Genomic DNA, 144,179 nt, shown 5'->3' with positions numbered 1-144,179 from the left:
ATAAAAAACTTCACATGAAGAAAGTAGGAGAGCCTTTTCCCCAGGAATAATGGATCCCAGTGCCTGAGTTTAGCATTGCTAATGGTGCCATCTGTCAGTGCTGGCTGGCCACACAGCCATGTTGTCATATGTGACCAAGATGCTAGCTAGTTGGCCAACTAGTTTTAGTTTCATGGTTAGCTATGGTCTAGCTAGGTAGCTAAAACTGTTCACTGACTTGTTTGCTGTCAACATTAGCAGTTTATATCACTGTCAGTTTTGTTTTTTCAAAATGTTTATTTTTAATCTGAGGTGATAATGAGATTCATCTTCGTCTTCATCTTTCACCGACTATACAGTATATGCCATTGCTGGATAGAGATGTTAAAAGTTAAACTGCAGGTTACATGATACTGTAGAATAAAATTACTATTTAAAAATACATTTATTCACTTTGAGAGGATAATACAGGACTAGCTACTAAAGAATACTAGCTTTGCTAATGCATTCATAATCAGCTGTCAGTGCTGGCTGGGCCTACCGCCATGATTTCATACAGTAAGAGACAACAAAGACTGGTCACAATTGCTTTGTTCCATCAGTGCTGGGGTGGGTGTCTGTCTGCCAGTGTTTCTGTGTGTGTGTGCTGTATATTACCCCTAAACAATGCACCAGGCACACTCAGCGAGAGATGTGTCTCTCCCCCAGTTGGGTGGCCTGTAGCGTAGTGGTTAATATACAAGACTGGGACACGGAGGTCGGTGGTTCGATCCCCGGTGCAGCCACAATAAGATCTGCAGGCCCTTGAGCAAGGTCCTTAACCCTGCATTGAGCCAAATGACATGTAGTGCCAACGTCTCTGCAGTAGTGTCACCAGCCTGCCACAATCACAGCTAAACCTTCAACAAAACATCACCAGCCTGCCACAATCTACAAAAAAACATCATCAGCCTGCCACAATCTATAACAAAACATCACCAGCCTGCCACAATCACAGCTAAAGCTACGAAACATCACCAGCCTGCCACAATCACAGCTAAACCTTCAACAAAATATCACCAGCCTGCCACAATCACAGCTAAAGCTACAAAACATCACCAGCCTGCCACAATCACAGCTAAAGCAACAAAACATCACCAGCCTGCCACAATCACAGCTAAACCTACAACAAAACAGCCAGCCTGCCACAATCGCAGCTAAACCTTCAACAAAACATCACCAGCCTGCCACAATCACAGCTAAAGCTACAACAAAACATCACCAGCCTGCCACAATCTACAAAAAAACATCACCAGCCTGCCATAGTCTACAACAAAACATTACCAGCCTGCCACAATCTACAACAAAACATCACCAGCCTGCCACAATCACAGCTAAAGCTACAAAACATCACCAGCCTGCCAAAATCACAACTAAACCTACAAAACATCACCAGCCTGCCACAATCACAGCTAAAGCTACAAAACATCACCAGCCTGCCACAATCACAGCTAAACCTACAACAAAACAGCCAGCCTGCCACAATGATTGCTAAACAGAACCATATGTTGGTGTTTACAGCCAAACCACGCATATGCATATCTCTCCTCTTTGATCTGTGCTGGGGCAGACTCCCTGCTGTGTGAACTCGATGAGAAACTAAAGGAACCAGTCTGGTGTTTAAAGGTGCCTGCAGACTAGGGGGAAAAAAGGCCAGAATTGAGCTGACTCACAGCTCTGAGTGTTAGCGTGATGCTCATTCACGTGGGCTGTGCTAATCTGGCCTGGTTCCAGCCTGCCTCCTGTAGAGATCTGACAGACAGCACCATTTTCATGCAGCAAAGCATCATGGGGCCCCTGACACACTGATGACTTAACCAGCTTGTGTAGTTCTAGAAAATGTGTTACAGTTTGCTATCGCTATCAGTGGCTTACATTCTTTACAACTGAATGAATGAAATGAGTCATGGTCAAGGGGATAGATAATCCTTCTTGCTTAGGATAGCAGAGAACCGTTACAATGGATCATTGTTGCTGATTTATTTATTTATTTATTTATTTATTTATTTATTTATTTATTTATTTATTTATTTACAGTAACACGACTCCCTTAGCATTCAACGCATTGAATTACACATCACCGCAAAAAAGTGAGGAAATGGGGGGGTAAATAAGAAAACATTACATGCCACTCTAAAGAAATATACACTCAGAGAGCACTTTATTAGGTATTGATTAGACTTCTTTTTTAGACTTATTGGTCTTCTGCTGCTATCCACTTAAGAGGTCTGACGCATTCTGTGTTCTTTTCTGCATACCACTGTGGTAATATATGGTTATTTGCATTATTGTCACCTTCCTATCAGCTTTGACCAATCTGGCCCTTCTTCTCTGACCACTCTCATTACATTACATTATTGGCATTTGGCAGACACTCTTATCCAGAGCGACGTACAGTTGATTAGACTAAGCAGGAGACAATCCTCCCCTGGAGCAATGCAGGGTTAAGGGCCTTGCTCAAGGGCCCAACGGCTGTGCGTGTGTGTGTGTGTGTGTGTGTGTGTGTGTGTGTGTGTGTGTGTGTGTATACTGGTCCCCTGCACAGCTTGGCGTAGCGTTATGTGTGTGTGTGTGTGTGTGTGTGCGTGTGTGAATGCCTGTGTGCATGCATGGGAGTGTGTATGTGTATCCTGTGTGTATAGCTGAAGTGTTAGCGTTAGCGTTCAGGGTGTCCCAGCGCAGTGTTAGTGTTAGCGCTCAGGGTGTCCCAGTGCAGTGTTAGCGTTAGCGCTCAGGGTGTCCCAGTGCAGTGTTAGCGTTAGCGCTCAGGGTGTCCCAGCGCAGTGTTAGTGTTAGCGCTCAGGGTGTCCCAGCGCAGTGTTAGCATTAGCACTCGCGGTGTCCCAGCACAGTGTTAGCATTAGCGCTCGTGGTGTCCCAGCGCCGTGTTAGCATTAGCGCTCGCGGTGTCCCAGCGCAGTGTTAGCGTTAGCGCTCGTGGTGTCCCAGCGCAGTGTTAGCGTTAGCACTCAGGGTATCCCAGTGCAGTGTTTTTGCCCGCAGAACTGCTGCTCACTGGATGTTTCTTGTTTTTCGCACCATTCTGAGTACTCTAGAGACTGTTGTGTGTAACAAATCCCAGGAGATCAGCAGTTTCTGAGATACTCAAACCAGCCTGGCTGGCACCAACAATCATACCATGGTCAAAGTCACTTAAATCACATTTAATGATGTGAACATTAACTGAAGCTCCTCACCCGTATCTGTGTGAGTTTATGCATTGCACTGCTGCCACACAATTGGCTGATTAGAAAATTGCATGAATTAGTACAGTATGTGTTCCTAATAAAGTGCTTAGTGAGTGTATTAGTAGTGGGAAGATTTGAATGTTATAAATGAGCATGGAGTCTGATTAAAGGTTGTTAGTGTTGGTAAACTGATCCACCTGAGTGATTAAAGGTTGTTAGTGTTGGTAAGCTGATCCGCCTGAGTCTGATTAAGGGTTGTTAGTGTTGGTAAGCTGATCTGCCTGAGTCTGATTAAGGGTTGTTAGTGTTGGTAAGCTGATCTGCCTGAGTCTGATTAAAGGTTGTTAGTGTTGGTAAGATGATCCGCCTGAGTCAGGTTAAAGGTTGTTAGTGTTGGGAAGCTGATCCGCCTGAGTCTGATTAAACGTTGTTAGTGTTAGTAAGCTGATCTGCCTGAGTCTGGTTAAAGGTTGTTAGTGTTGGGAAGCTGATCCATCTGAGTCTGATTAAAGGTTGTTAATGTTGGTAAGCTGATCCACCTGAGTCTGATTAAAAGGTTGTTAGTGTTGGTAAGCTGATCTGCCTGAGTCTGATTAAAGGTTGTTAGTGTAGGTAAGCTGATTCACTGAGTCTTATCTGATATTTATAGCTCCCCCACTTCACTCAGCAGAGCTCTTTGACCTGACGCTGAGGAAAAACTGCTTATGAGTGCCCAGTGCTTCCACTGGAGTCATGAACTGTGCCAAACAACAATTTGACCTTGTGAGACCTCTTTTAAATTTATAAATAATTTATAAATTCTCCCAATTATGCCCAACTGAAATAATATTTTGTCCCCTATGCTGTCAAACCTCTCCATATAAATATCCAAATTGTGTTACTAGGATTTAGAGGGTCGGCTAAGTCCTCTAACATATGTTTTGTTGTTCATATGTGTTGGTACAATCCGACTGTGAGCCTCAGGATCAGGTAGAAACCAAATCCACTTGTACTGGTCTCTCCTGTACCCAAAGAAAACTCTACCCTATAAACCCTTCCTTCATATAGCCGGTTTGTAGCAATGTGTTAAATCTGTGGGTGCTGTGTCATTTTTAATGTAGTCACAACACCAATTAGGACTACATTTTCTTGTGGGAAAAAAACATTGATTTGAAGGGACTGGAGTCGACCAGAGTGGCACTAGTGAGCACTGTCTCTCAACAAGACCTGGAAGTGAGCTTGAAAAGCAAAGCCCGGTTTTGGCTACTTAGTTGAGTGCTGGATTATGGCAGTCCACTGATACAGTGACTGCACAGCTCAGACACTGCGGAGCATGTGTGTGTGTGTAATTTCCCAGATTTATGGAGGACATTGTGATGGGACAGGCCTACAGGCCTAAACTCTATGTGCCATTCCATACCGAAAAAAAAAAAGAAAACATTGATTCTACAGAAGGAAGAGTTAGCTGGATAACTGCACTGAGTAAAACCCGGACCCCACTGAAATCTGGAAAATGGACTAAAGTAGAAAAAGCTTTGCACTTATCCCGCTAACTCAGTAATCCTGCCTCAGGCATCTGGCACAAATATGCTTTAGGTCTTGTAATGACCTTGGGGGAAATGTAAAATAAAAACCCTGAAGTACGTAGACCCCATGGCGTGATGTGGAAAGCACGGTTTAAAGGTTTAAAGGTTAAAGTAAGGAAAGAAAGTATGGGAAACGATGTTGCCCACACCCCGTTGGTGTTTAGTTTTCCTCTGGCTCTAGGAGTTTCCCACGTCTACTCTGAGTTTTCCATGAAGTTTTGTGTTTGGCTGCAGGGCTGCATGCTAGCCTGGTCTGGCTCCTCTCCATGTGATGGGGGAGAGGTTGTTTAACTGGCTGGAGTCGCCACGCTAGTGCTCAGTCTGCTGTGTCTTTCCGTTATCATTTACCCACTCAAGAGCATTGTTAAAGGAGGACACGTGATGGTGTGTTTGAAGAAAGCCAAATCCCATGGCCAAACAAACGCTTGGTTCTTCCCAAACCAATCATTCTACTGTACAGAGTAAACCAGGATGAACAGCTCAATGCTTAAATTAACTTTCTGAGGTAAACAGACAAACAAACAAACTGAATGTGCTCTGGAAATTAACCTATCAAAGTCTGCGAGAAAACTGCTGTAATTAGGCTGTTTTCCATGGAACATTAGCTATTGTTCAAGGCCACACTACAGCTGTCTATTAGTTCAGATCAGGGAGGCTCAGTTAGGAAACAGCTGGCTGGCTTTAACACACCATTTCTCCGCTGTAACTGAATTATAGTCAAGGAAAGGAAAAGTAATGCAAAAGGAGACACTATTAATAGGAAAAATTCTCTATGATTTTTAATTTCTGAATGCACAAAAATGAATGATTAGGCACTTTCAGTGGAAACGTGCGAGAGTTTTACTAGAATGCTTAAACGATGCATTTAAGGACAAATTAAAATTCACACTGTAAAGTCCTGGACTAAAGTCTCCATACAGAACTCAATTTAGTTCAGGACTATGCTTATTCTGTGTCTGTGAAACTGGCCCGTTACACTCGACAAAGGTTGAAATCTAATAAAAACCATAAGAAATTAAAAACACAACGTCTTTAAAATAATTAAAGTTGAACACAGTTAGACCAGTCAGAGGTAAGACGCTGAGAGACTGTAGTGTATTATATCAGATTAGCCCATTGAGGCAGCAGGCTCTCACAGAGACCCTGGTGTTCACTGGGAGATGGGGTGGAAATGAGGTATCTAAAATAATGCTGCTATTCATGGATTGCCCCTCCCTGCAAAGTTTCAGGGTGAATTATAGCAACAGATGTTGTTTTTGACCCCTTCATTGCTTCTTATTAGAAGGTTGGTGCTAAATGGGGCTCTTTGAATTCAGCACAACACCTCTGGTGTTGGCGGGCACACTAGCACAAATCATATTATTCACAGCCACCAATGCCTTCAGCTTGTGGGATTCAATGGTGGGCATTGCATATCGAACTTCACAGAGCTTAAGAAAATGAACTAAACCTTGGAAATGGAACATCCAGGTCTTGTGGGTTATATTTTTTGCATAGTGAGGATACAGACAACAACTGTAAAAATAATAGCAAATATGAACATGAATGTAGTAAAAATGATAGCATATTTAGAAAGTGTCAGGGTGCTCTGTAATATTTTAACAGTGACACGGTTTTTGCTGTTTTGCCTCTGTACTCCGGCACATTATATTTGAAATGTAACAGTGATATGAGGTTATATCCATTTTGGGTGATCAATGTATAGATCACAGCCTTTTTATACATACCCCCCCCCCCCCCCCCCCCCCATAATTGGTAGACCATGGAAGACCACTGTATGACAGTGTATGACAGAAGAATACTTTCCATTGTGAAGAAAAACCCTTTTCAACTGTTGAACAGATCAAGAAAAGCCCCATATTTGCGACTACCGTATAGGCATAACCTCAGAGGGATCACCACAAGATAGTAAGCCTCTGGAATTGAACGGCCATTTTGCTATAAAAAAGGTACGTAAAAAACTGGAACAAAGTCTTGTGAACATTCAGATGAGTATGAACCTGAACCAAAGTAATGGGAAGAAGAAAGTGAGGAGACAGAAAGGAACTGGTCACGATGCTTCGGTACACCACAACATGGGAGTGAGGGCGTTTTGGCATGTATGGCTGCCACTAGCTCACTTCTCTTTATCGATGTTGTGTCAGCAGCAGGATGGAATCTGAACTGTGTGGACAGTTCTTACCTGCTCGGATCATTGACCAAATGACTAAAAACCCATCAGACAGCGTGTTTTCACACTAAAAAATCAAGCAGTTTTCAAAAAGTGGATTGTTCTTGAATGCTAAAGTCAATCACCCGGCCTGAATCCAGCTGAACATGTATTTCACTTGCTGAAGGCAAAAATCCCCTACATCAAACAGGAACTGAAGAAGGCTGCAGTACAAGCCTGGTAGAGTATCACCAGGGAAAATGCCCAGCATCTGGTGATGTCTATGGGCCACAGACTTAAGGTAGTCTTCAAATGCAAAGTATTAGTAACCAAGTACTAAACAGGAAAGGAAAGGAAACCTGTAGAAAACATTTATTTTTACATCATGGCCCCTTTTATACAATATAAAGTGAAATATTAAACACATACAATTCTTCTGAACTCTATAACAATATTTTCTGTATACTCTATACTCTATGTTTTTTGTTGTTTTTTTTTTTAAAGCGTTCGCATATAGGCAGACCCAGCTATGACTGCATAGGTCCCCTGGAGGAGTGCACACCCACACTTGGCACAAGGCTGATTCTGACTCAGTCCAGAGGACAGGGCTGATTCTGACTCAGTCCAGAGCACAGGGCTGATACTGACTCAGTCCAGAGGACAGGGCTGACTCTGACTCTGACTCAGTCCAGAGGACAGGGCTGATACTGACTCAGTCCAGAGCACAGGGCTGATACTGACTCTGACTCAGTCCAGAGGACAGGGCTGATTCTGACTCTGACTCAGTCCAGAGGACAGGGCTGATTCTGACTCAGTCCAGAGCACAGGGCTGATACTGACTCAGTCCAGAGGACAGGGCTGATTCTGACTCTGACTCAGTCCAGAGGACAGGGCTGATACTGACTCAGGGCTGATTCTGACTCACTCCAGAGGACAGGGCTGATACTGACTCAGGGCTGATTCTGACTCACTCCAGAGCACAGGGCTGATACTGACTCAGTCCAGAGGACAGGGCTGATTCTGACTCTGACTCAGTCCAGAGGACAGGGCTGATTCTGACTCAGTCCAGAGCACAGGGCTGATACTGACTCAGTCCAGAGGACAGGGCTGATTCTGACTCTGACTCAGTCCAGAGGACAGGGCTGATACTGACTCAGGGCTGATTCTGACTCAGTCCAGAGCACAGGGCTGATACTGACTCAGTCCAGAGGACAGGGCTGATTCTGACTCTGACTCAGTCCAGAGGACAGGGCTGATACTGACACAGTCCAGAGCACAGGGCTGATACTGACTCTGACTCAGTCCAGAGGACAGGGCTGATACTGACTCAGTCCAGAGGACAGGGCTGATTCTGACTCTGACTCAGTCCAGAGGACAGGGCTGATTCTGACTCAGTCCAGAGCACAGGGCTGATACTGACTCAGTCCAGAGGACAGGGCTGATTCTGACTCTGACTCACTCCATAGGACAGGGCTGATACTGACTCTGACACAGTCCAGAGGACAGGGCTGATACTGACTCTGTCCAGAGGACAGGGCTGATTCTGACTCAGTCCAGAGCACAGGGCTGATACTGACTCAGTCCAGAGGACAGGGCTGACTCTGACTCTGACTCAGTCCAGAGGACAGGGCTGATACTGACTCAGTCCAGAGCACAGGGCTGATACTGACTCTGACTCAGTCCAGAGGACAGGGCTGATTCTGACTCTGACTCAGTCCAGAGGACAGGGCTGATTCTGACTCAGTCCAGAGCACAGGGCTGATACTGACTCAGTCCAGAGGACAGGGCTGATTCTGACTCTGACTCAGTCCAGAGGACAGGGCTGATACTGACTCAGGGCTGATTCTGACTCACTCCAGAGGACAGGGCTGATACTGACTCAGGGCTGATTCTGACTCACTCCAGAGCACAGGGCTGATACTGACTCAGTCCAGAGGACAGGGCTGATTCTGACTCTGACTCAGTCCAGAGGACAGGGCTGATTCTGACTCAGTCCAGAGCACAGGGCTGATACTGACTCAGTCCAGAGGACAGGGCTGATTCTGACTCTGACTCAGTCCAGAGGACAGGGCTGATACTGACTCAGGGCTGATTCTGACTCAGTCCAGAGCACAGGGCTGATACTGACTCAGTCCAGAGGACAGGGCTGATTCTGACTCTGACTCAGTCCAGAGGACAGGGCTGATACTGACACAGTCCAGAGCACAGGGCTGATACTGACTCTGACTCAGTCCAGAGGACAGGGCTGATACTGACTCAGTCCAGAGGACAGGGCTGATTCTGACTCTGACTCAGTCCAGAGGACAGGGCTGATTCTGACTCAGTCCAGAGCACAGGGCTGATACTGACTCAGTCCAGAGGACAGGGCTGATTCTGACTCTGACTCACTCCATAGGACAGGGCTGATACTGACTCTGACACAGTCCAGAGGACAGGGCTGATACTGACTCTGTCCAGAGGACAGGGCTGATTCTGACTCACTCCAGAGGACAGGGCTGATACTGACTCAGGGCTGATTCTGACTCACTCCAGAGGACAGGGCTGATACTGACTCAGGGCTGATTCTGACAAAGTCCAGAGCACAGGGCTGATACTGACTCAGTCCATAGGACAGGGCTGATACTGACTCAGTCCAGAGGACAGGGCTGATACTGACTCTGTCCAGAGGACAGGGCTGATACTGACTCAGGGCTGATTCTGACTCACTCCATAGGACAGGGCTGATTCTGACTCAGGGCTGATTCTGACTCACTCCATAGGACAGGGCTGATTCTGACTCTGACACAGTCCAGAGGACAGGGCTGATACTGACTCAGGGCTGATTCTGACTCACTCCAGAGGACAGGGCTGATACTGACTCAGGGCTGATTCTGACTCAGTCCAGAGCACAGGGCTGATACTGACTCAGTCCATAGGACAGGGCTGATACTGACTCAGTCCAGAGGACAGGGCTGATTCTGACTCAGTCCAGAGGACAGGGCTGATACTGACTCAGGGCTGATTCTGACTCACTCCATAGGACAGGGCTGATTCTGACTCTGACACAGTCCAGAGGACAGGGCTGATACTGACTCTGTCCAGAGGACAGGGCTGATTCTGACAGGGTGCATTCACAATGGGCATGTTCCGCAACATTAGCACGGCTGGAAATGGGCCTTGTCAACACTACTCTGATAGTTATAAAATGGATGACTCTGGCTTTCTTCTAATATGCATATTTTGGAATATATCGACATAATGACGAATATTTGAGCTAATGTGAATATAAATACAGTATGTACCAGTTCACTGACAGTGGAGGTTTGTTCTTCAACGATCAAATTTCCCAAATGTACACTGAAAGTTCTCTTTGGGTACAAATGAGTATGTTTTCCAGGGAAATAATATACAAATGAATTGGCTAGGGGTACAATTTTATGTACCTACAGGGTACCAGCCCAAGCATTTTTACCTTTTTAGGCACTTTTCCTCCCTTTAGTTCTGAGAGTGTAGGAGGAAAGCTTACCACTGCAAGGTATCGCATTTTGACTAGAGATGGACCAATGAAAACATTTTGTCTTTCTGTTCAAAACATTTTTAGTCTTGCTGCTTTCTTTAAAAGGAAAACCAAATCATAGCCCTTGCTTTTGGGAGTTTACAGAGAATTGGATAATCATATTCATTGTGTGTGCCTGGAATAATTACACATATTTATAGACTGCTCATTTCACACCCCAGGAATGCATATTCAGTTTCTTCTTTGCATAAATATTTACACCTGCTTTGAATAAACTGTGAAGTTCAGAACTTTACTAGCATTTCTGTGCCTATTTGTACTTTGTGTTTAGTGCAGTTCAGTTTCCCATTTCCTTTACCATTGTAACGATTAAAATAAAATGCTTTTCACCGTCGTAACACTAGAGGGGGAAAAGTAAACAGAAGTGAATTGTGTAGTATATTCAAATACCGAAAAATGTCGTGGGTTTTCGTTTTTGCTAAAAGCTTAAAGAAGCTGAGCTTGAATTTTACCCTTTTGAGCAAAACAAGGGCCTCCTCTCTTCCATAGGGAAGAGTCTGGTCTGGCTTGTGTTCGCAAAGCGTGTGCGAGCCAAGGGTCCTGCAGTCACTCACGACTTCAAAGCTGAAACCCGAGTCCCACTGCAACTCCACAATAAATCAAATAAATCACGCTCAGGGAAAGCCTGGCAGGCCATAGCCGGGGAAGAGAAAACAAGCAAGCGGCTCCGCTCCGTGTGTGGACGGGCCGGGAGAGGGAGAGGGAGAGGGGAGGGTCTTAAAGGCGCAGGTTTCAAAATCGCCGCTCTGACATCGCTCAGTCTGAACGGCCACCATCGGAGACGGGACACGCCGCGATTTACGTCACCGCACATTTATTTCACTGTACACGGTTAACAAAGGAGCTCCAAGTGTGGGGCGAACGAGGAGGCAGCTTCCCGCTGAGATGGAGAAATACGCCACCCCCGACAATATGGCACAGCCGACGAGCATGATCGCACATTCAATTAAAATATTTTGGTCATGCTGTCAAGCAGTGATACAATAAATCTGCCAGCAAAACCCTGCAGACATCAAACTAATTAGGTTTGTACTCCTAGCAAACTAGTATTATCACCTAAAATGTTGAGTTTATGATGGATTTTATTTGCATTTTATGAATGTCTAACTTCAACTAGAGCTTGAGCTTGTTTGCTCACATTGAGCAGCATCACACACTCCTGACAAAAGCGTTATATCAAAACAACTGCATCATTCATTTAAATAAGACACACTCAGACAACTGCAACTGCAGTTGTTTCTTTCTGCATTAATTTATGTATGATTTACTCAACTTGCTGTTGTGGGACTTCATGAGTTTATGAAATGTGGGTAAGGGGTATCTTCAATCACTTCCTTGACAAAGTATTCAAACAACTATTTATGTTGTTTTGGTAAAACAGCAGTTGGGCTCACTATATTTGGTTTACATCAACTGCACAAATTAATTCTGACAAAGCAGGATCACAGAGTTAGCTGGAGTAAAACCCGGACCCCGTCCAAATATGGAACATGGACTGAAGTAAAAGTGCTGTTCTGGGTTTTACACAGTGCAGTTATCCATCCATCCATCCATCCATTATCTTAACCCGCTTATCCTGAACAGGGTCGCAGGGGGGCTGGAGCCTATCCCAGCATACATTGGGCGAAAGGCAGGAATACACCCTGGACAGGTCGCCAGTCCATCACAGGGCACACACACCATTCACTCACACACTCATACCTATGGGCAATTTACACTCTCCAATCCGCCTAACCTGCATGTCTTTGGACTGTGGGAGGAAACCGGAGTTCCCGGAGGAAACCCACGCAGACACGGGGAGAACATGCAAACTCCGCACAGAGAGGCCCCGGCCGACGGGGATTCGAACCCAGGACCTCCTTGCTGTGAGGCGGCAGTGCTACCCACTGCACCATCCGTGCCGCCCTAAAAATTAATATATTTTATAATATTTTAAAACAGACAAACAAACAAACAAAACACAAAAGTATGACCAAACCCCTTAACTAGCCAAACACTGCTTACCTAGCCAAACTAAAAATACTGATACACAAAAAAGTAGATCACAGAAATACTCTGACAGACATTCTTACAAATAAACAGGAAACATCTTTTGTTGAAACTGCACGGCCATGTCTATTTTCAGATCTGTGTTGTTCAGACAGGTTGAAGCAGAACATAACTGACAGACTCATAGCCAACAGAGGTTAATAAAGTACCTCTAACACCCTTCATTAGTATTGTGGTTCCATAATGAGGCAATCGCAAACAAGTAAGACACAGCATACATACATTTTTCAATTAGATTTACAGAAGACTGTAGGCCCGTCCACAGCAGTTCTCCTTCTGCATCTCCTAAAACGGTATTCTTGTTTTTTCTGTTGCTGGAACAAACAGTAGGCAGACATTGTAATTCTAGAGATCAGGTGATGCCCATGGACAAAAGCCAGAGGGCCCAGTTGGGCTCACTATATTTGGTTTACATCAACTGCACAAATTAATTCTGACAAAGCAGGATCACAGAGTTAGCTGGAGTAAAACCCGGACCCCGTCCAAATATGGAACATGGACTGAAGTAAAAGTGCTGTTCTGGGTTTTACACAGTGCAGTTATCCAGCTAACTCAATAATCCTGCTTTGTAGAAAAGGGCCCCCTGGAGTTCAACCTCACATGACAGAAAACATTTAAACTGATACTTTTAGGGGAAAAGCATTCTGAAAGCGTGTAGATGTTATCAGATTTTTGACTATGCAAAGACATTAATCACAAAAAACTATGTTTTAAGTGAAATGATTGCATTTGCTGAAAGCCTCAAAAGACAAGAAATGAAATTGATCAGCCCTAACGCTAACATCAGCCTGCTCTCCATCAAGGTATCACAGGTAGCATAGATCTGGGACAAATGCTACAGCCATGTATAATGCCTACTCTACGTCAAACAACATGTACCATTAATTGTACCCGTTAAGTATTCATTGAACCTCCTAAAGAAATTAATCACAAATTAATTAATGCAAATAATTGGGCATAAATTAGAAAGTCTTGTTCTGCATAAACTGAATATAAGCTACAGCGCAGTAGCATGTTGTCAAAGGTCTGTGCTGATACACCTTGATGGAGAGCAGCGTGATGTTAGTGTTAGAGCCAATCAATTTAATTTCCTGTATTTGAGGTTTTCACTGAACAGTTCACTTAAAACATAGTTTTTTGTGATTAATTTCTGTAGGAGGTTCAATGAATACTTAACGGGTCATTATACATATGCATTAAAAATAAAACCCTTGGCTGAGAACTTGGCTTAACCCTTGTGTAGTCTTAACATTCCGCATACTCCTCTTGTCCTAAGGGTCAAAAATGTCCGGCCATCACTAAACCCCTAAAATAAAGCAGCTTAATTGTACTTTAATAAATTGAATTCTATTTTGCAAGAAGAAACAACCTGTCACTCATCACAAACTTTGTCATCAAATTTGAAGTTGAAAAAAGATCATTTAGGGGTTTTCTCTGCTGTTAAGCATTTTCTACCCTTAGGACAACACAAGGGTGACAGAATCTATTCAGCCCACTGGCTAATTGTTTAACTGCAGCTGTCCCCATTTCTTACACGAAGATGCCATCCATGCTTGCCATTTTGGACAGTCAGTGAGACTGGCTGCTGCTACTGTCCATGTGCTAGCTATGTAAAGTCATCTAGCTATCTGCATGCGATAATGTTATTAATAAATCATAAATGGTCTCATGTTTGTTTATAACTTTAGATTAGCCTGACTCAAATTGAATGAAATGTTCAGTCATGAAATTACAAAAAGCATGTATATTTCTGAATTTCTGAGTGAATGAGTGGTAGTGTATCGGAATCAATTGGATCTAAATTGCGTTATCTTTGGACAAAACAAGTCTGGTATAAGGGTATCAATAAAACAGAAATGGCGCAACATAACAATACCAAAATCAGTAGTTGGTGATCCCATTGCCATTGTAGTAGATCTGCAAAAATAGCATTGAAACAGGTGAGATATTGAGGTTCAGAATTTGTGATTTTTGAATGGAAGAGCCAACCAACACAAACATACAGTATTTAAGATGAGGGAAAAAAGATCTAATTCTTATGTGTTCTTGCTGCATTGTACATATGTTTCAGTAAAGTATTTGCATAGTCACAATACTTCCCAAAATAGTAAAAGAGTTCATCACAATGGTTGTAGGTTCCATTACATGACGGGTGCAAGCTCTAACCATAATTCCCCCTCTCCCTGTGTTGCTGGGAGGGTGGTTTGGGGAGCAGACGGAATGAAAGGAAGGTAATTGGTTCCTTGTGTAATCGGTTCAAGCTGCTCTTAGTTCTCTGCTTTAAAATGTCCGCTCTTTGTCTCATAATGTTGCCTTTCTGTCTGTACTGAGGTGTGAGTTTTGATGCCAACACTGCTGCCAGCTTCATGTTTTTTTTTCTGAATAAATAAATAAACCAAATGTAAAATAATAACATTCTGTTCTTTTTCTACACCCATGCAGACAAACAGTGGAGTGGACAATGTACTGTGTGCATCACAACCTTTTGTAATGCATCTGCTTTGTTATGGCTGACTAATAATTCATTTAAATCATTTACACTACGCCCATTCATATTTAATTCAGTTTGCAGGGGAAGATACAGACTCTGACATGAATTTTACACAACATTACATTACATTACATTAATGGCATTTGGCAGACGCTCTTATCCAGAGCGACGTACAACAAAGTGCATACCCATAACCAGGGATAAGTGCGCTGAATGACTCTAGAGGGAAGTACAATTTCAACTGCTACCAGTACAACAAAGATAAGGAAAGATATTATTATTATTATTATTTTTTTTAAAATATATTTTAATATATTAAAAATTAATATCCATCCATCCATCCATTATCTGAACCCGCTTATCCCGATCAGGGTCGCAGGGGGGCTGGAGCCTATCCCAGCATACATTGGGCGAAAGGCAGGAATACACCCTGGACAGGTCGCCAGTCCATCGCAGGGCACACGCACCATTCACTCACACACTCATGCCTACGGGCAATTTAGACTCTCCAATCGGCCTAACCTGCATGTCTTTGGACTGTGGGAGGAAACCGGAGTACCCGGAGGAAACCCACGCAGACACGGGGAGAACATGCAAACTCCGCACAGAGAGGCCCCGGCCGACGGGGATTCGAACCCAGGACCTCCTTGCTGTGAGGCGGCAGTGCTACCCACTGCACCATCCGTGCCGCCCTAAAAATTAATATATTTTATAATATTTTAAAACAGACAAACAAACAAACAAAACACAAAAGTATGACCAAACCCCTTAACTAGCCAAACACTGCTTACCTAGCCAAACTAAAAATACTGATACACAAAAAAGTAGATCACAGAAATACTCTGACAGACATTCTTACAAATAAACAGGAAACATCTTTTGTTGAAACTGCACGGCCATGTCTATTTTCAGATCTGTGTTGTTCAGACAGGTTGAAGCAGAACATAACTGACAGACTCATAGCCAACAGAGGTTAATAAAGTACCTCTAACACCCTTCATTAGTATTGTGGTTCCATAATGAGGCAATCGCAAACAAGTAAGACACAGCATACATACATTTTTCAATTAGATTTACAGAAGACTGTAGGCCCGTCCACAGCAGTTCTCCTTCTGCATCTCCTAAAACGGTATTCTTGTTTTTTCTGTTGCTGGAACAAACAGTAGGCAGACATTGTAATTCTAGAGATCAGGTGATGCCCATGGACAAAAGCCAGAGGGCCCAGTTGGGCTCACTATATTTGGTTTACATCAACTGCACAAATTAATTCTGACAAAGCAGGATCACAGAGTTAGCTGGAGTAAAACCCGGACCCCGTCCAAATATGGAACATGGACTGAAGTAAAAGTGCTGTTCTGGGTTTTACACAGTGCAGTTATCCAGCTAACTCAATAATCCTGCTTTGTAGAAAAGGGCCCCCTGGAGTTCAACCTCACATGACAGAAAACATTTAAACTGATACTTTTAGGGGAAAAGCATTCTGAAAGCGTGTAGATGTTATCAGATTTTTGACTATGCAAAGACATTAATCACAAAAAACTATGTTTTAAGTGAAATGATTGCATTTGCTGAAAGCCTCAAAAGACAAGAAATGAAATTGATCAGCCCTAACGCTAACATCAGCCTGCTCTCCATCAAGGTATCACAGGTAGCATAGATCTGGGACAAATGCTACAGCCATGTATAATGCCTACTCTACGTCAAACAACATGTACCATTAATTGTACCCGTTAAGTATTCATTGAACCTCCTAAAGAAATTAATCACAAATTAATTAATGCAAATAATTGGGCATAAATTAGAAAGTCTTGTTCTGCATAAACTGAATATAAGCTACAGCGCAGTAGCATGTTGTCAAAGGTCTGTGCTGATACACCTTGATGGAGAGCAGCGTGATGTTAGTGTTAGAGCCAATCAATTTAATTTCCTGTATTTGAGGTTTTCACTGAACAGTTCACTTAAAACATAGTTTTTTGTGATTAATTTCTGTAGGAGGTTCAATGAATACTTAACGGGTCATTATACATATGCATTAAAAATAAAACCCTTGGCTGAGAACTTGGCTTAACCCTTGTGTAGTCTTAACATTCCGCATACTCCTCTTGTCCTAAGGGTCAAAAATGTCCGGCCATCACTAAACCCCTAAAATAAAGCAGCTTAATTGTACTTTAATAAATTGAATTCTATTTTGCAAGAAGAAACAACCTGTCACTCATCACAAACTTTGTCATCAAATTTGAAGTTGAAAAAAGATCATTTAGGGGTTTTCTCTGCTGTTAAGCATTTTCTACCCTTAGGACAACACAAGGGTGACAGAATCTATTCAGCCCACTGGCTAATTGTTTAACTGCAGCTGTCCCCATTTCTTACACGAAGATGCCATCCATGCTTGCCATTTTGGACAGTCAGTGAGACTGGCTGCTGCTACTGTCCATGTGCTAGCTATGTAAAGTCATCTAGCTATCTGCATGCGATAATGTTATTAATAAATCATAAATGGTCTCATGTTTGTTTATAACTTTAGATTAGCCTGACTCAAATTGAATGAAATGTTCAGTCATGAAATTACAAAAAGCATGTATATTTCTGAATTTCTGAGTGAATGAGTGGTAGTGTATCGGAATCAATTGGATCTAAATTGCGTTATCTTTGGACAAAACAAGTCTGGTATAAGGGTATCAATAAAACAGAAATGGCGCAACATAACAATACCAAAATCAGTAGTTGGTGATCCCATTGCCATTGTAGTAGATCTGCAAAAATAGCATTGAAACAGGTGAGATATTGAGGTTCAGAATTTGTGATTTTTGAATGGAAGAGCCAACCAACACAAACATACAGTATTTAAGATGAGGGAAAAAAGATCTAATTCTTATGTGTTCTTGCTGCATTGTACATATGTTTCAGTAAAGTATTTGCATAGTCACAATACTTCCCAAAATAGTAAAAGAGTTCATCACAATGGTTGTAGGTTCCATTACATGACGGGTGCAAGCTCTAACCATAATTCCCCCTCTCCCTGTGTTGCTGGGAGGGTGGTTTGGGGAGCAGACGGAATGAAAGGAAGGTAATTGGTTCCTTGTGTAATCGGTTCAAGCTGCTCTTAGTTCTCTGCTTTAAAATGTCCGCTCTTTGTCTCATAATGTTGCCTTTCTGTCTGTACTGAGGTGTGAGTTTTGATGCCAACACTGCTGCCAGCTTCATGTTTTTTTTTCTGAATAAATAAATAAACCAAATGTAAAATAATAACATTCTGTTCTTTTTCTACACCCATGCAGACAAACAGTGGAGTGGACAATGTACTGTGTGCATCACAACCTTTTGTAATGCATCTGCTTTGTTATGGCTGACTAATAATTCATTTAAATCATTTACACTACGCCCATTCATATTTAATTCAGTTTGCAGGGGAAGATACAGACTCTGACATGAATTTTACACAACATTACATTACATTACATTAATGGCATTTGGCAGACGCTCTTATCCAGAGCGACGTACAACAAAGTGCATACCCATAACCAGGGATAAGTGCGCTGAATGACTCTAGAGGGAAGTACAATTTCAACTGCTACCAGTACAACAAAGATAAGGAAAGATATTATTATTATTATTATTTTTTTTAAAATATATTTTAATATATTAAAAATTAATATCCATCCATCCATCCATTATCTGAACCCGCTTATCCCGATCAGGGTCGCAGGGGGGCTGGAGCCTATCCCAGCATACATTGGGCGAAAGGCAGGAATACACCCTGGACAGGTCGCCAGTCCATCGCAGGGCACACGCACCATTCACTCACACACTCATGCCTACGGGCAATTTAGACTCTCCAATCGGCCTAACCTGCATGTCTTTGGACTGTGGGAGGAAACCGGAGTACCCGGAGGAAACCCACGCAGACACGGGGAGAACATGCAAACTCCGCACAGAGAGGCCCCGGCCGACGGGGATTCGAACCCAGGACCTCCTTGCTGTGAGGCGGCAGTGCTACCCACTGCACCATCCGTGCCGCCCTAAAAATTAATATATTTTATAATATTTTAAAACAGACAAACAAACAAACAAAACACAAAAGTATGACCAAACCCCTTAACTAGCCAAACACTGCTTACCTAGCCAAACTAAAAATACTGATACACAAAAAAGTAGATCACAGAAATACTCTGACAGACATTCTTACAAATAAACAGGAAACATCTTTTGTTGAAACTGCACGGCCATGTCTATTTTCAGATCTGTGTTGTTCAGACAGGTTGAAGCAGAACATAACTGACAGACTCATAGCCAACAGAGGTTAATAAAGTACCTCTAACACCCTTCATTAGTATTGTGGTTCCATAATGAGGCAATCGCAAACAAGTAAGACACAGCATACATACATTTTTCAATTAGATTTACAGAAGACTGTAGGCCCGTCCACAGCAGTTCTCCTTCTGCATCTCCTAAAACGGTATTCTTGTTTTTTCTGTTGCTGGAACAAACAGTAGGCAGACATTGTAATTCTAGAGATCAGGTGATGCCCATGGACAAAAGCCAGAATCTAGATGTCTAGAAGGGTGGAAATCAAGGTTAACAGACGGTTTTGATTCCTCAGTGGTGGAATGACTTGCCTACCACTGTCAGGACAGCAGAATCCCTCCCCCTATTTCGACGCAGACTAAAAACACACCTTTTCAAACTGTACCTTAGTCCTCCCTCCTGATTTACCCTGCCGCCCTTTCTGATATCCCTATCCCTCTTGTCTAACCCCCAAAAAAGAAAAAAGAAAATTTGCACTTATGATGACTATATGTTTAGAACAACACTTCATGTGTATCTTACTAGTTATGGATGTGATGCTTCAACTTGTGGAAGAACCTATGCACTTGTAAGTCACTTAGGATTAAAAGCGTCTGCTAAATGACAAAAACAAAATGTAAATACCCTATGGAAACAGGAAGTGATGGAAGGCCACAATACAGTTCCTTAAGACTGAGATTAACTTAAATAAGTAACATTTTACTGCAGATTTAACTTTGTTTGGTTTTATTTAAAATAATCTTTAAGGGTACCAATAATTTGACACCTACATTTTTCATCAAAAATAGTATTAATCAATAACAAGGAAATAAAAATTAGAATAATTGTATTAGGATAAAAGTACATATATATATATATATATATATATATATATATATTTTTTTTTTCCCCCATATGTTTAGACATAAAACATAGCTCATCATCTGTGTTGTTTATTTTATACAGCCATTTTTGCTCATTTTCATCAAGGGTGCCAATAATTCTGGACCTGACTGTAGCCTGGCTACATTCTAGTCGGCTAGAAAACTTTCACTTTTCCACCAAATCTTGCCGCCTTTTCACCTCAAAGCCTATACAACGTCTCGCCAACTTTTCACTGAGTTTTCACAACGATAACATTCACTGGGTGTCATCTGAAGTAATCAGGTGCGAGCTTTAAAGCCCTTTAGTTTGCAGTAAGCTCAATATTTTATTAGTGAGGCTCAGAGAATTGAGTAGACATTAAGCTATCTCTGTTATTATAGCAGTAATATCTGTCATTTGAGAACCAGCTCTGAAGGCATTTCTGTCAGGGATGGCCTCAGGAATACCTACGAATATGTGGACAGCAGAACATATTATTGTTAGTTTTGAAAATATATACTATATATTCTATTCTGTCCATTTATTCTAAATTAAAGATTGTAAATATACTGATATGCTATGCATTGCTACACGAATAAGCATTTTGACTATCCCTTTTCTGTTTTTTACAAAGCAAACCTAAGGGGTCTGGTTCACATGGTTAAATTTTTTTCTGAAAGCCTGTTCAGCACCTGCTTTCTGCTAAATCAAAATCGGACTGTTTCCTAATACGAAACAGCTTCTAGGATCCTTTGAAGTGTCTTTTTTGTGTGCACTCTTTGATTTTCATTCTCTGATTGTGTGTGTGTGTGTCTGAGAGAGAGAGGAAGAGGGAGTAAGAGAGAAAGTATGTGAGCATTTATTACCATTTCATTAATATCCCTTAATAATCCAGTAAAATAAATTCAGTTAAAGTTACTTCAGTATTAACACTGCCATTGTCTCTTCCCAAACACATATCAGTTATCTCTTCCCCAGTGAGGACTTTATTAGCAATTTATTAGAATTATTTTTTAGACTTATTCAGTCTTCTGCTGCTGTAGCCTATCCACTTAGAGGTTTGACACGTTGTGTGTTCAGACATGCTCTTCTGCATACCAGTGTTTTAGTGTGGTTATTTGCGTTACTGTCACCTTCCTGTCAGCTTTGACCAGTCTGGTCATTCTCCTCTGACATCTCTCATTAACAAGGCATTTCTGCCCACAGAACTGCTGCTCACTGGATTGTTTTTAATTTTTTGAACTATTCTCTGCAAACTTTAGAGACTGTTTTACGCAAAAATCCCAGGAGATACTCAAACCACCCTGTCTGGCACCAATAATTATTCCAAATGCAAAGTCACTTTGATAAAAAAAATGTCCCCATCCTGATGGTTGATATGAACATTAACTGAATACCATGACGTGTATCTGCATTATTTCATGCTTTGCACTCTGCTGCCACATGATTGGCCGATTGGATAATTGCATGAATAAGTAGGTGTACAGGTGTACCTAATAACGTGCTCAGTGAGTGTATATTTTCAATGTTGAAAACACTAAAGTATTCAATATTGTTTTCCTCCAATATTGTTTTCTTTGTAGCAATCATAATTAAGGTCTTCCAAACACAATTGGGAATAGGCTAGATTTAAATCACAGTGTCATTACTGACTCCTAGAAGGGGATTTACCTTGGGTGTCTCGGTGGCGCAGCCTGTAGAGCACTAACCGCATGCTCATTGCGAGCCGCGACGTCAGCGGTTCGAATCCGACTGTCTCACATTTGTCGCATGTCTTTCCCTCTCTCGCTCCCATTCTTCCTGTCTCTCTATACCAGCGGTCTCCAACCCTGGTCCTGGAGAGCTACAGGGTCTGCTGGTTTTCGTTGTTACCCTGCACTTAAGTGTAATCAACTGCTCTAATTGATTAATTAACTCGCCTCACCTGGTTACCTGGGTCTCAACAGGTGCTGATTTTAACGTGAAAACAAAAACCAGCAGACCCAGTAGCTCTCCAGGACCAGGGTTGGAGACCCCTGCTCTATACTATACTTTCCAATAAAGCTGAAAAAGGCTGAAAAAATATCTAAAAAAAAAAGTGGATTTACCTCTATAGCCAGCCAAACTAAGTTGAAGTGAACATATTTATGAATCAGTCAGTAGGTAGTTCTGCACTGGGCACATTAAGGTTTACAGAGAGACCAAACCCACAAGCATTGCATTACAGACCAAGTTCTCTAACCACTGTACTACATTGCTACCCACACTCTATATGCCCTATACCATACGCCATGTACTGTATATCATTCATAGATAATAATAGTAGGTAGTGTATGAAAAAGTATACTGCTTGTGTTGTAATGCAGACAAATGGCAGGGTCTGCTCCAATGTATTCGGTCCTTGTGGTTCTGTCATTGACAGAGGAGTCATTTCATTACTGTAATTTGGCAGACGCTCTTATCTAGAGCGATGTACAACAAAGTGCAAAGTGCATACCCATAACCAGGGACAAGTGCGCTGAAAGACCCTAGAGGGAAGTACAATATCAAGTGCTAAGAATACAACAAAGATAAGGATTTGGGACTTGTAGATAAATCTGATAATGGATTATATCCATAAAACCATTTTTATACAACACAATGCAAAATAATTATGTACACTTATACATAAGAACAACAATAAACAGCTTACATAGGCAAACAGCTTTTAGGCCTGAGTTCCCCAGTAGGTCATTTCAGGGCACCACCAGTATAGGAAGTGACACGTACAGTATTTCCTCATATGATTGCTGACAGCTGGCTTTAGCAACTAAGACAACAATCTCAGATATTTGTATCTCTTATATACTAACTATAAGGACCTGTCAGGATCTAAAGGGGGGAGAGAACACAGTTTATTTCAGGTCTGAAAATGTGGGTTCAATCCCTTGCACAGTTCAGAACTGGGTCAAATACGTAACAGTTTTGGATTCAAACAATTTCCTGTGGTCGATAGATCTTGAACAACCAAGAGGACCAGAAGGTGGGGTTTGCACTTTTTGAGGTTACAGCAGACAAGCTCAGTAAAGTATAGAAAACTATTTGAATCAAAAACAATTATGTATTGTATTTAACCCAGGTCTGGTACAGGTATTTACTGATCTTTAAATTTGCCTTTATTACTGCCAGAGGCTTACATAACCAACCTCTGATAGCTCCATCATGGTTTCTAAAATCTGATGTCTTTATTATTCTATTTTATGAAGTCCTTCACACCCTGCCCGACCATACCAGCGAGAAATTAGGAGGTCACACACAACATTTTTACACATCGATTCATTATACTGGTCACATCTTTGTAGAATGAATTAATGTCTGAATAAGTATTGGCTCCAGTCTTGTACAGCTTTTAGTAAGTTCTCACTTTGACTGCGGGGTTGGCGGCTGGGGCGACATTGGCAGAGCAGTCGTCTGGCAGTCGGAGGGTTGCCAGTTTGATCCCGCCCTGGGTGTGTCAAAGTATCCCTGAGCATTGCCTTGCCTGTCTTGCATGGCAGCCAATTGCCGTTGGCGTTTGTGTGAATGGGTAAATGAGAAGCATCAATTGTACAGCGCTTTGGATGAAGGCACTATGTAAATGCAGAAATTTGATATTGCTTCAAATTTTCATCACTTATTCATCCACATATGCCTGTTAAATCTTATCTGTGAAAGTAGGTAGTGTGCACAGAATCTTAATGTCTCATAGAGACAGCTAGAGATAAGAATGATGCAGTTACAGTACTGAAACCTTTCTTTATTTTATATCCTGTTGGTCAAATGGATAATATGCTAAATATGAGCTGTATCAAACACTTGTGCCTTGTCTCCATGTTCTTTCATTAAGCATAGTCTGCACTGTAACGTTTAGATTAGAGGCATTCCTGTTCCAGTGGCCTTGGAATACACAGTAAATAATGTTCTTAGACTGTAAACCTTGATATTTTGAGTATCTTTGACATTTTCTGAGTTCACAGCTGGAATCTGTGTGGAATCCGTAGCCTCAACTATAAAGTTGAAATAAGCATTAATAATAAGCCATGCTCATTGGATGAATATGCACTGAAGCTGTTTCCTACACTGAGCCAAGTTTTTTTTTTTTTCCGAAAGGGATGTGGCTTGAAAATGAATTGCCAAGTAATCTTCAGCTCTTTCATTTTATTTCTTTCCCCCAAACATCTTAAATCAGATAATGAAAAGCTGCATCTTTCACGTTAAATCAAGACACAGGGAAAATACATCAGTTACACCGCTATCCTCCCCCAATGAAAGCGCCCCCGTGGGAAACATATGCCGACCTCCCAGGCTTCTGCCCATTGGATACACTGCATGTAGAGGAATGCACACTGCATAAGTCACTCAGGAGAACAAGCCCAGCTCAAGGCATAGAGACACTCCTCACTAAAACTGACAGGCTATGTAAAAAAGACATCCATAGAAAATGTCAAACTTTCCACCAAAAAAAGGTTTGACTTGTGCCTTGTGTATGGGTTTGCTGTCTGAACTGCTGCTGGTGCATCTAAACTTTGTGGGGAATACCCATATACCTATAAGCCATATACTTGCCAATTTAATTTTACATTATAATCTGTGTTGCAGTCACAGCTAGTGCAGGCCGTATTTAAATTATTTTTGTGGATTGTTCTAATGTTGATGAATAGGCTGTGCTGTTGTGAAGTTATGAGGACCAAATGACATTATTTCATTTAGAATTGTGGCGGGGAGCTTTGGTTGCCTGTAATGAACTATGTAACCAAACTGCTGCTGTAGTTGTAATTTACCATTCTCACACAAACAATGTGTATCCTTCTACTTTTAATTTACTAAGTTAAATCATAACAGCTTAGTGTTTCTTTTCAGATAGGTTTTTCTTTTTGCAATGTGTTTCCAATTACACACTTTTTTTGCGACTGCGCACGCACGGTGCTGTGACGTCTGCAGTCGGAATGGCACCTTCAAGCTGCGCAGAATGAGAGACACAGCGTAGCTGGGATCTTGAAGACAGAGACACCGCTAGGCTACACGCCTTACATCTCCCGGTCTGGGAAACTTCATGGAAATACGATGGTTATATTACGCATGATTTCTCTTGACTGGAAAAAAATCGACCTTTCCACTTTGGTAAACTTTTCAAGTGACGGAGCCCAAGCTTTCCAGGAGTTTAGTTTATAATTTAATTTCAAGTAACTTCAGTCTGTAAATACTATTTTGGCACCGGGATCAAGAAAGTAAGTACATTACGCATCACGGTAGAAAACGGGTTACTTTAAAACTTGTAGTATGAAATAAGAATAATTACCTCACATATTCTAAGGATCAGCCCTTTCTCTAGAAAGTATAGTTGAATTAACTATGACACACAAAAAAAAAAATCAAAAGTTGGCATTTTGATATTGCTACCAATGTGTACTTTGGCTTGTTGGCTGACTAACTGTATGAGGGCTGCTGTAAATCAGGTGTTGCATGTGGCAATTGTTTTACCTAATGCGACCAGCAAAGTTCTAGCGTAGGTTTACTTTCCCAGTACGCTACTCGGGACATTTAATGTTGCCAACACAGTGGAATACGAAAATGTGAGGCGTTTCAGTCCAAATCGAATGACTGCGTAAGCGCTGCGATAGTGTGTGTACTATAAAATTTTGTAAAGTCTTGCGCAGTAGACTACAAACGGAAGAAATGGATGCTTGACAATAAAAGTTGTCTTGAAGTGCTCTGTGCGTCAGGGAGAGAGGGCGAGAAAGAGAGAGCGCGCAAAATTTGTCTAAAGCAGTAGGTGTTGACTTAAAGTGATTACCTCTCCTTGAATGTTAGACTGACTGTTTGTCCGTTTGAGAGTCCGTGTCTAAAACACTGGCCTACCGAGACCGATAGTCCTTGAGCATTCCTGGTACATTGGCTTTCTCCCAAAGTGCACGCCTAAGTGTACCTTACTGGGGACGGGATTCGACTCTCCCGCTATGCCGTTGGAAGAGAGAGAGAGAGAGAGAGAGAGAGAGAGAGAGAGAGAGAGAGAGGAATATGAAATTGAAGCATATGGATATGGATCGTAGGATGCATTTTCCTTCTCTTCTAAAGTGAACCCAGCCCGTCCTCAGCCTCATTTTCTGGTTGATGGTGTCACTTGGAGGGAAATAGATTACATGTGTTTTCAAGATAGCCAAAGGCAATGCTATATATCATGGTAGCTGCCTGCCATTCATGCTTACAAAAATATGGAGTAGACTATTAGACATTGATTACATTATATTACAGGCATTTGGCAAAACAACGTGTGCTGAAGAACCCCAGGGGGAAGTGCTAGGAACGACCACAGAGATAAGAACGTGGACCTTGTAGTTTGGTCTGCAATGGTTGATATATTCTCCTTGTAATAAAGCACTTTGGATGCCTGTATGAGCTTTAACGGCATTCTTCATCATGCTTCAGTTACACATCAATGTAATTTACCTTTTAAAAACATTTCTCATGTGAAGCTTATTTAAATGTATTTGGGTGTGAAGGGGAGTTGTATTGTAAACCTGCATATTGTTGGTGTGTGTGCACATAGCTTGTTCAACAAAGGCCATTACTGAAATGTACAGTTTAGTTACAGTATATCATAATGTGTCATTTACCAAGCCCTTACAACAGGGTCATTCCAGAGGTGTAGGCAGTTGACCTCTTCAATTTAGCTCAAACCTTGTGTAAATATTCTTACAATAGAGAATGTACAAAACCTTAGCCTGGATTTGACGATTTAGAGATATTTTAAGAATGTCTCGGCTGTAAACATCAGAATGAATGAAAATAGAGTGACTTTGTGATTCTGTGAATAGGGCTGGGAATAGGGCTGTGGGTAGTCTGAGGATAGTCATCCACTCAGACAGGAAGGGCCTTGGATCACCTTCCTCCCGTAGAGCCACCAGGCCTGGGGACGGCCTTCAGCAGGGGAGGAAGGTGACCTACATGGGCGGCATTTCTTCCTCTGTTGGGAGTGTATGGGAAAAGACGGCGATGGTCCTGTTTTTCCAGGGCTGGAGTTAACGCCCTGCAGAGCACCACATCAGAGATGCAGAAATGAGTATGATGACTGATGCTGTTTAAAGCGGCTAACTTTGACAATGCTCCAAGAATATCTGCAGGGTGTAATGTATAGTAGTTTTACTCATCGTTGGCAGTAGCTGTAGGGTTCTGACTTAAGAATGACTAGATGATAACTACATTTTTATGAAAAAATATATTAGTGCCATTAGCTGTGTGAGAGGTATTCATTGGCTGTCATATTTATTATGTTTATATTGCTGGAACATAAATACATGTTGTGTTGCAGGCTAGAGGCCTTTTCAGGTAATGCGTGTCATAGACCATTTATATTGTTGAAATTTTACGGCTTGAATAGAACTAATGAATTCAAAGGTACAGTCATGTCCAAATAATATGCCCTTAAAGCAGTAGTGGAGACTGGTGAAAGAGACATTAGACGGTGATAAGGGAGCTCATTTCCTGTGTTACATCTTTAACAAAGCTTGGTGAGAGCCATAGCGGAGTGGTGCCCTGTTCTCTTCACATCACAGCCGTTGGCTATGCTAATGAAATCCTGACCCGTGTGTACTCATGCTGGGGTAGGTGCCATCCAGTCCATCGACACATCGCTGACACAGTGGAAGTGCTCAGTTGCAGTGTGTTATTTGGTTCCACAGGAGAACATGCTTCTCTGCCTAGCACACAATGTGCTCTTACACTGCAGTCCATGTTGACTTCAATGTATGTTGATCCAGTGAAAAGGAAGACTCCCAGATTTACGGCCGACTCACAGAACTCACAGAAAATAATTGGTAAATAAAGCACTGTTCATAAGGTAATGCTTATGAGGGCTATAATCTTTGATTCCTGATCTAAGAAGCATTAAAATAGTGTACTTTGGACAGTGTGCCTTTGTGGGAGTAATGAGATAGTAGGACATGGCAGACTCTGGTTTCGTGGAGCCAGTTACGAGCGCTAGGCCATACACACGGACATTCCTGCAGTGTGGCCTGGGCACAACACCGTGCGCTCTGCTGAAAACGTTGTGAGTCTTTGTGTGACTGCCAGTAAGCTGAGAGTCTGTGCACGCTTTTAAATAAATACTATTTGCTGAGACTAAAATATTTGAACAAGTGTCCTTTGTCCACGAGTAGTTTGTAGAAATGAACTAAGCCTCCACTGCTGTGCATTCTGAAGTACGAGGTCTGTCTCTTGATGCTGTACAAAAGAAGACCGAATATTTTGGTGACTTTGAAGGGGCTTTAGATGCCAATAACTCTGTCTGGTGCATCTCAAAACTAGAGTGATGTAACTTAATGGTTTATCACCTGATTTTACTCAATTTGACTTCAGTTGCATAATTGGATTTTGAGTTTCATCCACCCTGTTTTTGCCTCTGTAATGAAACAATTTCAGTTGGTTTTACAAGCGCCTGAAATGGTGATGTCTCATTGAAAGTTATCAGAAAGATATGGAGAAATGTTTTTTGCATTTAAAAAAAATCTGAACTCAAGCATGATTTTTAACAACAAATACCATCCATAACGCTGATTACAGGCAGTGTATTAATATAAATGCAATATTTCCCATACTTCATAGTGTCACCCTCAGCTGCAGAGCTTTTCCATTCTCAGAACCATCAGGGACCGATGCTAAACCTCCTCGCATACTTCAGATTTCCCAAATATCATAAACAGCGTGAAGCTTGTGCAGAACAGGCCTTGTGTTCCAGGGGTGTGCGTTTCTGCTCGCCCAGAGACAGAGTGTTTGGCCAGGTGCTGGAGCACTGAGCTCACCATCAGCAGGGTCACTTCCCCTGGCACTGCTGTTCTCTACAGAGCGTTTGACCAGGCACTGCTGTTCTCTGCTCTTATGGGGCTGCTGCATCTCACTGTGGCATATTTATTGAAAAGCAATTATTGCCGCAATGTTGAAATTTTTCCTTTTAGCTCAATTGAGCCGTTTTCCCGAAGACACTTTGCTATTGATGTGTGTGAGTTTTGATACCAAGTGAAGTGCACAAATACAGTTGTATTTTTGAAGAATTCTCTATGTCTCAAAAATAAAGAGGTTTAAAAAATGATTATTTTGCAAGTAAAGGACTTGCATAGCCAGCTACTATCATTTTAAAAGTACCAGAAATGTTGTTTTTGTGAACAATCATTTCATGAAGAGTACATTATCTTTATTTAAATGTCACTTTTTAAATGGTGGATATCTCGTTTTGGAAAGGGAACTCTTCCTTTACTCTGACATCCTTGCGGAGTTGGCCAGAAAGCTATGTTCTTGCACAGGCGGGTTTCCCCCAAGCAAGTTCCATGCAAACGTTTATAATTATGTGACAACTACACAAGGCCTGTGTGATGTATCTCGGATAAAATGTCTTCATGGCTACCTTTCATTTCAGTGTTAGTATTACTGCTGTGTTGGCTCACAAGCTGAAATGACTTCATTCAGTGAATTCACTGAGGAATGAGTAAGATAAAGGGAACTGAGGGAGTGAAGGACTCTTTCATTACATGCAGAGATCCTGACATACACCCATGGATAGGATTTCATGGTGATAGTGAGGGGAAACTAGCCGCACATTACTGGACTGCCTACTTAATGCAAGATGGATAGTTTCACTGCATCTGTAAGGGTTGCACAAGAGAGGAGGGACCGATTATACCATACTTACTGTACTGTATGACATAGCATGCTAAACTATATGACAACAGTCATTTAGCAGTGAATGCGCTTATACACAATATATATATATATATATATATATATATATATCTTTTCTATACTACATATGCAATATTGAAGACAAGGAGTAAAGTAAACTTGTTTTATCTGATAGCCAAATAATGTGGCAACAGAATGCTGATTCATGTTAACAGTTTATCTGAGATTGCTGTAATCAGAATAATCTCAGATTTCTGCGAGCTGCATTGATACAGTGTTGTCATTAAAGCTCCTACTTTGGGTCTGGTTTATAGTGCGAGGCCATGTTCCTGGCCTTGCTCATTCCTCTGATCCCACAGGAGCCGGCCAGACTAAGGTTACTCTGTCAGACTGTGTAACACTATGCTGTCGCCATTTAAAGCTGATAGTGAGATAGCCAGCAAGCAGCATTATGAGAAGGTCCACATACCACAAGAAAAAGGGGAAAAAAGGGCATTTGGCTAATTCATCTCAGTACAGCAGGCTTCTGTGTCCTGCATCTTTTTGGTGGTGGCTACAGTTTACATGAGGAATCTAGAATGACCTCAGCCCAGTTTTATTTGGTGAACTATAATGAAATTAGAACCCCTGGTTCATCCCCACCCATCCGTTCATCCCCCCTCCCATCTGAACTGCATACTTCCATACACGTGGACCTTCTCCTTTACCCGCTAGTTTAACACCCCAACTGTTACCATCACAACCTAGAGGCCCGCAGAGGATGAAATCTCATCCCCCGGGATTTCTTCCCATCAGGGAGTTTTTTCTTGCCACTGAGGGTTTTTCTCCCCGCTAGAGAGTTTTGTTTTTACCTGATGTGCTGTCTGGGGTCAGGGGTGGTATTTCCCTTTTTCTCTTCCCTTCTGTTACTCTGTAAAGTGTCTCTGTGACAGTCCTCTGTGAAACGCGTCTTCACACAAGTATGATTGAATTGAATTGAACCTTGGGGAATCTGGGTTCCTCTAATCGATTTAAACAGACCGTACCGTTCATTCCCCTTGAATTGTTCATTCATTTTTACTTTATTCAAATGAGAAAACCTAAAAAAGGGAAGAAGACTGTTCAGTCATTGGTTATAACTGATAAAAGACAATTTTCCCCTTGCAATAAAATGTCACGTGGCTGGGCTGTCAGTGTAGCATGTGCAGGTTGTTAATTTGTTCCTATGACATGAATCACATTGCATCATTTTGCATTATTTATAATATATGTGTTAGATTGTACTTGTAAATGTGAAATCCCAATTATTTGATGTGCTTTTCTCACTGATTTGTAATCACTGAGCACTTTATTAGTACACCTACTTATTCAGGTGATTATCTAATCAGCCAATTGTGTGGCAGCAGTGCAATGCATAAAATCATACAGATACCGGTCAGGAGCTTCAGTTAATGTTCACATCAACCATCAGAATGGGGAAAAAATGTGATCTGAGTGATTTCCACCGTGACATGATTGTTAGTGCCAGACGGGCTGGTTTGAGTATTTCTGTAACTGCTGATCTCTTGGGATTTTCACACACAACTCTAGAGTTTATTGTACAAAGTAACAAATAGGGTTCAAAAAACAAAAAACATCCAGTGAGCAACAGTTCTGGAGACAGAGATGTCTTGTTAATGAGAGATGTCAGAGGAGAATGACAGTAATGCAAATAACCGTTTATTCAAGTATTTTTTGTTTGATAGCCTAACCAAAGAACGTAAGTGGAATTTGAAAGGGAGAGGATGTAGCGTATATTTGTATATATTTTTATGAAGCTCCAGGCTCAGTTGAACAGTGCATGATGGAGTCTGGTGGCCACATGCCTTCAGGACATGACTGAGGCCTTTTGAAAGATGCGTTTTGTTATTTTAAGTGGGCCTCTGGTCAACACCGGAAACCTCAGTGCAAGGCCTCTGCTACGTGTGGGTGTGTGTGTGTGCTATGTGTTAAAGACACCTACCTTACCATGGAGACCAGCCAGACCATCCCTTAGGCTGTGTGTGTGTGTGTGTGTGTGTGAGTGTGTGTGTGTGTGTGCTACGTGTTAAAGACACCTACCTTACCATGGAGACCAGCCAGACCATCCCTTAGGCTGTGTGTGTGTGTGTGTGTGTGTGTGTGTGTGTGCTACGTGTTAAAGACACCTACCTTACCATGGAGACCAGCCAGACCATCCCTTAGGCTGTGTGTGTGTGTGTGTGTGTGTGTGTGTGTGCTACATGTTAAAGACACCTACCTGGACTTTTGAAAGATGCGTTTTGTTATTTTAAGTGGGCCTCTGTGTCAACACCGGAAACCTCAGTGCAAGGCCTCTGCTACGTGTGTGTGTGTGTGCTATGTGTTAAAGACACCTACTGATGTGCTGTCTGGGGTCAGGGGTGGTATTTCCCTTTTTCTCTTCCCTTCTGTTACTCTGTAAAGTGTCTCTGTGACAGTCCTCTGTGAAACGCGTCTTCACACAAGTATGATTGAATTGAATTGAACCTTGGGGAATCTGGGTTCCTCTAATCGATTTAAACAGACCGTACCGTTCATTCCCCTTGAATTGTTCATTCATTTTTACTTTATTCAAATGAGAAAACCTAAAAAAGGGAAGAAGACTGTTCAGTCATTGGTTATAACTGATAAAAGACAATTTTCCCCTTGCAATAAAATGTCACGTGGCTGGGCTGTCAGTGTAGCATGTGCAGGTTGTTAATTTGTTCCTATGACATGAATCACATTGCATCATTTTGCATTATTTATAATATATGTGTTAGATTGTACTTGTAAATGTGAAATCCCAATTATTTGATGTGCTTTTCTCACTGATTTGTAATCACTGAGCACTTTATTAGTACACCTACTTATTCAGGTGATTATCTAATCAGCCAATTGTGTGGCAGCAGTGCAATGCATAAAATCATACAGATACCGGTCAGGAGCTTCAGTTAATGTTCACATCAACCATCAGAATGGGGAAAAAATGTGATCTGAGTGATTTCCACCGTGACATGATTGTTAGTGCCAGACGGGCTGGTTTGAGTATTTCTGTAACTGCTGATCTCTTGGGATTTTCACACACAACTCTAGAGTTTATTGTACAAAGTAACAAATAGGGTTCAAAAAACAAAAAACATCCAGTGAGCAACAGTTCTGGAGACAGAGATGTCTTGTTAATGAGAGATGTCAGAGGAGAATGACAGTAATGCAAATAACCGTTTATTCAAGTATTTTTTGTTTGATAGCCTAACCAAAGAACGTAAGTGGAATTTGAAAGGGAGAGGATGTAGCGTATATTTGTATATATTTTTATGAAGCTCCAGGCTCAGTTGAACAGTGCATGATGGAGTCTGGTGGCCACATGCCTTCAGGACATGACTGAGGCCTTTTGAAAGATGCGTTTTGTTATTTTAAGTGGGCCTCTGGTCAACACCGGAAACCTCAGTGCAAGGCCTCTGCTACGTGTGGGTGTGTGTGTGTGCTATGTGTTAAAGACACCTACCTTACCATGGAGACCAGCCAGACCATCCCTTAGGCTGTGTGTGTGTGTGTGTGTGTGTGTGTGAGTGTGTGTGTGTGTGTGCTACGTGTTAAAGACACCTACCTTACCATGGAGACCAGCCAGACCATCCCTTAGGCTGTGTGTGTGTGTGTGTGTGTGTGTGTGTGTGTGTGCTACGTGTTAAAGACACCTACCTTACCATGGAGACCAGCCAGACCATCCCTTAGGCTGTGTGTGTGTGTGTGTGTGTGTGTGTGTGTGTGCTACATGTTAAAGACACCTACCTGGACTTTTGAAAGATGCGTTTTGTTATTTTAAGTGGGCCTCTGTGTCAACACCGGAAACCTCAGTGCAAGGCCTCTGCTACGTGTGTGTGTGTGTGTGCTATGTGTTAAAGACACCTACCTTACCATGGAGACCAGCCAGACCATCCCTTAGGCTGTGTGTGTGTGTGTGTGTGTGTGTGTGTGTGTGTGTGAGTGTGTGTGTGTGTGTGTGTGTGCTACGTGTTAAAGACACCTACCTTACCATGGAGACCAGCCAGACCATCCCTTAGGCTGTGTGTGTGTGTGTGTGTGTGTGTGTGTGCGCTACATGTTAAAGACACCTACCTTACCATGGAGACCAGCCAGACCATCCCTTAGGCTGTTTGTGTGTGTGTGTGTGTGTGTGTGCACGTGTGTGTGTGTGCTACGTGTTAAAGAACCCTACCTTACCATGGAGACCAGCCAGACCATCCCTTAGGCTGTGTGTGTGTGTGTGTGTGTGGGAGTGTGTGAGTGTGCGTGTGTGCGTGTGTTACATGTTACAGAACCATACCTTACCATGGAGACCAACCAGACCATCCCTTTGGCTGTGTGTGTGTGTGTGTGTGTGTGTGAGTGTGTGAGTGTGTGTGTGTGCGCGCTACGTGTTAAAGAACCCTACCTTACAATGGAGACCAGCCAGACCATCCCTCAGGCTGTGAGTGTGTGTGTGTGCACGTGTGTGTGTGTGTGCTATGTGTTAATGGTAAATGGTAAATGGCAGGCATTTATATAGTGCCTTTATCCAAAGCGCTGTACTATTGATGCTTCTCCATTCACCCATTCACCCATTCATACACACACTCACCGACGGCGATTGGCTGCCCTGCAAGGCAAGAACCCTACCTTACCATGGAGACCAGCCAGACCATCCCTTAGGCTGTGTGTGTGCGTGCGTGCACACATGTGTGTTCGCGTGTGCATTTTATGCCATATTGGGTACAATGTGAGTGTTTCTTAACATTCTATTACACATGAGAGAGAGAGAGGTCAGTTATGGACTCCTAAATGAGGACTAGCCAGGAGTGTCATGTGGAAACCATTACCCTTACCTTTGATCAGGCCCTGCCTAGGCACACTGTACACTTACACACATACAGGGGAGTGGGTGTATGATTCATGGCTGCAGTCCGGGGGGAATGGCCATGGTGTAGAGACGCATTACAGTTAAACAACAGCACTGAAGGCAAAATTAGTTAAAACTTTATACGTATGCAAACGATCCACACTTAAATGTCAGATTCTAGTTATGCCAGTTATGAAAATGTGTGATGTTGAGCTATTTTGTAATGTATGACTACATTATACCCTCTGTAATAATACACACTCATTTCCGTAAGTAGTTGAAGCTGTGTGTACAAGCTGGGGCCCCTGTGTGAATCTGCGCTACTTGGTAACAGTATGAGCATTGCCTTTTATCAGTTCTTTCCTTGTTTCTCTCTCTTTCTCTCTCTCTCCCTCTCTCGCTCTCTCTCTTTTGCTCGCAGATATGATACTTCTGCAGGATGTGCTCACTGTGTGAGTCACAGCTTGGGTAGAGCATTCAGGGGTAGAGAACAGCTCAGAGCTGCGGTCTGAGTGAGTGTGCATTCAGGGGTAGGGAACGGCTCAGAGCTGGGGTCTGAGTGAGCATGCATTCAGGGGTAGAGAACAGCTCAGAGCTGGGGTCTGAGTGAGTGTGCATTCAGGGGTAGGGAACGGCTCAGAGCTGGGGTCTGAGTGAGTGCATTCAGGGGTAGAGAACGGCTCAGAGCTGGGGTCTGAGTGAGCATGCATTCAGGGGTAGAGAACAGCTCAGAGCTGGGGTCTGAGTGAGTGTGCATTCAGGGGTAGGGAACGGCTCAGAGCTGGGGTCTGAGTGAGTGTGCATTCAGGGGTAGAGAACAGCTCAGAGCTGGGGTCTGAGTGAGTGTGCATTCAGGGGTAGAGAACAGCTCAGAGCTGGGGTCTGAGTGAGTGTGCATTCAGGGGTAGAGAACAGCTCAGAGCTGGGGTCTGAGTGAGTGTGCATTCAGGGGTAGAGGACAGCTCAGAGCTGGGGTCTGAGTGAGTGTGCATTCAGGGTTAGGGAACGGCTCAGAGCTGGGGTCTGAGTGAGTGTGCATTCAGGGGTAGAGAACAGCTCAGAGCTGGGGTCTGAGTGAGTGTGCATTCAGGGGTAGAGAACAGCTCAGAGCTGGGGTCTGAGTGAGTGTGCATTCAGGGGTAGAGAACAGCTCAGAGCTGGGGTCTGAGTGAGTGTGCATTCAGGGGTAGAGAACAGCTCAGAGCTGGGGTCTGAGTGAGTGTGCATTCAGGGGTAGGGAACGGCTCAGAGCTGGGGTCTGAGTGAGTGTGCATTCAGGGGTAGAGAACAGCTCAGAGCTGGGGTCTGAGTGAGTGTGCATTCAGGGGTAGGGAACGGCTCAGAGCTGGGGTCCGAGTGAGTGTGCATTCAGGGGTAGGGAACGGCTCAGAGCTGGGGTCTGAGTGTGCGCTTAAGAGTGATGCTCAGAGCTGACACCATAAGGGCTCCATAACCTCACCTTTCCTTTCAGGATATAACTTAGACAAAAACATGTGCATATAATTAATCAAAATCCAGAAAATGGTGGAGTTTAATGGTTTAATTAAATGGACAAATTGTCATCTCAAAAACTCAGTTCTCATGTCTTCTGTAGGAGCTGAGATTTGGATTCAAGAGTAAACAATGAATACGTTATTTGTGGAGACAGTCACGTTTGCCTGACAGGCAGTAATGATGTGTTTGAACAAAGCCACTGTGTAAATAGGCCCCTTTTTGTGACGTAGACATTTTCATTTTTTTCCAGTTGGTATCTGGAGCATCCCCACACAGATGCAGTTCATGGGGGAGTAGCTGTATTGTTTGTGAAAATGGATGTAATTTGTTTGTTAAAGGTACAATAGGTAAGATTTTTGTGTTAAAACACTGTTACAGGACCATTGTAAATCCCTTCCTATCATTGAAAAAGGCTCACTGACATGTTGACTCACCCTCTGCCTGTGTTTATTAACAGAGGCACGGTTGTTAGATAATGTCCGAACCACACTTGCATAGCCCTTAAATTTGGGTTTCAAAATGTCCAGTTGACGGGCCGGCACTCTGTAACAAAACATTGCATAGCTGTACAATAATTCAAGTTCATTGGTTGAAAATTGGTACTAATGCCACAGCCAAATGGCATTTCAACGTCAGCCCGTTCAGAGAGAAGGGGGAGGGATAAACAGTGTTGTGGTTTGAGCTTGTTGCTGTAATTACGTATTGTACCTTTAAAATGAGTCAAATTCAGGTTGCGCCTACTTGCATGAACTGAGCTTGCTCACAATGTGCACGAATGCAGACAATCTGCCCATCTTAAACAATTTCTTGGCATTTTCAACAGGAAGACTGGCAGACAAAGTCTCCAGTGTCCCCCCCCGACTGGCAGGTCAGATATCAGTACTTAGAGATGTAGACAGGGTGTTCATTCTGTTCTCTGAATGAACCAGTGCTAACCCTCCTATTATGTTTGGGGTCAATTTGATCCCGTTCAGTGTTTGATATCGCTTAAAAACCAGTTGTCTGACTGTATGATTTTTACAATTTGATATTTTGGTGGGATTAAATAGTAAACATGCAATAAACATAATGTCCCTCTCTCTCGCATGTGCAAACCATATATTTTCAAAGCGTTTTTGGTCCCGAATACATCACAAACAACTACATTTGGTCCTATCTAATATACATCACAAGCAACTAAATTTTAAGTGAAATGTTTGCATATACATAATACGAGGGTTAAACTAGGGAGCCGTTGATTATGAAAGAAATGCCATCTTCATGTGGGTATCTGTAGAGACAGAACTGTAATTGGCAGTAACATGGTTTTGGGTGTCTGTAGAGACAGTAATTGGCAGTAACATGGTTTTGGGTGTCTGTAGAGACAGAACTGTAATTGGCAGTAACATGGTTTTGGGTGTCTGTAGAGACAGAGCTGCAATTGGCAGTAACTTGGTTTCAGCTCTGGTTTTGATTTTGCTTTAACATGGGAGGCAAGTAACGTTATCAGTGTCAAATCGACCAGCCCAGTACTGCCAGCTTTCTGGGTGGTGTCTGAATAAGGGCTCATATCTTATGAAGAGTTAATGCTCTTCATGTAAATGTATACACATGAACAGGTAACATATACACTTTGGAAAATGAGTACACTTATTCAGGTTCAGGACTACAGAGTCTACCCGACATCTGGAGTTGTCCAGGCGGAATATGACACCACTCTTCTGTGTGTACGCGATCCAGCTCATGCTTAGCAGATGGAAGTGGAAAACGGCGTCTTGGGCATCGTTCCAGAATATTCCCCAAGTGCTGGGCTGGGTCAGATCTGGTCAGTGAGAAGGAAGGTTTTGAGATGGATGTAACCGCCTCACACTACTGGGGTGATTACGCTGTGGACAGGATTGGCATTTTGAAAGCCTCAAAGTTTATTTGTTACCTCTTCATGTGTGCACATTTACATGAAGAAAATGAACACGTGAGACATTAATCAGACACCACTAAAAAACAGCTGGCTGTACTGGGCTGGTGAATTTGACACTGCTGGCACAACTCACAGCAAACTCAGAGCGTAAAGCATATTACTGTATCTCTGGTCTCTTCTATAAACACCCATGCTGAAAGCCTCACTCCGCTTTCATTTCTGGAGAAAGAAATGATTTATTACTGCTCTGTGGATGACTAATAACAATTAAATACATCGGTCTCTAAGGTTATGAATGTGCCAGACCAGGAAATGGCAGACTTCATTATTAATGATCTTAATCATTAATAGACAGACAGCTTTTGTCCATTCTTTCAAGGAAATGAAAAGCCTTGAACTCCTTGATAACGATGAAATATTCTGTTGTTGTTGTCCTTGAAATGGTCCTCTTTCATCAGGAAACGATATTAAGCATCAATAAGAAATGTGTTACTCCATTTACAAATAGTATATTCTGGTTATTTATTTATTATTTTTCTGCCAATGTTGTTAGCTGCCAATTCATAAATCATCATTATGCATCCACACAACTGACTTTTACATAAGGATTACATTATACTATTAGTTAGAGTGACGATTATTCCATTCATTTGATGATTGAATTTAACAGACAAAGAAGAGAGAGGAACGAATTTGAATCCTCTAGAAATATTTACAAAAATAATGAAGCATTTTCCATCTGTATGTTAATTGCAATAAGCACAGCCTATTTCCACCAACACTCCAACTGTGACAGGATGGAGGTAGTTTTTAACTACCTGTTTCAGGAGTAAATAATACAGGCTGGATTGCAGTGGTACGTTTTGTCCAGTCATAGCTGGGAGGCCCACTTCCTGTCGAAGGGGGCTTCGGAGGAGAGAATGGGTCAATTCAAATTAAAGCCAGCAGTGCTGGCTGAGCCTGGTGCATGCTGTGAGAGTCTGGAGCCCTAACTACAGAGTTCCAGTGTGTCAGTGTGTTTGTTTATGCCAGTAGTCAGCTGCTATGCCTGTTTGGTTGGCCCCCACCATTTAAGAGTAGGGACAGCAGTAAAAAAAAATCACCAGATGGAAACATCCTGTTTTCACTGCTTAACGTTCGAAATGCGAAAACATAAATGTTCATACTTAACACCTATTCTGCACTAAAATACTCCCTGTAGATCATTAATAATATGTCTGCAATGCTATATTTCTGGGCTTAATAACAAAGTGTTGGTTGTATGCATATATGCACTATATGGACCAGTCGTATAGGGGAGTTTAATGTGACTTCTTCTCTCACTGTTGCAATGGTAACTCTTCTTTCAGGAAAATCCAAAGATAAATATACATAAGAACATAAGTCTAATAGACACTCAGTGACCACTTTATAAGGTAGACCTGTACACCAGCTTGTTAATGCAAATATTTAATCAGCCAATCATGTGGCAACTAAATGCATAAAAGCATGCAGATGTGGTCAAGAGGTTCAGCTGTTTTTCAAACCAAATGTCAGAATGGGGAAGAAATGTGATCTAAGTGACTTTGACAATGGAATTGTTGGTGCCAGAAAGGGTGAGTATCTCAGAAACTGCTGATCTCCAGGGATTTTCACGCACAACAGTCTCTAGGGTTTGCAGAGAATGGTACGAAAAACAAAAAACATCCAGTGAGCAGCAGTTCTGTGGGCAAAAATGCATTGTTAATGAGAGAGGTCAGAGGAGAATGGCCAGACTGATCGAAGCTGACAAGAAGGTGACAGTAACAAATAGACACGCCTGACAACAGTAGTATGCAGAAGAGCATCTCTGAACACACAGCTCATCAAACCTCTAAGTGGATCGGCTACAGCAGCAGAAGTCCAATAAGTCTAATACATACCTCAAGGGGTGACATGGCTCAGGCAGTAAGAACAGTTGTCTGGCAGTTGGAGGGTTGGCAGTCGGAGGGTTGCCGGTCGGAGGGTTGCCGGTCGGAGGGTTGCCGGTTCGATCCCCCGCCCGGGCTGTGTCGAAGTGTCCCTGAGCAAGACACCTAACCCCCAAATGCTCCTGATGAGCTGGTCGGTGCCTTGCATGGCAGCCAATCGCCATCGGTGTGTGAGTGTGTATATGAATGGGTGAATGAGAAGCATCAATTGTACAGCGCTTTGGATAAAGGCGTTATATACAGTGGTGTGAAAAAGTGTTTGTCCTGATTTATTATTTTTTTGCATGTTTGTCACACTTATTTAAATATTAGTGAAAGACAACACAAGTAAACACAAAATGCAGTTTTTAAATGAATGTTTTTATTATTAAGGGAGAAAAAAAAAATCCAAACCTACATGGCCCTGTGTGAAAAAGTGATTGCCCCCCCTGTTAAAACATAACTTAACTGAGTTCAATTTCTCTACCCACACCCAGGCCTGATTACTGCCACACCTGTTCTCAATCAAGAAATCACTTAAATAGGACCTGCCTGACAAAGTGAAGTAGACCAAATTATCCTCAAAAGCTAGACATCATGCCGAGAGCTAAAGAAATTCAGGAACAAATGAGAAAGAAAGTAATTGAGATCTATCAGTCTGGAAAAGGTTATAAAGCCATTTCTAAAGCTTTGGGACTCCAGCGAACCACAGTGAGAGCCATTATCCACAAATGGCGAAAGCATGGAACAGTGGTGAACCTTCCCAGGAGTGGCCGGCCGACCAAAATTACCCCAAGAGCGCAGCGACGACTCATCCAAGAGGTCACAAAAGACCCCACAAGAACTGCAGGCCTCACTTGCCTCAGTTAAGGTCAGTGTTCATGACTCCACCATAAGAAAGAGACTGGGCAAAAATGGCCTGCATGGCAGAGTTCCAAGATGAAAACCACTGCTGAGCAAAAAGAACATTAAGGCTCGTCTTAATTCTAAGACTCGCCAAAAAACATCTTGATGTTCCCCAAGACTTTTGGGAAAATACTCTGTGGTCTGACGAGACAAAAGTTGAACTTTTTGGAAGGTGTGTGTCCCATTACATCTGGCGTAAAAGTAACACTGCATTTCATAAAAAGAACATCATACCAACAATAAAATATGGTGGTGGTAGTGTGGTGGTCTGGGGCTGTTTTGCTGCTTCAGGACCTGGAAGACTTGCTGTGATAAATGGAACCATGAATTCTGCTGTCTACCAAAAAATCCTGAAGGAGAATGTCCGGCCATCTGTTTGTGACCTCAAGCTGAATCGAACTTGGCTTCTGCAGCAGGACAATGATCCAAAACACACCAGCAAGTCCACCTCTGAATGGCTGAAGAAAAACAAAATGAAGACTTTGGAGTGGTCTAGTCAAAGTCCTGACCTGAATCCTATTGAGATGCTGTGGCATGACCTTAAAAAGGCGGTTCATGCTCGAAAACCCTCCAATGTGGCTGAATTACAACAATTCTGCAAAGATGAGTGGGCCAAAATTCCTTCACAGCGCTGTAAGAAACTGATTGCAAGTTATCGCAAACGCTTGATTGCAGTTGTTGCTGCTAAGGGTGGCCCAACCAGTTATTAGGTTTAGGGGGCAATCACTTTTTCACACAGGGCGATGTAGGTTTGGATTTTTTTTCTCCCTTAGTAATAAAAACCTTCATTTAAATACTGCATTTTGTGTTTACTTGTGTTGTCTTTGACTAATATTTAAATGTGTGACAAACATGCAAAATATAAGAAATCAGGAAAGGGGCAAACACTTTTTCACACCACTGTAAATGCCAACCATTTACCATTTACATACCTAATAAAGCAGTGGTCTCCAACCCTGGTCCTGGAGAGCTACAGGGTCTGCTGGTTTTCGTTGTTACTCTGCACTTAATTGTAATCAACTGCTTAAACTGATTAATTGACTCACCTCACCTGGTTACCTGGGTATCAACAGGGTGCTGATTTTGCAGTGAAAACAAAAACCAGCAGGCCCAGTAACTCTCCAGGACCAGGGTAGGAGACCCCTGTAATAAAGTGTCTGCTTCATGGAAATGAGCATGTAGTGATGAGGCTTAAGGACAGCACATTGCTCAGGAAAATAATAAATCCTGGTAAAAATAAAAAACCGTTTGCTACTTATAAGGGAGATCAGTGTGACGCTTATTTCTTTCTTTCAGAACTATAAACACGCGCGATGGGTGACGAGCAGTGCTACGACAATGAAACGATCGCCTTCTTTTACAACAACAGCCGCAAGCACCTGGCCCAGGACTGGAACGGGGTCAGCCGGCTGGTGATGGGTCTGGGCATCACGGTCTGCATCTTCATCATGCTGGCCAACCTGCTAGTGATGGTGGCCATCTACATCAACCGCCGGTTCCACTTCCCCATCTACTACCTGATGGCCAACCTGGCGGCCGCTGACTTCTTCGCCGGGCTGGCCTACTTCTACCTGATGTTCAACACGGGCCCCAACACGCGGCGGCTAACGGTTAGCACGTGGCTACTCCGGCAGGGCCTGATCGACACCAGCCTGACGGCCTCCGTGGCCAACCTGCTGGCCATCGCCATTGAGCGGCACATCACCGTGTTCCGCATGCAGCTGCACACACGCATGAGCAACCGCCGCGTGGTCATCGTCATCGTCATCATCTGGAGCATGTCCATCGTCATGGGCGCCATTCCCAGCGCGGGCTGGAACTGCATCTGCGCCGTGCACACTTGCTCCAACATGGCGCCCATCTACAGCCACTCCTACCTGGTGTTCTGGGCCGTCTTCAACCTGGTGACCTTCGTGGTTATGGTGGTGCTGTACGCGCACATCTTCGTCTACGTGCGCCAGAGGACCATGAGGATGTCCCGGCACAGCTCCGGCCCACGCCGGAACCGAGACACCATGATGAGTCTGCTGAAGACCGTGGCCATCGTGCTGGGTAAGTGGGCAACATTGGCTCAGGAGGTACATTACATTACATTATTGGCATTTAGCAGACGCTCTTATCCAGAGTTGATTAGACTAAGCAGGAGACAATCCCCCCCCTGGAGCAATGCAGTGTTAAGGGCCTTGCTCAAAGGCCCAACGGCTGTGCGGATCTTATTGTGGCTACACTGGGATTCGAACCCCCGCCCTTGCGTGTCCCAGTCATTTACCTTAACCACTACACTACAGGCCGCCCCAGTCAGAAAGAGCAGAAAGACATAGAAAGAGAAGTGGTCTGAAGCCTCTTTCATTTGTTGTGTTCAGTCACATCAGCGTTGCTCAATTACCACACATCTGAAATGAAAATATCGTAACCACCTAATCTCGCCACCTGATCCTGAACTTTCCGCTCAGCTAGAGGCAGTACTACTGTCTCCTTCTGGTCATTCTACACTGAGCACCGTGTAGCCATCAGCTTAAACCTGTTATGATCATGTTAATCTTAATTTTAATCATCCTCCACCCACCCTTTTTTTTGATTGGGGCAAATAGTAATAACACAAATAGTAATAATAATTTTGATTTGAAAGTGACTTTTCAAAACACATCACACATATGTACCTTTGCTTTCTTTTAAAATGTGTTTTATAGGCACAAGTCCTGAAAAAGTGACGGGATTAGGCACAGCTACGCTAATATCGCGTGGTGTGAATTTCGTCGGAGCTTATATAGTAATATAGTATAATATTGTTCATGCCCATCAGGCTGTTAGGGAGAGCCTTTTAGCCATGAGGCAGCAATGACAGTAATGTCCCTGTCTTTAGTGTGGCAGACAGGGGGCCAGGGTTTGCCATTATCTGAGAAGCTCGCAAACTCCAGTGATTACTCGAGGTATTGCAGTTTTATAAGATGAATTTACCCTGGTCAATATTATTCTGGACCGTTTATATTAGAAAATTTTTTCACACTTAATTACTCTCCAGTGACCGATTTCTTTTCTGAGTTAAACTGAAGAAGATATAGGATTTATTTTATTCCAATTTGGTCCACATGGTTTTTGGTCACACTGCTCGCACCTGTTCACGGGCACACCTGTGCATGAACGAGTATGAGGCCATGATTGGCCAGACTGATATGCTGAAAGGGGTTGAGAGAGAGAGTTCCTTGCACAGATCGCTTCTCAGCCCAATTAGTCCACATCTGTCTTACAGCCATAGCTTTTCAACGATACATATATCCCCTTAAAAAACAGTCACTATAGATTACCGAAGTCCTGACGTCAAAGCCACACTCCCTGGGTCATAAATACATTTTTGGTAAATCACTTAATTCAAGTCCAGGCATTTTACAATATGCCCGGGGCCATTTCCTCTGTATTATATCTGTGATGTCACACTGCATCTCCAGAGCCAATCTGAGCATTGGGGACAGTGATTTCCTGGCGCGTAGTGTAGTTTTTTAATGCTTCGTACGGGTACCGCCGCAGTATAAATTCAATTTTCTCAAAACACAGACTTTATCAAATATAATTTTTTTATATCTTATATTAATTTAATTCTATATGAATTAAATTCCATATGACCCAGGGGGCGTGGTTTTCAGACTTCAGTACTCTATCCACTAGCAACGACATCGTCTCCAGAGCGCAAATGCTCTGTATTTCTGAATGGCAATGCTCCGATCGCTCTGAACTCTTGAAAGAGCAGAGTGCGGGTCCTTAGAGGGTAAATTGAACTGAGCTCACAGAGTCCAAAATTCCTTGATTGTCGGAATTCATTCATATGTTGAGGCTAGCCAGTGAAAATTACTGATGTTTGAGTTCAGTGCCACAGAATATTTGCTGGGAAAAAAGAACTTGCTAGCTATAACTAGCTCGATAGCTATCTTTTCAAACATAACAGTTCTTGAGTTAGCTAGTTAGCTAAGCACAATTTCTGTAATTCATTTCTGTAATTACAAAATAAGTTTTGTTAGCTGGCTATGTTGCTTAATGTTGCTAATGTAATCGTTAAATGTGACACACTTCTGTGGTGAGAGGGGAACTTTTGAGGAGGTGAAAAATTCACTTGATGGTGTGAAATAAACCTTTGCCTGCCACCATCAAGACACATACAGTGGGAGCAATAATTATTTGATCCCTTGCTGATTTTGTAGGTTTGCCCACTTACAAAGAATGGAACTGTGTAGAATTTTAATCATAGGTACATTTTAACATTGAGAGACAGAATATCACAAAATAATCCACAATATCAACATCATATAAATGTTATACATTTATTATCGTATTTTTGCATGAAATAAGTATTTGATCCCCTACCAATCAGCAATAATTCTGGCTTCCACAGACCAGTTCGTTTCCATTAAGAAGCACTCCTAATCTCAACTCATTACCCAAAACACCTGTGTCAACTCGTTACATCGTTATGTAGCTGTATAAAAGACACCTGTTCACACAATCAATCAGATTCCAACGTTTCCACCATGGCCAAGTCAAAGGAGCTGGGACAAAATTGTAGACCTGCACAAGGCTGGGATGGGCTACAAGAAAATAAGCAAGCAGCTTGGTGAGAGGTTAACAACTGTTGGAGCAATTATTAGAAAATGGAAGAAACATAAAGTCACCGCCAATCTCCCTCGGTCTGGGGCTCCACGCAAGATCTCGCCTCATGGGATATCAATGATCATGAGAAAGGTCAGGGATCAGCCCAGTACTACACAGGAGGAGCTTGTTAATGACCTGAAGGCAGTTGGGACCACAGTCATGAAGAGAACCATCAGTAACACACTACACCCTGAAGGATTAAAATCCTGCTGCGCGTGCAAGGTTCCTCTGCTGAAGAAGGCACATGTACAGGCCCGTCTGAAGTTTGCCAAAGAACAGCTGGATGATCCAGAGGAGGCTTGGGAGAAGGTGATGTGGTCAGATGAGACCAAAATAGAGCTATTTGGCATCAACTCGACTCGCCGTGTTTGGAGTAAGAGAAATGCTGAGTACAACCCCAAGAACACCATCCCCACTGTGAAGCATGGAGGTGGAAACCTTATGCTTTGGGGGTGTTTCTCAGCTAAGGGGACAGGACGACTTCATCGTATCGAGGGGAGGATGAATGGGGCCATGTACCAGGAAATTTTGGGCGACATCCTCCTTCCCTCAGTGAGAGCACTGAAAATGGGTCGTGGATGGGTCTTCCAACATGACAATGACCCAAAACATACGGCCAAGGCAACAAAGGAGTGGCTCAAAAAGAAGCATATTAAGGTCCTGGAGTGGCCTAGCCAGTCTCCAGACCTAAATCCCATCGAAAATCTGTGGAGGGAGCTGAAGCTTCGAGTTGCCAAGCAACAGCTTCGGAACCTTAAGGATTTGGAGAGGATCTGCAAAGAGGAGTGGACCAAAATCCCTCCCAAGATCTGTGCAAACCTGGTGGAAAAACTACAACAAACATCTGACCTCTGTGCTTGCCAACAAAGGTTTCTCCACCAAGTATTAAGTCCTATTGTTCTATGGATCAAATACTTATTTCATGTGAAAATATGATATTAAATTTATCAAATTTATATGATGTTATTGTGGATTATTTTGTGATATTCTGTCTCTCAATGTTAAAATGTACCTATGATTAAAATTCTACACAGTTCCATTCTTTGTAAGTGGGCAAACCAACAAAATCAGCAAGGGATCAAATAATTATTGCTCCCACTGTATAACTGGAGACAGCCTTCCCTTTCCAGTCCCATGGATTCCTATGGTGGCTGCTCAATGGTGCGAGAAGCCAAGAGTGTGATGGTTTAGTGAATCACACTCTTGACACACATCATCAGCTGGAGGATTGTGGCAGAGCACTATGGTGGCCGTGACTGTGTGGCAGGGTGATGTCACTGCCAAGATCCTGGAAGCACTACTTCACCTCTTCTCCAGGAACCCTGGCTTTTTAACAATGCAATAGTGTCACTCTGCCATGAAGTAGAGACTGGCTGTGAATTCTAGCAAATAATGTCTTCGCTTCCTCCAAAATCTACCACAACTACCCTGTACTGAAAACACAGCCCCAAATTGAAATGAGCTGTGTGCACATTATGACTAATACCAGGGTGATTTTAATCAAAATCATTTGCCGCTTGATAAAATGTAAGAAATACTGTATGGAAAAAAAACACAAAACTGTCTCGGTTTTGACACTGAACTGTGAAACAGATGTGGTTAGACAAGAGGGAAGTTGTTACACTAGCTTTGGAATGGTGAAACAATACCGCTCTTCAGTTCCATGAGTGTGTGACTTTTTGTCCTCAGTTCCAGTGTTCGCCTAGCACCACACTACTGCACCACACTACACACACCCCGCTTCCCCCACTCTCCGGCGACATTCAGACCCCAATGAAAGAGGAGACTAGCAGACCTGGGTCAAATACGTAACTGTTTTGAATTCAAATGTGTTTTTTTGCTTTACTGAGCTTGTCTGGGGAGTAGGGAATTGGATATGGAATACACTCAAAAATGGCAAACCCCGCCTTCTGGTCCTCTTGGTTGCCTCAAGTGCACCAGGCTAGATCAATCGAACACAGAAAGGTATTTGAATCCTAAACAGTTACATATTTGACCCAGGTCCGGCGGTTAGTGTAGAGCAAAAGGAGCTGCCATTGTTGTTTGAGGACAGGATGTTGGTTTGAATCTCACAAGGCCATTTCAGAACATTCAAACTCAATGTATGTTCATAGCTATTGAAACAAACTTCAGTATTTTTTTCAATTAGATCTGCTGCCTTTATTACTTTGAGTTTTTATAAATGTTTATTTTCATGGATATGTCTGCTTACCAGCTTAGCACTTATTTATCTGTTCTGCTGGCCAGTGCTTAGCATTAATCTGTGTATTTGGGTCAAAAGGAAATGAGGGACACTTTGAAACATTTTATATTCTTAGCAAGGGATCAACATCAAAGAAATGTGCACTTTGGAAGGCGCATGCGGTTTGTTTCATTGACACGTCATTTGAATTGGCTCATTGTTAGTTTCCGGGACCAGCTGACAAAATAATGCACTTTTTTTTGTAAAAAGATTTCGTTGTTCCAATCCCTTTTTTGGACAGTTTCTATTTTTATTAAAGCCTTTCTGAGAAATATGGTTCACGGTTGAAATAAATGTGGCAGTTCTTATTTAAAATTGTAATAATCTCCTCATAATGTCTCTAACTCTGTTCCAAGTTTGTCGCATTACTATGACAATGTATCAACATCCTGAGAAAGGTTTGTTAGGTGGCCAATTGCAACATCAGTATTCCGGCAGATGCCATAGCAGAACTATTGAAAAAAAAAAAAAGACATTAATTCAAATATTTTATGTCTATTATTGTGGTGTGCCCTTGTCAATAATTGTATGATGGACGTGGATTGTGAATTTTTATCTTCATAAACATAGGCTACATAAATTTTAAAAATAAATAAATAGTTATTTAGCTGATGCTTTTATCCAAAGTGACTTACTGTTGATTAGACTAAGCAGGAGCCAATCCCCCTGCAGCAATGCAGGGTTAAGGGCATAGCTCATAGTGGCTATACTGGGGCTTGAACCACCAACCACCCAGTCATGTTATTTATTTTATGATTAACCTTTAGTCAACCAGGAATGTCCCATTGAGATTTAAAATCTATTTTTCAAAAGAGACTTGGCAGCAGCACAAATAATTACAAACAAAAAGATTCATAAAAACCACAAAGTTCACTAACAAACATAAATACAATATTAAACTAGGTAAATAAGAAAAACAGGCCTGTGAAAACATTGGCAGACCATTGAATTTGCCTCTAAATTCTTCCTATGGGATTTGAAGGCATCTAATGAGACCTGCTCTTAAATTTTAGGTTCTTTAGTTCTCATTAGATGCCTTCAAATCACATGGATTTAGAGGCGAGTTGAAATACAGTTTAATATACCTTAGCCACTGGGCTACAGTCTGTCCTACAGTGGTAATGCTACAGTGGTGTTATCACAAGCCTCATACAGTTGAAAAGCATAGTCTAAAGAGGCATAGGACTGAATCCAGGGTGCATTAGTGCCTAGCAGAAATCACGCAACAAGGGAGGGTTTCAGCCAATGAGATTGTCTATTTCACAGCGTACCAGGAACCTCCTCTGTGACCATGCCTCCTGTAGTAGGCTTGCTGCAGTCACACACGAAGTGTACTCCTCTCCTGTACTGCAGTCCACTGGTACTCTGTGGAGTACAAAAGATAGCAGATTCTGCATGGACATTAAAGTTATTCTTTCTTTATTAAACCTTTATTTCACCTGGAAGTCTCATTGAGATAAGAAATGTTGTTTCTAAGGGAGATCTGGTTGCCTACCCACTCAGGATATTGAATGAGTTGGGCTAGAAAGTACCATTTGATATTCCAAATGGAGGAAAATTAGTTAAAGTTTAAATTAATTTTAAGATGCATAACCTGAATCCAGCCGTGAAAATACACAGCGTAAAATGTTATGATTGTTAATGTTATTCTAATACGCATTGAGGTTGAAGAGCAATACTTGCCGTAAAACACTGAAGTCAGATTTGGTCACAACCCCCATTAATACATGATTCATGTTTTTATTCACGGTTATGATGCTCAGTGCCTGACTGAAATGAATCATGGTCATTACTGGAGGAAGATAGATTTCCTCAGAGTACATCTGTTCAGCAGATGAGTGAGAGAGATTCCAGGTTCTGGGAGGCTATAAAAAAATATATTATTCCTGATTTATCTTGGGAGCTTTAATCAAAGATGGAAAATAACAAAGGTTCCACGCATCTGTTGTCTTCTTGCATCCTCCGCTTTCAGACCATTTCTGAAGAAATAGTCTTCAGCTGTTTCCGGAAGGGGGTCAATCCTGAAATAAAAATAAATAATAATATGCAGTGTGAGCTCATAACACATTTCCACATTTCGAATGTTTGGAAAAAAATAATACCAGTTGGCATTTATAACTCAAAATGCACACGTGTTTCCCATTATTACAATGCCCTCTACCTTATCCAACAAGGATCAAAGACATTTATCAAAGAAATTGCCATTTGATTGGTGGTTTTTGGATCTGTCTTTATGAACTGTGTTTGGAGTGCAGATAAAAGTTGTTTTAAAATGCTACTTCATTGTTTCGTTTCAAACCAAATGTGCTTGTGTATAGAGCCAAAACAACAACAGTTGTGTCATTGTCCAAATATTTACCGACTGCAGTGATATAATTTCCTGATTTAAATGTGAAAGATCCAGCTGTTTGTATCAGTATTGTATGGCCAGTCACCCATAAAGCCTGCTGTCTAAACAGTGCAGGCGGCTTGCTTCTTTCTCCCCTCACCAATTAGCCTGGTTTCTGTGGTTCAGTTGGCTAATCAGCCATAAGCATACACGCTAATGCATCCTGAACATGTGGAGGATTTCCGTCTGTAATGGCATCCTGATTTCAGAAATCCAGAGATGACGTACGCAAAAAGCCTCAATGTACCCCAGCCCCCTATAAAATATGCCTAAATGGCCTTCTAATGAGAAGCATTCTCTTAAATCGGTTCTGGTAAATTCTAGTTTATATTTACCGAGAAAGTACGTCACAATTTGATTACTGTGTCTCCATAGACTCTTTAAAAGCGCTCTTAATAATAAATGCTATCAATAATGCTTCTTGATATCAAAGGCCATCCACTTATGAACAGCATATCAGATTTTTTTTTTTTTTTAAATAAATGAATGAATCCATGAAAGTTGTAGTCTTATTATAATAAAATAAAGGCCTAATTTGTTGTTGTCTCATTAATTGTCTCATTATACAGACCACACATCAGTTCCAAGTTCCAGGAACAAATAAAAGTGATTATGAATCAGGTATATGTGCTTGTGGTATTTATTGTGCTACTGAGAATATAAATTCCAGAAAAAGAAAAACGGAATAAAAATAGATGGTTGAAGAAAATGTTGAACAATGCAGAACTGCATAGGTAGTGCATTTGTCCTTTGGCCAAAACATTTTTCCTAGCGAGTTCACTGCTGTTCCACTGAACATGTAGCATCCATCTCCTGCTCTAAATAGCTACACTTTTTGCTTTTAAGAGTCAGACGGTCAGATATGTAAATTTAAAGTAATGGTAATTCACTACTACTTGTGTTATCAAGGAGGTTTGTCAGCATTTTAAGAATCTCAGGTCAGTCTAGTCTAGACAAATGGACATGATACTATTATGTTCCAGATTATAATCACAAATTATAATCACTTATTTTGTGCTTTGTTATTAATGTATGAATGTCTGTTCCTCTTACATCTCGTATGGATGACTCAGGCGGACTTGGTAGATTGTCATTCAGAATTAGAATTGGGTCCCCTCTTGTTAAAATGTCATGTGTGCACAGATGTGTTTTCAGTTTTTTGCTGTCACATCAGGAGGATAACATATTTTGGCTTCAGGCTTTATTTTGTAAGATATTTTTGCGAAAGCTCTGCTTTGTCTTAGCAAATGCAGCTGCTCTCGCATGCCTTTACCTCATTTGGTAGTTATGTAGGGTACTCTCAGGAGCTACATAAACTCCAACAGGCTTTTACCAACACTGAGATGTTTTGCAGTTTTCAGTCCAGCGCAAAAACAAGTTTGTGTTTCTAAGACACGTTTAGGCAGCTTTGTATCTTACAAAAGCAAGTTTAATTTCCTCAGTGAATCTAAGAGCTCAGGGCACTTGTTTATTTAGCTATACTTTGATGCCGTTTTCTCAAATGAGCTTACGCTAAATAAATATATAACCCCTGGGCCATACACAGACTTGTTTGGGGTGTATTCTCACAATAAAGAGGGGCACTTTTCATGCCCAGTCGGAGGCAGCTTTGACTGGTGGGTTTTTTGGGTGCACAGTAGGCCTAACTTGACTATATAGTGTATACAAACACTGTTGTTCATTCTTTATATCTGAAGCTAAGCTACTCTAATAAACTCTTTGTTTTAATCCCACCTATAGGGGGACAACTTTGTTAATAGTACAGTATACATACTGTTCATGCATACATAAGATACATAAGGCAACAGCATTTAATGTTCTATTTTTTAATTATATAGTTTGGCATATGTTGTTGTGCACATGCCAGCCTAATCGAAGGCAAGACATTTTGTGATGAACTTCCTGATGACATCACTTTGCTGTGGGTTCTGAATTAAGTTGAAGGTTGTGAGAATTATAGTCCAGTGTGCACTTATTCCATGGGAAAGAGGACTCTTGTGATTTGGAACGGAAGTTGGAGAAATTGATCCTTACATAAGTAGGAGTGACTTTCTGTGAGATACGGTCACTCCTTGTCATTTATTATTGCAATTATACAACATCTTTACCAATACGTTTATAAATAATAATAAAAAGACTTCAGGAACAATACAGTAACTCTGTACAAAATTCTGCCAGAATGGAGTGCTTCTGCTAGGTTATGAGTTTATGGTGTTTCTGTGATACAATTCATCAACCTAAGCATAGCTTTTGCGAAATTAGAAGTGACTTATCATGTGATGATGTCTCTCTTCTGAATGTATCTCGGCCAATCACAATGCAAGGTCGGAACTAACTGTTGCATAATGTTGAAAATATAACTGAATACCCAAAGAATGGACACTCTTATTGCGCAGAATCCGGGTGAAACCACATTATAGCCTTCAAAATGGAAGTCATGGAGATGGTTACATTGCCTATTAAATAATTACAAACACATAACTGGTGGTGGGAATTGTGGGGAAAAAAGAAAAAACCACCCTAACGACGAAGAAAACCATGATGTGAACCAGGTATATAATTTAGAATTAGGTGGTGAGTTAAAATTTTATGCAGTCTCTTTAACATTATAGTTAGTACCATATGGTTCTCTATGTGATACCTCGTGTGGTTTTTAGCTGTAACTGGAGGAATAAATCTAAAAACGTCTAAAAACATATAAAAACGTTTCTCATTAAGACTGACTGCGCTCATTCTTTATCAATTTTACAGTTTTTTAGTTCAATTCCTTTCCGTGATTCCTTATCAGAAGCAAGCGGGGAATCACGTGAAGAGAGGAGAGCATGAACTAAAAAATGTGATGAACTATTCACTCCATTAAGTCATTTTGAGTCAATGCTGTGGAAATACACATACACAAATATGCACGCATGCACATACACGCATACACACACTCACATATAGTATGAATGCACACACAGAGACACATATGCACGCACGTACACAAACACACACACACATATGCGCATACGCACACACACACACACACACACACAAAACACACACACTGGCATACAGTATGCACACATACATACACACACACGAACCCTGAAATACAGTATGCACACACACACACACAAATCATTTAACAGGTCCAAGCACCACTGCAGTGTGCACTATTATAAACGGTATTTCGCTCCCCAGTGCTGTAATGACCGTTGTGTTTTCTCTTCTCTTCGGCCCAGGGGCCTTCATCATCTGCTGGACCCCGGCGTTGGTGTTGTTGCTGCTCGACGTGTTCTGCCCCAGCTGCAACGTGCTGGACTTCGAGAAGTTCTTCCTCCTCCTCGCCGAGTTCAACTCGGCCATGAACCCCATCATCTACTCGTACCGCGACAAGGAGATGAGCGCCACCTTCAGGCAGATCCTGTGCTGCCACCGCTCACGTCAGGAGAACGTGAACGGGGCAGCGGAGGGCTCCGATCGTTCTGCCTCCTCCATCAACCACTCCGTCCTGAGCCCCGCCCACAACCACGACCATTCTGTCGTCTAAAACCTCTCCTGTTGCTTTGTTGTTGTTGTTATTAAATACCCAGACGGTATGCTAAGAAATGCCTTCCCACTCTTTTGGAGAGCAGAAAAATGACTGGAACGTGTGCCTTTTTAGTAATTTCTTTTCCCATTAGAATGGAAATATTGCTGTCCTATTGATACTCCATGAACTATTGAAGCAGGACTAATCTGAGATGGGAAGGATCTGGACATGCCAGGATGAATATTCTTACTAGTATTCTCTTTGTTACTCTATTGTTGGTAGAGCCTATAGCATCTTACCAGGACCAATTCAGTGGATTTAGTAGTATGTGTAGCTTGTATTATTATAATTTTTTTTATCCCTGAATAAAACTCAGTGTCTTAGTAGTTACGTAAGAAATACTGACTTGAATTCATGTTAATTATTTTTTGGGAAACAAATTTCTGTTTGATTGAGCTGTGTTATGATCTCCATTTGGGGGACCACTGTTTTTTAAACTTGCATAACATTCGTTTACACTCATGGTTTTAATTGTTGATGTAACTGTATTGATAACTGATCCAGTGAAGAACAGATCATGAATCATGCATTTATCTCCGTTCCATAAGCATGCATGCGATAGTACTGATACCGTCTTTTTGATACATTCCTTAAAGGATTACAATGGTGGTTGATCACACTTTCTAGGTTTTTATGTGCTACTTGCACAAGAGGGCATTGAAGAAACCTGATGAAAGTATTAAATATGTCCGCTCTTTAGTTTTGGAGCAATAGCTGTGTTAAATGTATCATCCTATTTTAAACCGGTTGAGAATGGTCTCCTCATTGTGCGTCACACAAGGATAACCACTCCCTTATCCACGCAGTTTGCACTGCTGGCCTACAGGCAAGGCAATGCTAACATTAGCTAGCTAGCTAGTTTGCTTTCATAAGGTGATGTAATTGATAACGTTACCTAGCTAGTTTGCTTTCATAAGGACGTTATAGTTTTGCTTTTATCTTAACTTGGCTAGCTATCTACTAAGTTAGCTAGCTTGTGAAAATTCAGTCTCCGAAGATGAGCACGTATCATGGAGATTTAAGGTAACAAACAACAATGTGTGGAAAGTGGGGGCACGGTCTGTCAATCATTGCTAATTGACAATTCTCAGTACCACGCTCAGACATTTTGGGTTAACTTTGATAGTGGGAATTTAGGCTTAGAAAAATAAGTTTTAAAATACATTTAAATGACTGAATAAACACATGCACATTTGCTTTGTTATTGCCTAAAGACAATTGGCAAGTGTTGCATTCAACCACCATGTTAATCCTTTAACCAGCATTATATATATAGTACAAAATATATTTAAAATATATGGAACAAAATGTAATTTGTCTTTAACTTTGAAACATACACAATTATAATTCTGTCTTGGTCTTTACTTCACTTACTATATTCATTATGTGCGTGTGTGTGTGCGCATGTCTGCATGTGTGTGTGTATGTGTGTGTTTGGGTGTGTGTGTGTCCGTGCGTGCGTGTGTGTGTGTGTGTTTTCAGGCAATAAAACGAGAGTGGAATAGTGGTTAACCTCAGTTGGACAAACTGGCTTGGTGTGTGTGTGTTGTCTGTGTGTGCTTTCAGGCGAGAATTGGTTGTACAAGCATCAAACTCTGATGCTGCAAGACGATCATTAACCTGTGTCACTCTTTCCATTAAGAAAAAAAGCCTTTATGAATGAACCAAAACAAGCGTGTCCTGACACTGTTGTCATATATTACAGTATAAGAAAATCAAGTACTTTATGTTTTACAAGAAAGGCCAGAGCAAAGTGAAATGGTTGCAAAAGAGGCCAACAATGGGGTGTAGTTTCTGTCACTGGTATTAATTTATATGAGGTTAATGATAATAAGTGTTCTTGGCGTGACATACTGTAAATGGTTTGGATGTGCTAAATGACATATTACAATTTGCCCCTTGGACCTTACAAAAAATTCATCTAGTCACAGATGGTAAAGTGGAAGAAAGACTATTATGCTCTTTTTAGTGGGTATATATGTCCCTGGCCCTGCTAGCCTGATTGGGCTAAATTGTTAGCAGACTGCCTGGGCTAAGTAGTGTGCTAGCTAGCAGAACAGGCTATCTAGGCGGCTATCGAGCTGACTGTGCAGAACAATAACACATTCTCCAAAAGATGTCAATGTACAGATGATTTGTTTTGAGTATTTTCTTTTGGAGATGTGCAATATTCATTCCATTATCTAAAAGGAAGATACAGCAACATTTATTCTGCAAACTTCATGCAAGAGGATGATTTGTTAAACCAACTGCCATTTTTCCTGTCCAAATCTTGGCAGCTCTATCCAGTTGAGGACATATTTCTCAACAGGCAAACAAGCTCTGTGTCCCGCAGGGGGCTGCTGAAAAGATGTATTGTTGAACAGTTGACAGAGAAATTAAAATTGTGAATGAGCTAATGAGATCTTTACGATCACTGCTTTGAGTATTGGTGACAATAAACAGAAAAAGGTTCAGTAGGTCTAACCTTTGGATTCTTAGGGTGGGAGTGTCAATGTCCAAGGTAAAAGGTAACTGGGAGCAATATATCAGGTTCATCTCAGGATCAAAGACAGGCTTATTTACATGGAAAAAGCGAATGAACTGCAGGAACTCCTTGTCTCTTTCACTGAATATAAAAGAGTGATTTATAAGCCAAACCTTCCTTCATGACTCTGACTGAGGGAGAGAATGAGATTTTTAAATTTTTTTATTTCCATACCCACAGGATGTACCTGAATCCAGTCTGTTCTTGCCGCTGAGTGAAAGGGATGTCACATTGTCATTTGAGAACCGGATTTCCCAGAATTGCTCTTGGTACGCAAAAAAAAAAAAAAAGTTCAAATTTCTGTCTGGCCTGGTGGTGCCATATGAATCGTGTTCTGTGTGTTGGAAGTGATCATAAAATGGCTGGTATGTTAAGTGTTCTGCGAGTGTGGATCCGGAGGACAGTCTGACCACAGTCTGGCTCCTAATTTGGGCTGAGTTCCTAAATCTTCATAGCTGAGACTTACATTCTTCTGCATTTTAATTACTCTTTACAAACATCTAAAGAGAAACAGTGTTGCTGCTTCAAATCAAGCCAGAAATGATGCCAACACATTGAAGGCCAAACTCCATTGTGTCAACTGTAAATTCAAGCAATTTGTGTTGTGTTTAATGTAGTAGAGCTTATTGTTATGAGTATAACCTGATGTAAAAACACAGTCACAGGAGTACAGTCAGGAAAAGCAGAAATATAGAACACACACTTTTCACAATCATCCCCTCTGTAATGCGAGTGAGGGTCGTATGGAGTTTAAGGTCTGTGCTGAGCACATTAGGGTCCAGTTTTACCTCCCTCCCCTTACTCCGGGCTCTGGGGTTGAGTGTGCTGGCTGGGGGGACCAGGAGTGAGGGAGTGTGGGTTTGTTTTCTCTGGCTTTCCAACAGCACCTCCGCCATTTCCCCTTCTCCCTCCTCGCGGCTGTAATAACGTTAAGTGATTCCTCATGCCTGAGCCAAGGCTGTTTCTTTGTGTTCCGTCGTGTTCACCTGCGTATGAATTATATTCATGTTTTTTTTCTTAAACGCTGAAATGATTTCATCATATACTTTTAAAATACGATTGTGTTAAAGTGACTTTAGGTCAAGGTCATAAGGTCAAATATATACCTGATATATAAAGTGAAGGGGGCTTCTGAATTCCAGCAAAAAGGGATTTATACACTGAAATACAAAATCTCACTATGGTTTGAACATCATTCTGTATAATTAATAATTTTCCACTTGGGTTTGTAAAATACAACCATGCTGAATGGACAGTAGAAGTTACATGTGTACCTTCTGAATGATATAGAAATAGAACACAGTGTTCCTTTTCTGGCAAAGTATGGTAATACTTATGTATGTAAATAAAACAGTGTTGACGCCTTAAAAGTTACAGGTTTATTGAAATCTTGTGAAATTGTTGTGAAACAGCGCCATCTGTCTCACATATTTTTAATGCCAGCAGTGCAGGAGCCACATACTGTAACTATTACTTAACAATAACTTTGATACATACTGTGTCAATGCTTTAAAAAAATCACTCATTGCAAAATAAAAATATATTAGTGTATTTATGATCACTATAATATAATTGAACAACTGAACAATAATTGAACTACATAAACATCTATGTAAGGACATACAGTATATTTACGACATCCATAGAACTGTATTCTGAAATGCATAAGGTAAATACCGATGAAAAAATACATGCATGTGTGTATATTGCTATAATCAGTGTGCATGTGAATGTGTTTCATATAGCACATCTGTGATCACGCTGAAAAAAATAAAACATAATGCCCTGCCAAGGTTTCTCATTAGGGGACCCTTCAATAATTGAGCTTCATGTCAATAGCACATTCACCTTAATGTAAATGTCAAAGCAGGAACCTTTAATTGTTTGCTTAACATGATGCCTCCACTTGAGCAAATGCCAAAATACATTTATATTTGTTTAATAGTTACAAAGCATCAGACACCCAATAAAAATGTGCAAATAAAAATTGGGTGTATTAATTCTAGTCGGAAGATCGAGCACATTTAGTGACTAATGGGGATCCAAATAAAGCAAATAAACTATAAACATCCCAACAAGATATTGTAATGATTTTGGTTATAACCACACCACACCAATTTATTCAACGGCATGCGGATTGCTAGCAAATTCATTTCAGGTAGCACTATGGATGGAGTCTGTAAAAATATTGAATTGCTTACATTTCTGGCTCAAACTTCTCTCATGCTTGGGTCAATACTCGAGACTCCAGATCAAAATGAAAATGAAAGCAGCCAAAATATCTTTTAACTGGTGAAAATTCAGCAGTGAAGTGGACATTGTTGCTTCACAGCAAGACGGACCGATGGATTGCCAATCTGCCCAGGGTGTGTTCCTGCCTCTCGCCCAGTAAGGTCCTGCCCTTCCACATCCCAGACCAGGAAGAAGCGTTTAGATAATGGATGGATCATCAAAGTTACTGAAGCTCTTTAAAAAGGATTGTTGCATGATAACTGCAATACAGTAAAGGGATACAAGTACAGAAACTATATGAAGACATCCCATTGTGGAATAACATCATGAACAACAGAAGTAGACAACAAAAAGCTTAAAGTGATTATGTGCCATTTTTGGAATACAACCCTTTCCATATAAATTATGGCGTTTTGACTCAAATATGCTTACATATATTAGTGAGATAAGTCAGTATTTACTATGTAAACTGCACATAACAGCCAAATAGATTTGAGTGAAGTTCACACGTGTCAGCATTGTCCTCGCTCCACTTCCCAGAATAGCAACAGATGGGTATATACGTACACTTGTGTGATTAAAGCAAACACAACAACAAAAATAAACAACACGCAAAAGGCAACTATTATATGTGGTCTAACACTGACAATATTCCACTCTCCTGCTGGTGCTTGAAACCAACTGTTTGTTGGATGAAATGTCCTTCCATAACAGAGATAATCACCACAACAGGAATGGCATTTCTTTGGTAACCACATTTACTGACCTGGGCTCAACACTCCAAGGCCACTACAGTCAAGGACCTCTAAACCCTCTGTTCAAGTTTTCTTCAGTCTAACACAAAATGAGTTTGTGGTCACCCAAGACAGTGGTCATCTTCTATGATTCTTGCCCATAGCCAACATCCTCTCTACTATCATATTGCAAAGACAACCCTGGTGTAAAATCCAGCTATGATCAACTTGAAATGAACAACTACCAGCTGTTTCAAAACATAGCTTGAGCTGGACAAACCATGTTGAGTACAGAGCTGTTCTGAACTGGTCAACCAGCTATCAGCTGTTTCAAGACCAAGCTTGAGCTGTTTTTTTTTCAGCAGGGAAATGTACTCCTTGTTGACGGATGGTGACCGCCGGGCCCGTGCTGGGTGTCCGTATGTAGGAAGGCTGGAGCAGAAAGGGGCCTCTGTGGTCCTTCAGGGCTGGCTGGCGTGGAGTGTTTGCTGGTGCATGCGCTCCAGGATGCGATGGATGCTGGCGAAGCTGGGCCGGTCGGTGGGGTGTGTGCTCCAGCACAGCCTCATCAGGCTGTAAAGCTCCAGAGGGCAGTTCTCCGGGCTGGCCAGGACGTTCCCGTCCCGCACGTAGTAGATGACCTCCTCGTGGGCCATGCCGAAGTAGGGCTGCATCCCGTCGGAGAAGATCTCCCACAGCACCACGCCGTAGGCCCAGACGTCCGACTCGCTGGTGTAGCGGTTGTAGAAGATGGACTCCGGCGGCATCCAGCGGATGGGGATGGCATCGTTCTCATTGGCCTTGTAGTAATCCGCCGAGTAGATGTTCCTGGAGAGGCCGAAGTCGGCGATCTTCACCGTCAGGCTCTCCCCCACCAGGCAGTTGCGCGTGGCCAGGTCGCGGTGGACGAACTTGCGCTCTGAGAGGTAGGCCATGCCTGCGGCCACCTGCTGGGAGATGTACAGCTGGTCCAGGCAGGTGAGGCGGGCCGGCTGCAGGTCGGGGGAGACTCTGTGGTCTGATAGGCTGGTCGGCCGCAAGTTGGGGGAGACTCTGTGGTCTGATAGGCTGGTCGGCCGCAGGTCCGGGGAGACTCTGTGGCCTGATAGGCTGGCCTCGCTTGTGCTTCCCTGGGGGCCTGGGGAGCAACGCCGCAGGTACTCATTCAGGTCTCCGTAGGCCATGTACTCAAACATCAAACACATGGGCTTCCCTACCGCACACACCCCTGAGAGAGACCATGAGAGCGAGAGAGAGAAGGGTAAATCACTGCAAACATTGTAATACACAGAGCAACATCTGTCCGTCACATCACAAATGTATTTACAAATCCATTTTTGAAGGACACTCCAGGCCAAGGTTTTGTCTCGTGAGCACCAATACAGGGAGAGGGGTAGGACTCCAGATGCCTTACAGAAGGCTTGTTATAAGAGGAAAAACTTGTCAAATTAGATTCGCAAATATGTAAGAATTGTCCAAATCTTTGTGTGTGCATTAATGGGACAGGATTAGAGGTGTGTGGGTGTAGTTACTGTAACGTGTGTGTGAGGCCCAGGGGGCATACCGAGGAGCCTGACGATGTTGGGGTGGTCAAACTCGGCCATGAGTGCGGCCTCTCTCTGGAAGTCATTCTGCATGTCAGCAGAGGCCTCCTCCTTCAGCATCTTCACCGCCACCATGGTGAAGGGCTCAGCCGGGAGCAGGCCCGGGGCCCTGAAACACACAGGAATGCTCAATTAGGGGCCCTGAAACACAGGAAATGCTCAATTAGGGGCCCTGAAACACACAGGAAATGCTCAATTAGGGGCCCTCAAACACACAGGAAACGCTCAATTAGGGGCCCTGAAACACACAGGAAACGCTCAATTAGGGGCCCTGAAACACACAGGAAATGCTCAATTATGGGCCCTGAAACACACAGGAAATGCTAAATCACAGGCCCTTTAAATAAATATTTCAAAACATGATTTTCAAGTAATTTCTTCATATTCATCATATGTGTCCTATTTGTCACCTATTTCAACAATAACAACAGATACTTCATATTTTTCACTTTTTGGACAATACAATAGACTTACACTCAGTGAGCACTTATTTATTATACTCATTTTTTATACGTATTGGTCTTCTGCTGTCCTATCCACCTATCCATTTAAGAGGTGTGACACGTTGTGTATTCACAGATGCTCTCCGCACACCACTGTTGTAATGCATGGTTATTTGTGTTACTGTCACCTTCCTGTCACCTTTGACCAGTCTGGCCATCCTCCCCTGACCTCTCTCATTGAGGCGTTTCTGGCTGCAGAACTGCTGCTCTCTGGATGTTTTTTGTTTTTCACACCATTCTCTGCAAACTCTAGAAACTGTTGTGTTGAAAATCCCAGGAGATATTCAAACCACCCTGTCTAGCACCAACAATCATTCCATTCCAAAGTCACAAAGTCACAAAGATCACATTTCTGCATTTTTCACACACCAGTCTCTAGAGCCCTGTGGGCTCACCACCTGCAGGGGTCGGCATTGGAGTCGGGTGCTTTGCCCAACGGGCAGTAGGCAAAGGCGGGGATCCGGGCGTGCTGATCCTCGGCGTCGCAGACTGGTTCTGGGGACGTGGAACGTCACCTCTCTGGTGGGGAAGGAACCGGAGCTAGTGCGGGAGGCGGAGCGGTACCAACTAGATATAGTTGGGCTCACCTCCACGCACAGTACTGGTTCCGGAACCAAACTCCTGGAGAGGGGCGGGACTCTGTTCTTTTCTGGAGTTGCTCAAGGTGAGAGGCGCCGGGCGGGTGTGGGGATACTCACAAGCCACCGGCTGAGCGCCACTGTGTTGGAGTTCCACCCGGGGAACGAGAGGGTCGCCTCTCTGCGACTACGTGTCGCTGGGGGGAAGGCTCTGACTGTCATTTGTGCTTATGCACCAAATGGCAGTTCAGAGTATCCGGCCTTCTTGGAGTCACTGGGCGGCATCCTGGAAAGGGTGCCACCCGGAGACTCCATAGTTCTGCTTGGCGACTTCAACGCTCACGTGGGCAATGACGGAGAAACCTGGAGGGGGGTGATTGGGAGGAACGGCCTGCCTGATCTGAACCCAAGCGGTGTTTTGTTATTGGACTTCTGTGCTGGTCATGGATTGTCGATAACAAACACCATGTTCGAGCATAGGGTAGCTCATAAGTGTACTTGGTACCAGAGCACCTTAGGCCAAAGATCGATGATCGACTTTGTGGTCGTATCATCAGACCTGCGGCCGTATGTCTTGGACACTCGGGTGAAGAGAGGAGCAGAGCTGTCAACTGATCACCACCTGGTGGTGAGTTGGATCAAGTGGCCGGGGAGGCTGCCTGACAGACCCGGTAAACCCAAACGTGTAGTGAGGGTGAACTGGGAACGTCTGGCGGAGGCCCCTGTTCGCGAGGTCTTCAACTCCCACCTCCGGAAGAACTTCTCATGCATCCCGGGGGAAGCTGGGGACATGGAGTCCGAGTGGGCCATGTTCAAAGCCTCCATTGCAGAGGCGGCAAGCAGGAGCTGTGGCTAGAAGGTCATCGGTGCCTGTCGGGGCGGCAACCCAAGAACCCGCTGGTGGACACCAGCGGTGAGGGAGGCCGTCAAGCTGAAGAAGGAGGCCTTTCTGGCTTGGCTGGCCTGGGGGTCCCCTGAAGCAGCAGACAGGTACCGGGTGGCCAGAAGGGCTGCAGCTTCGGCAGTCGCTGAAGCAAAAACCCGGGTATGGGAGGAGTTCGGGGAGGCTATGGAGAAGGACTTTCGGTTGGCCTCGAGGAAGTTCTGGCAAACCATCCGACGACTCAGAAAGGGAAAGCAGGGCTTGTCTCAGGCTGTTTTCAGCAGGGGAGGAGAACTGCTGACCCGGACTGGAGATATTGTCGGGCGGTGGAAAGAGCACTTCGAGGAGCTCCTGAACCTGAACAACACGTCCTCTGTGGAAGAGGCAGAGCCTGAAGACTCGGGGGAATCTGCACCTATATCCCTGGCGGAAGTTGCTGAGGTAGTCAAAAAGCTCCTCAGTGGCAAGTCGCCGGGTGTAGATGAGATTCGCCCTGAGATGCTGAAGGCTCTGGACATTGTTGGGCTGTCTTGGCTGACACGCCTCTTCAGTGTCGCGTGGAGGTCGGGGACAGTACCTGTAGAGTGGCAGACCGGGGTGGTGGTCCCCATTTTCAAGAAGGGGGACCGGAGGGTGTGCTCCAATTACCGGGGTATCACACTCCTCAGCCTCCCTGGGAAAGCTTACTCTAGGGTACTGGAAAGGAGGCTCCGACCGACGGTCGAACCTCGGATTCAGGAGGAGCAATGTGGCTTCCGTCCTGGCCGTGGAACAGTGGACCAGCTCTTTACCTTGGCAGGGTTGCTGGCGGGGTCATGGGAGTTTGCCCATCCAGTCCACATGTGCTTTGTGGACTTGGAGAAGGCTTTCGACCGTGTCCCCCGGGGAACCCTGTGGGGTGTACCGGGGCCATTGTTACGAGCCATCAGGTCCCTGTATAACCAAAGTGAGAGCTGTGTCCGCATTCTCGGCACAAAGTCAAGCACGTTTCCGGTGGGTGTTGGACTCCGCCAAGGTTGCCCCTTGTCACTGGTCCTGTTTGTGGTATTCATGGACAGGATCTCAAGGCGCAGCCGAGGTGAGGAGAGTGTCCGGTTTGGTGACCTCAGAATCGCATCTCTGCTTTTTGCGGATGATGTGGTTCTGCTGGCTTCATCGGACTGTGACCTTCAGCACGCACTGGAGCGGTTTGCAGCCGAGTGTGAAGCGGCCGGGATGAGAGTCAGCACCTCCAAGTCCGAGGCCATGGTTCTCTGCCGGAAAACGGTGGATTGCTCCCTCCGGGTTGGGAACGAGTCTTTGCCCCAAGTGAAGGAGTTCAAGTATCTCGGGGTCTTGTTCACGAGTGAGGGTAGAAGGGAGCGTGAGATCGACAGGCGGATCGGTGTAGCGTCAGCAGTAATGCGGGCGTTGCACCGGACCGTTGTGGTGAAGAAGGAGCTGAGCCGGAAGGCGAAGCTCTCGATTTACTGGTCGATCTACGTCCCAACCCTCACCTATGGTCACGAGCTTTGGGTAGTGACCGAAAGAACGAGATTGCGTATACAAGCGGCCGAAATGAGCTTCCTCCGTAGGGTGGCCGGGCTCAGCCTTAGAGATAGGGTGAGGAGCTCGGACATCCGCAGGGAGCTCGGAGTAGAGCCACTGCTCCTTCGCGTCGAAAGGAGCCAATTGAGGTGGTTCGGGCATCTGATCAGGATGCCTCCTGGGCGCCTCCCTTTGGTTTTCCGGGCTCGTCCAACTGGGCGGAGACCCCGAGGGAGACCCAGAGCCCGCTGGAGAGATTATATATCTCTCCTGGCCAGGGAACGCCTCGGGATCCCCCAGGAGGAGCTAGAATGCGTTGCTGGGGAGAGGGACGCCTGGAATACCCGGCTTTGCCTACTGTCCCCGCGACCCGACTCCGGATAAGCGGGTGATGATGGATGGATGGATGGATGGATAGTCTCTAGAGTTTGCGAAGAATGGTGCAAAAAAACTAAAATAAATCCAGTTAGCAGCAGTTCTACAGACAGAAACACCTTGTTAATGAGAGACGTCAGAGGAGAATGGACAGAAGAGCATCTCTGGACACACAACGCATCATAACATATCCACATAAGTGGATAGGCTACAGCAGTAGAAGTCTCAAAAATAAAGTCTAATAAATACCTAATAAAGTACAGTCTTATGTCCAACAATTAAAATGCCTTTTTTTTGACAGATGGATAGGAAACCATGTTTTATGTAAGAACCATGTTGACATAAATCCCAAAAAAATTTTTGAATTGAATTCTTGTAAGAAATGTGTTTCAGCATAAAATTGAGGGGAAAAAATGAAAATGCTATTTTTTGATAAAATATTTTTTTATGTAACAACCATGTTTTTCACAAAATGATGAACAATTTGTTTCTATAGAAAATGGCTAATCTAATCTAATAATCTAATGACCATCATTATGAAAAATTGTCAATGCCATTTCCTGATCGAAAACCATCGGAAATAATGTGAGTGTAAAATCATGGTGAAATACAGGAGTAATAATGTGAGTGCAACAACCATGGAGAAATACAAGAGTAATAAAGTGAATGTAACAACCATGGTGAAATACATGAGTAAACATATTTTTGATTAAATGCATGATGAAAAATGTGTTTGAGTGGCAAAATGGCAAAATAAATAAGTACTATGTCCAAAATCTGTACAAATAGCTAAAAATTTAAGAATTAAAATGTTTCATCCAGTTGGTTAGGAAATAATGTTTGCCTAAGAAATAAAGGGAGAAATATTGTGTTTGAAGAGATTTACAGTGAAAAGAGATGTAATGATTGTCATTACAATTTACAATGTAAATCTACAATGAGATGGAAAATGGTCCCCAGGTCTTCCAGGGGAAAGTCAGCATTTGTCTGTGGGCTTATAAATAGAGCCCTGACCCAGTCACTGCTGAGAAGCAGATCTCTCCAGAGACACTTCACGCTGTAACCCATCTGACACATGCAGATATTCAGACTCCAGACTCTATTTCAGGAAGGTACGAAAGTAAGTATATACACTGCCGTTCCCAGGAGTCTCCGATGCTAAATGGATTCCTTCCCGAAGCAGATGGATTACAAAGAGGAAGTATATTTTTGGCTTTTCATACGTAAAACATTGTGTGACAAAAGGTACATTTTACACTGAATCATAGTAGACTAGTATTACCTAATCACCAAAATGCACTGAATACCACAGTATGATCTTGAAAAATAATGCAGACTGTAAGTAAGGGCATTTTTCTATGTATTTAATGGGAATCATACCATATGTTTGATCCACAGCTATTCCTAAATACTCTGCCATTCCACTATGTGTGCATTAATATTTTCTCATTGTGTCGCGTATTTGAAGATTCCAAATCTGCGCTTATCAAATTTTTGACCAAAATTGAATCTGCCACAGTCTTTTAAGTAACTGTCCGGTGTTGCCCTCTTGGCCACGGCCTGTCACACATTGCTTGCTCAGAGGGAAAGCTTTCAGGGAAATCTGAAAGCTAGATATTGTTATGGTCTGTACTATGCCAAGGATTTCATAGTTTAACCAGCACTCAGCAACATGGCATAACAGCATGCCAGTACTAAGTTCCTCAGCTTTACTTCAGCTACCTCCTGCCCTCTCCACAAAGGAACAACAGCTATCAATAACTGCATTTTAAGTAGCACCATCTAGAGTAACAGGAGGGCACAAAAGATGATTATCACCATCAGCACACTGTGAGCTACTGGATATAGCTACTGCTAGAAGCCTAGACTTCAAATCCTGTGAAGTTAAGTGTTCTTAGGATTTGATACATTATGTTTAATTCCATCCATCCCTCCATTATCTGAACCCGCTTATCCTGAACAGGGTCTCAGGGGGGCTGGAGCCTATCCCAGCATACATTGGGTGAAAGGCAGGAATACACCCTGGACAGGTCGCCAGTCCATCACAGGGCACACACACCATTCACTCATACACTCATACACTAATACACTCATACCTACGGGCAATTTAGACTCTCCAATCAGCCTAACCTGCATGTCTTTGGACTGTGGGAGGAAACCAGAGTACCTGGAGGAAACCCACATGAACAAGGGGAGAACGTGCAAACTCCACACGGAGAGGCCCCGGCCGACCAGGATTTGAACCCAGGACCTCCTTGCTGTGAGGCGGCAGTGCTATCCACTGCACCATCCGTGCCGCCTTTATGTTTAATTCCTGAAGCCCTAAATATATGTATAGATCCAATATTGTGAATTAATCCCTGCTAAAAACAACAAAACCTGTTCCGCCTTATAGAAATAGAATAGACTGATATAAAGCTAGCTGGTGTGTCTTCATAACATAGCTAACTAGCTAACTTATTACATTACATCAACACTTGTACTTGGTTAATGTATCTGTGTAAAACACATGTATCTTCTTTAATTGTCAGTGATCGTATGATGGTTGATAATGGTAATACAGTGTCATTTTATGCGTATTAATCAAAGAGTATTTGTTATATTAGCATGATACATTGCATACAGTAAACCAGTAGGCCTACTTTTTTAGTGATGGAAAACAATTTACTTTAGCTTTTCCCTACTTTGCAGAGGTGTAAAATCCAGGTTCAGAAAGTAAAAGTCTTCCCCCATATTTTGCTCCAAACCCGGATTTGCTAATTAGCACAACTCTTCAGTCAGGAGGTAGAACTAATGAGTGAAATCAGCTGGGTGAGATCATGGGTGGGATGAAACACGGCAGGACTTTGACTTCCTGACCCCAGCCTTTCGACCTCTGCTGAATAGTAACCTTTGAAGGAAGAATAAGGTAACATATACTAATCAGGGCTTCATGCCATTCACTGAATATTGGTTGAGAACTGAATTGATATTCACCTTGCTTGGAAAACTCTCCCAAAGGCACCTTCTCCGATGTCTCTAACGTACTCAATGTTGTTCCGGGGATACTCCAGACTGAGGAGTTTGGAGTTGAGCAGGAGTGGCAAGCGTTGGTACATTGGATTGGGATGCAGTCTGTCCAGTAAGAGTTCTGATGGCAGAGCGGTTAGTGCCGAAGTTTCCATTTCCCTGTGGATCAGCGGAAACGCGATTATGAACAGCAGCACACTGACACTGTCAAGGGGTGCAAACCTGCCTTTGTCACCAGTTTCAATGATGATATCCTGCATCAATTTAATAAAAATATGAATGCACCATTGAGCTGATGGTTTTATCCAAAGCGACTTACAGTTGATTAAACGAAGCAGAGGACAATCCCCCCTGGAGTAATGTGGGGTTAAGGGCCTTGCTCAAGGGCCCAACAGCTCTTATTATGGCTACACCCACCAACCTTCTAGGTCCCAGTCATGTACTTTATCTTGAAAACGATATTTGCAATAAAAAGAATGTTAATAACATAAAATACGTATTTTCAATACTAATTCATGCTAGTATTATTGTCTCTGGAATACAATGCGATTAAAAATGGCCATTATTTAGCATGCCTGATTTCCAGCTGCACACACAGAATACAAATTTTACATTTGTCTTGTAAACTGTACGTTTGTCACTTAAAATATAACTGTCTTTTTTAAATTGTATGAAATTAATTGCATGTTATTTAACAAAAACCGCCACACATTCTACCCATAGTTATTGTTATGTAATATGCTATACAGTATACGATGCATAATATATCAATAGTTTCATAAATCATGAACTTTCACTTGTTTCTCTTTTTATTATGCCTTAAATGATGTATTGAATGAAAGTGATTAATACATGATGGTAACCCGTAATGTGCTGTGACTGCAAAGTAAGAACAGTGGTCACTGTTTCCTCGTTTCACAAACCTTTTTCTGCTCTTCCAGAGTTTCTTCCGTCTCCGACAGCTGAGTGCGATGATGATGAAGCAGGCCGCGACCGCGAAGCCCAGGATGAGGAATATGATGACGCTCATGGAGTAGGTGGGAGACGTGGACGGAGGGGTGACGTGTTCAGGAAACGAGGACTCAGTGATGAACACTGTGTGCACACAAAGGAACAATAACAAACTCATCTCAGCATTCCTCTCAGACCCAATATATATGAACATGGCACCCAACGCTGACACATACAGGAGCATCACCTAGAACTTAGCCTTACTATTATGTTAAGAGTTTAAATTTGCTTGGCTTTTATTGATGAATATGAAAAATCTGTGAGAAGCATCTAATTTACGATCCAACAGTAAGAGAAAGTTTTGCCACCAGAATGACAAAAACAACAAAATATTGCATAAAAATGTAAATAGTTGTATATTATCTTACATTATATACAGTTACAGTTACCACACAACAAATTTGTATGCAAATTTGGTACAGGACCTAATCCCACCAAATTTGAAAATTTGAAAAATCATACAGTATCAATATAAAAACGGGTTTAAGAGATGTCACTGAATGGGGTCATATTGACCCCAAACATAATAGGAGGGTTAAAGAAAATCCACTGGCAAACTGTCATTCGACATCAGACAGCACTACGGCGATCAGACTCACAGAACTACAGCATTGCTGCCTGAGGCTTCAGACAGAACCACGGTGATACAGTGTAATTTAATGAGTATTATTCTCACCATCACCACATTTAGGAACGTTGCAATATTCCCGTCGGAGAAGCGGATCGGTGGTGTAGCACCAGGGCCTCTCCCTCTCTCCGCCGGGATTTCGGCAGTAGTTCTCAGCATTCCGCAACTCAGGAATAATGTCCGGGGAGAGCTGGTGGAGGTGAGGATCCTTAGAGGAAATAAAAACAACAAAATCGAGTTCCTGGTTGAGCATTTGATACTGCATTTGACATGGCCGTAATCACATAAACATGAGTTTAGTTAAAGGTGTGTTTCATCGATATATAGTTATTTGTTCTTTTTCTTTCTCATACATTTTCTGCTGCACACTCTCAGAAAAAAAGGGTTGGCTTTTCTCCATAGAGGAACCATTTTTAGTTCTTTGTGGAACCCTCTATCACATGTGTAAAAGTGTAAAAGCTCCCAGACAAAGAACCCTTTAACTAGATAGATTTCTTTCTGAGAGAGGCACTATGGGTACCGTGACCTGTAATACCAGTTCCAGTTTGGGACTTTTATAAGAGTTGCTGTTCGTGTAATATAGTAGATGTAAATACTGCTTTATGGTGCTTTATGATCTGTAATCTGAAATGTATTTATTTGAATTCATGTTTTATGGAAACAATACAGATACAGAGAAAATAGTATTCTGTGCACAAAGACTAATGGTTTCCAAAGGAGAGTAGAAGCATGGTATTTCCTTCAGCTCCTAAGTAAAAAAACACACACATCCTTGATAGTCTCTAATGACTGTGTTACGTCATAGGATAGTAAACATACAGAAACTGCAAGGCCTGGACAAAGCTAATTCAGATTGTTACTTGGCAGTTAGGTGACTGTAAGGACTGGATGTGTTATAAAGGACATACACACTGACATACCTGATGGCTCCACTTCTGACATAGAAATCCAGAACTTGTCACATTGACTGAGCCTTGGTAAAAGCGTCCTCTTTCGTTATAACATTTTTCTATGAAAATAAATGATAAACACAGCTTAGAGCAGAGAACTATATTAATCAGCAAATTTTCATTAAAAAACACTATCAGCTTAATCATGCAAAAAAAAGATTAAAATAATTACTTGTGACTTGATCTCTCTCGATGTCTGAAACAGAAACAAAACATTAAAGTGGAGCATAAATAAACGTATCTTTCTTGATATCTGAACCAGAAACAAAACATTAAAGTGGAGCGAATATCCATCCATATCCACCCGTGCTACTGGCACTGAGTATGCAATACAATACAATGTTGTGAGTAATTCTGTGCATTCCCAAAGAAACATACTGTACATCATGTTCAAACATTTTATGAAAAATATCCATCTTACATAATGTAAACATTATCAAGAAAAAAAAAAACATTCTGGTGTATTTTCATATTCTATAAATAAGCTATACTCAAATTATGCATATGATTATACTATATTATACACTCAGTGACCACTTTATTAGGTAAACCTGTACACCAGTTAATGCAAATATCTAATCAGCCAATCATGTGGCAGCAACTAAATGCATAAAAGCATGCAGACGTGTCAAGAGATACAGATGTTTTTTAGACCAAAGGTTAGGATAGGGAAAAAATGTGATCTAAGACTTTGACCGTGGGATTTTTGTTGGTGTTGGTTTGAGTATCTCAGAAACTGCTGATCTCCTGGGATTTTTGTATTCTGTCTACTTTTGGAGAAAAGTTGACTAGATAATGCACGTCTCTGTACAAACTTCCCAAACTCATAATGTGCTGAAACAGGCATAACAGGCTAGCCTTGTGTTCTGCTTATCCTCCCTCAGAGATCCAAACCAGAAAACAGAGTCACTCATCTTTCACTGCTCGTCCTAACCTTACAGTTACTTGCTCAATCAGCCTTCACATAGCCAACTGAAGGGCAAAACAGTTACCTATAAACCATATTCACTACATCATAGCCAGATTTATAATTACAGTTAGTCCTGAAAAATGTATATGTACAAATACATACTGTATATTTCCAGCGATACTTGTCAGGATGCAACGAGCAGAAGTTGTATAGTCTGTAATTTTTTCCTTCATAAGTCTTATGCTTATGAATATAGTATAGTAGCTAGCAAGCTTGAAAAAACTAGGTTTGCTAAATTAAGTTAATTTGCTTCCCAACATTCCATCCATCCATTATCTGAACCCGCTTATCCTGAACAGGGTCGCAGGGGGCCTGGAGCCTATCCCAGCATACATTGTGTGAAAGGCAGGAATACACCCTGGACAGGTCACCAGTCCATTACAGGGCACACACACCATTCACTCACACACTCATACTCATGGGCAATTTAGACTCTCCAATCAGCCTAACCTGTATGTCTTTGGACTGTGGGAGGAAACCCATGTGAACATTCAAGCTGGTTTACCTGGTTAACCAGCTGACCCACCTATAGCCAGCCTGTTCACCAGTTTGCTTACCAGCTTAGTCTACCAGTTTAACGAGCTTTGACCAGCTAGAGACCAGCTATGACGACCTACAGACCAGCTTTGCCCACCAAAGACCAGCTATGTCCGGCTAAGTCCACCATAGAATCTTAGCTGGAATTTTCCTGAACGGAAGCCAAAGGAAAAGGCAGGAAGAGCAGGTCTTACCCACAAACGGGATGGCTGTGCAGAGAGAGGGAGCGGTCTGTTGGCTGGGCAGGAGCAGGCAGTTGGGTAAGGGGGCTCTCGCTCCTGGGCTGTAGAGGCCTTGGGTGAAGCTGTCCTCCATGGAGGCCCAGTCCCTCTGACAGTACAGGTGCTGCACTGCCAGGCAGTGCTCTCTGAAAGGGAAGAGAAGTTATCACAACACAGATACGTCCAAGCTGTGAATCTTACCTTATCAGTAAGCTCCTGTAAACATTGTGATCAATCACTGTATACTAATATTTTGTTTAGTTGCTGAAAAAGCTCACTCTGTTGTACAAATGCAACATCGCTGATATATGGGGAAGTTTTGCAGAGGAATTAAACAAGCTATCTAAAGGTGGCAATCTATACATTTGTTATTTCTTATGTTCTATAGCACATACGAAAATGAACTTGAACTAGAAATATTCTGACTAAATGCTCTTCACAGCTTGTCTGAAAGTCAAGATGGCCGTATTTACTCACACGCCATTTTAGCTCAATATATGACTTCCATTTGGGTTCCCCACATGGTTACATTTGAAGACATTTGTATATTTACTTGCATACCATGGAATGGGGAAAGGAATATAGAAAGTTGTTGACTGTCACAAAGTTCTGACTAAATGCACAACAAAGACGGTTTAAAAGCCTGAAAAACATTTAAAAGATAGTTATAATTACTTGCACACAATTATTAGCTCAATATTTGGATGCTAGCTGGATAACTGCACTGGAACCCTCATGAATCTGAAATATGTGTTATGTTCCTGTGTTCTGTCCTGTGTTAGTTCATCTTTGTTTATTATCATTATTCTTGTAATTTATTATTTTTCATATTTCATGTCTGGTGTTCTGTTTATAGTCATTAGTCTTTGTACTCGTCTTCCCCTGTGATGTCTGAGTCTGAATGTTTACTAGACCAGTCACTCCCTTGTCTGCATGCCCCACTATTTGGGTGTTTACGGTAGTTCCAGGGTTCAGCCTTCCTTCCAATCTTGCATTCCTTACTTCCTGCTTTCTCTCCATTTCATGTTTGTACATAGCACTAATATACTAATCCCAACTAACATAGAAGTTGTACAGTACTAATTATACTAACACACTAATATGTCAATCTAACAAACTAACATTCACTAGTTTTGGGTATTTGTAATTTAAATCACTTAACTAACTTACTAATGCATCTCCAGTTTCAATTCTGTTCTGTAACTCCGCCTCCCTATTCTATCACTGATTACTTGCTTAGTTTCAGCGAAGTATTCACACCTGTCTCTCTGTATCTCTGCATCTCCTGATTCTCAGCAAATGGTCTACTCCCTAGTCCGGAGCCATTCGTATTACATGTGTGTCTTTGTGAATCCAGTCCGCGTTTTCGTTTCCCCCTCGTTATTGTCCTATTACCCTTTCATGTGTCTGACCTGATGTTTATTTGTTAGACCACCCTCACTCCCATGCCCCACCTAGATTGTCTCATTTCCCTGTGTATTTATACCTGTCCTTTTCAGACCTAGTTCGTCTTGTCCTGTTTTCTTGTCCTGAGCCCTTGATTCCTTCCCCCAGTTCTAGCCTCCTTGTTTCCTTGTTTCCTTGTTTCCTTGTTTCCTTGTTTCTTTGTTTCCTTGTTTCCTTGCCCTTGCCCTTGCCCTTGTTCCTGAGTCCTTGCCCTTGCCCTTGTTTATCTGGATTTCTGGTTCTGACCCCTGCCTGCTTCCCTGGACTCTTCTTTGCTTTGTGGAGATCTGTACCTCTGCTTTGTTGGACTGACCCCCCTGGTTTTTGACCGTGGCCTGTTTTTTGACTCCGCTCTGTCTGCCCCTTCACCTGCTAGTAAACTTGCCATTTTCCACACCACTGTGTCTGCTTTTGGTTCCTCTGTTCCCCCCGGCATAACAATATGGGCTGATGAACACAAATGTTTATGATAATTGTATGTATGATGACTGTACCTGTATGTATGATGACCGTACCTGTATGTATGAAGACTGAATGAATGGGTGAATGACATAGAGTAAGGTTATAATAAACATGTGTAAGATGGCTGAATGAATGGGTGAATGACATGAGGTTATAATAACCATGTGTCAGATGGCTGAATTGACTCCCACACTGTTTGGCCCCTAGGGCCCCGGTCAGGTACCTGCAGACGGGTTTGGGGGCGGGGCCGAGGCCTGTCGGATTGCACTCCTGGAAGATGTGGTGGCACATCAAAGCGCGTGCGGCAGGGCGGCATAATGAGCCCACCTCCTCCAGCTTCCCCAGGGCATTCTGGGCCAGGAACTCCTGCGAGTCCTCCGGGTCGGGCAGGGAGGAGTTAAAGAACACCAGCGCGTCCTGACCCCGCGACCCTCTGCACACACCACCCCGGTACGGGCTGCAGAATCCCAGGGTGCCCTTGTACAGTCTGCGACAGGACATTAATCAGAACGGGGTCAATTATATAACTGCTGAGGGTTTAAATGGTTTTCTACGCTTTACTCAGTTTGTCTGGTGCATTGGAACCTAGGAAATATTCTCAAAAAATGCAAACCCTGCCATCTGGTCTTCTTGACTGTCTCAACTTCCCCAGGCAAGATCAATCCAGAACAGAAAAGTATTTGAATCGAAGAATAATTACATATTTCACCAAGGTGTGATTGTGAAGGGTTCCAACAAAAGCACATCTGAAGTCAACCGACAGATAGTTAATGACAATGCAATTCACACTATGATATATTAAGGTACCATATATTGTAAATTGTATATAATTTGGATGACATACATGATCCTCTGATAATATATAGTCATCTGAAAAATAATTGTATTTAGAGTTGTTTTGCTCCACATGTTAAGCATAAAGAAGTGCTACATGGAGCACCAAACAGAATACACTGCATATTCAGAACATTCCAGCAAGTGATTCTTCTGGTTTAGCAATGCTATATCCTGCTCTGAGTTGGTCATGGTCCAGTGGACCAGCAAGGAGGTGATTCACAGTTCAAATATGCATAGCACCAGTATTCATCACTCAGTGGAAATATGTACAAGGTTTCTCATTTTTAGATTTGTCAGAATTGTAAATAGGCTCAGCTAAGGCCATAAGCTTTGTTTACAAGACATACATCATTACAAGCAATCTCCAATGCAAAAGGATTTCAGTTTAGGTCCTAGATGAAAGTAAAATATTAAAATAATAGACACCTCAAATAGTGTCAATCTTTTTTCAGGGAGAGGTATGGATGTTACATTACATTACATTATATTACATGGCATTTAGCAGACGCTCTTATCCAGAGCGACGTACAACAAAGTGCAAATCAAACACAAGAACAAGTGCAAAGAGGACCTGAGAGGACAGTACAGTTTCGAGTCCTAGTGTGAACATACAGAAAATCAGAACCCCATACCTGTATGTATCAAGACCTGGATATAATGTGCTTTATCTCCAGGTCTCATGCTGTGTGGGTTTTGGGTACGCTCGTATGGCTCCAGTGAAGAGAGCCAGATGTGAACTCTAAATCAGAGAATATTCAGATAAAACCTGAAACCCATGAGGGCCCCGGCTATATTATGTTTATCTGATAGATGCTTATACTTCCTGATAAACGTTATCATACAGCACATATTTGGAGCAATATAACTTCATTCCTCTAACTTAAACAATTGTGGAATATTGTCTTAGTATGCATGCCTAAAACTGTTGTGCTGATTTTAAGCAAATCAGACAATGAACTGTAAGGTTAACCATTAGCTTTGTGGTTTCAGATCTTAATTGCCATTGTCAGAGATTTCCATCATCATGAACACTTGATCCAATGTTTAACGCATCTAGCATATTCCAGTTTTATCAGCGACTACAAAGAACAAATTGAGTACTTTAAGCCTCTTACCTCCATTCTATGGGAAAGTCACAGGATCCGGTCACCAGCAGCCAGACAGGCCCCAGGAAGAAGAGAGAGGTATAGCATTCAGGCATCAGAGCACTGGGTCAGAACAAGCACAGACCACTCAGGCATCAGAGCACTGGGCCAGAACAAGCACAGACCACTCAGGCATCAGAGCACACTTAGAGAGGACCTCAGCACTGAGAGTGTGTGTGCTGTGTGTGTGTGTGTGCTGTGTGGGGGGCCACAGGATGCGACAGGTGTGCACTTCAAACAGTTACAAATTACCCGCAGCACAGAGAGAACAAATGGGAGAGGAGTGGGGTTGAGAGATATTTACCACAGCCTGCGAAAACATCACAACACGGGGGGGGGGGGTCTGCGTTTCAAAGCTTACTATATGAACAGCTACAAAATTAACTACTACTTTATACCAAATATACTTTTGTTAATAGAGTTTAATACCTACACTCGAAAGAGTAAAAATTATCTATAACCAAAGCTAAGCAATAATGATGCTGGCTTGTCTTAATGACAAAGTACAAGGCTTTTGGGATTCAGATAGATGGCAATTCAAGTGTGGGAATCACTCTTGGAACACAGCACATATAACGATTAAGAAATGTGTATCTGTGTGTGTGTGTGTGTGTGTGTGTATGTGGTGGGCGAGGAGTGTTTTGTAACACTTTTGCAACATTTTTGATGTAGATGTATTGCCTCTATTATTTTTAGTTTTATTTGATTAAGTTTCATTTCCTCACCTGCTAAAGCTGTGACATATTTACATGCATGTATTTAATATCCTGCTGCAGTCATAGCCCTGGCAGAAAGGGTGCCATTTTAAATACAGACCAATGACTGCATGGCCTGATTTACTCACACAGCTGGCAGTTTATGTGAAACAGGCAGAAACAGCTATCAAAACACAGCCCACATACATCACGCTGAAAATACATACCTAGAAAGGCATAATTAATCATTATTTTAAAACAAGGGGTGTTTGCTACAGATTGGAAGATTTACACATTTACAGTATGAAACTTTTGTAGGAAAAGTATAGATTTACCATTACTTCTCCCAAAAGTTTTCCATAGGAAGTCAGATTTTTGTGTATACATAGGCAAAAGGATAACTTTTTACAGTGCATTAAATTGTAATTTCAGTTTGATACATGTAAGGCAATTTTAGAAATATCAACATAAACTTTTCCATCAATTTTAGGGTATAACTTCACAGATTTGCTGTTCACATTAAAGTAATATTTTTTTAAATAGAAAATCAGTATGGATGTCCCACGTCTTCAATGTGCAAGCAGTGTGTAGTACAGAAGGCTGTCTCTCTCTGTTAGCAATTGTTTAGTCTAGACCTCTGACACACTACACACTACACACTATACATGTACACAATCATTTGGCGTATATAAGGGGGCTTTAGTCAATGGGTTACATACTACTTCATCACAGAACGCGGACACTTTAAACACAGTACGTGTTGATGACGGCAGCTAGTTGATGTGACTTTGTGTAATGAAAACAGAAAAAAAGATTTAAGATGTAAATATATCCATTAATTTTAACTACGTTCCGCTAATCAACATTAAAGGTAATACTGCTGTTTAAATAGTTAAATTGAACTATCGTGAATTACTTAATAGTGAATATAATTAATACTGAACTATTAATTGGATAACTAATCATGAATAATAGTGAATATGAACAGCAAAAATAGCAGGATCCATGTAGAGAGTCAGATTTAGTCACAGAACAGACTACCAGCTATTTTCCCAAAAATGTCCAATGATTATTGCGGTTTCCGTACTTGATGCCATCATGGCATAGTTATGCTTAAGCAGAGGTAACCCCATAGCCCCACGGGGCAGAGTGTAGCTGCCCACTGCAGTGCCAGGACACCAGTGCAGCTCTGGCTAACGGATCATGTGATCAGAGTCTCTGTGCCAGCTGAAGGGTCAAACACAGTGCGGTCTAAGTGAGTCCAGGAATCCACCTCTATCACAAACTCCCTTCTCTGTAAAGATACCCTGGTTATTCACTGCTCTTTCTCCAGCAATCATGACCCTGTTTGTCTCCTTGCAAAAGTTGGCTTTGCACAATCTGCTGTGCAGTGAGTGTGATCCAAAGAGTCCATCTGGTGTCCCTGAAGGGTTGACCAACCACTTGAAATTTCCAGTTCTTTATTACTTGGAGACCACTCAGTTGGACTGGGTACTAGTTTGCTTAACCTGCTGGCAACAATCACATATTCTCAGACCACTGATGGACCAGCATGCGTGACTGTGGAATAATCTGCTTTCTGAGTAGTTTTGAGATATTGAGCATCAAAGTTTTCACAACCTAACATAGCAAAACTGAAATGCAGGGCAGTTCTTCATATTGTATATGAAAATGACAGAGACTCTTGCAGAGAAGTTGCCGGAGAAACCACATATTCATGACAACTCAATTTTGACAGAAATGTCAGTTAGAAGCTTGTAATTCTAATGTCTGATATATTTTTGACGATTCTACATTCATTTTCACATGGGTTTATATGCACCAGTAGGTGATTATTATGGATGCTTCAGTAGCTGTAGTGGTTAGTGAGGACGGACCTACCTGAGACGGTGACCTTGGCTATGACCTTCACCTGGCTAGCCCCCCTGCTGTGGTGGTTAGTGAGGACCTACCTGAGACGGTGACCTTAACCGTGGCCTTCACCGTGTTAGCCCCCCCACTGTGGCCTTCACCATGTTAGCCCTCGGCTGTGACCTTCACCATGTGTTTGCCCCCCTGCTGTGGTAGTCAGTGAGGACCTACCTGAGACAGTGACCTTGGCTGTGGCCTTCACCGTGTTAGCCCCCCCGCTGTGGTGGTTGGTCGCCAGGCAGGTGTACAGAGAGGGCCGGTTTGCCACAACTCGGAGCACGGAGACGATAACCTCTCCAACCAGCGTCTCCTCTATCGAGGCTCCCAATATCTGTGGTTAAATACATAAATAAATAAACATGTTGTGTATTCGTAGGTGTAAAGAGGATTTATGCATGATATGGTTACTGTTTGTGGATTCCCCAGCAACACATTCAATAAATATGTAATACATCTTTAAATACGAAAGTACTGATGTTGCTGTGTAGTGAACACACTGTCTTGATTCAATCAATATTCATCCTTAAATTACATTTTACGACGAAATCCAAGTGTTCATTTCATTCCTCACCAGCACAATTTTCCCAATTCATGTTTGACTAATACGATGTCACGATTAGTTATGATGACGAATAAACTCGCCAAGCTGTGTTAGTGAAGAACTTGCATTGAATTGAAAGTTCAGGACCAATGCCGATTGAATTCATGTGCACATGTACTAGTGAAATGTGCAAAGCTGCTTTTGTGTATGCCACTCTGAGGATGCAGTGGAGTCATTTTCATGACAGGAATGGTGTTAATAACCATGTCGCAGTGATGACCAAATTGAGCTATAACTTCAGATAGGACTTGAACAGCTAAAATGTACTTCAGCAATGTGACATTTAACTTGATCCCACAGTGCTTTGGTGGCAAAGATTCTCAAGCTTAAATTACAAGTATTGTCTTCAGGAATACAGACTTTCTTTTTCAAAAGAAAGAGGAGGAATAAATATAATTTGTGTTTTTAAAATAAATATGAGGCGGCCCGGATGGTGCAGTGGGTAGCACTGCTGCCTCACAGCAAGGAGGTCCTGGGTTTGAATCCCTGTCGGCTGGGGCCTCTCTGTGCGGAGTTTGCATGTTCTCCCCGTGTCTGTGTGGATTTCCTCTGGGTACTCCAGTTTCCTCCCACAGTCCAAAGAAATGCAGGTTAGACTGATTGGAGAGTCTAAATTGCCCATAGGTATGAGTGTATGAGTGTGTGAGTGAATGGTGTGTGCGCCCTGCGATGGACTGGCGATCTGTCCAGGGTGTATTCCTGCCTTTCGCCCAATGTATGCTGGGATAGGCTCCAGCGACCCTGTTCAGGATAAGCGGGTTAAGATAATGGATGGATGGATGGAAATAAATATGTATACTCAGTGAGCACTTTATTAGACCTTTAAGTCTTCTGCTGCTGTAGCTTATCCACATGTTGTGTGTTCAGAGATGCTCTTCTGCATACTGCTGTTGTAATGTGTGGTTATTTGCGATACTGTCACCTTCCTGACCGCTTCGACCAGAACGAGTTTCTGCCTGCAGAACTGCTGCTCACTGGAGGTTTTTTGTTCTGTTTTTGTTTTTTCACACCATTCTCTGCAAACTCTACTTATGCATGAAAATCCCAGGAGATCAGCAGTTGCTGAGATGCTCAAGCAACTGATGACCGTGTCTGGCACATTTGGTCTGAACAGCAGCTGAACCTCTTGACCATGTCTGCATGCTTTTATGCATTTAGCTGCTGCCACATGATTGGCTGATTAAACATTTGCATTAACAAGCTGGGGTACACTATCTAATGAAGTGAATCACGGAGTGTATAATACTCACAGTATTTCCATTTTCCAGCCATGTTATAGTAGGGACGGGATTTCCGGTGGCATTACACTCAAGCTTCACTTCTGTCCCAAAAGCAACCCGTTTCTCTTTTGGGACTTTTAATATCCTGGCAGGAGCTGCAAAGATAAGTGATGGATTAAACACAGAACTGATCATTTTAATCACTATTAGAGGCAATAAAATCATGATACGTCCACAAACCGGTGTAGGGTCCTTACACGGGGAACCAAAATTATGTAGGGTCCTCACACAGGGCACCAAAATAACGTATGGATTTTACTCTCTACGAAACCGGGGCGCCAATTAATGTTATGTAGCAGTATAACTGCAAAAAGTAATCAGTCTCATAAAATTGCTGTTATCAGAAATATCTAACCACAAATTTTGTATTTGAATTAATAATTAAAATAACCCATATTAATGATTAAACATACCGATAACCTGGAGGTTGGAAGTTCTTTGAAAGACTGCTTTAACTCGGCCCTCATGTCTATGTGATGCCAAAACAGACACCGGGTTTAATAAAATATATTTATTAAACAAACGTACAAACACAGAACAGATAAACTAACGGGAAGTTAGTAGGGTAAGTTAGTAGGGTGTGTGTGTGTGTGCGTGCAAGCGGAAGAGGGGGGATCCCGAGAACATGTCTCGCTCTTATACGGGAAAGTTTATTGCTCCCGCCATTACGGGATTGGCTGAACCAAGCTAGATGTCATGTGGGGTGGACGTCACGGAATTGTCCTGTAGGATTGTGGGAAATGTGGATCTTACACCGGTAATGTAAATTCAGTTCTCAAACCCAGTTTTGCTGATGAACCCATTGCTAATGCCATGTGAGTTGGTAATAAGTTTGAACTTTATTGTAGGTCTAACCCATGTGTGATTGTGAACTGGTGAAATGGGACACCTCATACATTTCCTCTAGTTTAGTGCTAGTGCCACTTACTTTATTGGCTTTTCAGGTCTTAGTTCAGTATCACATAAGGGCTATATTACACACCTGGTGCACTGTAATATAGCCTTTGTATAGCCTAATGCCTATGCTAGTGGAGAGAACAAATCACAAATAAGTAGACTAATATTTTTAAAAAGGTCACATCTGTGCCCTTTTTGCCATCTGTGTTTCTCTGTTCTCCGTTTTCTGAGCAAGTCCCTAGTGTTTTCGCCTCTTGTTTCCCTCTGTGACCACCGTAGTCTGTTTTCAGTTTAATTTCCTCCCAATCATTTGTTCCACCTGAGACTCCGCCTTCCACTCCTTATATGTACTTCCTCCCTGTCTCTCTCCCTTGTCATTCTCGTTTCCCCTTGTTGCCTGTTCTAAATATACCTGTCTGTTGTCTTTGTTCAGTGCTAGTTTGTCTTTGTGTGATTCTTTTCCCTGCCCTGGTTCTAGACTCCTCTTCACCGTGCCTTTGGCCCTGTTTAATTCTGTCTGGCTTGCTCTGTTTTTGTTTTTTTCTAGTTTTGGTTTCAGCCTGGTTTCTGGACTCTGTGTTTTGGATTTCGTTATTGCACCTTCACCAGCAGCAGTGACTTGATATTGGTCTTTCAGTGACTGAAATGCTAACATAAGCACTATGGTGATTTGCTTTAAACCAGTCAGTGGGTATATCCATTTAGTGAGCTGTCAATCAGAAGTGAAAATTGTGTACTATCCATTACAGAATCAACATACCTTGTGAGTCCTCCAACTTTCATGTGTATACATTTTTCCTATATATACAGTTGATAATTTCATGTAGACCAGGGCTGCCCAAACCTGTTCCTAACAATCTACCATTCTGTATGTTATTTGGCATACCTAATTATACTAATTAGCAGCTCAAGGAGATCTCTAGCTGTTGAATGAGGTGTGTTTTGTTAGGGAGTGAAAATCTAGAGGACAGTAGATCTCCAGGAACATGGTTGGGTAGCCCAACTCTAGCTTTTTAATGAGGTGTGCTTTGTTAGGTTTGGAGTGAAAATGTACAGGACAGTAGATCTCCAGGAATAGGGATGGGCAGCCCTGATGTTGATTTTAACAAGCACCAGAAACTGGAACTTTTGTGTTCATAAGAATACAGCCATTTTGGTACTTACCCTGAACTTCAATTGTCACAAGTCTTGAGAAAGCGATTCCAAAGCTATTCCTTGCCACACAACGGTAATGGCCTGCATCTTCCTTCTTGATGTTATGAATTTTTAAGGCTCCATAATCCAGAATGGATATGCGATCATTAATCTGTAATGGGAATGGGAGACCTGTTTAAAATGTGTGTATAGCTTACTACATAAACTTTTTTATTGGTTACCAACTGCATGGGAATGACACATGACCCCACATGACATTTTTGTCACCACTTTGTAAGTGAAGTGCTAGAATATGATAGCAGGTGTCCTGCCATTAAATGACAGCTGGCACTTTAATGTTCACTGCCGTATGGTGACATGGCACCAGAACAGGTATAGTCCTCAGCATAAACACACTACCTTCACAAGATCATCATCTTTGATCCAGGAAATATGGGGTTTCGGGTTCCCCAGAGTCACACAGGGTAACACCGCCTTTGAGTCAATGAGCAGCGTCACATTAGTGGGATGCCTCTTGATTTCGGGCTCTGAAAGACAAGCATTCAAGATATGAAAAAGTCATACGGTGTTCAAGAAAAAACCTGAGCTGATACAACTAAACCTGCAAGATGACATTGAGGCACCTAATGTTTACCAAATATTAGCTGTGATAAGAACATCTTGAAAGAGGTTTCAAACCTCTAAGTGGATAGGCTACAGCAACAGAATATTTAATAAGTCTTAAAAATAAGTATTAAAGACCTAATAAAGTGCATAAATCTAAACATTTTTTAAACCCTTTTTTTATTTTACACACTCAATAAATAATACACCTCAGTCATTTGTACACCTACAATTACAAAATATTCAAAGATTAGATAGATTTAGATTTACAATATATTCATATCTCAAGGCTATACTGCCAGAGTTCTTACACCATTCCCCTCACCCACCTCAATGTCTGTTTCTTACTGTATGTACCCCCCATAGGAAACCACTGTGAGTATATCCTCCTGTACCCACCCCTACTATCTGTCAAACACCAGCTCTATCAACTCATCAAACCTGCCCTGACTGTAAAACCTTTCTTTATTGCCTATAAAAAATAGAAAATGGTGATTTACAAATCCACATACTTAACACAGCATAAAGTAAATCAATATGCAGTGCTTAGTCTGACACACCAAAACTTGTTCTACGTGTGAGAGATTTAATGAGTCTGCCAAATGCTCTGATATTATTTTTTTATTAATGTATGTATTAGTTTATTTATTTATGATTTTTCCCTTTTTGTGTGTGTGTGTGTGTGTGTGTGTGTGTGTGTGTTTGTTTGTTTATTTACTTACTTACTTATTGTGCTTCTGTTTGCCAAATAAATTTTCTTTGAAAATAAATAAATAAAAGGTTTTAGCAGTTGGTTTCTGAATTTGGTTTATGTTTTTCACACTCTGCAGGCTACCTGTAATGGCACATATTGTAGGTGTGGAAATCCCATGCCACTCATACAGATTTTTAGTGTTCTGGTTTTTTTTTTTTCTTCTACAGAAAATGACATTCCTCACCATTCATTTTCCTTCATTCCCATTTACACTATCTAGTAAATGCTGACCTGCAAAGCTCACTCTCTGGACAGGAATCTGAACGGAGCTTTGGGGAATTTTGGTCAGGAATGACTGCAAACATCTGGACGGGGGATGGGGAGCTGCTTGCCACAACATTCCGGAAACGCTTGAGTGTCTCAAAGAATTTTACAAACAAATCATGACTACGTTGTCATCAGTTTATCTGGAGAAGGGCTGCCTGGATTTAATCATTTACATGAAGTCAGAAAACTATCTCCTAAAGCTTCCTTAATTACCTCTTATTCACAAAAATAGCTGTACTGTTTATAAAAACATTTTTATGTATTGATATGTTTGTGTATTCCAAGGGTTTAGGCACTTAACTCTAGTGCTTACTAGCCCATAAAGTCTGTCCTGTTTAAACACACATAGAATAAATAGCTTTTCATTAGTTTTATACTACTGTTTACACAGCACTGAAATGCACTCATCTTAAGTGATTCTGCCTTCCAATATTCTCCATCCTTGGAAGTTTTGGTAAAAAAAATTTTTATACACAAACACCTTCACATATTTAACCCACAGTTAAAAATACAGTGCCGGAGATGTCGAGCAGACTGAGATGGAGAGTACGTCTGTGTTCAGTTAAATGTATTTATTTTTTGATGGTACACTTGGGATAATGGTCCTGCTGAAAGATTGCTGTGGCCAAGTTTGGGCTTCCTGGTGGGGGATACTGAATTTGGATTGGATTCAGATGTTATGTTCATCCATCCATTATCTAACCTACTTATTCCTGGAGCCTATCCCAGCATGCATTTGGCGAGGGGCAGGAATATACCCTTGGTAAGTTGCCAACCTATCACAGAGCTCACACACCTTTCACTCACACATTCATCTCCAGTTAGCCGAACCTGCATGTCTTTGGACTAATGGAGGAAACTCACACGGACATAGGGAGAATATACAAACTCCACATAGAAAGGCCCCAATCCAATCCGGGTGTGCCCTTCTTTCTGTGAGGCAGCACTGCTCTCAAGCACAGACTCCACCACCATGATTAGCCTTATATATGCCATAGACTGTAATGGCACTTATATAGTTGTATAGATATTGTTGTTTTTTGTATTAGCTATTGTATTGTTGTACTCAGGGTATTCTAGCTGCCAACTCTGGTCTGCTAGTTTGGAAGTTGATGTATTCTTCAAGGGTTCCGATTATATCTGTATGTTTACACTAGGACTCGGAACTGTACTGTCCACTCAGGTCCTCTTTGCACTTGTACTTGTGTTTGATCTGCACTTCGTTGTACGTCACTCTGGATAAGAGCGTCTGCTAAATGCCATGTAATGTAATGCTCTCCAAAACCCCAACAACCTTTGATCTTAATTCCTTCCATTTTTCTGCGGCCCATGACTGGAACACCTAGAATCCTCCCTCAAACTGCCCAATCTCAGCACACCCCTACTCTCCGTTAGAATAATCGGAACACCCAAAAATCCTCCCTCGAACTGCCCAATCTCAGCACAGCCCTATGCTTCGTTAGAAGACTTTTACAGAACACAATTACTGATCTTTGCATCTGGTAGCCCTCCACATCATTGTAACTTCTGTCTGCCCACCATTCTATATGTGTTAAGTCAGCACAATTGTACTCTACGTCCCTTATTTTATCCCTGACAATGTACTGCACAAAGTTTTATGCACCTAAGTAAGGTCCATTTGAATTGTATGATCTAGCAGTTCTGAGACTTTTTGCCATTTTCCCCCAATAAACTTCACACACACAGACTCCAGAGTTTAAGACTGAGAAACCCCAGAAGATGAAAACAAACACTCACTCATTTTCATTTGCAGGGCCCCACAGCTTTTGGCAGGCTCTCCGATTCCATTGTCAGCGATGCAGCAGTACTCCCCATTGTCAGTGTCTTTTGCATTGGGAATGATAAGCATCTGGCCATTTTCTCTGGTCAGGTAGCGGGAATCATAGGGACTAGAAAGGAAAGAAAATATGTTTTAGATACCCTGTATACAGATTACATAACAAAACCATACACTCACCAGACACTTTATTAGGTACACCTACTTATTCATGCGATTATCTAATCAGCCAATGCTCACATCAACCATCTAAGTGATTTTGACCATGGAATTATTATTGGTGCCAGACAGGGTGGTTTGAGTATCTCAGAAACTGCTGATCTCCTGGGATTTTCTCATACACAGAGAATAGTGCAAAAAACATCCAGTGAGCAGCGGTTCTGTGGGCAGAAATGCGTTGTTAATGAGAGAGGTCACAGAAAAATAGCAAGACTGGTCAAAGCTGACTGGAAGGTGACAGTAACGCAAATAACCACACATTACAACAGCGTCTCTGAACTCTGATAGGACAGCCTGTAGGTAAAGGAATGGGACACGCAAGGTTGGTGGTTCTAATCCTGGTGTAGCCACAATAAGATCCGCACAGCGGTTGGGCCCTTGAGCAAGGCCCTTAACCCTGCATTGCTCCAGGCGAGGACTGTCTCCTGCTTAGTTTAATCAACTGTACATTGCTCTGGATAAGAGTGTCTGCCAAATGCCAATAATGTAATGTAATGTTAAACCTCTAAGTGGATAGGCTATAGCAGCAAAAGTAAGTGGAATAAACACCTAATAAAGTGCTTACTTAGTGTAACTACTCATGCCTTTGACAGAATTACACAATTATAATGGGTCTACAAAGAAAAGGAAATCCCTGATCACATAACAGCCAAACAATTATTTATGCAAACATATTATTTATCATAATTATTCTTCAAATAAATTAAGCATAAATTGTATAAGTAGAAGGAGTGCAAATGGCGATGCACTTCAAATTGTTGGATGCATGAGTGAATCCATATTCCTTACCGAATCTGAATATTATTGCGTGTCCATGTTATGTCGGCCGGGGGGTATGAAAGGACTTCACAGATGAACGTAGCGTTGTGATCCAGCAACACATCCACGGTCTCCAGCAAGGTCGTGATTCGAGGAGCTGATGGAAAAGAAAAAAAGCCCAACTGTGTTTAGCTGTTTTTGGCCGGGTCCTGAGAGAGTGGCATGATTGGCTGGGGTAGGGACTCGGTAGGGTAAGCAGGAATATTGTATCTATAGCCGTGCCCTGATTGGGTAAAAGCATCAGTTAAATCTGTAATGTAATATGCATTCAAATAAATGTTATTTCATCCTTGCAGTAGAACCACACCCTGCACGCTCCAGAGTCATGAAGAGGGCCTCTCAAAATATTACTCTTACTGCAACTTACATTTCTAAATGTATTTTCAGTGCCTTTTCATGAATCCAAAACACTGAATGGATATGGTATAATGAAACTTCTCACTGTAAGATCCTTATGCTTAAAGCTGCAGACTTCCACCAACTGGTCATTTTTACTTCCCAAAATGTTCTTCACTTTGAAAAAATCTGTGTTTCTGTATAAACCCCACTGTGTACTTCAATAAAGATGTTTCTCAGATTAGGATTATTAAGCTTTTTTTGGGCTGTACAATGCCTACATTGCAAGGGTGTAGGTTTGATTTTGACATTGGTAGGGACATAAATGGAGAAGGTTTGGAGGGGAAGCTGGAAGCTGAGGCATTTTGCATAGACTTCTGACCACCATTTCATGTCATCTAGAGCCTTCATTTATCAATAGTTATGGTAGCCAACACACTCATTAACAGACACACAGACACAGGGGTGTAGCACATGAATGAAACCTTTACTCAAATTTGCCAGCTGAATGGGACTTTGAAGAGCACATTTTTGTTTTAAGGCAGGCACTGTTACTTATTCAAACCAACGATCTGTAAACATGTATTTACATAAAAAAATAAAACTAATAATAAGACTAATAAGATATTGAAAATTGGTGGGATTAATTATTGTGACTAATACAAAATCAAACGACTAATTTTTATTCAAAATACAGAGGTGTCATGTTCCAGTTTATTCTCCTTCACTTGTCGCTGGGGTCTGCACACACACCTTTACTGGTGTAACAGGTAAGAGATTGCCTGAGTCCGAGGTGGGATTTGAACCCCAGCCTCTCACTTGTCCAAATTATTTGTTAAATGAACATGTTACCAGTCAGCTAAAGACGAACTCGCCCCTAGCCAAGGGCAACAACGTTCTTTTTGAATATGAGGGTTACGTCATCGGGGAGTGTTGTCGCACGATAACCTGCTACCAGCCTTCCCTTTCACTGCACTTCACCATGCTTACTAGCGAACTAGCTGAGCTAATCATGCTACACTGGTCTCTCACAAAGATGCTTCAAATAAAACAATTTGCTACACATCAATATACACAAAATAATTGTTTAATTCAACAGTGCAGCTTTCCTGACGAATAGAACAAAATTAGGCTACTTCCAGATCAGCTTTGGTCTAATTCCTTCCGGTTTAATAAAAACGAGTCACATACACGATCCATTTCAGCATACAGTGACATGGTGATTCACTGTAACATTGTGGTGGGGAAGCTGTTGCTAACGAGACAACAAACCGCTACACCTCAACCTGCATCACAGAGTGAATAGCTAGGTGTTCAGAGAGCTAACACGGTTTTCCTAACACAGGGACGTTGCGCATTTATTTGTTGTTTTTCCGATCAATATTGGTCCCAATTCACATCAATCAAATGTTAGTGTTTGGGATAGTCAATAAGCAACCATAATCATAAACCACATTCCTAAAACTTCCATTGTATGGACGCTAACTTCTGGTGGAGGCGGCCACTTCCCCGTGTTCTGTTCGGAACACGGTGAGTTTAGGCAATGCTTACAAATAACTCACAGTACCCCTGCAAATTACACTCCTGTCTCTGTAAGGGAGGCAGGACTTGTAGTAGAGAACGAGATCTGTCACTAGACACTGGCGGACAAAACAATGTTTATAGTGTCATGACCACCCAGCTCAAGTGGACACACATAATGGGGAGACCACACCGTTTGTACCGTTTCAATCAAGATAATTTATTAAAGCACCATTCCATAAACCAAAGCATATCTCGAACAAACAAGTTGATATCAAAAGTCAGTAAATGGGAAGACAAGAAAAAGCCTTGTGAAAAAGTGTGGTGCAGATCAGTGAAATGTATGTGTAGTGCAAAGAGGCCAAAAATGGCAAAAAGGAGCAAGAAGGTGCTGCAGCCAGCCCCCGTGAAGCAATGGTGCCGGAGCAGAGCAGAGCCAAAGAGACCGAACAACTGGCAGGAGATGTTTTTAAGCAGTCCGACCACCTTGCCCAGATACACCACTGTAGGCTGAGCGAACTCACACTTCGCTAAGTTTACAGTGAGGTTTGCAGCTGCCAACCACTCGAATAGTGAACGTATGCGGGCAAGGTGGACTGTCCATGTGTCTGAATAGCAGACCACATCATCAATATACACAGCGAACCCCTCCAGTCCTGCAACGACTCGATTCATGAGCCACTGGAAACTGGAGGGGGCATTGCGCAACTGCCACGCCCGGCTTTGCCGTGCTGGGCGTGCTCACTCCACCTTTGACAGATTAAGTTTGGGCGGTCTCCCTCCCTCCAGTCTCAAGGGGGAGCTGTCTGGTTTTGGGACATTGGCGGGACTGCTGATTGGCGGGACTGCTTAAAAACTCCTGCCAGTTGTTTGGTCTCTTTGACTCTGCTCTGCTCTGCTCCGCTCCGGCACCATTGCTTCACGGGGGCTGGCTGCAGCACCTTCTTGCTCCTTTTTGCCATTTTTGGCCTCTTTGCACTACACGTATATTTCACTGATCTGCACCACACTTTTGATTTGCTTTTCTTGCCTTCCCAGGTACTGACTTTTGATATCAACTTGTTTGTTCGAGATATGCTTTAGCTTAATTGAATTGTGCTTTAATAAAAGCGGTACAAAGGGTGTGGTCTCTCCATTATGTGTGTCCACTTGAGCCGGGTGGTCATGACATATGGGGGCTCGTCTGACCATTTTGATCCCGAATTGAAAAGACGACTATAATTCGCACTTTTGTCTGTCGAGTGTAGTTGCGTGGGTAGTGCCACGTCATTGGTTCAAATTTTGTAAATGAAACGTACCGGTGATCAGCTGAGGGTAGTAGCCTAATCAGCTGACACGTTGTGTGTTTGTTTGTTGGGGAGTTCTGCATCGATTGTTTAGTTAATGTATTGAACATTACTTTAGTTCTTTGTTTGTGGCAAATTTGGGAAGTATTTGCGCAGATTAGAGAAATTTAGCCAACCACGTTTTGTTTGTTTATTTTGAGTGGCGAAGTGTGTTTTTTGCTTACGTTGCGGGATGGCATGTTACGGAGCCTGCTTTATCCCCAATTAGTGCGCTTCGGCGTTTTGGGTTTAGGCTGCTGAAGTCCGAACGAGGGCACTGCCTTGGAGCACCGGCTGGATTGGCTTTTGTTGGGACAGTACGATTCCAACGGTATTGGTGAGTTAATGATCCTTCTTCTTGGGCTTAGTGTGAAAATAGGTCGGAATAGTAGGGGGGTAAATGTTTAGGTGGAAACTCCGTGGTTGTCCTGTTAAGGTGAGCTGCGTTCCGCTTTGCCCGATTTATTTGGTGTGGTTGGAATTGTTTGTTAACCTGAAAGACGTATAGGCTAGGCCTATTTGTTTTCGTTTGTTTGGCCAGTTGTATTGTTAGTGGGTGTCTATTTGTAGACCATAGCCTGTTCGGATTGTTGATTGGTAACTTGTAATTTAAGTTGTAATAATGAGTACACTTGATGCGTTTTTGGTTGCTCCTTCAGAGGTCTTGCCCGTGGCTTTGACTAAGGATCAATTGAATGGTGTGGCCGAGCACTATTCAATTGATGTAACACTGCCGAAGGGAGCTAAGAACGATCAGCTGGTTGACTTTATTCGTGTGTGGTTGATTGACAAGGAAGTGCTACCTGGCGAGAAATTGCCGGAGAGCAGTAATCAGGGAGCGTTGGGTTCAGATAAGCCCACTCCGAGTTCAAATGTACAGCCAAAATCTAGTGAATTAACATTTGAACAGCAAGTTGAATTGTTAAAACTGCAACATGAACTGCAAGTGAAACAAAAGACATTGGAATTGGAGCAAGAAATTGCAAGAAAAAGATTGGATGACGAATTGGCTCAAAAAAGGCTGGATAAAGAACTGTACCGTAAAAAGTTAGAAGCTGAACAGAAAGACAAAGATCGTGAGTTGGAGTTGGAAAGGCTTAAAAATTTAGAGCAGGACTGCAAGGTTGAACGTACTAGGCTACAATTAATAGCTGAAGGCAAACTTGGCAGCTCTACATCGCAGCAGTCTGGCCTGGCCGGCATGATAAAGTTCCTGCCTAAATTTAATGAGCGTGATCTGGATGTGTTTTTTTCATTTGAGAATATTGCTACTGAGCAAAATTGGAGTGATGGAGAGAACTTTATTGTTACAAACTGCGTTAATTGGCCATGCTCAGCAGGCCTTTGTGGCTTTACCCTCCTCTGAAAGGAAGGTCTATCGATGCGTCAAGGCGGCTGTGTTAAAGTGTTATGAATTAATCCCTGAAGCTTATAGACAGCGTTTTCGATCATGGAAAAAATCAGACAAGCAAACTTATGCTGAATGGGCTAGGGACTTAACCAGCTTCTTTCATCATTGGCTTACAGCTGAAGATGTTGATTCTTTTGATGAGTTGCTTGATCTTATAATATTAGAGCAACACACTTTGCCTGATCGCATAGGCACTTACATTAACGAACATTCTCTCACACACAAGATTTCAGCTCGTGATTTCAGTCCGCATTCTGACACTAATCGCAGGGAACGTCGCTCTAGCCGTGTTAATACGGACACATCTGTGAATTCCAATTCAGTTGCGCATGGTAAACCACCGGATTTCGATCCTAAAAAAGACTGTAACTACTGTTTTGGTAAAAACCATTGGAAAATAAATTGGCCTGTATTATTGGAGCGTAATAATGTGAAGGGTGATAGAGGCAAAGTTGGCCTCTGTGCCTCGTCTGTTCCTGCTGTGCGCGCAGGGAGTAAATAAATAAAAAAACTCCAGCAAAGACATTGGATCGTGTGCAATGTACAGTGTCAATTGATAAAGATCTGGGAAATGTACAATGTGATAAGCCTGAATTTTCTGCATCCAGTATAGCGGATTATGCACCGTTTGTCACGGAGGGTTTTGTTTCATTGATTGGAGACGCACATTGCGTTCCAGTTAAAATTTGTGATACTGGTGCATCAGAAAGTTTCATTTGCCAATCTCTCTTGCCTTTCTCCTCTGAATCTGACACAGGAAATTGTGTGTTCATTCGGGGAATTGGTCTCCAGTCATGGCCAGTGCCGCTGCACAGAATTCAGTTGTTCTCTAGTTGTGTGAATGGTGAGGTAACCATTGCGGGGCGTCCTTCTCTACCTATAGAGGGAATTGATCTGATTGTGGGTAATAACTTTGCTCATAATTGTGTTTTTCCTGATCAGGTCTCACCATCGCCCGTGTTTAAGACTGAAGCTTCTTTATTGGATGAGTCAGATAAGTGTCAAAAAGATTTTCCACATGTTTTTAAGGCATGCGCTGACGCACGCTATGGCACATAAGCAGGATGCCAACCCATCTGATGTATCTAAGAACACGTCTGCTCAGGTATTTATTCCGCAGTTACCAGTACCTTTGTCTCGATCTGATATTGCTGAGGCTCAAAAGAGTGACCAGAGCTTACAGAAATATTTTGACTTGACTGCAGATGACAATTTGGATCACTGTTACTTTGTGAAGGATGGCTTGTTGTTAAGAAGGTGGTCACCCACTGCAGAAACTGATGTGAGAGATCAGATTTTGCTGGTGGTGATGTCTGAAAAGTTTCGTGAAGTTGCACTGAAAACAGCTCATGGGGAAACAGCGGGTCATTTTGGGGTAAAGAAAACCTACAATCAATTGTTACAACGTTTCTATTGGCCACGGATAAAGAGGGACGTTGCACGGTTTGTTCAAACTTGTCATATCTGTCAGGTTGCAGGTAAACAAAATGCAGTCATTAAGCCTGCGCCTTTACAGCCCATTCCGTCTGTTGGTAAGCCTTTCGAACATTTGATCATTGACTGTGTGGGCCCCTTACCCCAGTCTCAATCTGGCTGTGTTTATTTGTTTACCATCATGTGCCAGGCAACCTGCCTGCCTATGCTCTGAGGAGTATTACTACAAGGTCTGTTGTGAAATCTTTGTCTCAGTTTATTTCAATATTTGGTCTTCTCAGAGTCATCCAAAGTGACCGTGGTTTGAACTTCACGTCAAAGACGTTTTCAGCAGCCTTGAAACAGCTGTGTATCCAGCACAACTTGAGTAGCGCGTACCATGCACAGAGTCAAGGGGTTTTGGAACGTTTCCACGCCACTCTTAAGTCTCTATTGCGCGCATACTGCATAGAGATGAAACGGGAGTGGGAAGATGGTCTACCATGGCTATTGTTAGCGGCTAGAGCAGTCGTGCAAGAAAGCAGGGGTTTTAGCGCGAATGAATTGGTATTTGGCCACAAGGTGCGTACCCCGTTGTCAGTGTTGTCAACCGATTTTGATTCATCTGAACCACCCCAGAGGTTGTCCAGTTATGTGTATGGTTTCCGACGCAGGCTACTTTTAGCGTGTAAAATGGCAACCAAAAATTTGACTGAGGCTCAAATAAAAATGAAGCGAAATTATGACCTTAAAGCAGAAGCTCGTGTCTTTAGCCCAGGGGATCAGGTGGTGACACTGTTGCCTATACCTGGTTCTCCTTTTGGTGCAAAGTATTCAGGACCTTACAGTGTTGTCCGTCAAGTGTCTGAGACAAATTATTTGGTTGCTACGCCTGACCGTAGGCGGGCAACACAATTATGTCATATCAACCTACTTAAGCCATATTATGCATCGTCACAGTCTCCTAGTGGGAAGGCTGAAACGTCTGTTCTAGTCGTGGCAAGCACGTCTGTAGCCTCTCCAGCATCAGAGAATGATGTGCAGGGGACGTTGGCCAAATTAGAGGGAGTTTACAGTCATTTGGATTTGCAATAACGAGAAGAATTGAAAGCTTTAATTTTAGAATTTCCTTGTCTGTTTTCAGATACTCAACCTGCACAACTTTATTATTATTATTGGGGTATTACAGGAACTTTTACTGTAATTTTTCATCTGTCGTTGCCCCACTAACTAACCTGCTGAAGGGTTCAGTTAAATTCAATTGGACAGCTGATTGTCAACATGCATTTGAAAACGCCAAGTCTCTCCTGAGTTCTGCACCTGTCCTGGCCGGCCCTAAGCTGGAGGAGCCCTTCCAGCTGCAAGTAGATGCCAGCCAGGTAGGGGCAGGTGCAGGGGGGGATTAGGGGGCTAGGGGGTGAGTTTGGTCATTTCTTGTGGTGGCTGGTTGTATTGAGTGTGGGAGTGAAGGGTGGTGTGAGTGTTTAGTCTAACATTAGTCTTTGGGAGTAACTGGTTAAAAAGGGTAATGGGTTTAGTCATTTTGTATTTTGGGTGTAGTTTGTTATTGGGTTTGCTTCTTTTTCTTAGTATTGATTATGGGAAATGGTTTAATGGGTAGAATGTAGTTTTACAGAGTCCCACATGGGTCTCTGTCTAGTGGGGGGAGTGATGTCACGCCCGGCTTTGCCGTGCTGGGCGTGCTCACTCCACCTTTGACAGATTAAGTTTGGGCGGTCTCTCTCCCTCCAGTCTCAAGGGGGAGCTGTCTGGTTTTGGGCCATCTGGGCAAGACGGCAGATGATTGGTGGGACTGCTTAAGAACATCTCCTGCCAGTTGTTCAGTCTCTTTGGCTCTGCTCTGCTCTGCACCATTGCTTCACGGGGGCTGGCTGCAGCACCTTCTTGCTCCTTTTTGCCATTTTTGGCCTCTTTGCACTACACATATATTTCACTGATCTGCACCACACTTTTGATTTGCTTTTCTTGCCTTCCCATTTACTGACTTTTGACATCAACTTGTTTGTTCGAGATATGCTTTAGCTTAATAGAATTGTGCTTTAATAAATTATCTTGATTGCAACGGTACAAACGGTGTGGTCTCCCCATTATGTGTGTCCACTTGAGCCGGGTGGGCGTTGCGCAACTGAATTGGAATTCACAGATGTGTCCGCATTAACACGGCTAGAGCAACGTTCCCTGCGATTAGTGTCAGAACGCGGACTGAAATCACGAGCTGAAATCTTGTGTGTGAGAGAAAAACTATCAGCAAGAATTTCACGTGGTGTTCATTAATGTAAGTGGCTATGCGATCAGGCAAAGTGTTCTTAAGTTGCTCTAATATCATAAGATCACGCAACTCATCAAAAGAATCAACATCTTCAGCTGTAAGCCAATGATGAAAGAAGCTGGTTAAGTCCCTAGCCCATTCAGCATAAGTTTGCTTGTCTGATTTTTTCCATGATTGAAAACACTGTCTATAAACTTCAGGGATTAATTCATAACAGTTCAACACAGCCGCCTTGACGCATCGATAGACCTTCCTTTCAGAGGAGGGTAAAGCCACAAAGGCCTGCTGAGCATGGCCAATTAACGCAGTTTGTAACAATAAAGTTCTCTCCATCACTCCAATTTTGCTCAGTAGCAATATTCTCAAATAATGAAAAAAACACATCCGGATCGCGCTCATTAAATTTAGGCAGGAACTTTATCATGCCGGCCAGGCCAGACGGCTGCCATGTAGAGCTGCCAAGTTTGCCTTCAGCTATTAATTGTAGCCTAGTACGTTCAACCTTGCGGTCCTGCTCTAAATTCAAGCCTTTCAAACTCCAACTCACGATCTTTGTCTTTCTGTTCAGCTTCTTTTACGGTACAGTTCTTTATCCAGCCTTTTTTGAGCCAATTCGTCATCCAATCTTTTTCTTGCAATTTCTTGCTCCAATTCCAATGTCTTTTGTTTCACTTGCAGTTCATGTTGCAGTTTTAACAATTCAACTTGCTGTTCAAACGTTAATTCACTAGATTTTGGCTGTACATTTGAACTCGGAGTGGGCTTATCTGAACCCAACGCTCCCTGATTACTGCGCTCCGGCAGCAATTTCTCGCCAGGTAGCACTTCCTTGTCAATCAACCACGCACGAATAAAGTCAACCAGCTGATCGTTCTTAGCTCCCTTCGGCAGTGTTACATCAATTGAATAGTGCTCGGCCACACCATTCAATTGATCCTTAGTCAAAGCCACGAGCAAGACCTCCGAAGGAGCAACCAAAAACGCATCAAGTGTACTCATTATTACAACTTAAATTACAAGTCACCAATCAACAATCCGAACAGGCTATGGTCGACAAATAGACACCCATTAACAATATAACTGGCCAAACAAACGAAAACAAATAGGCCTAGCCTATACGTCTTTCAGGTTAACAAACAATTCCAACCACACCAAATAAATCGGGCAAAGCAGAATGCAGCTCACCTTAACAGGACAACCACGGAGTTTCCCCCTAAACATTTACCCCCCTTCTATTCTGACCTATTTTCACACTAAGCCCAAGCAGAAGGATCATTAACTCACCAATACCGTTGGAATCGTACTGTCCCGACAAAAGCCAATCCAGCCGGTGCACTAATTGGGGATAAAGCAGGCTCTGTAATATGCCATCCCGCAACGTAAGCACAAACACACTTCGCCACTCAAAATAAACAAACAAAAAGAGGTTGGCTAAATTTTTCTAATCTGCGCAAATACTTAAATTATAGTCGTCTGCTTACAATTCGGGATCAAAATGGTCGGACAAGCCCCCATATGTCATGACCACCCGGCTCAAGTGGACACACATAATGGGGAGACCACACCGTTTGTACCCTTGCAATCAAGATAATTTATTAAAGCACAATTCTATTAAGCTAAAGCATATCTCGAACAAACAAGTTGATATCAAAAGTCAGTAAATGGGAAGGCAAGAAAAGCAAATCAAAAGTGTGGTGCAGATCAGTGAAAAGTATGTGTAGTGCAAAGAGGCCAAAAATGGCAAAAAGGAGCAAGAAGGTGCTGCAGCCAACCCCCGTGAAGCAATGGTGCCGGAGCGGAGCAGAGCAGAGTCAAAGAGACCGAACAACTGGCAGGAGATGTTTTTAAGCAGTCCCGTCAATCAGCTGCTGTCAGAACCAGTTCGATTCCACTCTGGGTGTGTCAGAGTGTCCCTGAGCAAGACAACTAACCCCCAAATATTCCTGACAAGTTGGTTGGTGCCTTGCATGGCAGCCAATCACCACTGGTGTGTGAGTGTGTGCATGAATAGGTGAATGAGAAGCATGAATTGTACAGCACTTTGGATAAAGGTGCTATATTAATGCCAACCATTTACCATTTACCATTTACTCCACTGCTGTGAACTTATCATGCATAACTTTACCCCACTGCTGTGAATACATCACTCCATAACCTTGCATTGTTGCATGTTGGTATTTGAAGAGGTTATCAATAGAGGGCTGTTTATTCGGCTTGTTAATTCAGCAGTAAATCCTTCAGATCCTGGTGCCAGTTGCTGTAGCTATTTAGGAAGTGGGGCTGTGACTACTGTAGCTACTGTAGCAATATTCTCATACCAACAGCTTTATTCAGCAACAGAAAAGTCCCGGATTGTCAGGCCTTCAGATATATGACCCAGACAATTTTGTTGAGGTAGCTGAACCTTCAAACAGGGGAGAATTAACTAGGTACCTCAATAAGCTCACAAATACAACCTAACTTTTACCACTGGAATTCTCAAAAATAAAAAGACAAGAAGGAGGCTAGTGAAGGCTAGTGAAGATCCATGACATAAGGAACAACTGTGCAGCACAAAGCAGTGTTTTACAATGAGCTGCTCATGTGAGAATTAAGCTTCCATATGTTGTGAGACCTGTTGACAGGAGGAGGACCTGCACTAAAACCAGCTAGCAGACAGTTTCATCACTTCTCAGGTGACCTCTAGTGGTCATTTAGTAGATTGCAACCTTTAGCTGCAAATATATTTAGTGAAATCATGCAGTCCATGACCAATGACTTCTAATGCTTTACAAATCTAGAACAGGCATCTATTTCTCTCTAACAGTCATGTGATGTGTGTGCGTATCTAAGTAAAGGTGTTCTTTGTTCCCAAAGAATTATACCCTGAGGCTTTGCACCTCCACGGTTCCATTTCCCTTTTAATATAATTTTTGTGTATTCACTGGCTTGGTGTCCATGTTAGCATAACGTGTTAGCTTAGCATGACGACTTGAAGCCTATAGGAGTCAGCAGTCTACCGCTTTCAAAGTGAAGAAATGCACCCTACAGCAACTCCAATTATTTATACGAAGTATCGTGTATTTGAAATACACGTGCGGGAAAAAAAGTTAAAAATGAGTTAGATGGTTGGAACTATAATACATGTATCCTTTAGTCTTTATTTCTGACTTTATTTTATTCTGTGGAAGATGCCCAAAATCAGATGTAAACAGAGGTAAACAGGGTTTGCCGAAAGCCTAGTGGTTAGTGGACTTGGACCCGGAAGGTTCGTGGTTCAAACCCTGGTGTAGCCAGAATATGAACCACACAGCAGTTGGGCTCTAACCCTGCATTACTCTAGGGGGGATTGTACCCTGCTTAGTCTAATCACTGTTAGTTGCTTTATATAAAAGCGTCAGCTAAATCACAAATTATTGCTTTTATGTGTTGATTAAGAATCTGAATGTCGCACACAGTCATTTCCAGCTATTGCTGATAGAGACAAAAGCTGCTCCAGTCAGGGTGGGGTGTATTTTGCCCTGACCCCCCCAGGGACATTCATGTAAAGTGACCTCGGCCTCACACCCGCCCGGGCCGCCCGTAACACAGGGTGAGGCTAACATTACACACATAAGCATAGTGGGGGAAAATAGCATCACAGACATCACATCAAGTGACAAGTGTGACTGTATATTTATAAGTGCACCCTTTCCAGTGGCGAATGGTGTTTGATTATGTCACTCAAGATTGGTGTGATAAAACTAATCCCTGGTCCGCAACCGCTATCCCCCCCACCAGTCCATAATCGTCCCTTACCATCATCGTCACCACCAATCTCTGCAATCCCTCTCCACCCCAGTTTCACAATCCTTTTGTGAAATAAAGGCGAAAGGCTGAAGCTGTACTCCTCTACATGATTAAGCATCTCCATGCAAGCACGAAGCTGCCATGGCGATCTTAAGATGCTGCAGACTCACAGATAATTATCATTGTAAGCCAAATTTATGAAAATATAAGGTATGTAATAACTCTGTGATAACCCTAGATATGGGTTCCACTTTACCATACTACAGTCATCTGTGACTATTCTTGTTCAGTTGGGTATGACCTTGATTAATGACATTTCCGGATTTGTCACAGTAAGCTACCTCACATGAGGATCCTAAGGCCAGGATGCACCTCTCACAAACCTGCTCCATTGAACTCTGACTTACACGCAACACCTTGGCCGTAGGTATATAGCCACTCAGAGTATAACTTTGGTTTCAAGTGCATCATAATTCTGAGAATGATGCGATTTTTGAGACACAAAATCGATTTTGACCCAGTTCAAATTCATGTTTTTGAATTAATGTTGTAAATGAACTAATTGTTAAGAGCTGTAACATAGACTATAATACGGTGTGGTACGCTGAGATAATAATGGATTCAACAAGGCGAAAATCTAACTGGACGCAGCAATACATTTTGAATTACTTCAAGCGGAGTATTAAAATGCAATAAGACAAAAAAGTATGGCAAGAAATCTAATCTAAAGGAACTCCAGGCAAATGTGACGAGAGATGACACAGCGTAGCATTCTTTCCACATCACGAAAAGGGGAGATTTTCATTTATAATGAGAGTCTCAGACTCACTGGTGGTCTAACTCAGTGTTTCTCAAACTGCGTCGTGAGGACCCCCTGTGTATGCTGGTTTTCATTCCAAGTGGTTATTCCTAGTGGCAATCTCAGATTGTGTGTTATTACATTTTCTAAATTAGGTACTTTTGTTTTATTTACCCTCTTAAGCCACATTATGTTTGAAATTGAAAATTGAAATTGAATTGAAAATAAAATGAGGTAAAACATATTTTTTTACTGATAAAATTAAAGCCTGGGGTTAATTATAGGTTATTAGGCTCCTGATTAGGTTGCTGAACACAGGTCTTTAGGTTCTGAAATTTTTCCTGTCAACCTATTGACACAATGCAGGTTTGACTAATTATCAGTACTTGAATATACTATAGTACTATATTATCTACCAAACGGACAGTTTTCATGGCTAGGTGTCCGTACTTTCACCAATTTTGGGGAATTGACCCCTGATTCACCTCAGTCTTAAATTTGTTCAGATCAATTACTCTCGTTCCCGCCGTCTGATACGCAGGTTTCAGCCGGTATCTCTGCTTGCCTGAGGGACATCCAGAGCTGGATGGACAACCACCATCTAAAGCTCAACCCAGGCAAGACTAAAATGATATTCATCCCTGCTAAAACCTCTCCCCATCTGGATCTCTCCTTTTCCCTCGGGGATACCACACTCACGCCGTCACCCAGTGCAAGCAACCTCGGCGTGGTGATGGACAGCAGACTGTCCCTTTCCGAGAACATTGCGGCGGTGACCCGGTCTTGCAGGTTCTTCCTATACAACATACGGAGAATCCGCCCCTTTCTCACCCCCTACTCGACCCAGCTCCTGGTCCAAGCGATGGTTCTGTCCCGCCTGGACTACTGCAATTTCCTCTCGGCTGGCCTCCCAGCGTCCGCCATCAGACCCCTCCAACTCATCCAGAATGCAGCAGCTCGTCTGGTCTTCAACCTTCCCAAATACTCACACGTCACCCCCCTGCTTACTTCCCTCCACGGGCTGCCTGTCATGGCTCGCATCAAATTCAAAACATTGGTGCTAGCCTTCCAAGCAGTTAAAGGGTCTTCCCCAGCTTATCTACAAAAAATCATCAGACCCTACACCCCTGCCAGACCTCTTCGTTCAGCCTCCACAGGCCGCTTGGCACCTCCCCCTCTCCGAACCTCCACCTCACGCTCACGACTACTGTCTGTTCTGGCTCCACGGTGGTGGAACAAACTCCCCGTTGAGGTCAGAACTGTAGAATCTCTCCCCACCTTCAAGCGCAAGCTGAAGACACACCTCTTCAAGCAGCACCTCTCCCCATCCCTCCCTACCTCCCTGTGAACCTTAATTGTTGTCTCTGTGACTTGCTTTGTGTATCGGTATTTTTAGTTGGCTAGGTAAGCAGTGTTTGGATAGTTAACTTTGGTCACTTTTGCTCTGTTTGTTTGTTTCTTTGTTCTCAAAAAAAATAAAAAATAAAAAAGGCCCTCGTCCTTATCTCTGTTGTACAGGTAGCAGTTGAAATTGTACTTCCCTCTAGGGTCTTTCAGCGAACTTATCCCTGGTTATGGGTATGCACTTTGTTGTACGTCGCTCTGGATAAGAGCGTCTGCCAAATGCCAATAATGTAATGTATGTAATACTCGCTTTATGTATTGTTTGCAATATAGCACAAATAAGCACAATGTGAACATGGGACTTTTATTCTTCGTGGCATGCATAGCAATTTTAGACATAATGTGGCTTCAGAGGGTAAATAATCCCTCAAAACATGACAACTACCTAATTTACAAAAATGAATGGGCTGTTAAAAATGTGGAATTGCTCTTGTGTTTGGGATGAAACCAGCATACACAGGGTGTCCCCAGGGCCGAGTTTGAGAAACACTGGTCTAATCACAGGACTTGTCCGATACTCTTCTCATGATTGAAATGTATAGAGACCTGTGTGCCATCAATAGGCCAAATTCCAACAACCCAGGGAAATCCTGCATTGAAAACAACCACTACGTTCTGATGGACGGTTCCGAGATGCATAGGGAAGTCAGTGAACTGCCTGACATTGTTTGGAGCTTTCAAAGCCTTGATAGTGTCATGAATGGCTCTACCGACCAATTGCTGACTGTAACTGGCCATCTAAGTCATCACTTGTGCATTGTAGTATTTTTCCAGTCGCCAGGAACCATAGTGTCATAACAACAACTAATTTATGCTGTGGGAACATTATTGCGTGCAATAGGAGAACAAAATCTTACAAGCTCTGTGACAAACAGAATACCGACAACCAAGACGCTACTTTTTCAACAATTCCTTCATAGAAAGGTGCGTGGTCTCTGCCTCTACGCACGCACCCCAGCGATCTGCTGGCAACTCCTAACCGAGTACCCACCGATTATGTACTAGTCCTATAATATCTCAAAAACTATTTACTGCACACACGGCTGAAGACTTAAATTAAAGGAAAGGCTTGTACCATTCAGGAATTTGAGACAGAACAAATGTATGTCAGAGCAAGTACATACAGTGTACACAAAAGTTACACTAAAATACAAAGATTGATGATGTTTTTATAATTTAGCACTGAATATCTAAATTTCTCAGTCAAAGACCAACCCAGAACTACTTTATATTTGTGCACAAACTTGATGGCAACTTGCATACAAAATATGGTAAAGATATTGACAGGCTTTCAAATTCCACATGAGTTTTCCCAAAACTGCACCCAGATGTCCTCAAGTGTCCCAAATCTCTCCAAATACAAAACATCTGCATATCCTTTCGACCAGGCACATGAATGATCAGAAAAGCTATTTTATGTATTAAAACAGATTTATTTTTGAATGTAACGAAAATTGACCTTCCCATGTGTTTTATTCAGATAAATGAGAGTATGTTTTTATAAAGCATGCCCTAAGCTCTCGAAAAAGGATAACTCAACCTAACACTTTGTAATAAATCAGCATTACATTTAAAATGGAACTTTATTTTTAAATTTGGTTAACCAGAGCCCCATCAGCCCTGTTAGTCAGTACAGTTACAGGTTTACATCTATAGCAAGTCCAAATCCTGGAATTACGTGTGTCTGTATATTCATTCTGATATGTGAACACAGTGATATTCCTAAACTCTCCTTCGCCTGAATACATTACATTACGTTATTGGCATTTGGCAGATGCTCTTATCCAGAGTGAAATACAGTTGATTAGACTAAGCAGGAGACAATCCTCCCCTTAAGCAGGATCTTATTGTGGCTACACCGGGATTAGAACCACCGACCTTGGTGTCCCAGTCATTTACCTTAACCACTATGCTACAGGCCGCCCGACACATTATACCTTGTTGGAAAGGGTAGGAATAGAAGCATGCCATGTTTTAGTTTGGTACTGAAATGACCTAGCAATGCATTTACATAACACTAACAAGTAGTTCAAGATGACATTTGCTTAGGTATAATCCAGGCAAAAACATAGTTTTCTTGAAAATGGCTGAACGGAAGACAAATTAAACTTCAATGTTATTCAGAAAACAGTCGTAGCTTCATAACCAGGTGGGATATTTAGTTCCATAAATGTCTGTATCAAATCATTTGAAAACAAAATTTCAACCTAACTGGAAATATGTTGACCGGACGTGGAATAAAAGTGAGCTAAGAAGGGGTTAGGACACCTCCCAAGCTCTCTTAAATAAGGAGCTAAGACCATTCTAGACACATATGTAGAATATTTATGCAATACACTCTTTCCTACTTAATTAAAAGAATTAAGATCAAAATGGTGCCATTCTCAGAATTCTGATGCACTTAAGTTTTATTCTGACCGGCTTTCTTCTGAGATCAACTTCCTCCTAAATCTGGAAGAGGATATTTAATTCCACCCCACCCTCACACTTTGTGATGGCGCTGATTTAAAACCTTCTGATGACACCTGTCCATGCTTTCATTGCCTAATCTCAAACTATATGCCTAATCTCAAACCATATGCCTCTACATAAAACTCATAGGCATCACCATTGTTCATTTAATCTGTGGGCTGAAGACAATTATCACCCAAATCCCAGAGCCATTGCTGCCTGTTTTCCTCGCCACCTCTTTTGTGGACTGTAGTTCCAAAGACTCTTTCTGTGAAGTCACTAACACCCAATTTGCTCCTGTTTTTTATGCAGCGTACATAGTAAAAGACGTCTTGAAAATCTGATGCAAGTTGCAATTGATGACTGCACAGCCTAAACACATCAAATGTGGATTAATGTGCAAAGTCATGAGAGGCTCTTGCAGAGCCTAGAAGACGTGATGCCGGGGTATCCTATTCCACAAGTTGCGTCTAAACTCCTGGAATACGATAAGCAGCATTAAAAAACAAGTGTAAACAAATGACAGCATCAGCTGTGCAGATAACCAGTTTGTCAGGTCTATCATATCCATATGAATGGAAACAGACTTCAGTTTTTCTGATTCAATATTTTTTTATCATATTCATACAATACCTATGGATTCTAATACCACTAATGTAGTGGTTGTGTTTCACATTTGTGGATTGATGATTTAAGAGGTAACCTTGAAACATAGTGCATTCCACAAGTAATTTATGTGGCTTGGTGTATTTAACACCATTCTCAGAATTCAGATTGTCTACTACTTTGGTTAAATTAAAGAGTAGCCTTTCTTAATGTGAGATTTACTGACATTTTCTTGAGTGACGTATGATTTTGGATTTTACAATATCCATAAGCTGCATTCCCTTATTATATCCATATGTACGTACGTATATATACTACAGAAGCTGGAATAACATTCTCCGTGCCACTGTGAAGACTCTCAGTGCCATTTTGGTCTCAGCTGCAAAGTCCCAATACATCCTTCATCAATTCAAGAATTTTACTTCTATCATTCTAAAGCTTGCAGTGCTATGTTTAGTCCAGAGTACAGCTTAAACCTGACCTAAAATTGATTCAACCCAGCTCACCTCAAATGTAATTAAGGTTTTAAGCAACCTCTTTACTGAGTGTTGTTTCTGAGTAGAACGTTATAATCAGGCTACATTGCCTTGGTTATCTTTGGAATAAACATTGATCTCTTCTCTTGAGTGTATTTGTCTAGAGGCACTGGTGAAAAAGCTGTGTTCAGTAACTTACCCAGCCTATGTCACTGCACATCCTAATTGGTCCAAATACACAACTGCTAAAACTGTCTATTCCAGATGGCCCCATCGTGCTGAAACATTAACACTATTGACATCATATCCCGTGTGATGGAAAATGGCCACCTCAAAAGCACACTCCTCTAATGCTCCTCTATGAGCTGCCCCCCCTCCCTCCCCCAAAAGGCTTCCGTTATGGAGCAGGCCGATTTCATTCCCTGGACAGTGTATTTTCAGTTGTGAAAGAAGGCTTCCTGTGGCCTGCAACACAACCTTTATGGCACCGCCGAGCAGAGACATTCAGCGGAAATGTCTTCTGTGCCTCTCATAGCTGCTGCATTCTGGAAGAGCACAGCACGAGCATTTTTATACCGTCTCCCAGCAGGCACCAGGAGCCTGGAACTAGGCCCTGCTGTGTGCTGAAGGAGTTCATCATTACTTTATTTGGTTCCGTTTATTTAATTTGAAAATAGTACCTTTCTACTGATAAACACGTATAAAAATATGTATATCATTCCTTACGTATCATCATTTTGAGTAAATAAATGGCTGGATAGACTTACATTTTATATAGCACACGGCATTTAAACATTTACACAAATCAAATAATTATATCAGAAAGTAAATCTGACAAGCATTTAGATTTCAGAAGGCAGTTTGGCCAATAGTCTTTCTATTGAATGTTGATAGATACACTTGGCCTGCAGATTAGAAAAGATAATATGTATTTTTTACCTTCCCATGATGCCTTTTTGCGTAAACTATTCATCTCCATATACTCAGAACTCCAGCTACATTGCAGTTTTATATTAGACATTAGTGTGGCATGTTTAGCTTAAAGCTGGGGCTTAAAAATGTACGAGACATTCACATTTTTCTGGATTAATCCTTTCCTCAAATGGCTGAGCCAATGTGCTTAATGGATTATTCACACATCGGTTTTGTATGAATTACATTCTTCTTCAAGTAGTAATCCAACAGTGGAGCCAATGTATATAATGGATTGTTCATACAGTTGTGATTTTTTAAAAATGAATCATTGTACTGCACAAGAGTATCTCATTTCCCAGATATTGCTTGCCATTTGTGTTAGCCCATGACTGTGCCAACTCGCAGCATAGGACATCAGACGCATTCCTGAATGGGAGGCCTAACGTTTATGGCAGGGAGTAGAGGTGGCAAAGCCTGAGTTTTCAGGACGTGTGAAGCATATGAAATGAGTAGATACCCTTCAACCAACATGCATGAAGAGATGGATATCATGGGCAGATGGGACAGTTGTATCTTCAAAGCCTGGGCCATGTGTTTACTGCCATTTTTCTAAAAATAAACAGCTTGAGTGGTTTGCAGAATATTTGAAAAGTAAATTTCATCCTTTCACCACAAAGACAGTTAACATCAAACGTTAATCTTCTATTTGGAGCACAAAATTATGTTATTAGTGTAAGTAAACTATTTAATAAATGTATGGTTTTAATTTAACAAAAGAGCATTTTCAGAAGACCTTTCATTGTTATGGAACAAGAACCCGTGGTATATTGTGGATATTGGCACAGCTAGGGGGTATAATCGTGCCCAACCACCCCTCTAGCTGTGCCAATATCCATGATATACCACGGGTTCTCATTCCATAACACTTAAACATGGGAAACTAAAAGTGCATGACAGTTATATTAGAAGTATACATTCTGTATGTAAATATATGTGGTCATGTGTTGGTGGTTTATGTTGTAATTCTTTTGAATTGACTTCCCCACCAGTTCTGATGTCATGATGGCTGTTCTGAGACAGTGAAAATAATCTAAATACTTCAGCAGTCACTGTCACCTGTCTTTAGGTACAGAAATGTGTGGAAATATCAGACAATTTCTTGTAATGGAAACTATAATAAATAAAGGTTACTAAATGTTTGTTATTGTATGGACAGCACCAGCATTTGAAAATAATTGCAAGCAGAAAACAAACATTCATGTCCATAGCATGTTCAGAGGTGGTTTAGAATGTACAAAAATATACAAAAAAGTTTACACTGCTACCCTAAATATGAGGATTCAAAAATTAACTCAATTGTATGCGTTGTACCAGATGAATTGCAAAACTTTGATCGCTACGCTGTCGCTTTATGAATGTGCACATATTTTGAGGGCTTCACAGTCTGTTAAAGAACAGCTAAATGTTTGGTTCTGCAGCACTCAAGCAGTTAATATGAAGAAAAGTTAAAAGAACCAGAGAAAATGAGCTCAAGTTACTCAAGCAGGACACCATAACAAAGTATTAGAACCAACCTTTTTGTAGTCCTACAGTGAAGCTGAAATGTGCCAGGAAAAGGACCTTCAGAAGCGGAATGTGTTCTGGAAGCTTCATGCTTATTCCAAGAAAGGCATACGTTAAGCGCGTCTCAAAATTCCATCTGACTGATGCATTTCAAAATCCCCTTTTGTTACGTTTCCTCCAATTCCACTATCTTTGAAACAGGCCCGTCCATGCAATCTGGCAGCGAGATATTTTTTTCCCCCAGTGCTGGCTCATGAGATGGACAGGAACAGCTGGCGGGCTTCAGTCTGAGACAGGGTCCCTCAGAGCTATGGCCTCGTCACACTGAGACGGACCAACAGGGACTCCACACGGAATAAAACAGACATTTTGTCTAAACATTTCATAAGTATTTGATTCATAAGTCTCATAAAAAGCTTCCCCAGCAATATGTGATGGACAAAAGTTTGTAGTCTATAATTGAAATTGACTACAACCACAAATCAAACAAATGCACAGACACATTCTGTGAGCATCTGCCTGTAATGCTTGTTTAAAATGAAGTATTAGAATTTCTGTGTTCAATATGCAAAGTCTTAATCGTTCAACAGACACCAAACTCAATTTGAAAGTTTCTGTCCATATTGCGAACGAGTATATTCAGATTTAACTTTGAGCTAAAGTTAAAGACCAGTGTTGATCGAATCCTGGCAAGAATGATTGCCCCACAAAGAGAAGGCTGACTCAGAAACTTTACAGACGTGCTTCATTGTCACTTGACAGAATTGGTTTGTTTATACAGTACATAAAATGCCCTATTTTATAAAATAAGGAAAGATCCCTGTCTTCTCTAAAAAAAACAAAAAAAAAAAAAAAAGCATCAGAGGAGGAGATGACAGAATGAATGAAACACTGCGCTGCTATTGGCCTTGGCCAGGCTCTCATGTGCTGTTGTGAGAGGTGAAAGCTGTGCTTTCTCCATACTCGGCATAAGCGCACACTTGTCTCCCAACACGGGTCGGACACTCATTCAGTATGCCAGCAGCCTTTGTGTACAATCTTCCACCTGTTGCCCAACTGAGGCGGTTTATTTTAAGCAGGGAATGACATTTCCCAAAGTGTTTGATTGCCACTCAGCCAGAAAGCTTTTGCCTTGTACGGTTAAAGTGAATGCATTGTAGAATGGGGACAGGGTGGGTACACAGGCTAGGCTAAAATAATAGCACAGCCATACAGGCTAGGCTAGAAGGATAGTGCAGCCATACAGGCTAGGCTAAAAGTATAGCACAGCCATACAGGCTAGGCTAAAAGGATAGCGCAGCCATACAGGCTAGGCTAAAAGGATAGTGCAGCCATACAGGCTAGGCTAAAAGTATAGCGCAGCCATACAGGCTAGGCTAAAAGGATAGTGCAGCCATACAGGCTAGGCTAAAAAGATAGTGCAGCCATACAGGCTAGGCTAAAAGGATAGTGCAGCCATACAGGCTAGGCTAAAAGAATAGCGCAGCCATAGAGGCTAGGTTAAAAGAATAGCGCAGCAATAGAAGCTAGGCTAAAAGTATAGCGCAGCCATACAGGCTAGGCTAAAAGGAAAGCGCAGCCATACAGGCTAGGCTAAAAGGAAAGCACAGCCATACAGGCTAGGCTAAAAGGATAGTGCAGCCATAGAGGCTAGGCTAAACGGATAGCGCAGCCATAGAGGCAAGGCTAAATGAATAGCGCAGCCATAGAGGCAAGGCTAAAAGAATAGCGCAGCCATAGAGGCTAGGTTAAAAGAATAGCGCAGCAATAGAAGCTAGGCTAAAAGTATAGCGCAGCCATACAGGCTAGGCTAAAAGAATAGCGCAGCCATAGAGGCTAGGCTAAAAGGATAGTGCAGCCATACAGGCTAGGCTAAAAGGAAAGCACAGCCATACAGGCTAGGCTAAAAGGATAGTGCAGCCATAGAGGCTAGGCTAAACGGATAGCGCAGCCATAGAGGCAAGGCTAAATGAATAGCGCAGCCATAGAGGCTAGGCTAAATGAATACCACACATACATAGGGGCGGCCTGTAGCGTAGTGATTAAGGTACATGACTAGAACCTGCAAGGTCGGTGGTTCGATCCCCCCGTGTAGCCACAATAAGATCCGCACAGCTGTTGGGCCCTTGAGCAAGGCCCTTAACCCTGTATTGCTCCAGGGGAGGATTATCTCCTGCTTAGTCTAATCAACTGTACGTCACTCTGGATAAGAGCGTCTACAAAATGCCATTAATGTAATGTAACATAGAGGCAAGGCTAAAATAGCACACATACAACTAGGCTAATTTTTTTAGGCTGTTAGTTGCGATTTACTGATATGACACACAAATACACTTACATGTACCGTACATGTTTTCACATTAGCATACAATTCACTGTTTGAAGGTCTACGAGTTACCAGACTATAATGGAATAACTGAAAACGTCTGAAAAGTCTGTCAGTCTGCAGAAAAACTAAGAAATGAATTCAAACACATTTCATAAAATGTGGGACACAGCATTTATTCATAATAAAGGCTTGAAAACCTAAACCTAAAGTTTTACTACCTCAGACGGTAAATGTAATTTAATATACAATTCTGGTAGTACATCATGACAGACTAATCTAATTAAGCCTCTCAATTATATATTTTCCTGTAGCTCAGTACTGAATACATGATTTGGATTCTCAGAGCCACTTTTTCATATGCTTTGTTATGAGAGCACAGAATGTAAAATGCCATTTGCGCCACTACATTGCCCTCTGGCACAAATTTGCAGAACTGCAGGCATAATTCATAAACAAAGCCAATATTTCAAGCCTTCTTTACTCCATTTATTTGCATGTGTCATGCTGCATAATCTCACTAGGCAATAGTAATTTCATAGCTTTAAAAATTAGGGAATTCAAAATTATAAAAAAATTTAAAAAAAGATATACCAGGAAAATATGATCAAGGCATGTTTGAATGAAATTCCACATTCCAAAAGAAATTAAATTATACTGAAAGATCAAAAGGTTTAAAGAGCTTTAAATAGAATACTTCATTTTTATTTTAGTAAGGGATTCAGTCACCCTGTATGGAGAAATAAAAAAATACTGCTATTGCTAGCCCTCTCCCAAGAAGTCCCTTCTGGTCAAATTAGCCCTACACTAAAAGCAGACTGAAAATAGCAATTGGATCATAATTGCATGAAACCTTCACACGTCCAAATGCAATGCAATTAAATTAGTGACACTTGATTTCCTTCAGCTACAGCGACAAGGATGCTAGCACATTAAAGGCATTTGCAAACTTCAAGTCAGAGAATGGGAGATTTCCATATGATTTGGAATGTGACCGCAGTTTATGCAGTGCAATCCTAAATGTTTCCATTCAAAGATTAGTCAACATTCACAGAACTGCCTGTTTTGGCTCAAGCTTTGCACACTAGGACAGAAGCAGAGGGAGTTCCTAGCACATTCAAGAACTACAGTGTCAGATTCAAACCAAAGATGCTTCAGGGCTCCAACTTTGTAGACAGTATTTTGGTAAGAGAAATCACCCATCTCATTACTGCATGCTTGTTCTGAAGAGGGCTTTGAAATGGTTACGAGTCAATGGCAAAAGCAAAATGCATATACTTTAAATGAACTTGCCATCAGCACAAACTAATGAAAACTGCCTGTTAAACACAATGAACTAGGAGCAGCAGATTAAATGTGAATATACAAGCACCCTGGTTTTGTGACCAAGTGAAATGTCAAATCTCATGTTTCCATTCTGATGGAGCAGAAATAATCTACCCTTCAATTTGGTATAGCTTCAAGTGGCCATTGTGATGTTCCTGAATGAAGAGTTGAAAATTACAATTTGAGGGCATAATCCTGAAATGGAGGATGCACACATCTTGCTAAAATAACCCAGACAGCAAGATTAAGATTCACCATGACCATATTTTATTCAAACAGTTACAAGGCAATAGGCTTGTAGTGCCTCCACTCCAGCACAATCAGGCAGACCAGTCCCAGTACAGCAACCACTCCAGCCATGGCCACAGCCCCAGAGCCACCTAGGAGGCAGAAGGGTCAGAATATTCTTCATTTATTTAGAACTTGGCTGGAGAGCCATCTTAACCTGAAGATAGTTACCTCCTGCTTGGTGATCAGTCTTCAGTGAGCCATGGGACTCCAGCATAACATCTGTGTCAGCCTCCTGCACAACAATGGGGCCTAGGACTGCCCTGCCGTAAAACTGTACACCAGGAGAACAGAACAAGCTCATGCACCAGCCCAGCCAAGTGAAGCAGAGATTAAACAGCAGTCAGACACTCCTGCCCTTCCTCACAGCACAGCTGGTATCACAGCAGCTACAGGCTGCATCATTCCCAGAGGCACTAACCCACCTGAAAGAGAAGCCAGTTACCCAGGCACCTAGAACTCAAGCACACCAGTATTCCCAAATACCAAGTGGACAAACCTTTCCTTTCCAGGAAGGAATGAGCATGCCTTCCCCTCAGAATCTGCATAAGGTCAGTACAAGTGCAGATAGATACTGAGATTCAGGGTGGAGTGGTGGGGGATCCTGGTTGGTTTCAGGGCATTACTGCTCACATTAGGCAGCCTGCATTCAAGGGGGGGAGCGGGGCAGTGGGAGAGATGTGACCAGATTAGTTAGAGTACATGTAGAACCCAGAACAAATTGAAGTCAGTGCCATAGGAAAACATGCTTAGAAAAACATTGAGGGAATTAAACCTTCCGGCATAGAAGGGTAGTTCTAACCAGTACAACGTCAAGTTACAAGACATCCAGAAATGAAAATTTAAGGTAGAGGATGCCTTCTAACTTCATGTAGTGGCACTGAATGCCCACAACTGCACTTGATGTCCTGATGATGGGAGTGCCACCAAGTGCTTGAGGTTGGTAGTTCAGGGTGAAGGTGTAGACTAGGGAGTCCTCAGTCATCTGGGGAACACAAATACTGGAGTAGACCCCTTCTGCTCAACAGGTCCACTGCCTTCTAGGGTGATGTCAGCTGATTGGACCAGGTGGCCAATGCTAAGCAGGTCCATATCCACTTCCAACTGGACAGAGCTTTCCCCACAGTGGACCTTCACAGCATCCGGCTTTGCAGTTGGAGCTTCCACTGGAATCGTGGGCACCTTAGGGCGCCCCAAGCTCGGGCCAGCGGCCACTGGAACATGGGTGAAGCCGGGCCTCCCTAGGGTTGGGTGGACAGTAACAGGAGCCTGGGTGAACCACAGTCTTCCAAAAGGTTTATGGGCTGTGACAGGCACCTGTGAGCCTGGTGCATTTATGTTTGAAGACTGATATCCACCCTGAGCATCGCAAAACACCCAAACAAGGCAAAAACTGTCAATCCCGCAAAAAACCCTTCACCCACCATGGTGCCTTAAAAGCAGTTTCTTTGAGGGAAAAACCCCGCAATAGCAGCATAGGCTCCTTAAGCCCATTTTATAGTCAGCTGAATGCAATGATCGTTCCAAAACCCTCCTCTTTCATCGTTTAACTAACCTTTCTCCAGCCTCTTCTAATTTGCAAAGCTGGAAACTTGTCATTCGTTCACATCCATCACAAGTAATTTGCTCATTTTTGAAAGCACAAAACACTGTGTGTATTCCAAAATAAACACACACAAGCAGCGTGCCATGATGGCAGCATGCCTTCAGTTTTTAGTATGCAGCTGCCTTGTGTAGTTACAGATTTACTAAAATAGATAATGTCAACCTCTGCATTGAAATTCCAAGTAGGAAACATAAGAACTTTCTGATATCTCAATAAAACCTATGGAAGTCACAGGAATGCAAGAGAAATGGCTTCCATGGCCAACATGGCAACTGTTCCAATCAAACTTTATATTTGCATCAGTTTGCCTCTGCACTGTGTTTATGATTAATTGTAAGGATACTACCCATTACAATTGGTTTGATGTTGCTGTTAATATTGCATTACATTAATGGCATTTGGCAGATGCTCTTATCCAGAGTGACGTACAACAAAGTGCAAAGTGCATACCCATAACCAGGGATAAGTGCGCTGAAAGACCCTAGAGGGAAGTGCAATTTCAACTGCTACCTGCACACCAAAAATAAGGACCAAGGCCTATTTGATCATCAAATTATTATTATTTTTTAATCATAATACCGCAACACGCAAATGTATGAGCAAACTGCTTACCTAGCCAAACAATGCTTACCTAGCCAAATAAAACATCCTAATACACAAGTAAATATCGCAGGTAAAGACAACAATTAAGGTTTACAGGGAGATAGGGAGGGACAGGAAAAGGTGCGAAGAGGTGCGTCTTCAGTCTGCGCTTGAAGATGGCAAGAGATTCTGCTGTTCTGACCTCAACGGGGAGTTCGTTCCACCACCGTGGAGCCAGAACAGAAAGTAGTCATCAATGGGAGGTGGAAGTTCGGAGAGGGGGAGGCGCCAAGCCACCAGCTGTGCTGTGAGGAAGGGCAGGAGTGTGGATTCCGGTCTGACTCCTGTTTAATCTCTGTGGTCGCACGAAGAGGTCTGGCAGGGGTGTAGGGTCTGATGGTTTTTTGGAGGTAAGCTGGGGCTGACCCCTTAACTGCTTGAAAGGCTAGCACCAATGTTTGGGAAGTGCTTGGGAAGGTTGAAGACCAGATGAGCTGCTGCATTCTGGATAAGTTGGAGGGGTCTGATGGTGGACGCTGGGAGGCCAGCCAAGAGGGAATTGCAGTAGTCCAGGCGGGACAAAACCATCGCTTGGACCAGGAGCTGGGTCGAGTAGGGGGTGAGAAAGGGGCAGATTCTCCGTATGTTGTATAGGAAGAACCGGCATGACCAGGTCACCACAGCAAGGTTCTCGGAGAGGAACAATCTGTCCATCACCACGCCGAGGTTCCTTGCACAGGGTGATGGCATCAGTGAGGTATCCCCTTGGGAAATGGAGAGATCCAGATGGGGAGAGGTAATATCATTCCCAGGAAGGAATATCATTTCAGTCAGAGCTTTAGATGGTGGTTGTCCATGAATCTCTGGATGTCACTCAGGCAAGCAGAGATATAGGCTGAAACCTGTGTGTCAGATGGTGGGAATGAGATGAAGAGTTGGGTATCATCCGCATAGCAGTGGTAGGATAGACCATGTGCAGTGATGACAGGGCCAAAGGAACAAGTGTAAAGAGAGAAAAGAAGTGGGCCAAGGACTGAGCCCTGGGGAACTCCTGTGGCAAGGGGCCGAGTAGTTGATACTATACCAGCCCAGGAAACCTGGAAGAAGCGACCAGAGAGGTAGGACCCAATCCAGTTTAGGGCTGGAACACAGATCCCAGTTGCTGACAGGGAGGACAGGAGGATGAAGTGATCCACAGTGTCGAAGGCAGCAGAGAGATCTAGAAGAATGAGGACAGAGGAGAGGGAGGCTGCTCGTGCGGCATGGAGTGATTCACTGACAGAGAGGAGCACGGTCTCTGTTGAGTGGCCAGATCTGAAGCCTGACTGATGGGGGTCTAGCAGGTTGTTTTTAGAAAAGGAAGAAAAAAGTTGATTAGAAGCAGCTTGTTCAACTGTTTTAGATAGAAAAGGAAGAAGAGATACCAGGCGGTAATTCTGGATGATGGAAGGATCCAGGGTAGGCTTTTTTAGCAGTGGGGTGATGTTGGCCCTCTTGGAGGATGATGGAAAACAGTCAGAAGACAGGGAGGAGTTGAAAAGGGAGGTGACAAATGGGAGAATGTTAGGTGTGATAGTCTGGAGGCGTATCGTGGCATCAGTGGGGTCTCATAAACTTTCCTTGAAACCAATCATTGATCTCAAACTAATCTCAAACTGCTTTCTTTAATTTTCCTTGATTAACAAATGTGTCAATGATCTGACTAATCAATCGGGAATTAACACCCGGCTTCATCACATCGTGTTGAATGATGAGTACAATTTACAAAAATCAGCTTTGTAGAAGTTGTAGAAATCTTGAAATTCAGGGGGTTAAAGGAAATGCCACAGGGAATGCTGGAGAACTTTAACCAAAAGAATGTCCAAGTATTAGATTTAAGATACAGTAAATCCTCAAATTGTGTCCGGGATTCTATTTGAAGCCGGGCCTCGGATAATAGCCGGGGCCATGGCCGATTCGGACAAATGAAGGCCGGCCCCCAAATACAAGCCGGGGTAATATTGCCTACCAGTAGAGCTATCAGTCCATGAGCACTAGAAGACATTGATCCGATTTAACTCAATGAAATAAAAGAGCTCCTCTTAATATTTTATAATGTTGGTTGGTTTAATACTGTTGCCAATGAAAAGTCATTGTCCTACACCATGCGTCTCCAACACGTTGCTCTCAAGCTACCAGTCGCTTGCAGCCCCCTTCTGAGTAGCTTGCCAAAGGCTGACGCAGTATACATTTAAACACAATTGTTGCCGCGAGGCATTCCAGCCTACAAATTTAATAAAAAAGTAAATCAGGCAAAATAAAAAATTAACTCAATTTAGGCTACTTGGCTACGCAATAAGGTTTCCATGTATTTACAGCACAGCGCACGTTCAATGAATGAATGAAAGCGGCTGCCTTGGCTTGCAATAAACAGACGGGTGGAAATCCCGACACTCTTTCAACTACATAAAACTTAACAGTGAACCATCAAATACCCCCCAGATTTCAGTGCCCATCAGTCCCAACATTTAGCAATAGAATCAAACAGTCCAAAAGTAAATTGAATCCAAAACCAAAGCGAAAATCTTTTGATAGCCTACCGGTATGCTGCTCCAAACAAAACGCATGTCTCACAATAAAACGATCCTTAACTTGCTGTTATCTACGCTAATTTGTTATTGTTCATGAAGGCGTGTCTGGCAAGTTGTTATTTTATGGATTCTGGACTTGCATGTGATTTATAGTGTTTGAGAATATTTGCAATAAACTAAGTCTGTTAAGGCTGACACTTTGACTTACCAAAAGGTGTTTCCTGATTAGCCAACACTAATTGATTTCTGAACGGTTACAGGAAGTGTTGAACAGTGTTGGCCCACTTTCAGTGTAGCCTTTTACTTTATTTCTAAGAATAAAATTCTACAACAGAAGCCTAATAAGGCCTGCCTCGAATACAAGCCTGCCCCAAATAAAGGCCTGTGCTTTGTGCAGCCTAAGTAAATAAAAGACCCCAGACACAATTTGAGGATTTACGGTAACACATAACATAACATAATGTAATGGCAAGAACAGGCTATTCAGCCCAGCAATGCTTGCATTTTCCTACTCCTAAGTGTACCTACTGCCTAGCTTGCCTAAAAGCTAAATAGTATATAGCACCGTATCAAGCCTGATCTTGAAAACCCTCAGCTTTTCTGCCTCCACTACATGTACTGGCGAACTATTTTTAACATTGACCACTCGCTGTGGGAAAAAATACTTCCTAATATCTGTACTTTGCCAATTTCATTTGTGCCCTTTCGTTCTGCTAACCATATTCACCCTGAAGAATCGCCTATAATTCGCTTTGTTGATCCCTTTAATGGATCAAATCCCCCCCCCTCCCCAGTCTACTTACTAAGCTTAAAGAGATTAAGAGTCTTATAAAATTGTAATTTTTTATAGTATCTTCAAGTTGTACATATCACAGAAATCAGCACCCCTTCAGCTACTTATATATAACCTTCTGAACTACATAATAAAATATATTATCCCATAAAGCAGAGGGGAAAAAAACGGAAAAAAACGAAACTTGAATTCTAACATATTTTATTCATATTTTATTTTATTATCCTAATATATATATATTTATATTTATTTTTTGCAGAATCATCGGGGTTTTCCTCCACGTCTTCGCCTTGAAAGATTAGTAGGACTACCACGTTTGAGCCATTTATTAATTTGTTTTGTGGTTCGAAAATAAGTTTGCAGCCTTCGACACAATCTTTTTCAAACTAACACAACGGCACGGCAACTTGAAAAGCTACTGCAAACTAGTCTTGCGTTTCTGAGACACTCCAGTTGGTTGTTATTTTTCAAGTTTCTGATTCAGACACTCCGGTTGGCTGACCTACCAGAGCCTATAGGATTCCCAGACCGGTCTTACACTCTATACGTCACTAACAAACATGGAGACGAGGATTGATCTATAAAAAAAGGATACACCAAGTAATGTACCTGACAAAGGCAAGTTACAATCCATTTTTTTTACGACGTTACGCAGTCAATTTATTGACAAAGGCGAGCGGTTCAGGTAGATAAAACCGGGGGTGCTATCTGTTTACTTTAAAAAAAAAAAACGGCAGTATGTAAAACCGTTATATGATATTATAAGATATGCGTTATAAAAAAAAAGAAGGAATATGGCAGCTCCCGTGGGTTTTAAATGGATGCTTTATATAGCACCTTTCATACATAAAATGCAGCTCAGATTGCTTTACATTCAGCCAATTACAAAGAATTATAAAGACAAGACATTGTAGATAGAATACAAAAATTAAATACGCTGTGGAAATATCCAAAATATCCACACTTTAGGGCGTAACTAAGACCCGGTGCAAATTATACTCCGGGACCCCCCCCCCCCCCCTTCAATTTCTTTGCCCACACGCATACTTGCAGTGCGCATGCAACAGCAATTAAGAACCACAGGAGACAAAGCACAGAGATAAGCGCTAACCAGTCCAAGCAGATAGCAGTAATGTTCCTAACAGATTTTATATATATATATATATATATATATATATATATATATATATATATATATATATATATATATATATATATATATATATATATATATATATATATATAGTCCGACAATATTACGATCGTCTCTTGGTTCATCTCAGCACTCTTCTTGTCACCAGCACGGGCCCGTTTTCTGTTCCTCGCTGCTGCAGCAGGGGCTACCGCCATTATCATCACCACCAGACGCAGTCAGAAACCTGTCTTGTCTCGCCTGCTCTTCTTTTTTTTTTACTTTCCTTAGCTAACTCCCAAACGTTATACACAACAATGTGAAGGCCACGACAGGAAATAAATTTAAAACAGAACTATACATTTAGTAATAGAAACCAATACAGTTGAAAAGTAAATCAATCAAATCACAAATTATTCAAAAACATGTACAAATGTGATCTGATCTACAGTTGTCTGAACATCTGATCAATTTTCATGGCTGCTACCATTAGATCAGATAGATAGATAGATTGATAGATAGATCGGGAAATTTTAGGCTTCCAGTAACTTATACATACATACACATATATACACATATATCTTGTACGGGAAAATTCACAGAAAAAAGATCTCACAAGTCAAAATCAGACTCCACCTTAGTGAGCAGGCTGGTTCCTCTCGACGATGTGTGCTAAAAGTTTATCAATATATCTGTATTAAAGTATGATATGTACCCTGTATAGTTTCAAACTGATTAACTGCTAAATTGTGCTAGAATTACACAGCAGCCAGCTGGCAGGGGTCAAATAGTGTATCTATTTGACCTAGAACATTAATTATAGCTGAGCTTATGAAAACGCAAGAAACCACAGTGAAAACTGTTGAAATGAGAGCAAAGAATGCTACGTACATTTACTCCCTTAGAAGAGAATAATTAATCAAATGTTTAGTATGTCTGTATATTAGAAAAGTATATTAGAAGTGAATATTAATGAAATGTTTAGTTTGTCTGTATATTTTCAATGATTACTGCTGCTTAGTTTGTCTTATAAAAGCGAAAGATACAGAGTGACGTGTATGGATGACCTGTTAGAGGGAGGGCATCCAGAACTTTATGAGGTCTGGTAGTTTGCCAAGAGCAGGTGCGGGGTGAAGTGAGGACACGTAGTTGGCAGAATGCCCTGAACTTTGTACAGAGTTGGCAGAGCATAAGGACTGTTGGCAATTTGCCACAATGACGTTATGGGAGGAGCGTTGGGAGGAGTTACGAGTTGTAGGTGGAGTAACTGTGTATAAAATGGGTGTAAAAATGACAGTCAGGGTTCAGTTCTGGAGAGCTGATCCGGCTTTATGTGCTGCTGCTAATAAAGTCTGATTTTCCTGATGATCTTACTGCCTGGTGTCATCTTTTCCCTCGCGAAGATGTTTTTCGACAAATTGAAGATTTGGACTCTGTCGTTTCCTCACACACATAAAGATCAAAAATAAGGTGCTATGGTAGATTGTGTGCAATGGTGGTAGTGCAAAAGTACAAAGTAAACAGTAAACTCAACAGGGGTAAAAGTGAGGATTACAGTCCAGATTGTGTATAGGGCTAATATTCCCTGTAAGGACAGTCAGACAGATATTGGATATTGGATAGGGGATGGTAGACAAGGTGACGTGGTGGAAGGAGCAGAAAGAGACTCACGCTGAAAAGTCCAATTCTCTCCTCCCATTTTGTGTGGTATTGTGTAACTGAATGGCCCATGGAACAAAGGACCTTCTTAACCTGTTTGTTGAGCATGTCAGAGACAGGAGTCTGCTGCTGAAGATGCTCTTCTGTCTGTTAAGTTTGTTATATAGTGGGTGGCGGTCATTGTCCATGATTGCCAGCATCCTGTTCAGTGTCCTTTTCTCTGCTGTTGATGTTATGCACTCCAGCTCCATTCCAACTACAGAGCCAGCTTTCCTTACCAGCCTTTCCAGTCGCCCAGCATCCCTCTTCTTAATGCTGCCTCCCCAGCACACAATGGCATAAGAAAGGACACTGGCGATGACCGACTGGTAAAACATCCAGAGGAGCTTACTGCAGACATTGAAAGACCGCAGCCTCCTGAGGAAGTAGAGCCGACTCTGCCCTTTCCTGTAGAGTGCTTCAGTGTTGGCTGACCAGTCCAGTTTATTGTCCAGGTGTACCCCTAGGTATTTGTAAGTGCTGACCACCTCCACATTGACCCCTTCAATGGATACTGGCAGCATAGATGGCTTAGTCCTCCTGAAATCCACCACCATCTCCTTGGTTTTGGAAATGTTCAGCTGCATATGGTTGAGATTGCACCACTGCACAAAGTCATCCACCAGGTTCCTGTACTCATCCTCCTGCCCATCCCTGATACACCCCACAGATATACACTCGCCGAGCACTTTATTAGGTATTTATTATATACTTATTCTTTAGACTTCTACTGCTGTAGCCTATCCACTTAGAGTTATGATGTGTTGTGTGTTCAGAGATGCTCTTCTGCATACCACTGTTGTAATGCTTTTCTTTTGCATTATTGTCACCTTCCTGTCAGCTTATACTGGTCCGGCCATTCTCCTCTAACGTCTCTCGTTAACAAGGTGTTTCTGTCTGCAGAACTGCTGCTCACTGGATTTTTTTTGTATTTGCACCATTCTTTGCAAACTCTAGAGACTAGTGGGCATGTGTGAAATCCCAGGAGATCAGCAGTTTCTGAGATATTCAAACCACCCTGTCTGTCACCAACAATCATTCCACAGTCAAAGTCACTTAGTCACATTTTTTCCAGATTCTGATGTTTGATGTGAACATTATCTGAATCTCTTGACCCATATCTACATGATTTTATGCATTGCACTGCTGTCACACAATTGTCTGATTAGATTATTTACTTATTCATGCAATTAAGTAAAAGAATGTTCCTAATAAAGTGCTCGATGAGTGTACACTATGTACTTTGGCAGTGATTACCTCTTTTAGTTTATTTCACAGAGCATCAATTACTAGAAAGTAACAAGACACATAATTGGTACATTTTAAGTAGATATAGCAAAGAAATACTTACCTAATTGATTTCCAGACATTACTCAATTACTCAAGTCCTGCGCTTAATCTATTTGGTTGTTGATTCAAAGAGAATATTTGATTGAATCCTCAGCAGCCTGCCCAGTGGTAGATCTTTTTCAGCTGTTGCAAATCATTATCTCTTCTTTAAAACATTATTTTTGGGTTAAATTTCCTGTCTTTTTAGGCTTTTGCCAACCATTATGACATTGTCTCTCACTTTAAACATAGTTTTTGAGTTTAATGGATTATCTACAGCCTGATGAAGTGCTATGGTACTTCCTGAAGAATTCCCTGTAGCAGATAAGATAATGTTTGCCTTCTGCAGCAATCAAATCATTGTGTCTAGCCGAGTTCGGTGAAGAAATTTGTCCCCAGTCTTATCCTTCTGGAAAAAAAGAAAAAGTTTTTCCCCAAGTGACTGAAGGCACTGAGGGCAGCTGCTCCTTGCAGGCTGCAGTGAGTCCTTTTCTTCACGTGAGTATGTGGTGCATGTGTGCTTTCAAATCGTTTCTTAAGATGAGCAATGGCAGTGACATCACCTTGTTAAAGCAGCATAGCATGTTTTGTGCCTCAGGTTTCTGTGTACAGAAACTCCTGAATTAGATCCAGAGCATCAACGTACTCCACATTTCTTAGCAGTTTATCTTGCTAGTTTTTCCCATTGTCATCTTGACAAATAAAGCATTTTTGCCAATTAATGTCACTTGCTATGCCATATTGGCTCAACTGGCGAATCAATATTCATCAGCACCCTAGCCAGCACCAAGTACTATTAGAATGATAGTGATTATGCGATGCATAATGCAGCAGCAAATTTAAAACAATATGGCAGTATTGTGAAAAGTCTGCTTTTACCAGGTTTAAGTGTACTATGATAAAATTGCCCAATAGTTTTCTCTGATGACAACATGGACAGGTTGTCTGCTTTTACCCAGAGGCGCGATCTTAATTTGCAATATTAGTTTTAGCCCCCTGACTATTTTCCAGGAATACGTTATACTGTACAGTCCTTAGGCAACTTCCAATGCATTAATGCTTGGTTCATTATTTACAAAAAGGGTATTTACTCCGCTGTGAAAGAAGGACAACACCATGTGTGTTGTGTTCAGTCAGTTCTGGCTGCTGCTTTATTAAGCCAGATTGATGTTTTCCAATATGAAATACTGTGCCAAAAGGGAAATGTTTAAAAAATTTTACATTGGGGGGGGAGGGGTTTCTTACACCTACTCAACTGAATGTGTTTTTTCTTCCGTACAGAACTAATTTACAGCATTTCCATTCACAACTTTCACAGTGTTGACTGAAGAACTGCTGCATGTACCTTTAAATGTCTCCAAATTCCACTTGGGACCATGCGTACAATTAGGGGGCGGGGGCAATTCTGGTGCTGGGGAGCCAGTGTATACGCACATTACCACCAATTACCTTAGTTAATGAGCTAATATATACATATAGCTCATGGGCTGTATAGACAAACTCTGTTCATGCAGAGATTAGAGCGCAATAAAATGTTTAATATCCTGAAATAAGAACTGTCTTTGGCTGCTAATTATGCTATTATGAAGAAATGTAGCTAAAATGTCAGACGACAAAAGGTGGGCTAATTAAGTAATTAAGGCCAGGAGTTGGCATGAAAACCAGAAACGGATATGCTCATTGCTGCCCACCTCTGAACTAACAGGACTCCCAAATGCAGGCGACAATCAAGACCTCCCAAAACATAATACATAGCAAATCTGATTAAAACATGTTAACAGGCAGATAAAAATGAAAGGCACAAGTCTTTAAGGCACCATGGTGGGTGAAGGGTTGTTTGTGGGATTGACAGTTTTTGCCTTGTTTGGGTGTTTTTGTGATGCTCAGGGTGGATATCAGTCTTCAAACATAAATGCACCAGGCTCACAGGTGCCTGTCACAGCCCATAAACCTTTTTTCCAGTTGGAAGTGGATACGAACCTACTTGGCATTGTCCACCTGATCCAGTCAGCTGACATCACCCTGGAAGGCTGTGGACCTGTTGAGCAGAAGGGGTCTACTCCAGTATTTGTGTTCCTCCGATGACTGAGGACTCCCTAGTCTACATGTTCACCCTGATCTACCAACCTCAAGCACTTAGTGGCACTCCCATCATCAGGACATCAAGTGCAGTTGTGGGCATTCCGTGCCACTACATGAGGTAAAATGCCATCCTTTGGGTGTACACCCTTCGGGCCTTCATTTCTTGCAGCCCCTTTTGTTAAATTGTACTTATTGAACTTCTATCCTGTGAGGTGGCAGACTCCATCCATGTATAATGCATGGCCCTGACCATTTGTTCCTGAACCTGAATGTATGCCCTTTAACTTGTATGGTTATTGCTCCATCCCCAATGCAGGCTGCATGATGGGAGCAGTAATGCCCTGAAACCAACCTGGATCCCCTACCACTCCACCCTGTCAGCTGAGGACCCCCTTCTATTCTCCCTGGCTGGGAAGCTGAGCTGTGTAAATCTTGGAATTTGGCAGCACTTGTACTAACCCCCTCCTCCCTGGTAGATGACTGGAAGATGGAGAAGGCATCCAATGTTTTCTTCCTGGGGGATGTCATTAACATTGAGGCCAACCACGTGCCCCTCCGTGTGTTTGTGGACAGCTGTGTAGCTACTTTGGACCCTGATATGAAGGCTGATATGATTTCATTGAGAACAAAGGGTAAGTGGCTACAAATAAGGTATAGCTTGGTCTTATTGCTTTGCTGGGCCTACAGTGTTTGTCTTCCAGGTGTCTAATTGATTCCAAGCTGACCAACTCCCACTCCCAGTTCCTATCAAGGGTGCAGGATGACAAGCTGCAGTTTCAGCTGGATGCTTTCAGGTTTGCCCATGAGACCAGGACCCTTCAATCTCCTTCGGGAGGTGACATGCATGCTCAATTGGGTCTGGTGATTGACTTGGTCTTTCAACCCCCCCCTTAATCAAGTCCTTGTATTGTCGGTTTTGGGTCATTGCTTGCTGCATGAAGTTCCTCCCAATTACAGTAGTTTGGATGCATTTCTCCAAGTTGGCAGGCAGAATGATTTTGTAGACTTCTGAATTAATCCTGCTGCTACCATTAGTTGCATCAATAAAGCCCAAGCCATAGCCCTTCCTCCACTGTGCTTCAGATGAGCTTGTAGATAGATGGATAGATACTTTATTCATCCCAGGGGAAATTTTAGTATGTTTTGTATCATGAGCAGATCCCTTTCTCCACACTTTGGCCTTTCCATGGCTTTGGTAGAGGTTAATCTTGGTCTCATCAGTCCATAAAACTGCAGGTAGAAGTTCACATTGGAAACCAGTGTGAAAACACAGCTGCATAGTGAAAGTATGCTGCAATCAAGGGCCAGAGGTTCATTTGAGTGAAATGTAAATGTATTCAAAATGTCATTTCAAACAGTCAAATGTCACTGGGTGAACAATTTCCATGGAGAAACATTTTGGAAAAGACGGGAGTCTGTTCAGTACTCTTGTCTACTACAAAACTGAGTGTGACTGAGGATAACCACCTGTACAGATTGTCATTCCACACTAACTTTATTGGTGGAACAGCTTCCTTGTGAGATCTTTGGATTGCACTAGAAAACCATCACATGTTTCTACTTTGTCTACTACCCTTATTCATATTTTGCCCTTATCTAGAGGGTCATATCTGCAACTTTAAATATATATTCACAGTTACAAATGGATGCTGGTGTTGGCACACAGTAACCTCAACTGCACCTTCCTACATGCAGGAATCCCCAAAATGTGTCATGCATGAAATTCATATCGTAAATTTGTTTATACATAAATAGGCAAGTTATCAGAGTTGTTAATGTTACACGCTAAGCATTGCAGAACTACTTAACTACAGCTAAAATATGACTGAGTATAATTACATCGTGTTTGGTGTGTAATGGGTTAATTCACAGGTATGGTCTACCACCAATGAGAGGTGTGTATCTACAAGACGGGTGTGTTTATACGATATCCACTCCGCTGTCAGGCAAACACTCCCAGCTCAAACTGGGGCAGGTATATCATATGAACCTTTCCTCTTCAAATCCACCACTGCTGGTGCTTTCATTTTTATTTTCCAAATGGAGAATGTGAACTGATGGCCCCCAGTCACTGTTCAAGGAATAATGTGATCATTACCTGCACACCTGGACCTTGTTCTGCAATATATACACAACATTAAGTGCGCAATTGGTAAGTTGTGGTTGTTCTTTCTGTAAATATTTTAAAAAGTAACAACTGTTGGGTCAAAGTATGTTTCAATAAACTGTGTAGCAACAGGACCATAACGTATAAACATTAACTTCATTCCATTGTATATCAAGCACTTTTTAGTTTCACTTTGTCTTATCTAAGTTTGACATTTTTAAGTTAGAAATTATAATCGGCTTTAGGAATTATTTTTGCTCTTCACTAACAAATACTATGACATTGCAAAATGTTCAGGAGAGAATGATACAGTATCCTGTAGCCTAGCCTATCTGGCTATAAAATGGTGATCAATCGCCATTATGCACGGCGCTGGGCTTGCAGTTAAAATTGGGCGTGGTGAAAGAATGTGGAGTTCCCTCTGGCTGTATAGCTCAGCAGTGGTCTGTATGAATGGCATGAATAAGCATGTTGTCTGGGTGTGTCATATGTTCAGCACATATTTTTGAAAGCAGAGAAAGAAACTTTTCTTGCCTGTGACATCTACTTGACAGCTTAATATGTGAACTGGCAATGCAACTAACATTCTTCTTGTTCTGTTCTGTTCTGTTTCCACTAATGTTAGCGAATGTTAAAGTGATTATTAAGCACTTTTGGGCTTGGCTGAACACGTCCTAAGTCATTTTGGAGGGGTAAATGCTCTCAAACCCGCTGTGTGACTGCATTCCATTTGCAACATTTTAGGGTTAAAATTTCCAATGTCATTATACACACTCAAAACAAAACACCAGGTCTACACTCAGTGAGCACTTTATTAGGTATTTATTAGACTAAAGTCTTCTGCTGCTGTAGCCTATCCACTTAAAGTTTTGGTGTGTTTGTGTTCAGAGATGCTCTTCTGCATACCACTTTTGTAATGTGTGGTTATTTGCCTTACTGTCACCTTCCTGTCAGCTTCGACCAGTCTGGCCCTTCTCTGACCTCTCTCATTAACAAGGTGTTTGTGCCGACAGAACTTCCGCCCAATGGATTTGCTTTGTTTTTTGCACCATTGTCTGCAAACTCTCTAGACACTAGTGTGTGTGAAAATCCCAGGAGATGAGCAGTTTCTGAGATACTCAAACCACCTTGTCTGGCACCAACAATCATCCCACACTAAGATCAAATTTCTTCCCCATTATGACATTTGGTCTGAAACAGCTGAACCCCTTGACCACGTCTGTATGCTTTTATGCATTTAGTTGCTGCCACATAATTGGCTGATTAAATATTTGCATTAACAATCTGGTGTACGGGTCTACCTAATAATGTGCTCAGTGAGTGTATATCTACCTGACCAGGGGTATGGTCACAAAGCAGGATCACTGAGTCAGCTATATAAGTTCACTGAGTAAAACCAGGCACCACTCTTTTTACTTCCGGATCCATGGATGTCTGGGTTTTACTGTTACTCTGCAGTTATCCAGCTAACTCAGTAATATCCTGCTTTGTGGGTTTTACTCTGTTACTCTGCAGTTATCCAGCTAACTCAGTAATATCCTGCATTGTGGGTTTTACTCTGTTACTCTGCAGTTATCCATATAACTCAGTAATATCCTGCGTTGTGGACCTGGCCCCAGAAAGTATTATTTTGTTTATCCGTAGTCACCTGATATCACAACGGTTCATTCTGTTAATCAGTAGTGAAAAGGAGAACTACCATCTTCTATGGAATCTCCCAGGTACTGTTCCTTATTTCCATTTCCATATATTAAAATACTTATTACTTATTTCTATTTATTGATTGACAGTGATTTACCTGGCTGTGGCACTTTTTAAAATGCCGTGCATAATTCAGTAGAAAGAACATTCACAAACTGCCACACTCCAGTTGAATAAATTATACACAAGAATGATACTGGTTGGTATAAGCCTTGCAGTGAATTTACTTTACCTGTTGATATTTCCACATTAGCATCCTCAAGTTTTTATTTATTTACCATTGTCTTCTAAGAAATGCATCCTCTGCATTTAACCCATCCTAATTACTTCGGGCAGTGGGCAGCCATAGTGAGGCACCCGGGGACCAACTCCAGTTCTGAGGTCAGTGTCTTGGTCAAGGGCAACGGCAGGAGCACCCCAAGGGGAAATTGAGACTCCAATTAACCTAACCTCTCTCCCTTAGCATCACAATTGGCTGGCCACAATTCTAAGAGCACACAGTAGACATTCATTCATTCATTATCCTAACCCACTTATCCTGAACAGGGTCGCAGGGGGGCTGGAGCCTATCCCAGCATACATTGGGCGAAAGGCAGGAATACACCCTGGACAGGTCGCCAGTCTATCGCAGGGCACACACACCATTCACTCACACACTCATACATATGGGCAATTTAGACACTCCAATCAGCCTAACCTGCATGTCTTTGGACTGTGGGAAGAAACCAGAGTACCCGGAGGAAACCCACGCAAACACGGGGAGAACATGCAAACTCTGCACAGAGAGGCCCCGGCCGATGGGGATTCGAACCCAGGACCTCCTTGCTGTGAGGCGGCAGTGCTACCCACTGCACCATCCGTGCTGCCACATACAGTAGACATGGCTGTTATATTGTTAACAAACTTTATCATGCATAGTATGTATTGTTACAATAAATTCCTTTTTCATCCCTTCTGAAATTACAGGTAATTACCATTTTAGTACGTCAAAATTGTGCAATGAATTCAAGACAGTTGTCATCTGTGGTCCAGATCGGAGAGAGGAGATCACTTTCCAGGTAGCCTAACTGTCATTGAAAGTAAGCTTCAAGATTCATAGCTGATTAAAAAATGTTATCATTGAAGATAAGATTGACTGCGGATTAAAGTTTTTAATTCAAAATAAGATTCACAGCTGATTAAAGTTTAGAATCATTGAAAATAATATGTATAGTTGATTAAAGGCTATCCAGGTAATGCCAGACAGCCTCAGTCAAGGCTTTTTTTAAATCTGAAAAATGGCCTTAATATGTTAATATTGCTTAAAGGAGCACTGTCACCCTTTTTTTAAGTTGAGCTTATTTTGATTAAAAGCTTAAATAATGTGTGTAGGCATTTTGTAAATCACCGTCAGTGTAGCTAATTCCTAAATATGGGACAAAACTTCTGAAAACAAACATGTCCAGTGACATCACTGGACGCGTTTGGCTTGAATCTCCAACCTGTGTTACTTAGAAGGTAACGGGTGCTCAAACTCCACCCTTGAATGCAGAGACTGGTTTATGGACGGCTAGCCATCCAGGCGATCACATGACACTCCCAGAAAATACTTATTTAGGAAACGGCTACACTGACAGTGATTTTAAAAATGCCTACACACATAAAGCATTTAATCCAAATAATCCAAACTTTATTTTACAAAATGTAAACATACCAATGTAATATTAAATGTTTTGTAAATCTCAAATTTGATCTTTTCTACTGACACACTAATGCAGAAAACCAAAATATGAATACAAAAAGTGTATATACATTTTTAAAAATGTAAGGTGCCAAGACTTTTGCATCATACTGTATACTCCCCCTTGTTAAAATGTGTTTCTGTACATCTCTTTCAGGGCTGAAGTCTTATCGCTGCTCAGCACATATAACTGTTTTTTAAAAGATAAGCCACATCTGCACTTGAGTGTAAATGAGGTAAGAGGTTGTAATACAATAGGGAGGTAAAGCAAATGTTTTGGGAATGATACTTCCGGTATACTGATCCCAATCAAATAGAGCGGTAAAAGGTAGCTATATGCTGAATGGGATTTCAATTTGTAAATAGCATTTTTAGATCGCCGAGATAGGCTAAAACTCTTTTTATCATCCCGACTCATGCAATTAAAAAATCCGACTTAATTGGCACGATTTTAACTTAAACACAAAGGAAACATTTGTGTAATCAGTAGCCTATTGATGGCAGCCTGGGAATGTTTTGGTACGTTCCATGACACTGGCCAGCCGAGGATAGATAACGTCACCTTTGTTGCGTTTGGTACACAAATCTGACCTTGCGCTCATAACTATGATGTTTTTTTAAAGTAATGAAAAGCTGCATGTCGATCATTTGCTGATGATGCGGGGCCTTGTAATTTTGTGGTTGCAGAATGATTAATGTGTCCAAATGTGGAACATGTACTCAATAATAAGCTTTTCCTGGTTTTACTCAGCACGGTTAGATAGCTATCCTGCTAACTCAGTAATCTTGCTTTGTGAAATACCTTTATACAAATTAACATTTTCAGCTAACTTCAACTGACATAGCTAGCCAGCTAACTCAAGTAAGTTAACTTTAAACAACAGGAAAAAAGAACAGACAATGTACATGATAGCTATAACATTAATCATGTTTATAACTAGATATAACTTCAGCTATGATAGATCACCAGTATCCACAATAAAGTAGCCGTAGTTAATGTAGCTAATATAGGTTATTTTCCTGGTATGAATGAAGTATGCACTACATATCCGAGCATTATTAGTCCGATAGTCCAGTATTCCCAGCGAATTGCTTATCCAGAGATGGTTTTTTTAGCATCATTGCTTGTATTGCTGCTATCCTGTAAAATCCTACAGTGAGCTGTTGTCAACCAGCTACCAGCTGTTTCAAAACCTAGCTTGAGCTGTTTTTTTTCCAAGTCGGTTAAGAAATAACTCGGATAACTTTACCTATATTAACTGTCTATAGATGTGTTGTCTCGACAGCTGTTTGGAGAAATTACAGCAACTTACCATCAGACCGGTTTCTAAAGGTTTTTGATTCTCCACTGCAGTTTTACCAGTTGCACAATGCACACGCGTATAGTTGCCATTATTATGTTGTCTCTAAAATGGTCTAAATGAGGAATTATTTAGCTGTGGTAAGAGGGCAAAGTTTATTTGATCCATCTAGTTGCTACTGCGAACAACAGAACCTTGGTCTTAATAATAATGTCATAGATCTGCCTACTTGTTCTTCAGAAAAAAACAGTATGGACATTAATTAACTGACGTTGTTTTAGGGACATGTTTTATTTGAAATGGTCTGTTTAAATGGTCGGTCAAAACAATTTAATTTCATAAATCAAATATATTTGGGATAATCTGGCTCTACGTTCAACCTCTACGTTCAACCGTTCAACCTAGTTTTTTCTGAAAATACCTGACGGAAAAATGGACTATGGTGCTGTAAGCTACAACTGGGAACAGAAGTCATTTCACTTAATGTTCTCTGTAGCTGAGCGGAATTGATTTTATTTGATATTGGCCCTATACCAGAGGAAAGCTATTTCTTTGTTTACCATGTTATTGTGTAAATAATTTTTCATTAAAATATGACACTATTAACAGGGATGTAAAGTTGGATGTTTTTTGTGTTTTGTTAAATACAATCCTTTCACAATCTTTTGCGGTCTTCCAGGAAATCGAGAATCCCCATTGTTTAATTTTCACTTGCGGTCCTTGGATAACTTTGTTTCCTCCTTGTTTAAATGTACTTTTCTTGAAATGGTTTTGCTCTGTAAGAGGATATAGTTCTAAATCTCTGTTTACATTTTTCCTCTCCTTTCTCAGGAAGGGGGTGAGGTGACGGCGGAGGGGTTCCTGGTGATCTCCTGGGGTGTACGAAGACCCATCCGTTTGAAAATACAGGATGAAAAGCAAGTGCTACCCTTCACAGGTCAAAGGTCACCAGACCCCATCAGCCCTCTGGGATGTAAGAGGTTATGTATCACGATTATCACGCGCATGCTTGGCATTTATCACTCATCCCAAGAGTAGTTACTATGCCACTGTAGTCCAAACATGTTTAGAGAAATTTAGTTTAAAGTTGAGTATATCTGCAAAACAAGCAACGGCAAAACTATTTTTGATACTGTTGTGACAAAATACTATGCATGTATTCCTTGCTACTTCTTAAAAAAGAATATCCTCTTTTCGCCTGGACTTAAAATTGTCCACTAGAGGGCCTTAAAAGAGCAGGTTTTGGCCATTGTGTACAATTTAAAATCTTCTATTAATGTGCGGGGCAATCATTTCCTGAATAATTTCCAGAGGGATGACACGCTGGGGAGAATATGACGATCTCCTGCTCATCGATGAAATGGCAGAAATGAAACTGGACACCCCAGCTGCACCCACAAACCACAATACAGGTTTTAATTGTGTGCTCTACTGCATGTACATCAATGGGATTAATGGAGATGTTTGATCTATTAATGCACTTTAAGGCTGATAATGGATAATGATAATGGGTGGACACATAACTGTGGACTTCAAATAGACAATAATTGTTCAAATAAAGGTTGTGGCGATAATAATTCAGTTTAGAAAATAATAGTTTGAAGGACAGCATGGCTATGCACATTACCACCCCAAGCATGTGTGTGTTACGATACTTCTGCATCAGTCCCAAACCCAATATGAAGTGGCTCCACCCAAGGGCTTTTGGCTTAGGTTGAGAAACTGTAGTAGGGCTCAAAACAATTGTACAGCAGTGATTTTGGTTGGTTGAATATGTATAAGATCGATATGGCAGTTGACTATATATAGCATCTCAGTACTGTATATGATGAGTAAATAAGGTGCTTGTTTTGTAAAGGGCGTATATATGAGAGCAACACCATGAGACCCCCAAAGAAGATCTCTACGTTTGAAGAGGCCTCAAACCTGTTCCGCACCATGAGCGATGCTTCGCTGGTGAAGAAGAGGGTAAAAACCAGGACCGCAGTGGAGAGACAGCAGGCCAGACAACACCGCTTCTCCATCAACGGCCACTTCTACAACTACAAGGTCTGTTTCAGGGAGCGTCTCAAAGTGCAGATTAGTATCGATCAGGGGTGCACAACAAGGATCCATCTGTTTCAGGACTCTGTGCCAACTTCTGGTCTTAATTATTTAATTGACTAAATCATATCTTATCTGACATCTGTATGAGTACCGGCTACAGCTGCAGACTGCAAGTGTATCCTGGTGATTGTACTGTGCTCAAGTACAGGCTTGAACCAGGGTCATTTATAGAGCTGAAATTCAAAACAAGGAAATTGGTTGGATCAAAACCCAGTACGTAGACCACCCTTTGAGGACCGGAGTTGTGTGCCCCTGGTATAGATTAACCATGGATTCTAGGAGTTGTATTTTTTCAGAATTAGTCATCCATTGGGGTTTATAACCTTATTACCAAATTACTCCTATTTGATTATTTGACTCTTATAGATATGTGGACAGATTATGTTATGTGTTAGGGGTTCTGTACATACTGTAATACTGAATGATATAGGTTTGTTTTTGCTTTGACCATGTCATAAAATCAATCATGACAGAGAATTATCTGCAGTTGTGGTAGGGATATAGTTTCTTAAGATAATGAAGCAAATAATTTCTTTAAATTCTCTGCAGACCTCAATCTTTACTCCTTCCTTCGGGACTCCCACCAATGTCCGAATTAACAGCACAATGACAACCCATGAAGTCCTAGAGCAGTTACTGCACAAATTCAAGGTGAGTTCTTATAAGTTTTTCTTTTTTTTTAATTTGTAAAAATTGTAAATACAGTGCCCTTGCATTTACAGTAAGTGTCAGGAAGACACATTCTCCGCTGACTCAAACTCAAACTCAGTTAGCAGGCGCATTATAAATGATAAATTGTCACCTTTGTTGATTGCAGATTGAGAATGATCCACAGGAGTTTGGCTTGTACTGCATTCATCAAAGTGGTGGTACACCTCCTTCTTATTTCTCCTCTCTTTGATGTCTTGAAAACATCCAGTAGATGTAGCTACAATGGAAGATGGTTCATCTGCTCAGTAAAAACGTCAATTTAACTGAATTTTGTATAAAAAGCCTCTCATAATGGAATGCTGAAGTAAAGTGAATTCTGCTTGTAGAATACATTACTATGTGATTGTAACAGATCATAAGAACCAAAATTATTTTACATTTCAGAAAAAACCTGGCCACTATCAAGGAGATTGATTCATTCTGTTCCCTCAGACATCTGTGAAATAAATGGGTAACCTTGGTTTATCTGGCTTTGGTTTGATTTAAGTTGACTGTCATTAATTTACGCCAGCGCTTCTCAACTCCATGTCCTGCAGGTATTTGCTTGTACCATGCGCTACACTAATTTGACTAATTACCTTATTATCTGAACTAAGCAGGTAAAATAATGAGTGAGATCAAGTGGTGTAGCGCACGGTAGGAGTAAATACCTGCAGATACTGTGGCCCTCAGGATGTGGAGTTGAGTAGCACTGGCGTCAATTAATCATGGACAATTTAAAGGGGCAGCCTGTAGTGTAGTGGTTAAGGTACATGACTGGGACCTGCAAGGTCGGCGGTTCGATTCCCGGTGTAGCCACAATAAGATGCGCACAGCCGTTGGGCCCTTGAGCAAGGCCCTTAACCCTGCATTGCTCCAGGGGGGGATTGTCTCCGGCTTAGTCTAATCAACTGTATGTCGCTCTGGATAAGAGCGTCTGCCAAATGCATGTCATTGGCTGTGGCAGTTATAACCAATTTTCAACCAATGAGCTTGAATTACTGTACAACTGTACAATGTTTTGTTACAGTGTCGGTCCATCAACTGTATATTTTGAAACCCAAATTTAAGGACTATAAACACAGGCAGAGGGTGAGTCAACATGTCAGTGAGCCTTTTTCAACGATAGGAAGGGATTGTAATGATGTTTTAACACAAAAAATCGTACCTATTGTACCTTTAAATCAAACCAAGGTTAACTCATTTATTTCACAGATGTACAAGGGAACAAAATGAATCAATCTCCTTGATATTGGCCAGGTTTTTTCTGAAACGTGAAATAATTTAGGTTCTTCTGATCTGCTACAATCACATAGTAGTGTATTCGACAAGCACAATTCACTTCATGCTGATTTTCGCTCCCTCATATCTACATCAGAGAGGAGGAAGCTGAGCGACTCAGACCGACCTCTATGGGAGCGAGTTCTTCACGGACCGTCAGAAAGCATAATGAAGATGTTTTTAATGGACAGAGATGAGCTGGAAGTCAGCAACGATGTACGTAGCTATACATAGCTTTTTTTGGAAGCAGTATTACATTTAGGAAGCAAAATGCTTTTATTAATTTTTTGGAAGCAAATGGAAAGCTATGATAAAAATACGGAAGACTGAAAGAGCTACTGAGTGGATCATGGTCTGACTGGTGATCTGTTCAGGTGGCACAGTATCTGAACCTGGAGCTGCCTATTCTGGAGGGAATCCTCCTGAGAATGAGAGACGAGGAGAACAGAGAGATACAGAGAATCATTTCAAAGTGAGTGATTTTATTTGATATGCGTATTGCTTTTCACTTAAAAGTCTTGGGTTTGTTAGCGTGTGTTGTATTGAAATGGAACGAAACATTGTGAACTTTGATATTAACACGGACTGTCATTATGATTCTAAACATTATTTTTTTGATCAATATGTCTTACTGCAACTGAGTTTTCAAAATCATAATGGGTTTTATTATGCAGAGCTGGATACTTGCAAGCACAGAATTCATTTTTGAACTTAAGTACATGTATTTGTTGTCGTGAATATACAGGTAAATATGCTGTGTAGTATGGATCTCATCCGCAATGAAGGATACATGAATTCCTTTGTCAGATGGGCCTCACTCCACTCAAATTGCTTCCATGTCTTATTTTTATGAGTGTTACGCTTATTATTGTTCAGTTAATGTTATCTTTGTCAATTTACTGACGTTTTTGTAACGTTCCAAACCAAGTTTTGCGGTTTATTGATAAAGTGACTGCTTTGCTGCGCTAATCCAGAGATACTTTATTAGAGACATCAACAGGGGCATGCGCAATGGATGAGGGCGTGACGCCATTCAGTCGCTCTAAAGTACGATTCTACCACATCTCTTTCACTTTTTGTGGCGTGAGTAGTTGTCGTCTTGTATTGTAAAATGTTTCAGTGGCAAAAGTGAAATATTGTGTCAAAACGGATTTTTTACCTGGATGAATGTCACGCCTCATTACTCACCGTTGAGGCAGTTTTTTCCATGTATAAAGAATAAAAAGAATGAGGGGGGAAAAGGATTTATACTCGTTGTTATCAATGTTTAAGTAGTGTCTGGCCTCAATTAAGTTCCATTCATTTTTTTAGACGATAACAGGCTGCGGACTCATTTGTAGCAAAATGACCCATAATCCATTGCACAGTCGTTCACAAAGAATGGAGCATTTACAAACTGTTGCTCAATTCTACGAGCGTTACAGCAAATGCTAGGCCCAGCTGTGTCTCTAATGAAATTTGGCTAAACCCTTTGTGAAACTGCCGTTAATAGGTACAAACATCAGCACAGGCTCCTCTCACAGTTCCTGGGATCCACGGTAATGGAAAAAACAGAGACTGCTGTGTAGAAGAGGAGAGCCGGAGGAGAATGAACGCTTGGGCTGGGTTTCGTCTGGCTCCCGTACGAAGTGGAAAAAACAGCACAGTGGGGCTAATCGCCTTTGCAATTACGTTCTGTAATTACGTTTCTGTACATAATAATAATAATAATAATAATAAATTCCTTGTTACAGTTCTGGGGATGGTAAAATGTGCAATTAATATTTTTATATTGTGTAGTTTTTCCCTCATACAATTATCGTATTATTGTTTCCTGTAATGTAGAATTTGTATAATGGCACGGGACTGTTTAGGCTACATCAGGGCTGTCCAACCCTGTTCTTGGATATCTGCCGTCCTGGGGGTGTACTACGAAGGAAGATTAACATACCTAGGGTTTCTTTGTGTAACCCAGCTTCAAAAAAATCTAACAACCGTAACCAAACAATCGGGCTTAACCGGTACTACGAAGGTAGTTACCAATTTAAGTGAAGACGGGCTTTGTTCACCAAGAGCTGTACGCGTTCCCGTAAAAGTGGCGGTGTGTTTACCTAGTTACCTAGGCTATTGGAGCGCCACATTTCTCACTGAATAACTGAATATCAACGAATATAATGGACGGATACGAAGAAGTTGGTGCCACATGATGTGGAACGTGGAACACTCGTAGGCGAATTGCAAAAAGTAACACTGATTCCGCCAGTGCCAGGGACAAGGGTTGGCAAAAAATGTCTAAGTGTAAATTCGTTTGTTATAAACTTAATTAGGCTATCGTACCAAACTTAACGAATAAATATAAAATCACAAATTGTCCAACAGTTTATTTCTGCTGCAGGACTTAGGCTAAACATTCTAACTCCTAAACGCAACTTGATCTTTAATGATCTTTAAGATATTTCATGATTAAGGGAAGTAGATAGGCTATTGGTACAGGGATCAAGAAACGGGGATTATGCCGGCTGCTGTATTCTCTCCATTGAGAATCGGGGTTAGATTTTGGGTTACCTCGGTAACCCCGTAACCCTTTTTTCGTAGTTCACCCCTCCGTAGGTTTTTACTCCAACCATAAACCATAACAAAACACACCTTATTCAACAGCTAGAGACGTCATCGAGCTGCTAATTAGTAGAGTCAGGTGTGCCAAACTAGGTTTGAAATGAAAACATACTGGTATATATCCAAGAACAGGTTTGGGCAGCAGTCAGTCATGTTTATTCTTCGGAGACATGAATCTATGTAAATATTTCAATTTGATTCTTAAGGAAGCCTGCTCAGAAAATATACACGGAAAATGAAAATGGCATTTTCCAGCAAGTTCTTCTGTAAAATGCTATAACTGTTTGTTAGATTGTGCATGTTCTATTAGTGCATGTTCTAATAAAACACACGAAATAAGACCAATCAATTGTCTTGCTTAAATATTTCTTTTGGATAATACAGTCTTGCATTAGTCCCTGATATTTTTTAATGGTCACCAAGCTCATCTACATTTTTTGTGCCCACCTAAATGAAAATAAAATATTTGTAACATGCTGGCAATGTTTTTGAAATGTATATATATTTTATTTAATAGAAATCCATTCACTTTACAAAAATGCACTAAAAGTCAAGAAACCTTTAATAACAAGCGCCTGAATGAAGTTATTAGCCCATGTAGTATACCAATATGTAGTGGCCTGTGTAGTACATATACCAGTATGCTGTAGCCCATGTCGTACCTATACCAGTATGCTGTAGCCCATGTCGTATGTATTCCAGTATGCTGTAGTCTATGTAGTACATATACCAGTATGCTGTAGGCTATGTAGTACATATACCAGTACGCTGTAGGCTATGTATTACATATACCAGTATGCTGTAGTCAAAGTGTCCCTGAGCAAGACACCTAACCCCTAAAAATGCTCCTGTCAAGCTGGTTGGTACCTTACATGGAAGCCAATCGTCGTTGGTGTGTGAGTGTGAGTATGAATGGGTGAATGAGAAGCTGAAGAGTTGTATAAAGGCTTTGGATAAAGGCGCTACATAAATGCCAACCATTTACCATTTTCTAAATTGAGGCATGGGTAAGCTGGTATTATTTTTGTGATATAAATTGTTGTGATATTAATTAGGTTTGCAAGGTGTGTGCTTGGAGAGCATCAAGCAGATTTTGCTGACATTTTACAGACAGCCAGGCCCTGATATCCACTGCAGTAAAATCTGCTCAAGTCAATCTTCGGGCCTCTTTAAGAAAGTGTTTTTTTCCATTTTGAAGGCCACAATTTCTTTTTGTCACTCTTCCCAGTCGTAAAGAGTTCCAGTATATAACTGAGCACATGAGACCATCAGTGCTTTGAGGAATAAATGAGAAAGCTTCATTACCACTGGAAAAATAGGCTCATGGCTAAAAATAATTATAATGGAGGTTTATTGCTTGAGGTTTTTAATGTAGTTTGTAGCTATATGTAGTTGTTGAGGTCCCTGTAATTTGTACTGCCTGGTGGGTAATATAACCTAAAGAAGATAGCATTGTGAATGCTTAAGAACAGGCACTGCAAGTCTTAGCCCCTAAACCATGCCATTATGAATCATGTTTAATGACTATGATGAATATCTTTGATGGTGGAATATGTTGAAATGGACAGTCTACTCAAGACTGGGACTTGGTAGTCCGTGTCCTTTAACGACTGTGCTGCCACAGAAAATCAGACCCTGCTTGTGCAGAGATTCAATCTCCCATACAGGATGTGGGAGCAGAGCTGGTTGCTGGTGTATGCAGTCATCTGGTGGCACAACCATCCCTGGGACACACAATCCAGTTGAATTTTTCTTTTTATTAAATTCTTTTTGGAACACATTTAATTGTGTACTTTTTAAGTGTGTTCACCTATTGTTATAAATGCAATATGGAGTGTGAAGCAGAGCATATTTCAATAAGAATATGAGCACACTCATCCTGCAAAAGCATGGACTGAATGTCATCTTTGGTTTTCAATGGACTGCTCTAAGCAAGTAATGAGTTCATTCATTCAGCTAAGGAGTATGCGGTTTATGTTGGAGAACCTTGAGGCCAACATATACTCTTGTTTTGGGCTGCCAAACCCTAAGACCAGCTCTATGTGCCCTCAATCTTTGTGACATATACCCCTGAGGTATATTAGCATTGCTGTTGTACCCTCTTCCAACTAAACTCATTCTCATCTCCTCATCATGACCAACATTTGCTGAGAAACTGAAAAACCAGCATGTTTAAAAGGCAGTCTGATTAAATAGATGCTGGATTAATTGATTGGTCCAGAAGTAAGCTAGGTCATCTCTTGCAGGAGAACAAAAGTAATTCATATGTATCATTCTGAGGATTGAAAGTAACCTCAAATCTGCAAGTCCGCTGCTTTTGCTGAAAAAAAGAAAGAAAATTAAAACAATAAATACAAAAGCATATATTTTGGATGAAGTAATTGAAAATAAAAATGTTAAGATTTTATATACATTACATTATATATTACAGACTTTGGCCTACTATAAAAGCAATTTACCTTTTTTCCTAAAATACAGGTTTCAATGTCAGCTTCTTCAGATTTAAGGCATTTGGTCTTAACAATCACAGCATCTATCTTGTAGTTTATCAAGTTAGTAACCTGCCATTTCACAAAAACAAGAGGCATATTCGGTTATTGCAAGAAGATCACATGATTTACAATGTGTTACAATCACAAATGTGTAGAGACGAGCATGAACAAGTCCCATAGATTTGTATAGCACCTTTTCTGACAGTCAGCACAAAGTGTCACATGGACAGAAAGGTAAAAAGATACCCATATGTACATATGAGTATAAAAAGAAATAAAAACTAAGTTTATTCAAATGCAGGAGACTATCCCACTAACCTATCCTATCGGCATTCCATCATTTCATGTTATCTACCGGGAGCGATGAGAAATGGAAGTCCCTGAAAATCTGTCCTGGTATTCCTTTTTTTTCCCCAGAGAAAATTGTTTATTGCTAGCTGTCGAAATGTGAACAGAATTTCAGAAAATACACCTACCTACACCAGCTTTAACAGAAGATGTGTGCAATAGAAGGAGAGTATTGCGTGAACACAGTAGATACCTGGGCCTCAGCAGATGTGACATTGAGAAGTCTGAAGTACTTCTTTGAGCTGGACCTTTTGTTGAATTCCTCGACTGCTTTTCTGGCTGCCTCCAGCACTTCACTGCCTTCAGGGTTCATGTGAAACGAACCTCCAGAAGGGTGGCTGTGCTCTGGAATCGCAGGTAAACATGTCAATCTTCAGGTTTTATTCAGACTGATCACACTTTAGAGGGAAACAAAACCAGTAGTTTTGGAAACTTGATCAAGCAATGTAAAATGAAATACTGTTATGAATTTGCACTAAAGGTAAAGCCAGCAATAGGACAACATTAGGTATCATACAGTAACTAGCAAGCTATTGTATACTATTGTATATTGTATATAAGGACAGACCAAATTACCATTGCTAGAATTACTATATATTCTTTGAGCAAACTTTCCTCTATTGCTAGCTATGAAACAAATTTTGTATTCTTGCAGTTATTCCACTGTCATCAAGCAGTTGAGAAATCAGTATTGATTTCAAAGTCAGCTACATATAGAGCCGTTATAGTGAACAACTGTATATAATAGGAAACTTTTTTGCTAAATAGCGCCTACACAAATACATGTTTTTTCGTCAGGCAAATTATATGACATTTTTTTCTTGAGCATTGTTTGCAATTGATGGAATTTATGCAGAGAATTTATTTTTCTTCCTGATGAAGCCAATCTATTGTCTCGATCCATTCGCTTGATCTATGCCGAAGGTTCTGCAGTCTGTATACTACTTGGCTGCCTTCCCAAATGGAACGAGGGGAACTTTCCTTTCTGATGTAAGCGTGTGTAATGCCCTCTTTCATAGGTGGCCTTCTGAATGAAAATAACATGAACTTTGCTTCATATTTTAGTCTGGCACATGAAGTACATTTTTCTGATAGGCACACATATACATTATGTTACATTTAGCTTGAGCCTTGAGGCAGAATGTTGTTTCAGGAATTTAAGAAGAATTACCAAAATGTATATACCAATATGAACACTCGGTGACCATTTCATTAGGTAGACCTGCACACCAGCTTGTCAATGCAAATATTGAAGCAAATATTGAATGTGGCAGCAACTACATGCATAAAAGCATGCAGACGTGGTCAAGAGGTTCAGCTGTTTTTCAGACCAAATGCCAGAATGGTCGAAGCTGACAGGAAGGTGACAGTAACGCAAATAACCACACATAACAACAGTGGTATGCAGAAAACTATCTCTGAACACACAACACATCATAACTCTAAGTTAGCAGCAGCAGAAGACTAATAAGTATATAAAAAAATAATTATAATAAATAAGTATGTAATAATGTGCTCTGGATTTATATATAGGCTATAAAATAACACCACATTAACTTTATATTAGTCATTCAATTTAGCTTAGTTTTGTTTGTGTATATATTGGTTGATCCCCCAATCCACTAAAGACCTTTAAATTCAAGAACAATTCAGATTTGATCTCTGCCCTCATGTTTCAACAAGCTAATTTCCTTAAAATAATCTCTGAATACATCTTGACAACATTAAACCATGGCTGACTGCTTTAATGCCAGCCTACATTTCTGATTAAAATTCAATTAAAGTATCTATATCAATACATTGCATGTTTTCTCTAAAAATAAAAACAAGGTATACTGCTAAAAGTCTACAGAAACAAATTTGGACAGAGTTTATGTTGATAACAAGAACTGGTTTTGTAGCAGTTCTAGAGTGAAAGACCAAGCCAAACTTACTCGGTACGATCAACTCTTCATCCACCGCCAGGTCCCCGTGTGAAAGATAAATCAGGGAAGTTATCCACAGGAGCATAACAGCCCGGAGACCCATAGTTGCAGCAGGCTGTCGTCTGTACAGGGAACGAGTCTGAATGAGGTCAGTATTTCAGCCCAGGAATGTTTTATCAACCCGTGAGGTGCACTCCCCTTCCCGGCAGCGGCGATGCTGTGTGCTGAAACAGCGCTGACACATCCACACAGAAAGGGAGTTTCTTTATGGGCTTCTGAATTAGCCACAGAGTCAGCACCAGATGAGTCACCGACCGGGCCCCTCCCTGCCTCCCTCCACTCCCACTCTGTATCTTGCAAAACTACCTTTAATCGCTTACCAAACAGACAGTGTGAATACAATCCCTCCCAATAAATTACACCGACGAATGATTGTATCTGAAACGTGTTTGTTACGGGATTAAAAGTTGTTTCGCAAAACAGTGGCAGGGGTTCAATCTCTCTTTAAGTCTCTATAAAAGCAAGTTGATGCTTCAGTATTACTTACCCCAATGTGTCCTTAATGGAAGTTTTCAAATTAATTTGGTACGCTTGTCACGCTGTATGAATCTAAAGCTTGGGGGTTTCTTAACATACTATTTTCAATGTTAAGCATTAATGAACCCCATTCACATTTGTCTCATTATTTTGTTCTGCTGCTACTAATGTCTGGAGTCTACAGTAAGTCTTGCAGTTCTCCCAGCACTCCCCATCAGTGTGGAGCCCAGTACAGTCCAGTAAAAATTAGCTGGTTGGCTGCAGGCCTTCTGGTGACACACATTCTCTGTGCAACATCACTAGGGTTCTACAGTAATTCTCCAAGAGTGATGTTCATTTTACATCAACACCGCAATTATTTCAAACATTTTAATCCACTTTTCTGTGTTCTCCCCGTGTTTCAAAAGACATGGCGGGGTCCAAAGACATGCAGTTCGGCAGCTGCAGAGCCTAAATTACCCCGAGGTACATGTGTGTTTTCACAAGCCTCATATTTGCCACATTTGTCTGTTTTGGTAACAAAAAAGTAAGAGACTGTAGTTGTGTGTTTTGTAATCCAGTACTATATGAGGGCTAGCTAAACATGAAGGCGTTTCTTGTGTGACAGTGTCCTGGAGCTGCCTACAGCATAAAAACCTTCATCACAATCCTGATAATATTACATAATATTTCATGCAGTAATTTGTTATATAATAGAGCTTTGTGTACATAGTCATTTTGGTTTTGATATTTTGTCATTTTCATTATTATATTATAATATTCATTCACTGAGCACTTTACTAGGACCACCTGTCCACCTACTTATTAATGCGATTATCTTATTAATGCGATTATCGTGTGGCAGCAGTGCAATGCATAAAATCATGCAGATACAGGTCAGGAGCTTCAGTTAATGTTCATATCAACCATCAGAATGGAGAAAAAATGTGATCTATTCGACTGTGGCGTGATTGTTGATGCCAGACGGGCTGGTTTGAGTATTTATGCAACTGCTGATGTCCAGGGATTTTCATGCATAACAGTTGCTAGAGTTTACTCAGAATAGTGTGACAAAAAACATCCAGTCAGTGGCACTTCTGCTGAGAGAAACGTCATGTTAATAAAAGAGGTCAATGAAGAATAGCAATTTAAAGAATAAATTCTATTGCTTAAAAAGAGGAAGTGACCAAATAGGTGTGTGGACATTTGATTGGCAAGTTTGGTCTGTTTAGTTTTATCAACTGCAGGAGGAGTTTTGTCCATAATAAGAATAAGTACCTGCAATAAATAGAAAGGAAGGACCCACAAAAAAATCTTGCACTGGGGGCCATCCTAATTAGCTGCCGCAACTGCTGGCAGGTGTTTCTTGTTGCCCAGATGTGTCCTGTTAGATCGACTGGTTAAACAATAAATAATTCTGAATGTCTACTCCTGGTTTTAGCCTTGGGTTTTGCCTGTGAAGACTGCATTTGTGTTAGAAAAGATAAACCAACATGAAGACCAGAGAGCTGTCTTTGGGAGAAAAGCAAGCCCTTTTGAAGTTTAGAAAATGGAAATCCATTGGGGGGATAGTTTATAGTTGGGGATAGTTTATACAACAACATGGAATGTCCTGAAAAAGAGAGAAACTGCTGGCGTACTGAGCAACAGACATCGAACAGGTTGACCAAGGAAAACAACAGCAATTGATGACAGAAACCTCAAGTCTTCATAGAGAGCTGTGAAGAAAAACCCCAAAACATCAGTTTCTTCGATCACAATCTCCACAGGGCCAGGGTGAAGGTATCTAAATCAACCGAGGCTATACCACAAGATGCAAACCACTCTTCAGTAGTAAGAATCGGAATTACAATTTGCAAAGAAGTACCAAGATGAGCCACAAAAGTTTTATGGACTGATGGGACCAAAATTAACCTCTACCAAAGTGACGGAAAGGACAAAGTGAGGAGAAAGAAGGGATCTGCTCATGATCCAAAAGATACAAGGTCATCTGTGAAGCACGGTGGAGGAAGTGTCATGGCTTGGACTTGCATGGCTGCTTCTGGAGTGGACTCACTAATCTTTATTGATTGATGTAACTCATGATGGTAGCAGCAGCATGAATTCAGAAGTCTACAAAAAACTCTGTCTGCCAACTTACAGAGAAATGTGTCCAAACTAATTGGGAGGAACTTCATCATGCAGCAAGACAATGACCCAAAACACACACAACAAACGCCAACACAACAAAGGACTTCATTAGGGAGGAAAAAGTGGAAGGTTTTAGACTGGCCAAGTCAATCACCAGACCTTAACCCAATTGACCATGCATTTCCCTTCAATCAGAGGAGATTGAACCCCCACGAAACAGACAACAACTGTACAAGGCTGCAGTAAAAGCCTGGAAAAGCATCACCAAAGAAGAATGCAACAGTTTAGTGATGTCAATG

At 41.8% G+C, this 144,179-nt stretch overlaps 4 protein-coding genes and 1 pseudogene across 6 annotated transcripts; 2 read left to right on the top strand and 3 right to left on the bottom strand.

Annotated features, from left to right (window-relative positions):
• Positions 1 to 25,156: 25,156 nt before the first annotated feature.
• On the top strand, positions 25,157 to 55,132 carry lpar1 (lysophosphatidic acid receptor 1). Its single transcript, XM_061263278.1, has 3 exons — positions 25,157 to 25,389; positions 42,231 to 42,986; positions 53,431 to 55,132. The coding sequence occupies exons 2-3, from the start codon at positions 42,248 to 42,250 to the stop codon at positions 53,736 to 53,738; spliced, it is 1,047 nt and encodes a 348-aa protein (XP_061119262.1). The 5' UTR covers positions 25,157 to 25,389; positions 42,231 to 42,247; the 3' UTR covers positions 53,739 to 55,132.
• A 2,547-nt stretch (positions 55,133 to 57,679) lies between these two features.
• musk (muscle, skeletal, receptor tyrosine kinase) lies at positions 57,680 to 107,457 on the bottom strand. Its single transcript, XM_061263279.1, has 17 exons — positions 107,248 to 107,457; positions 86,929 to 87,055; positions 85,881 to 86,032; positions 82,898 to 83,025; positions 82,508 to 82,649; positions 80,417 to 80,541; positions 78,737 to 78,896; positions 75,930 to 75,936; positions 74,201 to 74,464; positions 72,043 to 72,215; positions 70,514 to 70,537; positions 70,312 to 70,400; positions 69,440 to 69,599; positions 68,676 to 68,847; positions 67,720 to 67,911; positions 60,838 to 60,986; positions 57,680 to 60,501 (listed from the first exon to the last, which is right to left on the bottom strand). Exons 1-17 carry the CDS (start codon positions 107,324 to 107,326, stop codon positions 59,735 to 59,737), a joined length of 2,910 nt encoding a protein of 969 aa, XP_061119263.1. The 5' UTR covers positions 107,327 to 107,457; the 3' UTR covers positions 57,680 to 59,734.
• Positions 107,458 to 111,180: 3,723 nt separating this feature from the next.
• On the bottom strand, positions 111,181 to 112,603 carry LOC133105684 (zona pellucida sperm-binding protein 3-like; annotated as a pseudogene).
• Positions 112,604 to 123,461: 10,858 nt separating this feature from the next.
• Positions 123,462 to 136,814, top strand: rassf6 (Ras association domain family member 6). Of its 3 annotated transcripts, none has more exons than XM_061263402.1 (11): positions 123,462 to 123,600; positions 127,743 to 127,834; positions 128,654 to 128,732; positions 130,629 to 130,777; positions 131,109 to 131,209; positions 131,656 to 131,846; positions 132,453 to 132,554; positions 132,721 to 132,772; positions 133,972 to 134,090; positions 134,249 to 134,346; positions 135,367 to 136,814. In XM_061263402.1, the coding sequence occupies exons 2-11, from the start codon at positions 127,776 to 127,778 to the stop codon at positions 135,440 to 135,442; spliced, it is 1,026 nt and encodes a 341-aa protein (XP_061119386.1). In that variant the 5' UTR covers positions 123,462 to 123,600; positions 127,743 to 127,775; the 3' UTR covers positions 135,443 to 136,814. The 3 variants fall into 3 exon arrangements, with proteins under 3 accessions (XP_061119386.1, XP_061119387.1, XP_061119384.1); XM_061263403.1 differs by lacking the exon at positions 123,462 to 123,600 and adding an exon at positions 124,933 to 125,120 and having other exon boundaries at positions 130,629 to 130,714; XM_061263400.1 differs by lacking the exon at positions 123,462 to 123,600 and adding an exon at positions 124,933 to 125,120.
• Positions 136,815 to 136,954: 140 nt separating this feature from the next.
• Positions 136,955 to 141,505, bottom strand: si:busm1-57f23.1 (uncharacterized protein LOC368621 homolog). Its single transcript, XM_061263404.1, has 4 exons — positions 141,244 to 141,505; positions 139,503 to 139,654; positions 138,929 to 139,030; positions 136,955 to 138,789 (listed from the first exon to the last, which is right to left on the bottom strand). Exons 1-4 carry the CDS (start codon positions 141,335 to 141,337, stop codon positions 138,703 to 138,705), a joined length of 435 nt encoding a protein of 144 aa, XP_061119388.1. The 5' UTR covers positions 141,338 to 141,505; the 3' UTR covers positions 136,955 to 138,702.
• Positions 141,506 to 144,179: the final 2,674 nt, after the last annotated feature.

The sequence above is a fragment of the Conger conger genome, chromosome 12, assembly GCF_963514075.1.
Source record: "Conger conger chromosome 12, fConCon1.1, whole genome shotgun sequence".
NCBI lineage: Eukaryota > Metazoa > Chordata > Actinopteri > Anguilliformes > Congridae > Conger > Conger conger.
This window is presented reverse-complemented; position numbering and strand designations above follow the sequence as displayed.

What these genes read in the sequence shown, in the direction of transcription:
- lpar1 (XM_061263278.1), top strand. Translation starts at nt 42,248, where the DNA reads ATGGGTGACGAGCAGTGCTACGACAATGAAACGATCGCCTTCTTTTAC. An exon ending in GACCGTGGCCATCGTGCTGG is followed by an intron (nt 42,987 to 53,430) that starts GTAAGTGGGCAA and finishes TCTTCGGCCCAG; the next exon opens with GGGCCTTCATCATCTGCTGG.
- musk (XM_061263279.1), bottom strand. Translation starts at nt 107,326, where the DNA reads ATGAAGCTTCCAGAACACATTCCGCTTCTGAAGGTCCTTTTCCTGGCA. An exon ending in CACTGTAGGACTACAAAAAG is followed by an intron (nt 87,056 to 107,247) that starts GTTGGTTCTAAT and finishes CTTTTCCATCAG; the next exon opens with CTCCTCGAATCACGACCTTG. An exon ending in GTCAGAAGTGGAGCCATCAG is followed by an intron (nt 69,600 to 70,311) that starts GTATGTCAGTGT and finishes ATTTCCTCTAAG; the next exon opens with GATCCTCACCTCCACCAGCT.
- rassf6 (XM_061263402.1), top strand. Translation starts at nt 127,776, where the DNA reads ATGAATTCAAGACAGTTGTCATCTGTGGTCCAGATCGGAGAGAGGAGA. An exon ending in AGCCCTCTGGGATGTAAGAG is followed by an intron (nt 130,778 to 131,108) that starts GTTATGTATCAC and finishes AATAATTTCCAG; the next exon opens with AGGGATGACACGCTGGGGAG. An exon ending in AGTTACTGCACAAATTCAAG is followed by an intron (nt 132,555 to 132,720) that starts GTGAGTTCTTAT and finishes TGTTGATTGCAG; the next exon opens with ATTGAGAATGATCCACAGGA.
- si:busm1-57f23.1 (XM_061263404.1), bottom strand. Translation starts at nt 141,337, where the DNA reads ATGGGTCTCCGGGCTGTTATGCTCCTGTGGATAACTTCCCTGATTTAT. An exon ending in TGAAGAGTTGATCGTACCGA is followed by an intron (nt 139,655 to 141,243) that starts GTAAGTTTGGCT and finishes CTGCGATTCCAG; the next exon opens with AGCACAGCCACCCTTCTGGA. An exon ending in CCTGTATTTTAGGAAAAAAG is followed by an intron (nt 138,790 to 138,928) that starts GTAAATTGCTTT and finishes TCTTTTTTTCAG; the next exon opens with CAAAAGCAGCGGACTTGCAG.